At 51.1% G+C, this 136,172-nt stretch overlaps 18 protein-coding genes and 1 pseudogene across 19 annotated transcripts; 9 read left to right on the top strand and 10 right to left on the bottom strand.

The window, feature by feature from the left end:
- Nucleotides 1-7,756: 7,756 nt before the first annotated feature.
- Nucleotides 7,757-8,749, bottom strand: LOC149282074 (protein FAM110A-like). The gene has a single exon (XM_089498723.1). It carries the CDS (start codon nt 8,747-8,749, stop codon nt 7,757-7,759), a length of 993 nt encoding a protein of 330 aa, XP_089354849.1.
- Nucleotides 8,750-14,464: 5,715 nt separating this feature from the next.
- Nucleotides 14,465-16,032, top strand: LOC149282073 (actin-binding Rho-activating protein pseudogene; annotated as a pseudogene).
- A 2,579-nt stretch (nt 16,033-18,611) lies between these two features.
- Nucleotides 18,612-21,241, top strand: LOC149282072 (solute carrier family 52, riboflavin transporter, member 3-A-like). The gene is made up of 3 exons (XM_089498722.1): nt 18,612-19,648; nt 20,532-20,655; nt 21,029-21,241. Exons 1-3 carry the CDS (start codon nt 18,612-18,614, stop codon nt 21,239-21,241), a joined length of 1,374 nt encoding a protein of 457 aa, XP_089354848.1.
- An 8,776-nt stretch (nt 21,242-30,017) lies between these two features.
- Nucleotides 30,018-37,634, top strand: LOC149282071 (uncharacterized). Its single transcript, XM_089498721.1, has 5 exons — nt 30,018-30,191; nt 31,066-31,218; nt 31,533-31,665; nt 32,647-33,321; nt 37,594-37,634. The coding sequence occupies exons 1-5, from the start codon at nt 30,018-30,020 to the stop codon at nt 37,632-37,634; spliced, it is 1,176 nt and encodes a 391-aa protein (XP_089354847.1).
- Nucleotides 37,635-38,025: 391 nt separating this feature from the next.
- Nucleotides 38,026-39,158, top strand: LOC149282070 (sulfiredoxin-1-like). Its single transcript, XM_089498720.1, is given in 4 exon segments — nt 38,026-38,062; nt 38,347-38,435; nt 38,437-38,553; nt 38,955-39,158. Coding segments are annotated over 4 exon segments (447 nt in total).
- Nucleotides 39,159-48,048: 8,890 nt separating this feature from the next.
- Nucleotides 48,049-49,668, top strand: LOC149282069 (transcription factor 15-like). Its single transcript, XM_089498726.1, has 2 exons — nt 48,049-48,528; nt 49,594-49,668. Exons 1-2 carry the CDS (start codon nt 48,049-48,051, stop codon nt 49,666-49,668), a joined length of 555 nt encoding a protein of 184 aa, XP_089354852.1.
- Nucleotides 49,669-61,353: 11,685 nt separating this feature from the next.
- Nucleotides 61,354-64,973, top strand: LOC149282068 (casein kinase II subunit alpha). Of its 2 annotated transcripts, XM_089498647.1 has the most exons (13): nt 61,354-61,454; nt 61,947-62,058; nt 62,216-62,317; nt 62,404-62,454; nt 62,566-62,625; nt 62,897-62,980; nt 63,060-63,170; nt 63,335-63,436; nt 64,055-64,155; nt 64,253-64,401; nt 64,484-64,570; nt 64,688-64,690; nt 64,858-64,973. In XM_089498647.1, exons 1-13 carry the CDS (start codon nt 61,354-61,356, stop codon nt 64,971-64,973), a joined length of 1,179 nt encoding a protein of 392 aa, XP_089354773.1. The 2 variants fall into 2 exon arrangements, with proteins under 2 accessions (XP_089354773.1, XP_089354772.1); XM_089498646.1 differs by lacking the exon at nt 64,688-64,690.
- Nucleotides 64,974-67,665: 2,692 nt separating this feature from the next.
- LOC149282067 (cerebral cavernous malformations 2 protein-like) lies at nt 67,666-72,554 on the bottom strand. The gene is made up of 9 exons (XM_089498719.1): nt 72,522-72,554; nt 71,766-71,849; nt 71,368-71,551; nt 70,180-70,718; nt 69,493-69,625; nt 69,317-69,380; nt 68,510-68,657; nt 68,117-68,255; nt 67,666-67,922 (listed from the first exon to the last, which is right to left on the bottom strand). The coding sequence occupies exons 1-9, from the start codon at nt 72,552-72,554 to the stop codon at nt 67,666-67,668; spliced, it is 1,581 nt and encodes a 526-aa protein (XP_089354845.1).
- A 2,778-nt stretch (nt 72,555-75,332) lies between these two features.
- Nucleotides 75,333-77,227, bottom strand: LOC149282066 (XK-related protein 7-like). Its single transcript, XM_089498718.1, has 3 exons — nt 76,890-77,227; nt 76,370-76,569; nt 75,333-76,282 (listed from the first exon to the last, which is right to left on the bottom strand). The coding sequence occupies exons 1-3, from the start codon at nt 77,225-77,227 to the stop codon at nt 75,333-75,335; spliced, it is 1,488 nt and encodes a 495-aa protein (XP_089354844.1).
- A 1,012-nt stretch (nt 77,228-78,239) lies between these two features.
- LOC149282065 (p53 and DNA damage-regulated protein 1-like) lies at nt 78,240-79,444 on the top strand. Its single transcript, XM_089498716.1, has 5 exons — nt 78,240-78,329; nt 78,665-78,737; nt 78,991-79,065; nt 79,148-79,228; nt 79,356-79,444. The coding sequence occupies exons 1-5, from the start codon at nt 78,240-78,242 to the stop codon at nt 79,442-79,444; spliced, it is 408 nt and encodes a 135-aa protein (XP_089354842.1).
- Nucleotides 79,445-79,938: 494 nt separating this feature from the next.
- LOC149282064 (putative tubulin polyglutamylase TTLL9) lies at nt 79,939-85,050 on the bottom strand. The gene is made up of 15 exons (XM_089498715.1): nt 85,008-85,050; nt 83,438-83,637; nt 83,202-83,248; nt 82,966-83,058; nt 82,695-82,806; nt 82,421-82,606; nt 82,264-82,332; nt 82,098-82,188; nt 81,912-81,952; nt 81,499-81,586; nt 81,253-81,311; nt 80,978-81,174; nt 80,294-80,407; nt 80,089-80,213; nt 79,939-80,006 (listed from the first exon to the last, which is right to left on the bottom strand). Exons 1-15 carry the CDS (start codon nt 85,048-85,050, stop codon nt 79,939-79,941), a joined length of 1,533 nt encoding a protein of 510 aa, XP_089354841.1.
- A 150-nt stretch (nt 85,051-85,200) lies between these two features.
- Nucleotides 85,201-87,984, top strand: LOC149282063 (interferon regulatory factor 4-like). The gene is made up of 8 exons (XM_089498714.1): nt 85,201-85,377; nt 85,499-85,688; nt 85,921-86,009; nt 86,094-86,184; nt 86,419-86,511; nt 86,803-87,195; nt 87,634-87,752; nt 87,913-87,984. Exons 1-8 carry the CDS (start codon nt 85,201-85,203, stop codon nt 87,982-87,984), a joined length of 1,224 nt encoding a protein of 407 aa, XP_089354840.1.
- Nucleotides 87,985-88,599: 615 nt separating this feature from the next.
- LOC149282062 (myosin light chain kinase 2, skeletal/cardiac muscle-like) lies at nt 88,600-95,899 on the bottom strand. The gene is made up of 12 exons (XM_089498713.1): nt 95,845-95,899; nt 94,570-95,137; nt 92,966-93,195; nt 92,717-92,822; nt 92,382-92,475; nt 92,185-92,294; nt 91,709-91,850; nt 89,902-89,972; nt 89,526-89,654; nt 89,139-89,291; nt 88,761-88,893; nt 88,600-88,680 (listed from the first exon to the last, which is right to left on the bottom strand). Exons 1-12 carry the CDS (start codon nt 95,897-95,899, stop codon nt 88,600-88,602), a joined length of 1,872 nt encoding a protein of 623 aa, XP_089354839.1.
- A 3,219-nt stretch (nt 95,900-99,118) lies between these two features.
- Nucleotides 99,119-106,572, bottom strand: LOC149282061 (targeting protein for Xklp2-B-like). Its single transcript, XM_089498712.1, has 19 exons — nt 106,551-106,572; nt 106,084-106,172; nt 105,754-105,876; nt 103,463-103,628; nt 103,216-103,284; nt 103,005-103,128; nt 102,747-102,866; nt 102,444-102,545; nt 102,062-102,195; nt 101,799-101,956; nt 101,516-101,696; nt 101,299-101,437; nt 100,941-101,154; nt 100,761-100,859; nt 100,445-100,615; nt 100,217-100,363; nt 99,953-100,064; nt 99,442-99,608; nt 99,119-99,229 (listed from the first exon to the last, which is right to left on the bottom strand). Exons 1-19 carry the CDS (start codon nt 106,570-106,572, stop codon nt 99,119-99,121), a joined length of 2,448 nt encoding a protein of 815 aa, XP_089354838.1.
- A 702-nt stretch (nt 106,573-107,274) lies between these two features.
- Nucleotides 107,275-108,543, top strand: LOC149282060 (apoptosis regulator R11-like). Its single transcript, XM_089498735.1, has 2 exons — nt 107,275-107,763; nt 108,406-108,543. Exons 1-2 carry the CDS (start codon nt 107,275-107,277, stop codon nt 108,541-108,543), a joined length of 627 nt encoding a protein of 208 aa, XP_089354861.1.
- A 777-nt stretch (nt 108,544-109,320) lies between these two features.
- LOC149282059 (cytochrome c oxidase subunit 4 isoform 1, mitochondrial-like) lies at nt 109,321-110,800 on the bottom strand. The gene is made up of 4 exons (XM_089498733.1): nt 110,704-110,800; nt 110,173-110,334; nt 109,533-109,664; nt 109,321-109,457 (listed from the first exon to the last, which is right to left on the bottom strand). The coding sequence occupies exons 1-4, from the start codon at nt 110,798-110,800 to the stop codon at nt 109,321-109,323; spliced, it is 528 nt and encodes a 175-aa protein (XP_089354859.1).
- A 2,286-nt stretch (nt 110,801-113,086) lies between these two features.
- Nucleotides 113,087-118,088, bottom strand: LOC149282058 (bactericidal permeability-increasing protein-like). Its single transcript, XM_089498711.1, has 14 exons — nt 118,025-118,088; nt 117,017-117,093; nt 116,760-116,862; nt 116,286-116,361; nt 115,964-116,119; nt 115,576-115,639; nt 115,426-115,486; nt 115,160-115,251; nt 114,914-115,066; nt 114,217-114,387; nt 113,999-114,066; nt 113,656-113,698; nt 113,466-113,529; nt 113,087-113,274 (listed from the first exon to the last, which is right to left on the bottom strand). The coding sequence occupies exons 1-14, from the start codon at nt 118,086-118,088 to the stop codon at nt 113,087-113,089; spliced, it is 1,380 nt and encodes a 459-aa protein (XP_089354837.1).
- Nucleotides 118,089-120,261: 2,173 nt separating this feature from the next.
- Nucleotides 120,262-123,893, bottom strand: HM13 (histocompatibility minor 13). The gene is made up of 12 exons (XM_089498734.1): nt 123,726-123,893; nt 123,182-123,280; nt 122,856-122,938; nt 122,659-122,747; nt 122,402-122,487; nt 121,625-121,750; nt 121,498-121,555; nt 121,297-121,380; nt 121,029-121,065; nt 120,778-120,880; nt 120,588-120,673; nt 120,262-120,412 (listed from the first exon to the last, which is right to left on the bottom strand). The coding sequence occupies exons 1-12, from the start codon at nt 123,891-123,893 to the stop codon at nt 120,262-120,264; spliced, it is 1,170 nt and encodes a 389-aa protein (XP_089354860.1).
- A 4,277-nt stretch (nt 123,894-128,170) lies between these two features.
- On the bottom strand, nt 128,171-129,851 carry LOC149282056 (GTP-binding protein REM 1-like). The gene is made up of 4 exons (XM_089498725.1): nt 129,569-129,851; nt 129,358-129,437; nt 129,008-129,209; nt 128,171-128,445 (listed from the first exon to the last, which is right to left on the bottom strand). Exons 1-4 carry the CDS (start codon nt 129,849-129,851, stop codon nt 128,171-128,173), a joined length of 840 nt encoding a protein of 279 aa, XP_089354851.1.
- Between the last annotated feature and the right edge of the window lie 6,321 nt (nt 129,852-136,172).

Here is a 136,172-nt window from a genome sequence, read left to right as displayed (position 1 = left end):
CCGTCTGCCCTCACCCCCCCTACATATATCATACTGCCCCCGTCTGCCCTCACCCCCCCCTACATATATCATACTGCCCCCGCTGCCCTCACCCCCCCCTACATATATCATACTGCCCCCGTCTGCCCTCACCCCCCCCTACATATATCATACTGCCCCCGTCTGCCCTCACCCCCCCTACATATATCATACTGCCCCCGTCTGCCCTCACCCCCCCCTACATATATCATACTGCCCCCGTCTGCCCTCACCCCCCCCTACATATATCATACTGCCCCCGTCTGCCCTCACCCCCCCGTCTGCCCTCACCCCCCCTACATATATCATACTGCCCCCGTCTGCCCTCACCCCCCGTCTGCCCTCACCCCCCCTACATATATCATACTGCCCCCGTCTGCCCTCACCCCCCCTACATATATCATACTGCCCCCGTCTGCCCTCACCCCCCCTACATATATCATACTGCCCCCGTCTGCCCTCACCCCCCCTACATATATCATACTGCCCCCGTCTGCCCTCACCCCCCCTACATATATCATACTGCCCCGTCTGCCCTCACCCCCCCGTCTGCCCTCACCCCCCCTACATATATCATACTGCCCCCGTCTGCCCTCACCCCCCCTACATATATCATACTGCCCCCACCCCCCCTACATATATCATACTGCCCCCGTCTGCCCTCAACCCCCCCCCCTACATACATCATACTGCCCCCGTCTGCCCTCACCCCCCCTACATACATCATACTGCCCCGTCTGCCCTCACCCCCCCCTACATACATCATACTGCCCCCGTCTGCCCTCACCCCCCCCTACATACATCATACTGCCCCCGTCTGCCCTCACCCCCCCTACATACATCATACTGCCCCCGTCTGCCCTCACCCCCCCCTACATACATCATACTGCCCCCGTCTGCCCTCACCCCCCCTACATATATCATACTGCCCCCACCCCCCCTACATATATCATACTGCCCCGCACCCCCCCCCTACATACATCATACTGCCCCGTCTGCCCTCACCCCCCCCTACATACATCATACTGCCCCGTCTGCCCTCACCCCCCCCTACATACATCATACTGCCCCGTCTGCCCTCACCCCCCCCTACATACATCATACTGCCCCGTCTGCCCTCACCCCCCCCTACATACATCATACTGCCCCGTCTGCCCTCACCCCCCCCTACATACATCATACTGCCCCCGTCTGCCCTCACCCCCCCCTACATACATCATACTGCCCCGTCTGCCCTCACCCCCCCCTACATACATCATACTGCCCCGTCTGCCCTCACCCCCCCCTACATACATCATACTGCCCCCGTCTGCCCTCACCCCCCCCTACATACATCATACTGCCCCGTCTGCCCTCACCCCCCCTACATACATCATACTGCCCCCGTCTGCCCTCACCCCCCCTACATACATCATACTGCCCCCGTCTGCCCTCACCCCCCCTACATATATCATACTGCCCCGTCTGCCCTCACCCCCCCTACATACATCATACTGCCCCCCACCCCCCCTACATACATCATACTGCCCCCGTCTGCCCTCACCCCCCCCTACATATATCATACTGCCCCGTCTGCCCTCACCCCCCCTACATACATCATACTGCCCCGTCTGCCCTCACCCCCCCTACATACATCATACTGCCCCGTCTGCCCTCACCCCCCCTACATACATCATACTGCCCCCGTCTGCCCTCACCATCCCCTACATATATCATACTGCCCCCGTCTGCCCTCACCCCCCCCTACATATATCATACTGCCCCCGTCTGCCCTCACCCCCCCTACATATATCATACTGCCCCCGTCTTCCCTCACCCCCCCCTACATATATCATACTGCCCCCGTCTTCCCTCACCCCCCCTACATATATCATACTGCCCCCGTCTTCCCTCACCCCCCCCTACATATATCATACTGCCCCCGTCTTCCCTCACCCCCCCTACATATATCATACTGCCCCCGTCTTCCCTCACCCCCCCCTACATATATCATACTGCCCCCGTCTTCCCTCACCCCCCCCTACATATATCATACTGCCCCCGTCTTCCCTCACCCCCCCCTACATATATCATACTGCCCCCGTCTTCCCTCACCCCCCCCTACATATATCATACTGCCCCCGTCTTCCCTCACCCCCCCCTACATATATCATACTGCCCCCGTCTTCCCTCACCCCCCCCTACATATATCATACTGCCCCCGTCTTCCCTCACCCCCCCCCTACATATATCATACTGCCCCCGTCTTCCCTCACCCCCCCCTACATATATCATACTGCCCCCGTCTTCCCTCACCCCCCCTACATATATCACACTGCCCCCGTCTTCCCTCACCCCCCCTACATATATCACACTGCCCCCGTCTTCCCTCACCCCCCCTACATATATCACACTGCCCCCGTCTTCCCTCACCCCCCCTACATATATCACACTGCCCCCGTCTTCCCTCACCCCCCCTACATATATCACACTGCCCCCGTCTGCCCTCACCCCCCCTACATACATCATACTGCCCCCGTCTGCCCTCACCCCCCCTACATACATCATACTGCCCCCGTCTGCCCTCACCCCCCCTACATATATCATACTGCCCCGTCTGCCCTCACCCCCCCTACATACATCATACTGCCCCCACCCCCCCTACATACATCATACTGCCCCCGTCTGCCCTCACCCCCCCTACATATATCATACTGCCCCGTCTGCCCTCACCCCCCCTACATACATCATACTGCCCCGTCTGCCCTCACCCCCCCTACATACATCATACTGCCCCGTCTGCCCTCACCCCCCCTACATACATCATACTGCCCCCGTCTGCCCTCACCATCCCCTACATATATCATACTGCCCCCGTCTGCCCTCACCCCCCCCTACATATATCATACTGCCCCCGTCTGCCCTCACCCCCCCCTACATATATCATACTGCCCCCGTCTTCCCTCACCCCCCCCTACATATATCATACTGCCCCCGTCTTCCCTCACCCCCCCTACATATATCATACTGCCCCCGTCTTCCCTCACCCCCCCCCCTACATATATCATACTGCCCCCGTCTTCCCTCACCCCCCCCCTACATATATCATACTGCCCCCGTCTTCCCTCACCCCCCCCTACATATATCATACTGCCGCCCGTCTTCCCTCACCCCCCCCCTACATATATCATACTGCCCCCGTCTTCCCTCACCCCCCCCTACATATATCATACTGCCCCCGTCTTCCCTCACCCCCCCTACATATATCATACTGCCCCCGTCTTCCCTCACCCCCCCCTACATATATCATACTGCCCCCGTCTTCCCTCACCCCCCCCCTACATATATCATACTGCCCCCGTCTTCCCTCACCCCCCCCTACATATATCATACTGCCCCCGTCTTCCCTCACCCCCCCTACATATATCACACTGCCCCCGTCTTCCCTCACCCCCCCTACATATATCACACTGCCCCCGTCTTCCCTCACCCCCCTACATATATCACACTGCCCCCGTCTTCCCTCACCCCCCCTACATATATCACACTGCCCCCGTCTTCCCTCACCCCCCCTACATATATCACACTGCCCCCGTCTGCCCTCACCCCCCCCTACATATATCACACTGCCCCCGTCTGCCCTCACCCCCCCTACATATATCACACTGCCCCCGTCTGCCCTCACCCCCCCTACATATATCATACTGCCCCGTCTGCCCCTCACCCCCCCCCTACATACATCATACTGCCCCCGTCTGCCCTCACCCCCCCCTACATACATCATACTGCCCCCGTCTGCCCTCACCCCCCCCTACATACATCATACTGCCCCCGTCTGCCCTCACCCCCCCTACATACATCATACTGCCCCCGTCTGCCCTCACCCCCCCTACATACATCATACTGCCCCCGTCTGCCCTCACCCCCCCTACATACATCATACTGCCCCCGTCTGCCCTCACCCCCCCTACATATATCATACTGCCCCCGTCTGCCCTCACCCCCCCTACATATATCATACTGCCCCCGTCTGCCCTCACCCCCCCTACATATATCATACCGCCCCCGTCTGCCCTCACCCCCCCTACATATATCATACCGCCCCCGTCTGCCCTCACCCCCCCTACATATATCATACCGCCCCCGTCTGCCCTCACCCCCCCTACATATATCATACCGCCCCCGTCTGCCCTCACCCCCCTACATATATCATACTGCCCCCGTCTGCCCTCACCCCCCCTACATATATCATACTGCCCCCGTCTGCCCTCACCCCCCCTACATATATCATACTGCCCCCGTCTGCCCTCACCCCCCCTACATATATCATACTGCCCCCGTCTGCCCTCACCCCCCCTACATATATCATACTGCCCCCCACCCCCCCTACATATATCATACTGCCCCGTCTGCCCTCACCCCCCCCCCTACATACATCATACTGCCCCCGTCTGCCCTCACCCCCCTACATATATCATACTGCCCCCACCCCCCTACATATATCATACTGCCCCGTCTGCCCTCACCCCCCCCTACATACATCATACTGCCCCCGTCTGCCCTCACCCCCCCCTACATACATCATACTGCCCCCGTCTGCCCTCACCCCCCCCCCTACATACATCATACTGCCCCCGTCTGCCCTCACCCCCCCTACATACATCATACTGCCCCCGTCTGCCCTCACCCCCCCTACATACATCATACTGCCCCCGTCTGCCCTCACCCCCCCTACATACATCATACTGCCCCCGTCTGCCCTCACCCCCCCTACATACATCATACTGCCACCGTCTGCCCTCACCCCCCTACATACATCATACTGCCCCGTCTGCCCCCACCCCCCCCTACATACATCATACTGCCCCCGTCTGCCCCCACCCCCCCCTACATATATCATACTGCCCCCACCCCCCCTACATATATCATACTGCCCCCACCCCCCCTACATATATCATACTGCCCCCACCCCCCCTACATATATCATACTGCCCCGTCTGCCCTCACCCCCCCCTACATACATCATACTGCCCCCGTCTGCCCTCACCCCCCCTACATACATCATACTGCCCCCGTCTGCCCTCACCCCCCCCTACATACATCATACTGCCCCCGTCTGCCCTCACCCCCCCCTACATACATCATACTGCCCCCGTCTGCCCTCACCCCCCCCTACATACATCATACTGCCCCCGTCTGCCCTCACCCCCCCTACATACATCATACTGCCCCCGTCTGCCCTCACCCCCCCTACATACATCATACTGCCCCCGTCTGCCCCCACCCCCCCTACATACATCATACTGCCCCCCCCTACATACATCATACTGCCCCCCCCACATACATCATACTGCCCCCGTCTGCCCTCACCCCCCCTACATACATCATACTGCCCCCGTCTGCCCCCACCCCCCCCTACATACATCATACTGCCCCCCCCTACATACATCATACTGCCCCCCCCACATACATCATACTGCCCCCACCCCCCCCTACATACATCATACTGCCCCCCCTACATACATCATACTGCCCCCCCCCTACATACATCATACTGCCCCCCCCCCTACATACATCATACTGCCCCCACCCCCCCTACATACATCATACTGCCCCCACCCCCCCTACATACATCATACTGCCCCCGTCTGCCCTCACCCCCCCCTACATACATCATACTGCCCTCGTCTGCCCTCACCCCCCCCCTACATACATCATACTGCCCCTGTCTGCACTCAGCTCCTGCCCGCACTTACTTTCTCCCCTCTCCCGAGGCAGTGCAGGCCGCTGCTGACCAGCTCCCAGTGGATGAAGCAGATCAGCGGGTCCTGAGGTTTGGAGAAACCCCGAGACTCCAGGGAGAACAGTAACTCCAGCCCGGGAGCAGCCATGTCTGCATCCGCCACAGTTCCGGGTGGTGCGCAGTCTCGGCGGTAACAGAGCTCGGTGGATCGGTTCCGGTCGCAGTTCTTTGAAACACCAGCAGGTGGCGCCATGCAGGAATGGGGGGGGGGGGGGTGTCTGCGGGGCAATTGTGTGTTTTTGCTATTCTGTCTAACCAGCTTATGGTAACGTCAGCCCTTAAACAGTCCGATTCATCCTGGCTCAGGAGTAAAATGACCCTGGGGCAGATGGCAGGAGACCTGCGAACCTTCCCCAACTTCCGCCCGCCCGCTCCCTCATCAGGTATAGAGCGCGCTCTCCGTTTGGGACGTCACCGACTAGGGAAGCCGCGAAAGAATTGGTTTGACTCACAGATAGAATTCCTGGAACCTAAATGGTTAATACCCCTGGGGCAGCTATACACTGTGTACAGACGGAGCCCCGGGGACTGCAGGGCGAGTACTCGGGGGGTAGCGAAGCAGTACTTTTACTCTTTGTGTATTGGTTTAAACGCCGAGTCCGGGGAGTTGTTATGGGAGCCTGGAGGACATCGCTGAACACGGAGGGGCAATAACCGGGATACCCCGCAGGGGTAACACTCTAAAGGAGCGCACCTGAGTGTCCCGGAATATTAACCCTTTAACAGCGCATCGTGAAGATTCATCAAATATGTTACCCAAATGGCACTAATACTGGTTGTCATGGAAACTGTAACCTGTCATTATTTAAAGATACATTTAACAGCGTCACCTGCATTCAAGCAGGGAGATCAACCATAACATACTGGGAGCAAAAGCTTCTATATATGAGACCAGCAGGGGGGAAGAATAGGAAGGAGTCAGACTGTGTGACCCCCAGAATCTGCCCCTTTACCCTGAGACTAGGCACTCGGGGGGGGGGGGGGGGGGGGGGGGGGGGGTGTTCTTTGCTTATAGCATCTCAGGGTTTGGTTCCGGGGACCCCATCTTGATATGTTTTGGGTGAAGCGGCCCCGTGTTTGGGCTCCTGGGCCGGAGGGAACATTAGTCACGGCGGCTGCACGTGTCACGCAGAGCAGGAAGACACGGGACAGACACGCTGTCACGCGGCACAGATCTGGCAGCGCTCAGTCCTGAGATTAATAGTTGGCAGCCGCTGAAAAAAAATCTTGCCTTTCTGGAGGGAGCAGGTGGTTCATGTAACCCACGGCTGAGCGTGATGAGGGCGACGGCGCACACGCACATACGTGTCAATAAAGAGAGCAAGGCAACCGGCCACGAGAACCAATCAATACCGCGCGAAGGTCACAGAGAAGACACGGAAACCCGGCTCAGAGAATCACTTTACTAACAAACAATACAAAAAGCAAACAGTCCCCCGTGTCGTCCCCCCCCCTCGATACCCCCACTTAAAAGGGGGCATTGTCCTGAAGACAGCCAATCACATTTAAACCTTTAAAATACTAATACAGGGTGTACAGTGCTGAGTATACCTGCATATCTAAACACACAGGATCCTGCAAACAACGGTGCCCATCATCCCCAGCGATACCTGCTTACCCTACGGGGCAGCCCTCCTTGTCAGGGCGGAGGATTCAACGTCTTTAAAAGAACCACTAAGAACAGACCAGCGAGTCGGGGAACCCGTCATATTCTGTCGGCAGCTGCCGGGAAAGCGCCCAGCAGGCGGCCGACGGGAATCAAAACCGAGAGGGAAGGGGCCCAGCAGCATTTACCATGGAGTGCGTCGGCCATGCGCAGAGCCACTCGTCCATGTCCATAAACCCGCATTCCACCGCAAGAGTTTTACACACAAGGCAAAGTACCCCTCCCCCACCCTTGCGAGATGCACCGGAACCGGCCGTTTTCGGCCAGACGAGCAGTCCGCGTTGTGCCGTTCAGTTCACCGACGCCTTTTGGGCCCCCCTAGCTTGCCGGAGCCCATAAAGCCATTTTATGACCCTGGCGTTGCGCTCGATTACAGAGATGCCGTACGGGATGCGAGCCGGCGGCGTCTCCTCCGGCGTCACCGCGCTGACCTGCGAGCGCCCACACTCCGAGCTCTCCGCGCTCACGCTGTGGAACTTCAGAGACACGATATCGGAGCTGGCGCGGGCGAAGTGCTCGGCCCCGATGGTGGCCACCTCGCCGGGGTCCAGGCCGCAGTAATTGAAGAAGCGCTCCAGGTCGGCGCTGGCACGGGAGTAACGGTCGCTCAGGTCAGACTTGGACCGGTGCAGGAAGGGCTGCCGCTTTCCCGGGTCGCTTGGGGTACATGCGGGAGAGCAGAGGGGGCTGTCAGCCGGGGGACCGGGTCGGACGGGGGACGCCGGCACTGGAGTGATGACGATATCAGGGCAGCGTGGGTGGTTGGGGGCTTCTCCCGGCCTCACATCCACTCTGCGCACCGCCGTGGTGCTGGGCGCTCGATGGCTGCCGGGACTGTCGGGTCTGGATGGATCCTGTTGCCTTTCCAGATCCCGCCAGGGTGGCGCGTCTCCCCGCGGGGGGGTCAGGGGGCCGTCGCAGATATTGATCAGGTTGTTGAGTATATCCAGGTTCAGGGAGCTTTTAGGAACTCGGCCGTCGGTTCTCTGGGACGAGGGGGATCCCCGGCGGTTCGGGGTCAGCAGCACCCTCCGGACGCCCGGAGAAAAGAGGGGCTGCCGGGAGAGCGGGGGTCTCACCGGCTCCTGCTTGGTGCTCGCCACCTGCTTGCTCTTCACGTACTTGGCTTTGTCAGCCTCCAGCCTCTCGACGGCACTGGGTTTCCGGGCACCGCTCTCCACCTGCCGCCGGAAGTACTCCGGCCCTTTGTTGAGGATACGTAGGGGCATCACAGACGTTACAGGGGGCCCCATCCCACCTGACTGCAGGGTCCCAACAGGCATTGGGGAACGCTTGGAGGCGACGGCGATCTCCTCGGGATCACATTAGACCGGAGCCGACGTTAGTTGAGATGCCGGTAGAGTCGCTCATCGGAGGGACCAGCCCTGCAGACGGAGAGACACGTTATCTCGGGATGAGAGTTTGCCGGTGTGACAGCTTGGAACACAAAACACCCAAGCGGCGAGAGATCAGGGAGAGGAGGGCCCTCCCCGCACTCCAATACCGCCCTCCCCCTCTCGCTGCTCCAATCCTCAACTGAATCCAGCTTCAAACCAGGAACATGTCCGCCCCCCCCTCCCATAACAGTTGGTGGCAGCAAAAGCTCCAGGTCAATCTACCCCTTCAACCCCCGACATCTGCCCCAACAGCGGCATCACTGGAAATTTCCATTACCCCCCCAACACAGCAACATATATCCATATATAGGGGTAAATAACCACCCGGTGCACAGATTATTACACCCCAGACCTGCCAGAGGAGCTTTACCCCCGAGCCGTCCCCAGCTGCCCCCATACCCCAGAAATCAGAGGGCTTTGGGAGTCATCACTTTGCACTTGATTTGGGGGGCGGCACTGCGGCTGGCCAGAATCCATCACCAGCCTGGGGGTGACACTGCCCCTGCCAGCTGTCATAGCCGGTGGGGGGACAGACATCACCATGGCAACCACTGACCCATATTACAAAAGCTTTGTCATGTGGAGGCAGATTGGGGTAGCAGCTCCTGTGCCCCCCGCCCCTGGGGGAATTACATTGTGTGAAAGGGGGAGGGAGGGGCAGCTCACACTTTAGCCTCCTATTCATCCTCTGAGTGACCTGTCCATCAGGTTCACCGGGGGATGGGGGGGGTAGGTTGGGGTTGAGTGGGGGCAGCCCCACAAATTCTCATCTTGAACATAATACCCATTGAGGAACCATTAGCCCTTCATGCCTACGATGAAGGCTGACCAAGCATGATGGGAGTCAGAATCCATGTTTAGTTTGTTCCCTTTATCGATCCCATCCAGTCCAGCGGCCCCAATAATCCAGGATTTGCCCTATAACCCCCTGGGTATCAGCGCTCCCACAATGTGCCCCTACCTGCTATCCGCACCGCAGACTCTCTGCCCCAGGGGCTTTCCTGCCTTTCTCTCCCAGGGCTGAGACCTCTTCACCAGGCACCTGCCCTTCTCTCCTCCCCCCCGCACACGCCTCTTCCTGTGTCTCAGGTGATGAGCTCAGATTTAACCCTTAAGCAGCCCGTCACAGGTAGACGCGTTTACACCGGAGGGTCGATGGGTTTGTTGATTGTTCCGCCCGTGTCGGGCGTTTAAACGTGTTCCCGGCTTTCCGCAGCCTCCCTGACCGTCATTATAAAATAATAAACATAAAGAAACTGTCGAGCAAGCACTTTGCCCTGGATAACACATTGCGGTGCAATCGCCATGGCAACCAGTAGAATGAGCCTGATGATTGCTCTGTTTATACCACTTTGTACCAGAATCGCTCTAAATACAGACCAGGGCCATTGGACCCCTAAGCCTGTTCATTGTTATTGTTAAAGCGCCATCATATTTTGTAGCGATGTACAATGGCTAAATCAAACATAACAAGTATCATGTAATATGGGCCAGACCTTGCTCAAAGGAGCTTGCAATCTAAAGAGGGAACCATCGTGGTTTGCAGTTGTTCTGCGCATGTCCGCTCCCCGTCTCATTGTGTTTATTCTGCTAATCCCATAACAATCAGCCTTTGTGGCGCTGTCCCCTCCTCCCGAACGCAGTGAAACATTAGCTTCTGCGCGCCACGTACTGGGACCCCCGGCCGGCCCCTCCTCTATTCCACAACCTCCCTTATCCTTCAGTACAAGCGTTCCGGCACTCCATGCGCAGGTCCAAACATCGACCAGATTACCCAGTATCTGCCGGCAGATCGGCCCCCGTCTAGTCGTCCGTTTCTCCTGCTGTAAGGACTCAAACCTTAATCAGTCGTTGGTCTCGTCTTAGATTCAGGAGCCGTATGTCTATCCCATGCATGTTTAATCCCCTCACTGTATTACTCTCTACCACTTCTGCTGGGAGGCTGCTCCACTTATCCACCACCCCCTCAGTAAAGTAAACCTTCCTTCCATCCCATCATAGGTCACATTGTGTTTCCTTCTCACTTTCACTGAAGGTGAAGTGTTTGGGTTGGTGTGAAAGCCGCAGAGCAGGTTATGGAGCGAGTGGCTTCCACGGCTCGTTAGTTCACACAGGACGGTCATGTTACACGCGTGTTCCTCAGCCTCGCAGGACAAAGAACTGGAAACGTGAGTGTCGGTAGCGATGGGATCGTGAGGCTCGGGCACCTGGTGGGAATGGTCCTCGCCCGGCCGCTGCGAAGACAACCCCCCCCCCGTGGCTTTGAACATCTTAGAAAGTAAATCTCTTTCTCGTCGCCTGCACCTTACCACCTCCGCTGGTCGTCCCTTCCAAAGGACCTCTGAGATACCACAACCTACCCAGGTGTAAAGCGGCCGCCACGTAAAATCTACACGCATCCTCAGCTCCCATTCCCCAATCGTTATTTTATGATAAAGTTTTACCCCAACCAGCTAAGACCCCCAACGACCCATTACTCTGGGTGTTACTTTGATTGTGGTCCCGGGGGCCGGGGTTTTTTTTTGTCTGTGTAAATGATTTGAAAATCTGATTTTTATTGACCTAAAGGAGTCAACCAGAGCGTGGGGGCCGTGGATCCACCTCCCAGGTGCTGAGGGTACGGCGGGCAAGGAACGTGCCAAATCTTGCTGGCCCTGGCGGGACGGCTTTGGGGAGGATGTGTCAGCGCTCGGTATTTTAGGGTAGGGCAGAACTCAGCGACTCCACCTCGCAAAGACTGATGAGACTTCCAAAACCCATCCTCGGGACCTGGACCCGTTCCACCGCACAGCAGATGCGGTATTTCATTTTCTGGTCGTATGATTCGCTCACAGAGTGTAATACTGCGGACCCCCAAACCCCCCACAACTGTCTCCTACATCTTCCTCCTGCTTTGAGCCAAACCCCAGCCGGGAGCCCCGGGGGGCATCCAGAAGCTACACCAGGTGCCCCCCACCCCCGTGCGCTGCCACAGTTACCCCTCCGTGCAGAGCGGATGATTTATGAGTTAATCGCATTTTATGGGCTTTAACGTGTAATTAAAGCAGATTAATATACCATACATGCCAATAAACCCGGGCGGGAGAACCCAGTCCCTAAAAAAAGAATCACAAAAACAGGAAGCAGAGGAGTCGGGCGGAATTACTGCTGAGGCGGCACCGTGGGGCAATAGAGAGGAGTCAGGGGGGCAGAGAGCGTGACCCGGATAGAGGGGGCGCACGTGACGATATTACCCCTCCTCTCCGGCTGTGAAATTGCTCTCCTGCTTCCTACCTCGCTATACGCCCAATGGCCAGAGAGGGACTGGCAAAGTAAACAGGGATAACTAGCAGCTACGGCGCTCTCTTGCCTGCTGACTGGGTTAGTTAAGAGGGGTGAAGTTACGGAATCCCCAGCTGGGGCAACTAATAGACTTTATGGGGCTATTAAACACGGTATCAGTTTGTTACGTTTCCCCCGGCAGACCCCGAGGATCAGGTTAAGAGATAGCGCATCGTACTTGGTGAGACCTCCCAGTACGCGGCTCCGGGCTGCGCAGAGACGTCCCGTATACACAACGCCCCGTGCCCCTCCGCACCCAGACGGAGTATTTTACCCCCTACCGGCAGCGCATGCGCAGCGTGACGGCTATAGAGAGACCCAACTCATTGCATGAAAAGGGAGATTCACTAAAGGGAGGAGAGCCTCTGTCCCTGTCTCCCCTCCCTCTCTCCTTTTATCCCCATCTCCAACCCTTGCTCTGACTTCTATCTCCCTTTCCCCTCTCTCTCTCTCCTTTCCCCTCTCTCTCTCCTTTCCCCCCTCTCTCTATCCTTCCCCCTCTCTCTCTCCTTTCCCCTCTCTCTCTCCTTTCTTCCCTCTCTTCTCGGTCGTCGGCGCCAGGATTTTATTTCAGTTTTTACGAGTTTCCTGTGTTGTTTTTTTGCTCCGTGTCAATGATCCGCGTGTTCTGTGTTGGTGGCGTGTCAGTGCTGGGCACGCACCAGGCTCTCTGCCATTGTCTGTGGGGCATCTGCTCCCAGACCCCCTCTGTGTGCTGCGTTTGGCCCCCGGGGTACACTCTGCCCCGACCTGCAACCCCGTTACACGTGCAGATGGATTCTAATTTCCATGGAAACCGACTATGCGCAACATCACATTTTTATTGCAATATTTTTTTTATATAAAATCTCAAACCCCCCTCGGCAGTCGGGGAGGAATCGTTTGTCAGACCGGGATCTGTCTGCATTTCTGGGTATTTTATACTGGATGCAAATGGAACTTTTTTACTTACCGTATTTTTATTTTATTTATTATTATAATTATTATTTGTACAGCGCTGCGGAATATGATGGTGCTATAAAATAATAATAACATTAATTTCCTTATGCCAAATATAGAGAAAACTTAAGGAATGGCCATGATTTCACGCAGTAGTTTATCCTGGCCAGCCGCCCAGCGATGGGCTCTTAATGAAGTCTTCGGAAAACCAGATATGCGTTTCATTTTGGCTGAAGTATCATTCACTCCCGGGAGAGAGCCCAGCACTCCACAGGTTATATTTACTTTACTGGGAGGGTGGTAGATAGGTGGAGCAGCCTCCCAGCAGAGGTGGTAGAGGGTAATACAGTGAGAGTATTAAACATGCATGGGATAGACATACGGCTCTGACTGACTGGTTAAGGACTGGGTTTCTATGTTGTTCGCTGATGGGAAGCGTCCGAGGCAACTGGCTGATCTCAGAGTGACATCTGGTGGTTAAATCCGTTCACCGGACCTCAGAACCTCTGAGACGTCCCGCCGTTCGATCCAAACACTTACCTACAGAAACCACTGACAATTTATCTGATCTGCCCCGGCAGAGACATAAAAACCCCGACCTGCCGGCAGATCGGCCCCCGCCTCAAACCTTATTCAGTCGTTGGTCTCGTCTTAGATTCAGGAGCCGTATGTCTATCCCATGCAACAGATGGATATCAGGTGAAGAAAGGGGGACATCGGGGGTGGGGCAGAGGCATAGGGGTGTGAAACGGGTGGAATTATGAGGGGCTCAGGGGTTTGGGGGCCAGAGACTGACATGTGATCGGTTTAAGACTTGGTGGGAAACAGCAAGAAACTCCAGGCTTTATCCTTTGCTGTGGGACTTAATGGGTTAATTGACAGAGCTCCATGATTATTGCACATATACACAGGACTGGTTCCGCAGCGCAGGACAGTGGACATGTACACACAGAGCCCGCGGCTTTCCGGGTGACATCTACCTACGGAGAGACCGATGAGACGTTCCTCATCAATAATAAAAGTGACACCTGATCAGAGCGGTCCGGCGACCGCCGGGCCGCCACCTCCGCGCAGGGCTTTCCATCTGCTCCCGGTGGGGCTTCGAGTTACAGAGCAAGATGCTTCTCATACTTCAGGGATCACAATGTCCTTCTATATTCGGCTCCCCCCGGGGCGCACGCAAGCGGCCGGCGACTCGTAGGTAGCGTTACGGGACTCGCGGTGACCATCGACAGAAGATCCCGATCCCCGGCGGTGATTGTGGAGCAGCAGAGAGCCGGGAATACTGATTGTCGGCAGAGTTCAGAGGGTCTGGTTTATGTTGGAAGAACCATCGATAAGATGAACCCCAGCGAGGATGTCACTCCCAGCGACAATGTCACTCCCAGCGATGATGTCACCCCTAGCGACGATGTCACCCCTAGTGACGATGTCACTCCCAGCGATGATGTCACTCCCAGCGACGAAGACGCCTCGAGGTCGGAGGGAACCGGCGGCAGCAAAGATCCGTTATCTGAAGCTGAGGTTCGCAGGAGACGCATCCTATCCAAGGTAACAACGATCTTAAGGGCTAAAAAAAAGGGATCTGGATCTGTACAACATAGTGGAGAGAAGAGAGAAAACAGAGAGGAGAGAAGAGAAAACAAAATGAGAGAAGAGAGAAAAACATTTAAATCCATAAAGGGGTTAATAAAGGACGGGAGGGAATTTATTTCAAAGGAGGAATAAAGTTACAAGAGACCGGAATCCAACACTAGAGAGTCAGAAACTGAGATGGAATGGAAAGGAGTTTTACTTACTGAGAGGGTGGTAGATAAGTGGAGCAGCCTCCCGGCAGAGGTGGTAGAGGGTAATACAGTGAGGGTATTAAACATGCATGGGATAGGCATACGGCTCCTGAATCTAAGACGAGACCAACAACTGATTAAGGTTTGAGTCTTTACAGGGTAGACGGGGGCCGAACGGGGCCGATCTGGCAGGTTATAGGTTTCTAAATTAAAGTCACCTTGGCTGATCTGTGGAGGGCAGAGACTTGTGAGTCCTCTGTAAGGCTGTTAGGAGATACATAGAAAAAAAATGTTATCCCCCAAATAAATGACGTGGAAAATTCACAATAATGGGCGTCGGGGACTGAAATCCGCGTCGGGGACGATCCTGTAAAACAGGGTTCCTGTTAATAAATCTTAATCATTAAACGTGAAGCTGAAAGCAGAAACTTTCTTGAAATTCCGAGGAATCTGTGAAATGACTCGAGAAACGGGCGAGAAACCTCGGTTCTGCCTGGTGACCCCACCGACTGGGAGTGGATCAGTAACCCCCGGGCCCCGCAGACAGACCCCGCGTGTAACGGGACGCCTGCCGGGGGATCACCTGACGGAGGCTAATTATACGTCCTGTGTCAGACCCTCCGCACCGTTCTGGAAATTAACCCCGTGCCAGCTCGCCAACGACATGTTTCTCACTCTTTGCAGATTAAGATCCTGACCATAGCGGACCTGCGCAGGGAATGGCAGACGCGCTCCGAGGGCCACGCCGAGAGGCAGCGGCTCAACCCGTTCAGCGAGGACTTCGACCGCGCGCACGCCATGGAGGTCCGGCTCCGGAAGGGGGATCTCGGCTACGGACGGCCGGAGGAAGGTAGCAAGACGGAGGAGAGGGGGATCCGGGCTCACAAGCACATCCACAAGGAGATCGACGAGCTCTGCTTGATTATACGAGACGTAGGGGCGCGCGGCAGAGACGGCAGCGTCAGGGTGACTTTCGGGAGGCTTTTCCAGAGATACGTCCGGATATCGGATAAATTAGTGGGGATTCTACTCAGAGCCCGGAAACACCAGAGACTGGAGTTTGAGGGGGAGATGCTGTGGCAGGGGGTCCACGATGATGTCATAATCACCCTCCTGGAGTAGGGAGTGTGGTCAGCGCCCCGCGGAAAGCTCTTTGAGGGTACAAAATGATTGCAATTAGTTTTCACTGTCCACAAAAGTACCGGATGTGACGATTAAATGCGGCAGCTCCGTCAGCGGCCACTGTCAACGGCTCTGGGTGCAACTCTGAGGGACACCGGGATCTGCTGCCACCGGTGCCAACCCATGTTAAAGACAACAGTGCATCGGAACCTCTGCCTATACTAAAGGGTTAATGTGTTTATTTATTAACGCATATATTTATATGGAGTGAAATAAAGAAAAATGTCTCATTTGCTGATATTTCGCTGTCATTATCAGATTTTACGAGTTTTATTCTGAAATACAATTTCTCTTCATTCTTGTTTTCCCAGTGCATGTAGATTGCGAGCTCTTGGGCCCCGTCCTTACACTTTTAAACAGAAACTGTCGCCACCGCGACCCTAACGTGTTCCCTAAACACGAGTATAAGGAACGCTGACTTATTTCCCATTCAGCAGATTTAAGGCGTAATTTCTTATTTCTGGTTAATTTTTGATATGACAAGAAAAAAAAATGACAAGAAAGAACCCCAATAAATGCTAGAAATACACCGATTGGGGGTTATGCTGTGAAAGCTGTGCTACTTAAAATGACAATGCATTAGATTAGAGGGGAACGGGAAATACATTCCATTGTACAGCACTACGAAATATGACGGCGCTATATAAAACAATAATAATATTTAATTCTATTAATGATATAGATTGTCCGCAGGGGGTTCCCGTTATTTAAAGCAGTTTGTGATGACAGGGAGGACTCGTCTGATGGCGTTGGGGGCATCTGCTACAAAGAAAGGCATGTTACGAGGCTGAGAGGGGGTATTTTGGGAGTACGAGGTGTCTCCAGGGACCGGGGCCGGTTTGTATTTCGAAACCCGTCTCGCAGGGAGCGTTAATGTATAGACCGAGAGACTCTCTCGTTCTGATCAGTGTGTTTGAATTTATCAATAAATATATAAATACATGTATATGTAAATAAATAAATATAAATTCATATATAATGTAATAAATAAATCTATAAATGTAGATATATAAATAACTAAATACATGTAAATAAATATGTAAATACATGTAAATAAATATAAAAAATAAATATATAATGTAATAAATAAATATATAACTATACATAAACAAATATATAAATGTAAATAACTAAAGATATAAATAAATATAAATAAATAGATAAATAAATGTAAATAACTAAAGACATAAATAAAATGGAAGTGGAGCAGCCTCCCAGCAGAGGTGGTAGAGGGTAATACAGTGAGGGATAGACATACGACTCTTGAATCTAAGATGAGGCCGGTTATCGGGGTAAATGGATCTGATGCGCCAGCGGGTTCGGGGTTTCGATGGTAAATGCTCGGCCCCCTCTAGTGGTGACTCTGTAACGCTGCGTCAGGCTCCTCTTATAAAACTTTTCCGATAAATCATTTACTTTCGTGGATTGGAAATGTCCTGTCAGCCCTGAAATCGCTGCATGCTTTACAGACTGGGAGCCGATGCCTGCGGTTACTGGGGGCCACTAGCTTCTTCTTAAAGAGAAATTATAGTATATAACAAGTGAGTCACGCTTTGGTAAATTGAGACACCGGCCGTGTCTGGGAAAGGAACCTCCTGGTGATGATGCGGAAAGGAAGCTCCCGATGTGCGGGGAAGGAATGTCCACATTATTCCTCCCCAATCAGCAGATCACCTCTTTGCACAAACACACCCTTATTCTTCACCAACCTGTCAGGTGACCAATACAGGAAGAGCTTAGAGCCTCTCGTGTGACCGGTCTCCCCGTTTAGGTGCCCGTGGCCGGCCGCAGGCACCGTGTTCTGGTGTATACAGGTTCGGGGACTTTATAAAATTCTTCTCCTTTAAGAGTTAAACTCAGATTTTAAACTTGGGGGAGGAAAAGTCGGGTTCCCTGCAGGTTTCCGTGCGGGTCTCGCCACGACATCTTCATACAAAACATTAAAAGGACAACAATGGAGCAGATTCTGCCAAGACACGGCTTGACTCCAAGAGTAAATTGCAAGTTTTACCCGCAAAGGGGAGAAAAAAGTAACGGGAAGATCATACGTTAGATCACAAAAGAGTGACCTTTGGCAGCAGAGCAGAGTGTGAGATCTGTTGGGCGGATGATAAGCAGCAGGTGAGGTCCCGGCGCAGACACAACGACTTCCAACCTCATCGAATCCGGTCACGGCTCGCAGACTCGGAGCACAAACGGCCTCTGTTCACCTCGCCCATCGACATCCCCCCCGCCCTGGGAAAGGAGAGCTGATTCCAGAACCTCCCAGATCTTTCCTCTCAATATCCTAAATCAGGTTATTTATATTATAACGAAATGAGAGAAAGAGCTGAATAATCTGATATTCTAGTTTTTCATCTTAAATATTTACTCATCTTCTCTTGTTTTTTAAACGCTGACCGTTGAGGTTTTAGTTTCTCCTAATCTGGAACGCAGGGATCCGAGGAGAGGTGCTAGGTCTTGATCTTGTGAGAGGGACATTGCTTCTGGGTGTTCCGGATCGGGCGGACGCGGTGAACATGGGTATTGTTCTTCACCTGCTGGCGTGCGTTTTTGGAACCGGTGCTTGGGTGGCTATTAACGGGCTTTGGGTGGAACTCCCTCTGCTTGTGAACGATCTCCCTGAAGGATGGTACCTGCCGTCGTACCTCACCATCCTCATCCAAATGGCCAACATAGGACCTCTGTTCGTCACGTTGATGCACAAGTTCAAGCCGGGCGTGCTCAGCGAGGTTTACGTGATTTACTCGATCATCGTCCTGGGAATCGTGGCCTCCTTTCTTCTGGCCTTTTTCTGGAGATATACAACATGGATAGCGGGAGAGCTTCACAGCACGGCATTCCTCGTCCTGACGTTCTTCTTGTCTCTCGTGGACTGCACGTCGTCCGTAACGTTCCTGCCGTTCATGGCCCAGCTCCAGCCGCAGTACCTCACTACGTATTTCATCGGGGAAGGGCTGAGTGGGCTCGTTCCAGGTTTATTGTCCTTGATTCAAGGCGTAGGGATGATGAAATGCGTTAACACGACACAGTCCGAGAACAGGACGCAAGGCTCCCCCAACGCCTCCAGCGGACAGAACCAGCTTGAGACCCAGTATCTCCCTGCTAACTTCTCAGTCCAAGTGTTTCTATTCCTCTTATCTATCATGATGGTTTTCTGCCTGGTGGCCTTTATCTTCTTGACGAGGCTCTCCAAGAAAGACACTTTGGACAATTCCTTGCTCCAGAGCAGCATCACCCTCAGCTCCTACTCAGCTAATGATAATCTGAATCTACCCTGCGACCAAGACAGCTCGGAACCAAAGAAACAATCAGACAATTTCCACCTGGACACCGCCGGAGATCCAGAAGTTGGAAGGACAAAGTACTCGTACGGGCAGTATGCACTGATATACGTCCTCACCGGCTGGGTGAATGCACTTACCAACGGAGTCCTCCCATCCATACAGACCTACTCGTGCATGCCCTACGGTAATCTGGCCTACCACCTGGCTGCAGCCCTGGGCTCCATGGCTAATCCTGTGGCCTGCCTGATTTCCATGTTCCTACCCAGCAGGTGAGTGGCTCCAGAAAGTCGGATCCAGATACTTAGTGTGGCTTCACAATGATCCGTCCGATTGTCAGGGGCCACGTGGCAATAATATCTTGTAATGGGTTAATTAATGGAGCTTGGCAGTCAAAAGGTTAAATGCGTGCATCCCACCTCCAAAGGTATCCCTCACCCCCTACACCTCACGGCATCTGGCTTAGCCATCTGAAGTGGCTATTTATAGTGTGTGAGTGTGTGTGCTTGTGCGCGTATGTATGAGTGTGTGCACGTGTGTGTGTGAGCGAGTGATTGCGTGTAATTTAACCAGATACTTTTACACAGAATGATCAATGGAAAAGCTGCACATTCAATTAGAGTTCAATAAGTGCATTTGGTGATCAATGAGAAGGAGCCAAGACTCTGTCCTTAATGATTCTCCGATACATTAATTGAATCCCCTCCCAGCCGAATCATGACGGGGGGACACGTGAGAATCGCTGAGAGGCAGAGAAGCTCCGCACTTTCAGGAGGAATCCGTCACTTCCGCGGACATTTGTATCAAATTCACAGAAAAGCCTCCGTCGATCAATACAATGAATCCTGCCCGGCAACAGTCACAGATTCTCATCGAAGCCTCGCTCTGATTGGTTGATAAACGGTCCCCTAGACCCCTTAGATCCAGTATCAGTGATCCGGTTATTTTGTTGCTGTTATAAAATGTAACCTTGGCTGCGGAAGCAGCAGATTAGAACCCTGAGCCAATAACTCTGGACTGTCCCGATGCTTTGTTTTGATAATCACTATCTGGTTATTTGGAGAGGCCCCCAAAGAGACTCTTCGTATGTCAGTAAGGCATCTCTGTCCTGCAGTAACGTGTTCTCGACATGGGGTTCTGTCCGTCTCTCCGCAGGTCTCTCGTCTGCCTCGTTTTGCTGTCTCTGCTTGGAACGGGATTCGGAGGCTATAACATGATGACGGCCGTCATGAGTCCTTGTCCGGTCCTCCAGGACACGCGCTGGGGGGAAGCGCTCATTGTAAGTTGAATATATAAGTGACCATGTGTATAAAGCACAGGCCCCTGGACCGGATCACATGGTAGTCCCGAAGATGGATTGCGGGGGGGGGGGTACCTCTGACGGCACAGGTCATGGGGTATCTTCTCCATCGCAGACGAGGTAAGGACAGGCCCACTGGCGTGAATAGCACCACATACCATAGCCTGCAATAAACCCGTATGGAATTAGCGATACCGTGGCTGCTGTGTGGCTGATGTAGGATCGGATCACCTCTTACGTCTGTTAAACTATGTGGCCTTATCGCTGAGGCCAAAGTCCTCCACGTGCGCCGGTGCCCCGTCCTTCTTCTTTATGATTTTCTTCTGTATTCCTTCTTTGTGTCCCCGTCCAGGTCATATCTTGGGTTCTTTTCATCGGGACGCTGAGCTACGTCAAAGTGATGATCGGCGTGATCCTGCGCAGCCAGAGTCACAGCGCCCTGGTGTGGTGCGGGGCGGTAGTGCAGCTGGGATCCATGATCGGGGCACTGCTCATGTTCCCATTGGTCAATGTGTATGGGTTCTTTAAATCCGCCGACCTCTGCAACATGAACTGTCCACATTGAATTCTCAATTTTTATCGTCTGTCCATTGGGCGGCACAGACAGCTTCCTACCTGTTCTTTTTGTATGATTTTATACGGCGACCCTCGTGGCTGCGATTTGATTGGCCGGCAGCGATGCGATATCTGGCATAATGTTACATGCACGCCGTACCGATGGCATGTCTGTTATACTCGGCACCCCTGTGCATTCTTACAAACCTCTGTCAAGCGATGATAAATAAACTGTCCGCGTGTCTCATCTTGTCTGACTGTAGTCTTCTCATTAAGCAGCGAGAGAACAGACGTTAACCCTCACAGGGCTGGTACGGGGGGGACATTTGCAATCCCCCCGGGGGGTGACGGTCTGGCTGCCGGGGGGCTAGGTACAGCTGAGACCGTAGATGAGGTGCCCTTTCATTGTAACAAGATGAAGAGGAGACAAAAGAGGATCCGTGTGCACACTTTGTCCTTAATCAGAATATATGAGAGCGCCAGCTGCAGAGCCGCGTATCAATTACATGCCGAGGGCCGCCGATCTCAGGCGTTCCGAGAGAATCCGCCGCTTGGTAATTAAAGGCGTCTCGCATTTTTGCCACAGCAGCAAAAACGGGTTTGTGTGTACACAAATAGCAAAATAAAATCAGTGAAAAACACCACTTCCCGGCCGCGGGCTTTAGGGCTCCAGTGAACTTGCGCGGCTTCCACGTGTGATTGAACCCAATCCCGGCAGCAGCGCGCAGGTATCTCGAGACGAGAATTTATTCTAAAACTATCAACGTGTTTAATGGGGGATGCGAAACGCGTCCGCTGTACCAACAAACGTTGTTTTACAGGGACCCTCAGGTAACGCGAGGAGAGAATAAAGGATCGTTTAGCGGCGTGTCCTCTCCACCAGCCACCAGGGAGCTTTCCTTTCTTCTGCCCATTACGATCGCCTCGGATAATGAACTCAGGGACAATAAAATGCTCATTTTGCTCTTTTGTGAGCGGCAGCCGGCTGCATTGAGATGCAAAGCGCTGTGTGACAACGTGGCCCCCCCGGCAGCTGCGGAGGAGAAGCTGCCACCACCTGGCCCCTCCGTGTTCTCAGGGGCTCCTGGATGAGCCTGGAGGGGTGGACAGGTCGGTGCCCCCATCTGCTTCCTATTACCCCAGCCTGCAACCTGGAGGCAACAAAGAGAACCGTCAGAAACGCAGCTGCCCCCATGTGCTGACCGTGCCCCATGCGCTGACCGTGCCCCCATGCGCTGACCGTGCCCCATGCGCTGACCATGCCCCATTCGCTGAATGTAAAGATGAATTATTATTGTTATTACGTAGAAACTGCTAATAAAAGCAACAAGTAAATGCCCAGTGATCTGATTACCTCCCGGAGGGGAAAGGGGGTCCAACATGCGCGGCTTCTGTACCCTCAGGTCCATCTTACCGACCAGGTTTCACGAGCTGCCCCCTGCCAGCTCCCTCTCACATACAATGCGAGACGGGAACATGATACTCCCTGCCCTGCTGATATCTGGGTTTCACCATGCAGGGCGCTCACACCCATCACTACAAGCCAATCTGTTGTGCAAACCTCAATACCCTATCTGGGGTATTCAGCGAGGGACCAATGTTACCCCACATGACAACGGCAAGTAACCCGGGGGTTCAAATAACACCTTTATGATTACTTACCCCTGGACGTAAATATTATTATCATTTGTTTTATTATTTCTATTATTATTATTATTCATTTTATTATTATTTGTATTATTTGTTTTATTATTATTTGTATTATTATTATTTCTGTTATTTGTTTTATTATTATTTGTATTATTTGTTTTATTATTATTTGTGTTATTTGTTTTATTATTATCCGTGTTATTTGTTTTATTATTATTTGTATTATTAGTACTATTTGTATTATTAATATTATTATTATTATTCCAAGTATTATTTCAACAGGTCATTGAGAACTTATTTGGAAGCCGCATGCGATGCAGGAATCAAAATATGTGAAAATGAAAGAATATTTATATGAAGTGAACAAGGCGATCTCCGCACCTGAATGCAATCAATATTGCACTCCCCATTAAAAAGTGACGCTGGGGGCTGCGGAAAATAAGCATTTTATCTAAATTAAATGTTTAGGGGCTTTTTCAGGTGACTTCAGGCTTCACATCGCGAATCAGAAAACAAATAAATGAATAAATTCCTTAATTCTCGCTGCACAGAACCCTTCACCCCCGGCTCGGAATGATCAAAACTGGAAAACCCCACCGATGTCCTAAATATTCTAAAAGCGTTACAAACGTTTGCCATGAAGCCTGTGTGCGGCAGCGCGGGGCAACGGGCAGCTAACTCAAAAAGAAGAAGCCTGAGAAGTGGCTCGACCCCCATCTTCCCAAAACTCTCCGGGGGGTTGTCTGTGCAAACAGATGGATGCGGGCGGCACGCGGGGTGAGGAGTCACAGAGCGTGAGACAAAAAGAAAAAAGGAGGAAAGCGAGAGGAGGAACGAGTGGTCCGGGTCCCTCCGATATCATCACAGCCGCCGCTCCGTGCTTTCTCATTCTCTTTCTGCCCCTTATCAGGTTGAACAGACTGGAGCAGGGGCCGTCTGCGCTCCCACCCAATCATTTCCCCATTCACACGACCACAAAGGCCGGGCGGCTTGTAAAGTGCGGAGATTAATTGCCCAATAATCAGAAATCTTGATTCTGGCTGCACCGACAGCTTTTGCCCCCGGGGTGGGGGGGTGAGGGGGAGGAGGGGGGAAACCCATAATGAAGTGTGCAAAAGTTAATTGGATTCTTGACTCTGTTTGTCGGGGGCCGCCTCTCGTCAGTATAATTGAGAGGGCTACGCGCCGCGCTTTGTGCCGGGAATATGGTTGTGGGGACACCGCCGTGGGCTCCTAACAAGTGGAGCGAACTTATTACCACCACCAGGGCAATAAAGATAAAGGTGCCGTGCTCCCTAATAGCCCACGTTCTGCTTCTGTCTGGCAGTTAATATATTCATGTCTCGGTATAAATGTCACCTCGAAAGAGTGAATCCCGAAGCTGAATGCTGGGGATTATTTTTTTTCCTTTAAAGCGTTGTAGACGCAGGGAACATTCCTTCAGTAGAGGTGGCAGGGGCTAACACAGGGCCAGGGTCCAAGAATGCCTGGATTAAACACAGCTAGAGACAGGTGGCCTGGAAGGTTTGAGATACGGAACGAAAGAAGGGCAGGTTTAGGATCCACCGGCCCTGACGGGCTTCATCGCAGGTAAGATTGTCCGCTCGTTGTAGAGCACAGCGTGGCTTCTGCTCCATATTTAATGAGATGGAGGTTCCTGTGGCTTCGTGAGGATCTGTCGGGTAACGGCTGGTGTGTGAAGCGCGTGGTTCGGTAGATTAGGAACGAGACGCGTTGGGGATCATTACAGCTTCTCCTGCGCCTCCCCTGACACCGCTGCTGGGGCTCTGTCCAAAACACCTGAGCATAAAGAAGAAGCTGCAGCTTCACTGAGCAGCAGAACGCGGCGCGTATCAATGATGAAAAGTATACCGAGGGTCTCTCTGCTTCAGTCTGTAAAATACGGCGTAAGACAAGCGACACGGCCCCCCGCTGATCCCCTAACCTATCCGGCAGCATTAAGAGGATTTCCTGGCGGTGGGGCAGATATCCTCCGGGGTGATGGGGTAGATATTTTCCTGGCGGTAGGGCAGATATCCTCCGGGGTGATGGGGCAGATATCCTCCGGGGTGATGGGGCAGATATCCTCCGGGGTGATGGGGTAGATATTTTCCTGGCTGTAGGGAAGATATCCTCCTGGGTTACCCGGAGCAGGAGGAGGGGTTCCATGCACAGCACCCTCTCTGTCTCTCAAAAGGGTTAAAAGAGTGATTTGTCCCTTCCACCTCCGGCCCGCGCACTCTGTCTGTTAGCGAGGAAGGATCTTGCTGGGTGTTTAGGGCTCTAACTTTCCGAGATACTGAAACCGTGCCAATACCATTACCTCCCTGGGGTAGAAGCGGTCCGTCAAGCAGGTTTCTTGCCCCGGGGAGGATGCGTCGGTTTGGCCGCTCAGATAGCGATCACCGGCTCCTTTCCCATGAATGACTTTCCTTATCTGCGCAGAACACATTTCTCCCTCTGGGGGTTTATCGCTGGAGCCGTCACCTCTGCCGGGGGGGGGGGGGGGGGGTTGTTGGACGGCCTGCGTGTGGCTTTGATGCCCCGGTTTAGGATGGGTTCTCGGGAATCTTCCGCCGGTCGGTGTATTCTTGGTCTTATCTTCTTTACACATCAGGACCGTTTCCGAGGGGCTTTTTCCCAAAGAGAACAGGCTTTGCCCCCCTGTCTTCACCCGAAGCACAACTAAAAATACAAATGGGACATGCAGCCGCGATGCATCAAACGGTGACCCCACGGCAACGCAAAGAGAGACAAATGTGTCCCAGAGACACCGGACACAACCATGTCCCCCAATAACCTCGGGAATAACATGGAACCCCGGCAGGGGCAAGCGGGCAGCAAATCACTAACACGGGGGGGTATCTGAGTTCTCAATATAGTGATTATTCTGCCAATGACGTCACAGAACAGCAGAGAAAATTATTATTGATGTATATAGCGCCATCATATTCCATAGCGCTGTACAATGGGTGGACAGGACATAACAGGCAGTATATAACATAATAAATTGACTTACAGAGACAACAGGTGAGGAGGGCCCTGCGCACAGGAGCTTACAATCTAGAGGATGAAAATCAGATGTTTCTCTCTTGCTCGTCGCCAATTCTAACTACCTCTCTATCAGGTATAAACAGTGATTCTGATTGGACTGTTCCATTGGTTCCCATGGTGATAAGACCACTTTACAAAGCTTGCTCCAAATTGGATACGTAACCCCCAACGTGGGGCTGAGTCCCCGATACGTCCTGAATCTTTAACGCTCCGGAGGGGATCCTGTGAGTGTTTGGTGCTGGTTTCTCGGGACGTCGAGGGGTTTGCGGTATCCGGCGGCGTTTCCAAGTCTTTTTACTTGAATTAAGTAACGAATGAGTTGGCGAAATGAGCAGCGAGTGAACGAGTGGAGAGCGCTTACGGAACAAAGAGGCCACGTGTGGCTAATGGAGAGTCAGGAGCAGTCAATGGAACTACAAACGCACTCATAGAGAGGAGCCACCAGGTCAAGTACATCTGGAGAGAGCTGCTAAGGGCCAGACGCTCCTCCAAGACGGGAATAACGGAATGGTGAAAACATCTGAAGAGGAGAAGGTAGAGTGGGGAGTCAGGAGCAGGCATCCCATTACATTGCATTTGTATAGAACCAGCAGATTCCATAGCGCTCCGGCGCGTCCTCTGCCCTGTATCGCCCTTTAGCTATTCACATAACCCGGGATTTTCTAAAACACAAGGGCCCAGGGCCCCTTGATGTCGCTGAAAGATGCGCAGAGTCAGGTCCATGCAGGGCCGGCCCGACAATGTCGCCGCCCCAAGCCCTTTTTTTTTTTTTTAAAGCGAAAGAGAGAGAAAGGGGCGCCGCTGTCAGTACCCGCTCGGCGCCCCTCGCTCTCTCCTCTGCGGCGAGTCTCCCTGTTCGGTCTCGGTGCTGGCTTGTAATGCTGAGTGCCGGAAGATTTCCGGCGCTAAGCATTACAAGCTGGCACTGAGACCGAACAGGGAGACTCGCCGCAGGACTGCTGAAAGGTAAGTACAAGAAGGGGGGGGGCGGCAGGGACGGAGGGAGAGGAAGGGCAGATAAGGGGGGGCGGCAGGGACGGAGGGAGAGGAAGGGCAGATAAGGGGGGGCGGCATTTTAAAATTTGCCCCAGGCGGCATTTTGCCTTGGGCCGGGCCCTGGGTCCACGCATGCTAAGCTCTGATACCGAGGAGAACACGGGAATCTCTGGCTGGGTTACAGGGATATCCTACAATCCTTGCCAGGCCGTCTCTCAGGGGAGACCCTGTTGTCAATCAGCTCTGATAGACCCCATGATTTGGGTTCCTTTCCTCTTTTTGCGAATATTGTTTGGGGAGGAAAGAAGGACTGAGGAGACAAGGAGCCGAACGCGGTAACAGATGAGGAAGACTCTGTTACAATATTACCGAGAGAGAATTCGATCCGACGCTCGGCTACCGGCAGATGAAGAGTCGCTTCTCTAATCCGGACAGACAGAGGAGGGAACGAGTTTCAGCCTCGAGATATGAAACGCGAGAGGAAGAAATGGAGAAATCCCGTCCGGGGTCAACTTCACAAATTACACCTCAAACCAGCGGGTGGGGGAGGGGAGCTTCACTATCACTTATTAAACCTCATCAGATTGGGGCTTTTTTTATTAAATAGTGCCCAGAAACTACCCGAATATTACACCCTCAGCCATAAGTCGGAGGAGGTGAATGCCTCGCGCCGTACCTACAACAGAATACTTCACAGTTTCCTGATGGCCTCATTATTATTGTTATTAATTATTATTATTATTAATTATTATTGTTATTATTATTATTATTGATTGTTTTATGTAGCTGATGGATATGTTTGGGTCAGAGGCGAGCGAGGAGTCTTGGTTAAGTGGGTGAAGAACATGGGCGACCCTCCCACAGACGGCTTGTCCAAAGCAAACAAACGTTTCTATAGTTTGCTACAATTTTACACTTTTCACCAAAACGGACGAGAAACCCAACAAGCCATTTGCCCCGCGCCGGGGGTAATCTGCGAGATACCCTGCGACGGCCGACTTCCCCATTCTACCCATCGAATGTGCTGTTAATGCCCCCGATTGGGGTATCTTGTGATATTACACATTCTCAGACTCCCAGACGGAATCAAACCTGATGAAGAAATCCATTTCCATACAGCTGCCGGAGGGATTTCTGCTTGTCGGAGGCCGGCCCCAAATCTCCCTTTTTTTTTGTTAGAAAAATTCCTACTTTGTGGGGTCGGCTGGGCTTAGTGAGGATGATTGCGGGTTATTATCGGGAATTATCTCACCCGCACGTCTCTAAAACGGTCTCGCGATTCTCTGCTTTTTTCCTTAGATGTTAACACGTAATTACCCCGCTTATTAGATGGCGGATTGGAGGCAGGGAAGGAAAGAATAGTAGAGTGAGCATGAGCAAGTGAGCGAGGGAAGAGTACAGACCCTTCGCAACTAGGGCGAGAGTAATCTCCATTCCTGCAAGAAGAGAGCGGCCACCGGGAGGGAGAGCTTCGCATGCAGGGAGCCGGTGTGCGGAGCGGCTGGGAATTCACTTATTATGGGGACGGCATGACGGCCAAGAGGTGGCCGGCCAGTAGCTGGCCCTGTGATGGCAAAGGGGAGCCCGTTCCAGCGGTACCGGGGGAAGCATCTCGCTTTCTTTACAGACCGGTCCGAGACGCTTCTGGGGATTTTCCCGGAATATCTGCCCACGGACCCCGGGGAATGGGTTCCTTAATACCCTGAAACGGGGGAACTTCGGGGGTCTCAGAGTCACACAGGGACACACCCTGGAGGTGTCTGCATTAATGTGTCAATACAGAGCGAATGAGAATGAGCCGGACACCTGTTGAGTGCTATACATTATACAGGGCCGGTCACTGATTTAACTATAAATTATACTGGGCCTAAAGGGTTAAGTGCAGCCGGTGCTGATCATAAACACATTATTAAAGTGGAATCGTCAGGATCAGACTCCCATCACTCCTGTTTCGTTATCCGGAGGCTCCGCTGACCTTTGGTTTGTGGTCGTTCTCAGGGTCTGTCCGCTCGCTCCAAAATGATGTCATTATTATTATACGTCACGTTTAATTGTTTAAAGATATTATTCCTCCCCTGCGCCGGTTGCTTTTATTACTATTTTACTGAACAGAGACAAGAAAGGCAAACCGTGCGTCCCGGGACGGCCCGGCCCTTCGGCGAGACGGTCTGCAGGCAGGGAATTGCGTCCCCACTGCCGGCCGACGAGCTGAGGATTTGATGGCATCCGGTCTGATGGACACGAAAAGCTTCAAAGAGCCTCCAACAACGTTCTTCGCCTCAGCGGAATAAAGACATGGAAAGCCCTGTCCCTTTTGTTGTCCGAAGTGCGAGGGTCTCTGTTTATTACCCACCTTGATGGAGCTGGGATCCGGAGATACCCCCCTCCCCCACCACCATATGGACTTTCCCTTTACTATTCACAGGCTGTTAAAACACACACTGGTTGCACCAAGACAAAGGAATCAGAGTTCATCTTTCCAACGCCGCACTCCCCTTCCTCCTCGCCCTCTATTGTACCTCCAATTACCCCCCCACCACGCTCCAATTTGTTAAATCTGCCCCAAAACAAGATGTCAAATCCCATCACCCTCAGCCCGGTTTCTGCCTCGCGTCACCTACGTATCTCCGAGTTCCTACACTGTTACTCCGTCGCCCGGGTTAAACGCCGCCGCCGCCGCCAACTTTGCCCATTGTCGGGAAGAGCCCCGGCGCTGGCGCTTGGCGGACGCGCTCGGTTGGAAGTCTCGCCTCCCCGTGCATTGTCTCTCGAAGAAAGTAGGCAGGGGCTGTCTCTTTCTGTGCAGCCGCTTCATTGTTAATGTGATGATTGTCCTGGGGGACGTTTGATGGATTAGAGAGCTGAACAGATCCATTGCAAAGGACCACCTGATCTCAGGCCTGCGTCCCATATAAAGACGGCATGACTGCTGAGCTCAGCTATTGCTGTCAGACCCCCCCTCGCCGCCGCGTCTCCTGCCTCTCTCTCCACACTGCAGAAAGTGGGAGCTGTCCAGTGCTGAATGTGTTGCGCTCCCCGGCTCTCTGACTGCCGACTAACAAAAGGAGACCCTCACAAGCCTCGCGATGCCCCGCTCATTCCTGGTGAAGAAGATAAAACTAGATGACTTCCCGTCCGCTGGGATTTCCGCCTCGAATTACCAGCACTTTGAAGATCCGCGTGTCCTGGGCCAGTCGCTGGCCGGCACCGTCGGGAACCTGGGGGCCGAGGCGGCCGAGAGCGGTGAGTACGCACGGCGGGTGGGACGCGAGATGCCGCGTTTGTGTCGATGGCTTTGTTGGGAGATGCCTTTATTTGCTGCAGAGTGCACGGGGCAGGAGCGCAGAATGCCCCATCGGGGGGTATGAGCCCCCCCCCGCCGCTCTTGGTTTGGCAGATGACGGGGATATATTTTGGGGCGGAGGGGAGACTCGCGTTTGGCTTCCCGGACCCTGCCGTCGGCTTGCACGTTAACCCCTCGCGACTCTCCTGCTGAAGGTGAAACGGGTTCCGCCGCGTGGATCGGAGGAGGGTTATGGCAGCCGGCACGTTTCTCACCTAACATGTCCGGCAACAAAACTGCACTGAAGTTCCGCGCCGGGCGCCCCGTTTGTGCCGGAAAAGCCGGACGGGTGGAAGAGTTTGGCTTTTTGTTAGAAATATGAAATTAGCAGCAACCGAGATCCCCCCGGCGGCTCCCCAGCCTCGGCCGGCACGTCACACATGGGTTATTTTAGGCGCGTTTTGCGGGGCAGTAATTCCTATGGTGCGGGGCCCTCGGGGTCCCTTAGATACGGAATGAATGCCAGCACTTTACAGAGCGGAGGACGGGCGGCTGGGGGAGGGGATGGCGGCCTCCTCCGGGGACCTCATTGTTTATGCGGCAGCCAAAAGGCTCTCTAAAGCTTTTCAAGAGGCCGGTGAGAGCCCATTCTGCGCTCCGTCTCTATGCCCCCTAGTCATGGGGTAAAAGTCTGCACAATTACCCCCAGTGTGGAGCATCTGAGAGCTCCCATCCATCCTACCAACTGCTGCCGGGGCCCCACGGGCTCCTTAACAAACCCAGGAGGACACAGAGTGCCATGTGCATGTGCCTTAACTCTTTACGTGCCAGTGCCCCCATCCTTTGTGTAGGAAGACCCCGGCGCTGTGCCAGGACAGGGAGACCCACGTGCTGTTTCTGCTAACGTCACCTTTCTACCAAGGTCGCGTGTGCACGTGCACCAGCCCATTCACCCCGGGTACAAGGGTCCCAGCTCGGACACAAGCCCCCCTAACGCCAGTCATGTAAAGTGGGACGGTTTCCATACCTTTAACCCCTTCCGAGACGTGCATTCAATTTGTTTTTTGAGCAAAAATAGTCTGGAATTGGCAAAATAGCCTAAAACGTAAAGACGAGAAGCTTCAGAAAAAGAACTTTGCGATGAAACACACGAGTGCCGCGCGAGATGCTCCAACGTGTTTATCCTGTGATATGAAGATTAGAAGCTCTGAATGTTTCTGGTTATTATGTATCCCGTAATATTCCGGAATTCTAACCGCATCGGAATTCAGAGACCCTTTAATAACCAAATGACCCCCGATGATGAGTTTGATGGTAGATTTCGGAACCCCCAGTGATAATTCACAAGGAGGCGAATCCTGTCCGCTACTCTGTGGAATCCAGATCGGGTTCTCGAGCCGACTCGCCACGGAGAAGCGGTGCCGTCACGTGTTCCTCGCTGCGTGTTCCAGGCAAGTGTGAAAAATTGCTGAGGAAAGCTTTTTAATCGAGAGCACGTGACGGTCCGTAACCAGGAAGGCAGAGAGACGCCGAGTGAAGCCCACAGGAGACGGCAGAGATCAGGAGGGACACGGGGAGGGGAATAACCGGATGGTTAGATTGTAACGGTCAGAGTGCAGACACATTAAAAATAATAATCATCATAATAATAATAATAGTAATAATAATAAAAATTATCAGAATAATAATAATAATAAATCATACTAATAATAATAATAATATTGGGGACAGTTCTGGAGACCCCATTTCCAGAAGGAGAGAGTTCAGGGGAGGCGACTGGTTTGCAGGATAAAATTGATCAGGAAGGGCTGAAGGATCTTAATATGTCCAGCTGGGGAGAGGAGAGAGACGGGGGAGAGAAGAGAGAGGATAAAGATGGGGGAGAGAGAGAGAGAGAGAGAGATACAGGGAGAGGAGAGAGAGGGGATGGGAGAGACATTTAAATACATAAAGGAATAAATGATGGGAGGAGAAAAGTTACACCAAGAGACCGGAATCTAACACTAGAGGGTCAGAGGCAGAGATGGGATGGAAGGAGCCGTATGCCTATCCCGTGCATGTTTAATCCCCTCACTGTATTACCCTCTACTACTTCTGCTGGGAGGCTGTTCCACATATCTATCCATATGTCTATCCCATGCATGTTTAAATTCCTTAACTGTATTACCCTCTACCACTTCTGCTGGGAGGCCATTCCACGTACCTATCCATATGTCTATCCCGCGCATGTTTACATTTCCTCACTGTATTACCCTCTACCACTTCTGTTGGGAGGCTGTTCCACTCATCTACCACCTCTTCAGTAAAGTAAAACTTCCTTACGTTACACCTATTATTAGTGCCAATTACTGGATGGTTCTACAATCGTAATACCCAGAACGTGATGTATAACATAAAGCGTTACTTTACGCTGCTGTTTGTATGTCTCACAGGCTACATCCCCGACTGCATCCCGTCTCCTGAATACCAGAATGAGAAGAAACCCGAAGCCAAGTTTGGGTCATCTGACCCGGACTACACGCCAACGCACGATGATTACAGCGACCCCGACAGCCCACAGTCCAGTCTCTCGGCCGGATACTTCAGCGGGGAAGCTGCTGTCACCGACAGCTACTCTATGGACGCTTTCTTCATTTCGGACGGACGTTCCAGGCGACGGAGCGAGAGCCGCGAGGGCCAACGCCACACGTGCAACGAATGCGGCAAAACATATGCAACCTCCTCCAACCTCAGCCGGCACAAGCAAACCCACAGGAGCCTAGACAGTAAAATGGCGAGGAAATGCCCGACCTGCGGCAAAACCTACGTCTCCATGCCAGCCCTGGCCATGCATCTGCTGACGCACAACCTGAAACACAAGTGTGAGGTGTGCGGCAAAGCCTTCAGCCGGCCGTGGCTCCTGCAGGGCCACATGCGTTCCCACACCGGAGAAAAGCCCTTCGGATGCGCGCACTGTGGCAAAGCCTTCGCCGACCGCTCCAACCTCCGCGCTCACATGCAAACGCACTCTGCCTTCAAGCACTACAAGTGCAAGCGCTGCGAGAAGACCTTCGCACTCAAGTCGTACCTGAACAAACACTACGAGTCTGCTTGCTTCAAGGGCTCTGAGCAAGAATGTCCCGTCCAGAGCTAGTGGAGGGGACGGGGAAGCCGGGGACACGACGGGCGTATCAGAGAAACATGGCACAAGCCGAGCGCCATCCCTCCCTCCTGATGGCACGAGGCACCACAGGCTCAGAAATCAGGGTACTCGACATTAAGCAGTGTTACACGACCGCCACGCTCGCAATCTGCAGCCCCAAGCATTTCACACTCACTCCCCACTTTTTATAAACCCCGATGTCTGACAATGCAATTTATTTTTAACTGTGCAATACGGACGGCTCTGCGGGCAGCTCTGGAGACGGCTCTGCGGGCAGCTCTGGAGACGGCTCTGCGGGCAGCTCTGGAGACGGCTCTGCTGACGGCGTCCGGGTAGTTTAGGTGCATTTTTTTCTCCTGCGGGATCCCGCGTGCAAAGCCAAGCTTTCTTAACACACATGAAATGTGTACATGCTACAGATGAAGGCCCCGGAGCTCCCGGCTCAGACACCATTCCCAGCTCCTGCAGTATTCATAAACATGTATTATTTATTGGGTTTTTTTATACAAATAAAAGAAGGCGTTATTTTTTTGACGAGGGAAGGCGGCAGACGGGGCCGGATATATGAGGGGCCTGCAAAAAATAACAACTCATGTAGCACAAAAACCTTTTTCTATTTATCAAATCCACGTCATTCCGATCATTTCTTCATAATCAGCGAAGAGGACGGAAAAGTCAGTATTATAAAGAGAACGAAGCGCTTATGCCGCATTCTAACAGTATTTGGCAATCCTCTTTTTGCATGTATTGGCCTCGATTATTTAGCGGACTCAAGATACAGGGACCCTCAATGACCCCAAAAACGTGCTTTGGAAGCCGAGGCTGCCTCTCTTCACGAGAGAGAAGGATCCTTTTCTTTGAAGACACTTTGTAGCAGACTCGGCCAGCGCTGGTTATTTATTTCAATCCCGTAATTTATATTATTTATTGTGTAATTTATTTATTTATTGAGCGGCCGATGCTCGCCGTCTCAGGGGGGGGATCAGGACTGGTATATGTGATTTTGCAAAGACTTCAGTGTTTACAGTAGACAGGTCTGTTCATTGTCTTCCTCCGCGGTCCTGATAACGCGACTCTCTGCCTTGTTCAGGTCCGCGGACTCTCGCTCTCCGCCGGATAAAGACCCTAAAAGCCTATGCAATTCCCCAGTGAAGGACGGAGCCTCGTTCCCCTCATTCCACCGCCGTCAGGGCATCTTCATAGCACGAGAGTCCAGGGCCGCGCCGGGGATTCCCTCCGATACTCCGCAGCGCTGTACAATTTGTGTTATTATCATTTATATATCGCCGTCATACTCCGCAGCGCTGTACAATGTGTGTTATTATTTATATATCGCCGTCATATTCCGCAGCGCTGTACAATTTGTGTTATTATCATTTATATATCGCCGTCATACTCCGCAGCGCTGTACAATGTGTGTTATTATTTATATATCGCCGTCATATTCCGCAGCGCTGTACAATTTGTGTTATTATCATTTATATATCGCCGTCATACTCCGCAGCGCTGTACAATGTGTGTTATTATTATTTATATATCGCCGTCATATTCCGCAGAGCTGTACAATGTGTGTTATTATTATTATTTATATATCGCCGTCATATTCCGCAGCGCTGTACAATGTGTGTTATTATTATTATTTATATATCGCCGTCATACTCCGCAACGCTGTACAATGTGTGTTATTATTATTTATATATCGCCGTCATATTCCGCAGCGCTGTACAATGTGTTATTATTTATATATCGCTGTCATACTCGGCAGCGCTGTACAATGTGTGTCTGAAACCGTTTTGGGTTTAAAAAAGGATTACTGCAGCATTTTTATAATGACCTTTTTTTTTGCATGGCCAGGCATTGGGTCCCTGGGCACTAGCACAACGAGCGTCTCCTTCTAGCACCGCTAATTATTAATTATAGATTAGGAAGGGACGCCTCATAGGAAACATTATTTTTACAAAAAAAAGAGTTTTAGATGCATGGACTAGCCTCCAAGCAGAGGTGGGTAGAATGCTAGGGATAGACATGGGGATTAAATGGGGATAGGGGCTGTCTTGGGTACGGCGATGGGCACAGAGTTCATTCTTATTTGCTGGCGTTTTATCTTATTTCTCAGCTCAATTTGAGCAAAAACACAATCCCCTGACTGCTAATCGTGTGTCTAACATACAGAGTCCGGGGCTCCTTCATAGCAATAAAACGTACCTGTGGCCCTGGCAGCGGCGGCAACCCAACCAGCATACCTGGGAACTTTTTGGCTACCCAAATGCGAGTCAGAGCCCCCCGACACTTTATCCGGAGTCTCGGGGTGAAACCTGGAGAGTTCCCAGATATGCGAAAAACCCTGCGGGATGCCGACTACGAGGGTCTATTCACTAAAGCGGGAGTTGGCAGGAGGCTCTGTATAATGTATAGTTAAATGAGTGAGCCGGCCCTGTATAATGTATAGTTAAATGAGCGAGCCAGACCCCTGTATAATGTATAGTTAAACTAGTGAGGCGGCCCCCTGTATAATGTATAGATAAATCAGTGAGCCAGCCCCCTGTATAATGTATAGATAAATCAGTGAGCCGGCCTCTTGTATAATGTATAGATAAATCAGAGAGGCAGCCACTGTATAATGTATAGATAAATCAGAGAGCTGGCCCCTGTATAATGTATAGTTAAATCAGTGAGCCGGCCCCCTGTATAATGTACAGATAAATCAGCGAGCCGGCCCCCTGTATAATGTATAGATAAATCAGTGACCCGGCCCTGTATAATGTATCATTTAATCAGTGAGAATGTCATTTGATTGCACTGTGTAAGTAAAGCCGTGCAGTTGCAGCTCACAGTTCAGTGAATAAGCCCTCCTGTCGGCTACTTACAATGCAATCCAGGTATTTTTTAACCCTTTGAAGTACGATGCAAACCCCTCGGCTCTCGCAGGGTTAATGCTCTTTGCCACACTTGCCTTAGCCTTCGCCGGGGGGACGCGGGTCTCGTGTCCCATTTCATCTTATTCTGACCTCTTAGTGCCGCACAAACCCCCAGACCGTACCCCGACCCTCTGTGTCCCCCGGGGGCCGGAGATCTGCTGCTCCTCGTCATCGTAATTAAAGCAGAAATGAACGATCCGGGTGATCAGGAGGAGGAATCCTGATCTGCTGATCGGTGCGTTTCCTGCGGATCCAGATTCTTCCGTGCCCCGTCCGAGCTGCTTCTTGCCCCCTGAATTCGCCCGGGGGGGGGTTTCACGCCGACTCGTCTGCCTTTCATATTTAGACTGTAAATAGATGAATAAGAGCAATAATTTCCAATGCATGTTATTTTCTCGGGGTTTTGTAGTTGTGGCGGACGAGCTCCGTCGCTGTATTTACTGTCATGCCATTCAGGGACATTAAAGACTTTATGATTCAGTCCGCAGCAGCTTCGGCTCCTTTCATTTGCTGTCTCATCCCCCGACGTTTGGGTTCCGGAGCAGGGTAGAGAGCGTTCTCGAGGGGTTAATACACCATTGCCCCCGGGCACCTCTTTTTCCCCGGCCCGTGAGGCGGGTGCGGGGGGCAAGAGGATAATTTATTGCCCTGTGAGCACCTGTTCCGGATCATTATAGCCCCTCGCTTTATCACACAGACTCCTTCAAGGTCCTCATTTCCATGACAAAGGCCTCTGCATATGGTGGCCTGCCTGCCGGGGGCCGGGCGCGTGTGTAACCGACTCAATAATGATGCGTAACCACTAATTGGTCCCGGGATCGCGGTGAGACGGCCGAGAGGAACTGAAGAACCAGCTGTGTGTATTGGGGGGGCAGCTGCCATGTACCCCGGGCCTGGGTGGGGGGCAGGAGAGGAAGATACACCCCCTGCACCCCTTTGTGTGACCCGACTTAATGACTTTACGGGGGGGTTGATGGGTTTCCAGGCGTTTATCGGAGCAGGAGGTTCCTCGGAACATGGCGGCCAACGAGTAACCCGTGGAAAGACGCGGTCCAGAGTCCGACCCCCGTGGGGTTTAATGAATAATTGGAGGGAAGGGGCAGCCGCTGTACAGGAATCTGGCCGGTCCCTCCAGGAGGGAAAGAGCTGCTATTTGCTGCTGTTAGTGGATCCTCACTGCACTACCACCAGTACTGATCCCAAGCAAAGCACTGCCGAGAGACAGACCAGCAACATACCTCCTAAGTGTGCCAGTCCCAAACCCCCGTACCCCTCTTTCCTCCCCTGATGCCCCCTACTCTGGTCCCTCTCTCCTACCTTGATGCCCCCTCTCTCTCCCCCTGAAGCCCCTCTTTTCTAGGAGGTCAGAGTGTTTTTTGGGTATGAGGGTATCGCAGGGTTCTACAGCCCTAAAAGCCCCACAAACAGCCCCGCCACACCTCTAACTACATCTCAAGTCCCCTCCTTGCCATTCCCCAGAGGCGCCGGGTCACTTTCTAGGGCATAAAGTGGGGTAAGGGGCAATACATTTCTGCCGTGACTTTCCAATAAACTGATTATTATGTAACAGAATCTGTTAACTTTACAGAAATAAAACATTATATTTTAAAAGAGTTATTTTGTTTCCTCTTTTACTAAAACCCTGAAGTTTTCACTCCCCATTAAATAAGCCAATGTGCTGCTTTAGCCAGCGGGGAGGAAAAACAGATGATTTGGCCGAGTTACGCGCATGTTCTCTGTGTTCACCCGACATGATCAGCGCCCCCGGCAGAGACTCGGCGGCTTCTGGTCAGAGCTCTGCTGATTCACTCTGATTCAGCCGACGGCTGCAGCATGAACCTGCCCGAGGGGTGTCAAGGGGACCGGCACAAGGAAGCCGCCTCGTCATTTCATCTCTCGAAGTGCGTTCACAAGGAGATGTCACAACAGTTACAAGGAAGCAGGAACGTGAGACGTTCTGACTCAGCGGGCACGTTGGGAGGAAGCCATTAGTTCCTGTAATGTTGTTGGCTCCCTCTCCTATAGGCCAGTTGGTACAGCCCGTTTGCTCCTTGCTCTCTCACCGTATACAGTTTGCTCAAACCCAGAAGTTGGCCGGAGGAGCTGGCGGCTGGGAGGTGATGCTCAGGGGTCTGGCTGCACTGAGGGCCATGGCGGACAGGAGCATCCACTCCGGGAACATCTCCTCCATCCATAACGTCCCTGTGCGGGTTCTGATCCGACCCATCCCACCGGAGCTGGAGGAGAGCAAGGTGGAGAGCCTGATGGAGACCATACAGGTAAAGTCCAACATCTGGGGACGCTGTGGGCTTACATCAGAGCCGCCACAGCTGTGGGCCATCAGTTGGCTGAGGGTTGTGAGAGTAGCAAGAAAAGCTGCAGCTAGCAGTGTAGGCGTCACATTACACGTGGGGGGCATCACGATCCACAACGGGCTTAATGCCCGGTCTTCTGCCCCCTGCCCAGGTAATGTCACGAATGGATATATCAGCTGCCTCCTCGCAGCTGACGGCCGGGCATGGAGACGAAAATAGTAAAATTCCGGTAAAAAGCGTAAAAATCTGATTGTAACTATTTTAGCGGTTTGAGGTATTGTCACCGGCCGTGGACAACCATCGGGCTTTCGTGGGGTTGTGTGTTTCTCAGGCGCGTCGCTTGAATGTCTTTTTCCTCCTCGCAGAAGGACGAGGACCTGGTGCCCCCCATTGACGTTCTCTGGATAAAAGGCCGGAACGGGGGCGATTACTTCTATTCGTTCGGCGGGTGTCATCGTTACGCAGCATATCAGAGGTTAAACAGGGAGACCATTCCCGGCAAAATCATCCAGTCCTCTGTCAGCGACCTGCGGACTTACCTGGGATCCAGCACCCCCGACCTGCAGTAGCCTCCGCCTGGGGCATTTGGACTCCGGAGGACCCCCGAGACGAGGAGTCACCCCGACGAGTACAAAATCAGGACCTTCTGTATTGGAAAGAATTGTAGGAGTTTGTGCCGTTACTGAAACACGTGTGAGACGTCTGCCTCTGTCTCAAATAGTATGCGGCCTCGCCAACAAAACATGTGGCCCCTAGAAGAGCAAAGGGAGACACAGCGGACACATTCAAACAGGCCAAGGGACCAAATCAAGTCCAAGAGGGGAACTAAACGGCATAGAAAGCTTGGGGCCGAAGGGTAATGTAAGAAAACGCTACTTTACAGAAAGGGAAGTAGATCCCTGGAATAGACTTCCAGTAGAAGTGGTACAAACAGTGAAGGCACTCAATCAGGCCTGGGATGTGCATGAGCCGATTGTTTCCGCTATCACTGTCTAAACGCAGAGCTCTTCCTCGTTGTGCTCGCTCCATATCGGATTGGATTGTTGATGAGATAATTATGTTATATTTCCTTTAGAAATCTATAAATGCCTAAAATGAGTTTTGGGCGGACATTATGACTGCAAACGCTGCACACACGCAAACCACACACTGCACACACACAACCCACATGCTGCACACATGCAAAGCACACGCCAACCACACGCTGCACACACACAAACCACACAGATACCACAAAGTCCGTTCAGTTGTATCTTTATGGTATGTTTCCTCCTCGGTCAGCATGTATCTGGACGGGATTCTTCCCCCTCTGTGCCCCGGAGGTTTTGTCTGAATAAAGTGAGATTTTGTTCCGTGACATAATTTCCCTTTTCTTTATAATTTAGTGATGAGTACGGGGGATTCTCTGTGACGCCGGGGGGCCGCAGGCGCATAGATCTGTCTGTCCGTCCCGTTGGGTCGTTTCTCCGTTTGTGGCGGGGAGTGCGGCCAGCAGATGTCACTATTACCCCGAGTCCAGGAAACGTCAGCCCCGGGAGCCCACCTGGTAACAATTAGCCCACCGAACAATAGAGGCCACTTAACTAATAAAACGCCGAATGATACCCAACTCCAGGTAATCCAGCCTGACACCCCACGGCAGGTCACCGGCTGCAAAACCCCTGGACAGGGTCACATTCCCCCGTACTATAATCCCGCAGAACGATAAAGAGCCATTACTGAGGCACCATGTGGAAGCTTAATGCCCCTACGAGGGGTATTCAAACACTGTACAGGCTGTGGTGATGCTTCTGGCTGACGGATGGAGGGTTATATTTGTAAAAAAATTATATTGTTTAATTTTTCTAAAAATAAAAAAAAATTCAAATTCCCATTTTACTTAATGACATATTTGGCAAAAAATAAAAAGGGAAAAAAAAATCTATCCCCCCCCAAAAAGAAATGATTATATTCCAGAAAACACAGCGCGAGTCAGGAATGAGGCTGCAGATATAGGTCTTTCTGGTCCCAAGTGCCCCGGACGGCGACTATTTCAGTATTTCTCATTAAATACCTTCCCACGAGGTTTACCAAATGCGCTATTTTTTTTTCTTAACCTGCAAATAATAAATTTGGCCAGTTTGGGACAAAACTTTCTGGGAAAATCAGCAAAGTCAACGTGCAAGCCCAAAAAAAGCCACAGGATTTTTTTTATTTTTTTTTTCTGGGAAATATTTGTCCTTTTTCTGCCCTTTCCGACACTCGCTCTTTAAAAAGCCAGAAGACATTCAGATCGCCGGAGAATAAATACTTTATTAAACTATAAGAAAAAAAAAAGGAACCGGCGAAGCTGCTGCACAAGAAACGCGATATTATCGGGACTGAAGCGTTAGCAGAAAGGAAGCGCCCGGGGGGGCCGGGGGGCCGCTCTCAGATAGAATAACCCCGATGGCTTCTCCCTGCAGGGCCATAAATTTCTGGAAAGAATTGTCGCGTGCTACGAAGTTTCCTCCCCCCCCCCACTGGAAGGGGAAGAGCTTTCGGGAGACAGGGGCTTTAACCTGTCTGCTTGATTTAACGACGGACAGAGATTCTCTAATACAAAGGGCCGCATTGTCAGGGGTCCCGCTCCGTGTGCCGGATAAAAGTATAAATGAAATCTCGCCGCATTGCCTTTATGCGCTTTTATCGTTTTCTCTCATACCTGCCGGAGCTAGAGACTTCCTGGAGAACACATTTACCCCCCCAACATTTAATTATTGCTTAGTCGACATGCGCCTCGAACTGATCTCTAAACCCCCACCCCTCACCCCTGCCTCCTATGCTCTATACCCCAAAGCGTTCCGGATTAAATAATATTATATCAGCATACAGAGCCCTTCAGGTAGTGTTCTCGGTAAGGCGATGTTACATCAGACTGTTCTAGATACAGTGAGAGTGTAGAAAGCTATTTATTCCGTGAAATGACCCGAGAGGTTCTCCTGCGGTTTCGGTCACTTCTGAGCTCTGATCATCTTACAAACTGCAGACATTGAAAGAGACGGTCACTGGACTGTCTCGCTGTGAGGTGACAGGTGCCGACAGTCTAACAATACAATAAAGACCAACTAAACCGGATGAAATCTGCACAATATTCCATGTTTTTTGTCTTGCTGTTTAAGGTGGCATCATTAAATCCAGAACTATGACATCACGGGTGTTGGGAGATTTGTCAGCGCGTGATATCATAGCGATCGCTCTCTCTATTGAGATTGCTGATTAGTCGAGGCGAGGTGAATCGTTTTAATTTTTCTTGCTCCCGCGGCCCCCAGATCATCAGAAAGAGATGACAGACGAGTCCAATTCATTCGTTCCAGGAGAAGACAATGAAACAAAGACGCTTTGTGAAAGGGGGGCCTTTCCTATTAATATATCTCTCCTCTAGAGCCGGAACTCGGAGGGTCTTCCAGACAACAAGCATGTAACGCGATACCAAGAACACCCGCTGGCTGCCGGCAGGAGCCTCAATCCATTACTACACCCGCTATGAAGGGTAGTTACCGCTGTTGGGACGCGGAGGAAACGTCATTATCCCACCGCCGGGACACAGGGGAAACACCATTATCCCACCGCCGGGACACGGGGGAAACACCATTATCCCACCGCCGGGACACGGGGGAAACGCCATTATCCCACCGCTGGGACACGGGGGAAACGCCATTATCCCACCGCCGGGACACGGGGGAAACGCCATTATCCCACCGCCGGGACACGGGGGAAACGCCATTATCCCACCGCCGGGACACGGGGGAAACGCCATTATCCCACCGCCGGGACACAGGGGAAACACCATTATCCCACCGCCGGGACACAGGGGAAACACCATTATCCCACCGCCGGGACACGGGGGAAACGCCATTATCCCACCGCCGGGACACGGGGGAAACGCCATTATCCCACCGCCGGGACACGGGGGAAACGCCATTATCCCACCGCCGGGACACGGGGGAAACGCCATTATCCCACCGCCGGGACACGGGGGAAACGCCATTATCCCACCGCCGGGACACGGGGGAAACGCCATTATCCCACCGCCGGGACACGGGGGAAACGCCATTATCCCACCGCCGGGACACGGGGGAAACGCCATTATCCCACCGCCGGGACACGGGGGAAACGCCATTATCCCACCGCCGGGACACGGGGGAAACGCCATTATCCCACCGCCGGGACACGGGGGAAACGCCATTATCCCACCGCCGGGACACGGGGGAAACGCCATTATCCCACCGCCGGGACACGGGGGAAACGCCATTATCCCACCGCCGGGACACGGGGGAAACGCCATTATCCCACCGCCGGGACACGGGGGAAACGCCATTATCCCACCGCCAGGATTGCCTCCTTTTTCTCGTATTTACTTTTTCCCCCGTAATTATTTGCACTAAATATTATTTTTAAAAGGAAAAGGTCACTGAATGTTTAAATAATGACCAACTGTTATAAGACCCTCTCTGCCCCCCCCCATTGGTTCCTGGGAAAGGTGACAGGGGGTCTCGGCGTGACTGTAATGAGTTAGCATAACACCCCCCCCCCCCAGCACTGCGGGATCATCAACACTCCGTACAAGGAAAAATAAATAAACAGGTAAGTCGTGAACATGGCGGCCATGACACCTCCGAAGGAGGCCAAAAACACTGATTTTGTTTAAAGAAAAGGAATAACAGGGGGGTGTGAGAACGGGGGAGGGGGGTTTACAAGTAGATTCCCTGCAACAGGGTCAGAGGTTGGTATCAAAGCTTCTGATGTTGACCCCCGGCCACGTTAATGTCCCGCGGTTAATCAGGACATTTTCCGGGGGATCGGCTCTCCGGTAGAACAGGTGCCGGTTGGGTTCCTGAGAGAATGTTTTTGAAGTCAAGGGACGCGTTTAACGCCGGAGGACGCTTGTGGTGGAGAAATGCAGTGAAAAGTCACCAGATTCTGTTTCCTAATGGCAGCGTCTCGTGTTTGGGGGTCTGCGGCCACGCATGTAAAGGCAGGGAGTGTGTAACTGGGGGGCCGAAGTGAGGCGACGTTTCTCCAGAAACACATGAGATCCCAGCATGTCACCCCATGGAGCCGGCAGCCACGGACCTGTCCCTACTCCCCCGAAATTAAACGAAACCCCAAGAAACCCCCCACCCAAGAACATTCTTTGCCCCCCAGATCTAAAGTTCAGCAGCGCAAATGTCGTCTCCAGGATCCGTGGAAAAATTAGTCCGTCCGCCGGGTTCTGGACATACGGGGCAAATACCTAACCCGTTACTTTACTCGGGAAAGTCCCCCGGCCCCTCTCCTCACTTCCGCAAATACCCCTCTCCTCCGAAATACCCCTCTCCAACTCTCCTCCCCTCTTCAGATGGCGACCATGTGCCGGCGATCGCTGCACCTGAATACACATCGGCTGCCCATCTGTCTTCCGGCTGTCAGGGTCTTCAGGACGTTTTTTAGGCTGAGCAGAAGCAGAGGCGGCGGGGGGCTCCGCACGTGAGGGGCCCTCAAGAGACCGAGAGGAAGGGGAGCAGACATGATCTCTGACAAACAGAGGCCGATCCAGAACCACCGCCTCATCATCTCACATCTGGAAGACGCCGTCAGAGGAAGAGACCATTAGCCTCCAGCCCCCTGCCAATCCCGAGCACCAGGGCAAAACACCCCCAAAATGTGTAATTTATATAAAAAGTAATTAATAACTAATCACCGGTCCGGGATTATATGATTACACAACCAGCTGCCGCATACCCCCCCCCCCAAAAAAAAACATAACCCGTCGAAATTATACAAATTAGGAGTAAAATACCCCAAATACCGATAAAATACCCTAAAAAAACCGATAAAATACCGATAAAAATCTAAAACTATATATTAAAAAAAAGATTCAAGAAAAAGAACATTTGGGTCTGCGTGCGGTTAGTTTGACTTTTTACTGGAAACGCACAGATTAGCTGCAACAACGAAAATCTGCGTACGGGACAGGCAGACGGCTCCAGGATCTAAAACTGAGAGGTTGGTAGATGAGTGGAACAGCCTCCCAGCAGAGGTGGTTGAGGGTAATACAGTGAGGGGATTAAACATGCACGGGATAGACATACGGCTCCTGAATCTAACGACTGATTAGGGTTTGACGCGGATCATTGCTTCCCTTCCCACCGATTCCTCTTCTATCCATGCCCCCCTCCCACGAGAAAAACATTGAGATAAAAAATAAATGAAATTCACAGAATGAAGCTGCTGGCGTTACCCCCCCCCGGGGATTACACCAAATCAAATCAACAAACAAATAATAAACAGAATGAAACAAAGAAACAAATAATAAACAGAATGCAACAAGTTAACTAAGCGCTGCGTAAATTGTTGGCGAGATATAAATAAAAGATAATAATAATAAACATGAAATGATCTGAAAATGCAGCACTTTGCGCTGCGGTCATCCGTCCGTCCAACACTGGCCCCTCCGAGCTCCTCTTGGCCTCGATGTTAAGTTGTTTGGACAAATAACAAGTGGAAGGAATTCCCACCTGCCCATCCCTCACACCCTGCGCTGCCGAAGCACAGCAGTCTCCTCTTCACACGGAGCTCAGGGTGCGAGTGGAGCTATAAAGCCGTCACACACCCGGGGGGGACGGACAAAAGGGAGCTTCACTAACGGAGCTCATAAACCCCACAAACATCAGTCACTTCACACCGAGACACCCGCCCCCCCGAGAGCCATACCCCGGACCCCCAAATCTCACGGAAACACCGTGCAATGGGAATCATCACGGGTTATACCTAGAATGTACCGGCAGATCAGCCCCTGGCGGCCGCCATCTAGTCGCCCATTTCCCCTGCTGTAAAGACTCAAACCTTAATCAGTCGTTGGTCTCGTCTTTGATTCAGGAGCCGTATGTCTATCCCATGCATGTTTAATACCCTCACTGTATTAGAAGGTGGTAGATAAGTGGAGCAGCCTCCCAGCAGAGGTGGTGGAGAGTAATACAGCGAGGGGACCGGCGACTGTTGGGATGAAGCGTTCGGGTTGCAGGTTCTGGGCTTTTTCTTGATGTCAGGATTTCGTGTTTTTAGTAAAATCGCTCAGTTGTATCACTTTTTATTTTTTATGCGTTTAACCCTATCATGTTGGGTGAGTAAGAGGTTTTGGGGGCCACATTTCCAGCAGACGATGTGTTCTGACGACGGCGGCTCTCGGGTCTCTGTCTGGGATTATTTAGCGAGTGATGGAGGAGACCCGTTTCCTGTCCTGCAGGGAAGACAAACTTTAACCCTTCTTACACCCAGACGAAAGATCGCTTAATGCCGGTGTCGATAAAGCCAGAGACGCGTTTAGCAGTCGCGGGCCTCCATACCATACACGAGACTACGTGAGCCGTAGGAGTAATACCATCTCTTCCCCATACCTTGCCTGAAATACAACCCCTGCAACACGAACAGTACACAGTTACTTTACTGAGAGGGTGGTAGATAAGTGGAGCAGCCTCCCAGCAGAAGGGGTAGAGGGTAATTAAACATGCATGGGATAGGCATACGGCTCCTGAATCTACGACGAGACCGACGACTGATTAAGGTTTGAGAATCCTTTTCTTTATTTAGAGGGATAACGCAGTGCTTGTGAGAAGCACGGCTGTTACGGGGAGGAATAATTCACAGTTAAGTGTTTTTCCGAGGCATGCAGAGCCACGTGGCCACCGCGCAGCATCTCACCCCGCGGCCCCAACACGAAGCGAGGAAGACAGGAGCTTCTGCGTCTGACTGATGCCAGGAAGCAGGAAAGAAAAAGTGCAGAAAGGGGAGCGATGAGTAAATAGTTGGAGTAAACGGCAGCAGATGCCGCCCCACAATCAGTCACTCGGCGAGACGTTACACAAACAGCAGCCTGTAACCGCGTGGCCCCTTGGCGCAGCGTCTGGCCACGCATGTCATCCGGAAAACATCCTCTATTATATGCACAGGAGTAGTCTGCCGGGGTACAGGGATCCGACTCTCTGCCGACTAAGCGCATGATTAAAGAGCGATCGAGCGACAACCCGGTCTCTTTGGGCAGAGCGTGGTTTTGAGCTTTACATTGTGCTGCCGGAGGGGGGGGGGATGCGAGGGACGGAGGGATTTGGTTCCCAAAGGGGGTCAGATCAACTTAACGGGGCACTTGGGAGGAAGTATAAGGGGAGCGGGATTCTGCCTGAAAGAAAAGGAGATCCCGGGGGAGGAAGAGGCAAAACACACCGTCCTGTCACCAGGGCAGATATGGGGGTCACGGCAAATATACAACTGCCCTGCAAGAAAACTCCAGCTGCTCAGGACTACAACTCCCATGATCCCAGGGAGCTGCATTCCATCAATAGCAATGATGCGCCTGGGAGCTTGCAATCTATCCCCCGAGAAGCACCTGACTCATTCAGCACCATCAGCCAGCGGTGATATGTGGGAAACGGCCACCAACATGCAGTGCAGAGGCCAGAGAACAGAAAATCTACTCAAAACGGACCATTTACCAAAACCGCCGTTTCCGCAGAGGGGGTCTTTAGTTTAGTTGGAAAGGATGTGAAGCTTTCGGGGCCTCGGAGGTCTCCGCATCGACTGAACTATCCTTTATTTGTGTAAATTAGACACTCTCGTTCACTCGGTGGGGCAGTGAGATCATACTACAGTGACCATGTGTCCAAGACTTCAAGGGACAGTCCCCTGGCTGAGGCTTCGGTTTATTACGGGGAGAGGGAGAGAGAAGGGATGGGAAAGAGTGATGGGGGGGGATTTAAATCGATAAAGGACAGGAAGGAAATTTATTTCAAAGGAGGAGAAAATTTACAAGAGACTGGAATCTAACACTAGAGGGTCAGAGACTGAGATGGAAGGAAAGTAAAGTTGTACTTTACTGAGAGGGTGGTAGATAAGTGGAGCGGCCTCCCAGCAGAAGTGGTAGAGGGTAATACAGCGAGGGTATTAAACATGCATGGGATAGACATGGCTCCTGAATCTGAGACCGATGACTTGTTAAGGTTTGAGTCTTTACAGCAGAAGAAACGGGCGACCAGATGGAAGGGGTGATCCGCCGACAGGTCGGGGTTTCTCTGCAGCTCCCGGGTTATCTCTGGATCCAGTAGCTTCATTTTTACAACGAGCTCCTAATTGAACGACAAGATGCGCCTTTACTAGAAGGAGTCCTACAGAAGGGGCAACATCTGTGAAGACCCCCCCTCCAGGGCCATTTGCTTTGGCCCGTGGCCCCTCCCATGGATTATATATAGAGACTGGTCGGGAGCCCACGGAGTTTAATGCGACTCCTCCTTTACTTGCAGTGGGGAGGAAAACCCAGGAACAGATGTGAGAGCATCGCAAGTGAGTGCAGACGCTGCGAGACCCGCCGGACCTCCTTATGGTTTATGATTTGGACAGAGAACGATTGCTGCTGGAAGAGAGTCGGGGAGGGCACGCGCGGGGTAATAAGCCGGGGTCTGCAGCCGCATGGCTTTCACCATGCTCAGACCCATGCAGATGCATGCGCTCTACCCGGACGTGTCTCTGCTGTCCGAGGACGAGGAGAACCGCAGTGAGAGCGACGCTTCCAGCGACCAGTCGTTCGGCTGCTATGACAGATCGGCGAAGAGACGGAAGACGCCCCGAAAGCCCGGCCAGGTGGTGATCGTGAAACAGAGGCAGGCGGCCAACGCCAGGGAGAGGGATCGGACACAGAGCGTGAACACGGCATTTACGGCTCTGCGCACGCTCATACCCACTGAGCCCGTGGACAGAAAGCTCTCCAAGATCGAGACGCTGCGCCTCGCCTCCAGCTACATCTCCCACCTGGCCAACGTCCTGCTCCTGGGGGAAGCGTGCGAGGACGGACAGCCCTGCCTCAGCAACGGCTGCAGAGCCAAGGACGGCCCCGAAGGCAGGATCCCCCGGAGCATCTGCACCTTCTGCCTCAGCAACCAGCGGAAAGGGGTAAGTGAGCCGTGAACGCGAGGCTGTGGGGTGTAACGGGGCGCATGCACGTCAGGGGCCGGGCGACCCCCTATCGCTCTCTGATATACAGGGGCCAAGCGCACGGGGGGCCCCCTTGTACCGGAGCCGAGCACACTGGGGGGCCCCCTTGTACTTATAGACTCCATGCACTTTAAAAATCTGGGTCAAACACAACCAAAAAACCCTGAAAGGTCCGTCTTTTAACCTTTTAAGTGCCGGAATGTTGTCCTTCAAACAATACTTAGTTTACCAAAACAAGCCCTTTTTATTCACTTTATTGATCAGAAATAAATCGCTATTAATAAAATCCCCCCGGCGATGCCTGATAAACAGATAAAGCCCCCCGCACGCGGTGACGCAGCCGCCACTTATCTGTTATTTTGTTAGTTTTTTTAAATTATTCCATAAATTCTATCAAGAGCGAAATACAATTTATACCCTTTTATCTATACACCGATTTTCCCCTCTTTTTCACCCAAAGTCCTCACATGTTTCTCACCGTGAGTTGCTTTGGTAAAAGAGTCTAATACCCAGAGCCGGGCAATAAGCTGAGACCCCAATAACCCTCTGAGCGTTGGAGACGCAGTAAGGAAAAAGAATAATCCGTCCCTTATTTATGGCGACATTTAATGTTACTTTACTGGGGTCTAAAAACTGCCCCTTGGTAGGAATATCTCCGGGGTAAATCACTGATGCCCCCTCTGTGGGGATTCACACCCTTTCCATGCCACAGCTGCTGAGTTATGCAGAGAGGACCCCCCCAAAGAGAAAGAGAGAAAAAGAGAGAGAGAGAGAGAATGAAATTAAGGAAATCTGGGAAATCTTAAAAAATAGAATTTGTACCCCCTTATTTCCAATGTTTACAAACCAGTGGAATCCAACCCCCCCCCCCCCGACTCATCGCAAGGTAAACTATTCGGGGTTAATAAACGTCCTGCGGGGAGCTTGACGTGCTTTTCACGCAGGTTTTTTTTTGGATAAATATGAAGGATTCTGTCACTTTTTAGCTGCTGCTCCTCACCGTGAAATGCTTTTTCTTCGCAGGCCACCAGGAAGGACCACGTCGGTAACTGTCTGAAGGTCAGAGGACTCAACACGTTACGGGCCCCGCAGAGATGATAAAAATCCACAGACATTCGGGTGAAAATATAAGAATTTCAGGAGCCAAAGAAATGCGAGATTCCAAGGACCTCGGGGTAAAAAAAATGCCAAATAACCCCCAAAAAATCAAATGGATTGCAAGGGGCAGCGGGGACCTCGAGGGGCGTCGGGCTCAGGGTGAGAGAAGAAGACCTGCAGGTCCCTCACGGCTCGGACTTCGTAACGGACAGAAACTGACGGCCGGCGGCTACTTTGTTTTTTTCAAATTTTTTTTTTGGAGTAAATATTTGTAAATATTCGTTCTGCAAATTTATACATTTTAATTAAAATAAGATTATTTCAAACCGGTTTCAGGGACCGTTTGTGAAGCGAAGCACCAGGTTGGATTTTAGGATCTAAGTATTCCTGTGGGGGGGTATCTTGGGGGTGGACGGGGCGTATCCGCAGTATACGGGGGTTTATTTGCGGTACCGCTGATGCGGCATGACGGCTCCTGAGTCTACTTTTAAAACATTTATTTAGATCTCTTCGGCTTCTTCATTATTTCTAATGTGCTAAAACTCAAACGTAAAGCGGCCGCCGAACAGAAATAACAAAAAATATAAATCCACAGAAGCCCAGAGACCGCCAGCAGATCGGCCCCCATTCCTCCTGCTGTAAAGACTCAAACCTTAATCAGTCGTTGGTCTCCCCTTAGATTCAGGAGCCATATGTCTATCCCATGCGTGTTTAAATCCCCTCACTGTATTACCCTCTACCACTTCTGCTGGGAGGCTGCTCCACTTATCTACCACCCTCTTAGTAAAGTAAACCATGCAGAGCATAGTGTTTAAAATCCCAGTGACTGCCGGGTGTTTCTTGAGGTTAAAAGAACAGATCATTCATTAAGCAAAACAATATTCTACCCGAACAGACAGGCGCTTTGGCTTCAGCAGTAAAATGCAACATGCGCGGGTCGGGCAGGCAGGGGAGTCGCGTAAAACAAGCTGCCTGCAGAATATCTCCCTGTAAATACACTTCTACACAGCAGATCTCTCCTGCATGCGCGGTGATCCGACGTGTTTCCCCTGATCTAGGAGTATCTACCCATCTGTTGCTGTGGATTTTACCCCTTTCCCCGTTCGAACATGCGCAGGGTTTTTACCCCAGTCTCTGGGTGAAGGGGCAGATTCTCAGGGTTTCTGCCCCAGTCTCAGGGTGAAGGGGCAGATTTTCAGTTTTTTTGCCCCAGTCTCAGGGTGAAGGGGCAGATTCCCAGGGTCACAGTCTGGGGCTGACTCCTTCCTACCCCCCCTGCTGGGATCATATATCAGACTCCCAATTTTGTGCTTTTGCTCCCTGTATGTTTTGGGTGATTTCTCTGCTTGAATCCAGGTGACTCAAGTGTATCTTGACAGGTCAGGGTTTCCATGACAACCGGTATTAGGGCCATTTGAGTAACATTTGGAGAGTCAGTGCATAAAATGTTCACGATGGGCTATTAAAGGGTTAATATTTCAGCAGTCTCGGGGGCCGCTCATTTACCGAGTTCCCGGGTACGGTTATATCATCAAAAATATCTACAGAAATCAGCAATTTTGGGTTGTTTTTTTTGTTTGTTTGTTTTTATACCAAAACTTGTTTTTTAAGAATGCATTGAGTGATGCTCTGTAATAACGCCGATAAGATTTGGTTTGTTGCTCACCTTCTGTCGGCTCTCAGGCGTCTCCTCCGCTCCCCAACAGCGTTTTAAGTGTTTTCTGGAAAAAAGAAACATAATTAACGATAAAAACACGAAATTATTAAAATACGGCCAATAACAAGTAAAATGACGGCTGTGGAGCGCGTTACCAGCGCCTTCGGAGCGATGAAGGATCAGGGGCCCCGGCAGCTCCCAACAGCCTCTTTCCTCCATCGTTTCCAAACGAAAGCGTTCTTCGCGATTTGAGGATAAAGTTTGATTGCATTGAATATAAACTTTATTTGTAAACGTACAATAAACAAAATCCGAACATTGTTGTATACAAAAGCAGATTATATTTCAAGGGGCATCACTAGAAAGCACGGGGTCCCGGGGCCAAAATTAACCAGTGCTCGGTCTCGTCTTAGATTCAGGAGCCGTATGTCTGTCCAATGCGTGTTTAATACCCTCACTGTATAACCCTCTACCACTTCTGCTGGGAGGCTGCTCCACTTATCTATCCATATGCCTATCCCATGCATGTTAAAATTCCCTCACTCTTTTACCCTCTGCCACGTCTGCTGGGAGGCTGTTCCACTTATCTAGGAGCTTTTTAATGGGGCAGTTTGTGAAGCACGAATATCTGTGCCTGAACCCCCCCCCGTGTGAGACGATCTCCATGTTAAATCCGTGTTTGTGTATTCCTAGAACATGATACACGGACATGATACACGGACACACAGATTCACAAAACGTGTAACCAAAATCTGGAGCTCTGGCCGGGCTGGGAACGTTGGGGTCACGTGGGGGGCTTTGGGGCGGTTTGTGGGGGGGGGGGGTTTGAAGTATTTTTGGGGAATTTCTTTAGTACGACTCGGCCGGCTGGAGGTTAATTCCCGGCGGAGGCTCCAGCCGGTGCTGTTTACCGTAGACGGAGAGTCCGGAGTCAATACCCGTGACTCAGACCTCTCATCCTGACTCAGACGCGTCTCCTCCATCTTGACAGGAATCCCCCCGGACATTTCTACATGTGAAGCCGGCAGCTGTTGGTCCCGAGTCCCCCCGATACCGAAATCTGGGGCATTTCAACCCTGACAGCCCACAGAAACCAGACGGGGGAGATCATAGGGGCAGGGATCCGGGAGTGATGGGAGTTATAGGAGCGTTTATATGGAGTAATAGGAGGGGTTATAAGGCGGGTAATATGGAGTAATAGGTGGGGTTATAGTGAGGGGTATATGGAGTAATAGGCAGGGTTAAAGGGATGGGTATATTGAGTAATAGGCGGGGTTACAGGGAGGGGTAGATGGGGTATGTGGCATTATGGGACGGGTTATATATAAACTCTAGCGCTCATTTGATGCTCTCCACTTGCATGGCTGCCCCGTACCACAGACCTCTGTGTACTTTCTGCCCCACTTGCACTCCTTCTTGTAGCATCTCCCTGGTCTCTGACCCCCTCCGCTCCCTCTCTCCCTGCTTCTGTATCCCGCACCCGCTCCACCTCCTTGCTCTGGGATGATTTACGCCGCTGATGGCTCAGCACAGCTGCACCGGGGTCCCAGCCTGGGAGTGGGTGGGTGATGGGGGTCTTCACACCATATCTAATGCTTTACAGACCCCCAATAAACAGCCGTGAGATTTTAAAAACATTTCACAGAAATCTTCTTCTGATCCTGTGACCTCGGCTTGGCCCCCATAAAGCTGTGAGACCCCCTGCCTCTGAACAGTCAGGTTATGGGACTTGTCATTTCCCTCCCCAGCTGGACACAGCTCTCCGGATGTGTCAATTTCACACCCAGTAGATGCCCCACTGATCAGCGCTGGTGGCACAAATTCCCCGTCTGATCACAACACGCGGCTCGGGCATTTAAATGCGCGGCTCGGGTATTTAAACACGCGGATCGGGTATTTAAACACGCGGCTTGGGCATGTAAACACGGCTCGGGCATTTAAACACGCGGCTCAGGTATTTAAACACGTGGCATGGGCATTTAAACACCCGGCACGGGTATTTAAACATGTGGCATGGGCATTTAAACACACGGCTCGGGCATTTAAACATGCGGCTCGGGCATTTAAAAACATGGCGTGGCCACAATCCCATCTCTACGGGTCGGGAAAAACGAAACCTGGATTATTAAGCTTCTGCACTGGAAACCCCCCCCCTCCGCCTCCCAAGTGGGCAACCATAAACTATCATCGTACATTTACCCTCATTTTTTGCCCCTGGGCAATTTCCATTCTCTTATTTGGATGCGTTGCCTCCCGGCTCCTAAAAATATCAGAATGGCTTCCAAAATCATTGGGTGGGCTCGTAAATTCTATATCATGATCTGCCCCCTCGCTAATGCCTCTCTGAGGCATTTTCCTCTAATTGCCCCTGTCGTTCCCTGGGTCTTGCTCGCTCCTTGGGACAGGAAGGTGCCTGCGAGTCTCAGGAAGGAAGCTCTCCGATCACTGACCCCTCTGGAATCCTCTCCGAGGGGCCACGCTGGCGGCCCTCCAGATCTGCCCTCACCTGGGACTCTCGCAGCTGCACGGATCCACTCCCTGTTGGAGAGGGTTTTTCTCTGTAACTCCTGTTTTTAAACGTTCTTTTTTTAGTCGCAGTTTTCCCAGGTTCCCTCCCAAATATTTCAGCTGCTCCGAGTCACTGGTACCCAGAATGCCTCGTTTCATTCCCCCCAGCACGCGGTCTCTCGTCCGACCCATAAATAATCAAATAACGGGAAAATGTACCAAACCCCAGTGACCCGGGGCCATTATCTCAGGATTTCACATCTGTGTCTCCCCACTCGATGCGTCATGTGTGTAGTGATACGGAAGGCTGCGTGTTCACACAGCAAACCCCCCCACACACGCTCTCCAGAAATTGCACTCCACTGCCCCCCACCCAGATCTTCCCTTAACGCTCCTAAATTATAGCCCGCCATTCTTGGGTGGGCTTTTACCCCAAATTCCCCATGTCCACGCTGATCCCTGCAGTTCCGTCTAGTTCCTGCCGCCCCCTCTGATTATCATTCTTGCGCTTCTCCCTCCATGTCCGCTCATTCATATACCCCCTTCATACATCGGGGGGGTTCTTGGTGGGGTCGTGTGCCAGAACCACGGCCTGATCTGTGTGACAGCCGGCTCTTGGGGCAGAAGTGGTTCACGTGGACACCAGCTGGACATGTATGGGGTATCAAAGGCATCTCAAGCCCTTGGCACCGCTGAGCCCTAACCCTAGAGCACGGTTAACCCGCTACCTGCTCATTTAATAGAAAACCCAGGGCTTTAAACTCCGATCAGTTAAAATCCGAACCGCTCCGTTGTCCCATCTGACCCGTGACCCCTCGTTACCCCTCTGCCCCCTTAAACCCCCTCCCCGCCATTCTGAGCCTCTTTTTGCCCCCATCCAAACAGGGTGTGAGGATGAGGAGCAGGTTAATTTGAGGCTTCCCTCTACAAACAATGAGACAATCGCAGGCCGGGGGTGTGAGGCCGGGGAGCGCAGCGCTCCGCAGCGAGTCTGGAATGTGATCAGCGCTCTGGTGAGTCACATCTTCCACAGATACGCAGGACGGTCCCAGAAGACCCAACCAGCCCCCCCCACCACCACCAGAAGGTCAGCAGAGCCGCAACCGGGAGGAAGGAGAAGCAGCCCGTCCCGCGCATGACGTTACGTGACGTTCAGGAAACATAACACGGTTGCGCGGGTATCTGATCGTCTAACACAGCCATGCAATGTGTGAAACACTTTGCCAGGCCGAGAAATCCAGTAGACGCAATGCTCTGCAGGACTCCATTTAGGATGTGCAGGGAACCACAGGACGCCGAGATGTCACATGTAATGTTCTGCAGGACGCCGATATGTCACATGTAATGTTCTGCAGCATGCAGTTGTTACCAGTGCATGCACAGCACACACACGCCTGTGCAGAAAGTTGGTTTCTCAGGACGTCGCGCATGCAGAGATCTGCAGAACTCGCACATCCTCAAACCCCTAGAGTCAGACATATTATTATCCGAGTCACAGAGGGGAACAGCTGGAGACGCAGGCAGAATGAGCTTTAATTTATTTTACCCCCCCCCCGCAAAAATAATGGGGGGGGGGTTAAAATAAAAGTGGGATTTCTGGAGTATTTTATTTATTGTATCCACAGTCAGAGGGTAACCCCCCAACAGAGCGTCCGCAGTCAGAGGGTAACCCCCAACAGAGCGTCCGCAGTCAGAAGGTAACCCCCAACAGAGCGTCCGCAGTCAGAAGGTAACCCCCAACAGAGCGTCCGCAGTCAGAGGGTAACCCCCAACAGAGCGTCCGCAGTCAGAGGGTAACCCCCAACAGAGCGTCCGCAGTCAGAGGGTAACCCCCAACAGAGCGTCCGCAGTCAGAGGGTAACCTGGCCGTGGGGTGTCAGGGTTCCATGCTTCCAGTGGGGGGGGTCAGGGGCAGTTGACGGGTCCCAGGGCTGAGGGGGACATACCCCGGCCATTGCGTCAGCCTCTATATTTAGCAGCTGGAGATACGGCCAGGATTGTGACAATGGAGGGAAGGGGGCCGGGCGTCCCCTGTGTGCGGCCGCCTCGCAAGGACCTGCAAGTTTCCAAAACGCAGAGCCGGCTCCACACAATACAAGGAAAGCCGAGAGGGGTGAGTGACCCCGGGGTGTGAGGTTAATCACTCAGCGCATCCGCACTCATCTGCGCACTCCCACACGTGGCTTCTTCCACCGCTCCTGCGCGTGGTATCTACATATGACATGCATGTGTACGATTTACATGCATTCCTCCTTAAACACCATTCACACACGCGGTATCCACACACGCCATACCTGTGCAGACCCCCGCAAATATTGACCCTTCAATATCCCATCACACAGATCCTATTGCGGTGACTCGCTAACGGCGACGGCCCAATGGTTCTGATGACGGTCCTCATGGAACCAGGACTGGTCAGGATATTCTGTATGGAGTCACCTGTATTCAAGCAGGGATCCCAGCTGTGATATAGCAGGGAGAAAAGCACCAATTGGGACGCTCAGATATCATTAAATCAGAGAACATGAAGGAGTCGGTAAAACCCTGAGAATCTGTCTGTTCACCTCAAGATCCTGGGATGGGGCAAATACCCTAAGAATCTGCCCATTCACCTTGAGACCTACAGAATGTGGAAATGACCCTAAGAATATGCCCATTCAGACTGAGATCCTGGGATTGGGGCAAAAACCCTAAGAATCTGCCCATTCACCCCTAGACTGGAGTAAAAACCCTGACAGCTCACAGGTACGGACACACTATTGATTTCACCCGCTGCACACTGTGTTCAAGTTGCGATTTCACATTACGTTCCCGACCGAAAATCGCTATTTACTAATCATCATTCGTGGAAATGTTCATGGCGGATTTCTTCGGCTGTCTTGCTGACGTTCGGCGTCATGCGAATCCCGCTCTGCCGAGTGACCTTGCCAGATTCCTAACGTCGCTGAATTTAGGAGAAAGCAGGAGAATGTGCTATTTACTGGAGTCCAACATCGCCACCCAGTGGCCAGCATCGGTAGTACCCCAGCCCGATAATCCAACATCCAAGCTCAGCAAATGCTGCAATTATTTATTGTTTTTATATAGCACCATCATATTCTGTAGCGCTGTACAATGGGCAAATAAACAGGACACAACAAGTAGTATATAACATTACAATTTGGCTTACAGAGACAACAGGTGAGGAGGGTCCTGCGCCCACAGGAGCTCACAATCTAGAGAGGTAATCTTTAGAAGGTGAGGTTCCACTATTTCTCTGTTATGTGATGGAGTCACGCAGCGAGACCTTCTTCCAGTTTCAGTCTCCCCGGAAGGTGCGGCTACTGCTTAATCTGCCTCAATGGGTTACAGAGCTGGTTCCACGAGCAGAACCTGGTTCTTCAGGACCTCTACCTGCTCAGAGCATCTTCTGGACTCGCCTTCTGCCATTTTTCCGAGAAACCTATCCAGAAGCCCTTATCTGGCATGATGGCCTTTCTGGATCATAGAGGGTAATTTATGTAACGGGGGGTGTGTTTGTGAATCTGTGGCCCCTACTTGGATCCAGACAGTGAAGGCGTTGAGCTGTGAGATGTCCATAGACCTTGAGTGACTACCCCAAACTCTCCAACCCCCATCCTGGGTACTAAAACGTGGGCCTTAATGAATACATAACGATGTCCTCCGCCGTGCTGTTCTGTGTGAAGACCGTCGCTATGGGACCCTGTTTGTCCGACACAATGGCAGACGTGTTCCGGTGGCCGGCCGGTCGGTCAAGATCAAGTAGGGAGTATTTTGTTATACGGCGGTATTATGGCGGGAAGTATTATTGGGGGGGCCGTATTATGAGGGGCAGTATTATGGGGAGCAGCATTATAGGGGCAGTATTATGGTGGGGAGTCCTATGGGGGGCAGTATTATGGAGGGCAGTATTGTGGGGGCAGTATTATGGGGTCAGTATTGTGGGGAGAGTATTATGGGGAGCAGTATTATGCGGGACAGTGTTATGGCAGGGAGCTTTATGGAGGCAGTATTATGGGGGCAGTGTTATGGAGGGGCAGTATTATGGGGCTTTATATATCAGTACAAGGATTTTAATGTCATTCTAAAGGTAATCGGGATCCAGTGGAGGATCACAGAGTGGGGAAGCAGAAGCAGAGCGGCGTGTGAGGAGGATAAGCCTCGCAGCAACATGTGGGTCAGACTGTAGAGGAGAGACGAGAAAGGTGTTACAATAGTCCAGGCGGGAGATGATAAGGGAATGAAGGAGGGTTTTCTCGGGACTCGGTGAGGAGCGGGCAGATGGGAGAGATGTTTTAGTGTCAGGATCTGGCGAGGGACTGAATGAGGGGGATGAGGGAGAGGACGACCCCGAGGAGTCTGGTGAGTGGGAGAGATAGTCTGTTGTGAGGAGTCAGGTTCCGGGGTGGAGATGGAAGGAGGGAAGATAACGAGTTCAGTTTTTGAAAGATCATTAGCGGTTCTAGAACAGACATAATGATTCTAAGGATCTGCAAATATAACCTGAAGGCGTCATAGTGCTGATCACCATGAGGAGAGACGTGCATTTAAATGTATATGTTATGGGGAACTTCCCAGTCTACCCCCAACAGATTCCCGTAACCCCTACCTGCCCAACAGATCCAGGCCTGCTCTTTGGCAGATCCTCCTATTAGTAACACCCAGTAGATCATTTGCAGTCATTCAGCAGATCACTCCTATTACTAACCACAGGCTTTCAGTAGATCCTTTTTACTAAACCCCAGTAGATTCCGTCCAGCAGATCTCTATTACTAGCACCAGTAGATCACTGCCAGGCTTTCAGTAGATCCTTTTACTAAACCCCAGTGTATCCCTTCCAGTAGATCCGTTTACTAACTCCAATAGATCCCTTCCTGCTGATCGTGACCAATAGTAGCACCCAGTAGATCACTGTCATCCTTACCCCTACAAACCCCGCCCATCGATAGTAGCTTAAAACAGGTCCAACAAATGACGTACCTTACAGCACGGATCCCAATTCCCCCAACACTCTGACAGATCCCATCCATCCATCCATACTGTCCTCATTATCTACTATCCCAGACCCCGTATGTTCCTGCAACATTTCTGGTGTCCCCTAATCACGGTAATCCCCCTTAAATAAAAGGTATTTATTATTTTAACTTTAGGATCAATTACCTCACAAATGAATACACTAAACTACATTTCCCAGAATGTACCAGCGCTCCAGGCTACATCACACATGCGTACGCCCAGCGCCGGTACTCGCTGGCGGCCATTTTGAGACTGGAATCGTATTTTTGCTTAGTCAGGTGGAGCCAGTATGTTCGGGCTGCAGGACTAGATACCGCTAAACTCGTGCATAGTGGTTCTTTCTCTTTTCTGTGTCTTTCGTTAGTTTGTTAGGCCTCTCTGACGTTCTTTACTAAGAACCACTGTTGCAGATCCACCGCCACACACAACATGGCGCCCAGAATCCCGCCCTGCTAGGCCGCCGCAGCGGGTAGAGTGTATTTCCGCTTCCTGCCAGCCTCGCTGTGGTCCCTGCGGCTGGCGGCCGTGTGTCTCCGCCATATTGTCTGTGTGATCCCGGCGGGAGCGGCGGCCGCGGGGAGCGGGAACAGCAGGTGCGGGGTGGGACGGGAGCCAGAACGGGGCTGCGGGTGGAACAGGTCTCTGCAGGGACTGTAGGAGAGTTCCGGGTGGGGTAGAGCAGAGCCTGAGCCGGAGGCCGCCATCTCCGGGTGTGAGCGAGGGGAGGGGGGAAACTCCTCCCGGGGGGAGGGAGCTGGAAGGGCCGGGGCAATAAGGGGCAGGAGCCGTGGGTCAGGCCTAAGACGTCCTCGGTGATACCCACTGTGTGGTTAGGGGGGAGAATGTGAGCATTAAGGTCTATTTGAACGGGCCGCTTGAAGGGTCAATGGCTGCTCTGGGTCCATTGTGGGGTAATTGCTTCGCGGTCTCCATGTGCTTTTGAAGTTGGGTGAATGGGGTATCGGTAGTGGGGGTGATGGGGGCTTTAGGAATTAGGGGGTGGGCAGCTGCAGATGGAAGGTTTGGGGTGTAAATGTGGAGCCCAGAAGCCGGGGGTTGTAGTGGGTTTTGTGGGGGAACCTTAGGCTGCATGGCCCGGGGGAGAAGCTCCTGATGCAGGCAGTGATTGGGGTCCTGGAGGTAGGGTTGGCTCCAGTAAGCAAGGCCTGATGAAGTGGGAGTAGGTTGGGGACATGGTGGACGTGTATGGCTGGCAGGGATGGAGCGTTTAGTTTTCATACCCTGTGCAGCAGGGGTTTGTGCGACGAGTAGTCTGGGGGCCACGGATGCAGTCGAGGTTGGCCGGGGGCTGCGGAGGCAGTTGAGGTTAGCTGGGGGCTGCAGGGTTGGGAATTCTGGGCAGTTTGCTTTGTTTTGGGGCTGCAGCCGTTAGGAGGTTGCGGTGGGTTTGTGGGGCTCTGGTACTGGCTTGGCCAGCGTAGGCTTTATTATGTGCCGGTCTAGTCTGCAGAGCAGTTTTTGGGGTCATGCTGCCCTGCGGGGTATTTAAATATTGTCAGATGTGTTCCTGGGCAGAATCGCGTTAGTGTTACTGATGGGTATGAAAAATTTGTGAAATAAGTGCAAGCCCTTTGGTTCAGCTTCACTAGCCAATGGTTAGTGTCCTCCCCGGCCCGCAAGCATTGGAAGCCTGGTGTATTATGGATCTGTTGGCTGGCTCTGTACGACCCAGAAACCTCAGAAAATAGCTTAAAATGACTATGCAAAAATAATGATCATATGTGTTTCATAAGTACTGTGACTTCCGGAAGTGGGAATTCTGTCCCCTTCTTGCATGTAGCGCGGTTGCCGGTGGCTTTTACGTCGGTGACGGTTAGGGCGGTTGTAGTAATAACCTTGATGATCAGACTGAGTTCTGGAGGATTACTTGATGTGAAGATGGTGGAAGTTGCTGGGCGTCCTGTTGGCGCCATGGGCACCCCGTTCTATGCATGTTGGTGTCTTGCAGCGAGACGTCTCCTTGTAGACCGGTCGGGGGGGTGACATAATTGCGATTAGTTTTGCTTGCGTGTCTGGCTGACCGAGTAATACTTTTTTCAATATGTATGGTGACAGCTGGAAAGGCGCACATGGGGTGGTGTGTTCCTGGTTGGACATGTATGTTTTACCTTCTGTTGAGGCCACGATTGGCGGTGCTCTTATGATTGTTGGATAAACCCACGTTTTGGCTGCTCATTAAGATGGAAGTTGGCGTTACCCCGGGGTACGAGGAACTGGGAGGAGATACTTGGTGTAGATGTTTCTGGTTATCTGTTTGGCCTCCTGGCCGTTGTGTAGCCTCTTCTCGTGTAAAGGTACCCATGAAATCTAATACGTGGATCGGTCTGGGTAGAATGTGTTACATTTACCGGTTTGGTTGGAGGGTTCGCTACGCTGAGCTTTTTCTAACCGTTCTCTGTCTTACAGCAAGATCCTCCGTCTGCAGCATCTCTCTTCTGGGTCTTCAAAGTCGCTGTCTGTTGGTGGCCGCCAAGCAGTCTGCCATGTCGGGACCTGTGCCAAGCCGGGCCCGTGTCTACACGGATGTGAACACGCACAGACCTCGGGAATATTGGGACTACGAATCACATGTTGTAGAGTGGGGGTGAGTATCATGTGTGTATTCTACATGTTCTGCCGAAACGGAGGAGGCCTGAGTTATAAGGGGCGATTAGGAAGGAATTCTTGCCCCAAACATATTGTTAGAGGCCACTTGTTATGTTCTTCCAACACTCTGCGAAGTATCGATTTCTTATGGGTTATGGTCTTGTTTGGGGAAGGAAGTTTATAAACCGCTTGCAGCCAGTGGCGGCATCCTTCATATTGCTGTTCAGGGTCCCTGCACCTCCTGGGTGGATGTGACTTCCTGCCCCGGGGTACCCCTGGTGTGGCAACTTCTGCCAGGTTCAAAACGCCTTTAAACAAGATTGGAGGAGCAATTAGTGAGCCATTGGGATTCGTGCCACATTCTCTGCCCCATTCAGTCACCGTGCTGGTAAGGGCCCCGGTCCGGTGTGATACATCCATCTGCCGGGGCGGGGGGGGGTACTTTCTGTGCCAGGAATGTTTAGTAAAATCAATGAATTGCTGTCTTTAGGAACCAGGATGATTATCAGCTTGTCAGGAAACTTGGCCGAGGCAAATACAGTGAAGTCTTCGAAGCAATTAACATCACCAACAATGAGAAGGTAGTGGTGAAAATCCTGAAGGTGAGTGGGGCCGGTGTCTGATGTTCGGCGCATGCTAGTCCTGGTTTATCGGAGTATTTTATGCTGTTAGACCTGCCTGGGAAGTGTTGCACCTTTTATCTGGAGTCTGTGGCTTGTTGCCGCTTCCTCACACCTCTCCTCCACGCATTATTTATAGCCCGTGAAGAAGAAGAAAATTAAACGTGAGATCAAGATCCTGGAGAACCTGCGCGGGGGGCCCAACATTATCACACTGGCAGACATCGTGAAGGATCCTGTGGTAAGCGGGCGCTGGTCCCATCTGTATGGCGGGTGAGCGATGGACGGGTGGAGTGAGGTTGATGATTCTGTATTCTTTTCTTCTAGTCCAGAACACCGGCTTTGGTCTTTGAACATGTGAACAATACAGATTTTAAGGTGAGGCCCTGGGGTATCTCGTGCTCAGCGGGGTTTATGGACGCACCCTTGACCCGAGTGTTATAATCCCAGAGAGACATCACCGACCTTTGTTTTCTTTGCTTCCCACAGCAGTTGTACCAGACTCTAACAGACTATGACATTAGGTTCTACATGTATGAAATATTAAAGGTGAGTAAATGTGTGCCTCCTATCGTAAGTGCTTTGGTCGGGCAGCATGTGTGTCGTCCTGTAAGTGGCCCGGCTGGTTATGTGGTCAATGATTTGGTACGCGGGTACTTCACCATATTCTATGTGTACCGTGGGGTTTTGGCGTACTTCGGCATATACTATGCGTACTGTGGGGTTTTGGCGTAGTGAAGTCTCCCGCCATTAGTGTTTTATGAAGATAAGTGCTGAATGTTCCCCGTTCGTAGCGTTCACTAATTATATTTTCCCGCAGGCCCTGGATTATTGCCATAGTATGGGCATCATGCACAGAGATGTGAAGCCTCACAATGTAATGATCGACCATGAGCACAGAAAGGTATGTCCGGACATGCGCCGACCCCCTGCCCTTGTCCCTTGAGCGCTCCTTTCATTTAATCGCTGTGTTCCTCCGACAGCTGCGGCTAATAGACTGGGGGCTGGCGGAGTTCTACCACCCGGGACAGGAGTACAATGTCCGAGTCGCCTCCCGATACTTCAAGGGCCCTGAGCTGCTAGTAGATTATCAGGTACTTGAGAGCTGCCTTTGGGGGCTCGTTATACTTGGGAGTGTGGAGAGGACTGGCTGGGTGGAGTTCTCTGATCACACACGGGGCTGTATGCTGCGTGGGGGCCTGGTGTGGCACTGAAGGATATTAGCAATGGTACATTGAGGTGTCCAAATGTCTTGCAGATGTATGACTACAGTCTGGACATGTGGAGCTTGGGCTGCATGCTGGCCAGCATGATCTTCAGAAAGGAGCCCTTCTTCCACGGGCACGATAACTATGACCAGGTGAGAAGCTGAAGGTGGTCTGACTGTGTTAGGGGGTCCTGTATGGGATGGAAGATGTCAGTCTGGTGTCTTGGCACTTCTGTCTGTATTCAGATGATAGCGGCCGATGTTTGGCCCGGTGGACATGAGCGGTCGGTGATCCCAGAGGTCCTTAATTCTGTTTCGCATAGAAAGCCTTTGTTTATCCTGTCTTCTAACCCTATCCCTTGTTGAGATACCATAGTTTTTACACGAATCCTGTCGTGTGCTCAGTCCTGGCATTGTTGAGGCTGCTTTGTTCCTCTTCTGCTGTGTGTTGTATAAATTTACTTTCATAAAGAATCTTCCGTTAGGTTTATGGATTAGTATATAATATGTGCATTGTGTTATCACGTCACACTGCATGCAAACTTTGAACCCGACGGTTCGATATAAACAGTACCTGCTCTGGTATGGTGGCGGTTTCTGGGTATGTGGCCGGCTTGCTGTTCCCGTGGTGCACAGTAGGGGGAGCCGTAGGGCTTATTAAGCGTCAGCCATGAGACTGTCCTCAGACTAGGGACTGGTTGAAAAAGGGCTGTAAAACATTGCGGTGAAACGTGGCATCTTTGTGAGGCTGTTGTCCCTTCCTCTTCCCAGCTGGTGAGAATAGCCAAAGTACTGGGGACTGAAGATCTGTATGATTACATCGACAAATATAACATTGAACTGGATCCACGCTTTAATGATATCTTAGGCAGGTGAGTGTCCGTCATGCGTCGTGTGGCTGAGGCAGAGGGTCTTTGTCATTCTTTGATTCCTGCTCACGCTTTTTACCCCTCCTTTTACCTTCTCCAGGCATTCTCGTAAACGGTGGGAGCGTTTTGTGCACAGTGAGAATCAGCATTTGGTCAGCCCCGAGGCCTTGGACTTCTTGGACAAACTGCTGCGATATGATCACCAGACAAGGCTGACTGCCCGCGAAGCCATGGACCATCAGTACTTCTGTGAGTGATGAGATTTATCTAAATGTACCCTTTTATCTGGCTCTCCAAGTCTAGGAATCTAACCGCTTTCTCCACTCTCCAGATCCCATTGTGAAGGACCAGTCCCGAATGGGCTCCTCTAATATGCCCGGTGGCAGCACACCCGTCAGTAGCGCCAGTATGATGTCAGGTGAGTCCCGGTGTTTGCGACGCTCCTGTTTTAGGCTGTGCCAGTTAGTGACCGGGTTAACTGCGCTGTGTTGGGGCAATAACCCTCTATGAAAGTGTTTGCGTTGTCGCGCAGAAGCAGGTTTCTGTTCCTGTCCAGGTTATTTATATTTGCCGTAGATCCTGTGCCCTTTTAGTCGTTATCTTAGCCCTTGGGTTGGTAGTCGCCCAGTAACAGAGGGACGGATAGATTGTAGGAAGTGCAATGTGGTCCTTGAGTTTCCTGACTGATTTCTTGCTTTTCTTCAGGGATTTCCACGGTGCCAACTCCCTCAGCCCTGGGCTCTTTAGCTGGATCACCCGTCATCTCTGCAACCAACCCCCTGGGGACGCCTGTCGCAGCTGCCGCCGGAGCCCCCCAGTAGGAGACCTTTGTCCTGGCGCCTCTTCGGGGGAGGGCTGCAGGGGGTGGATGAGATCTATTCCTTGGCCCTTCTGACTCTCATCCTACCTGATTGGGAGGGGGCCACCCCAAGAGAAGAAGCCCCTGGATGCGCCGTGTCTGAGCAGTTGCTTGTGGATTTATAGTAGTTCTGTCATTATATATATAAAAAATATTATAGGCTGAATAATTTTTTTTTATTACTTTTGTTATGGCTCCTGGTCACGGGCCCTCGTGTCTCTGGGATTTGGCTCTATCCTCATGGCTCCTGGTCACGGGCTGCCCTGATATTTCCTCTCATTGTTTCCTGGATAGTGTTTTTTTTATTTATTTTTTTTTGTTCGTCAATGCCCCTCTCCCTATCTCTGCCCCACTTGCTGTGGGGGGGCTAGTTGGATTTCCGCCATGTACTTTTGCACTGGGCTCTGACATGGTCCAGCTCTGTGGTGACTGTCGGTAATATTGGTGGCTAGGCGGGGGAGCGTCGCTGTCTGCCCTTTGGCTGCTCCTACATTGCATGGTATTCCCAATCAGAACAGAGCCCCCCTTTTGTCAGGTTTGGGTCCCTGTTGCCCCGCCACTAATTTCTGGTGTAATGACACAAGCAGAGGGTCCTTGTGCTACACACTATATCCTCCCTTCACTGTCCCACAACACATGCCATTCTTACAGTGACGGTTGGCAAGGTGAGACTTTGCCATTTTTTTTTTATTCCATTGTGTAGAAAGTTCCCTCTTTAATCCTGTCAAATGGCAAATTACCCCCCCATGGCACCTCCCCAGGCAGCTTGCCCTGGGGCTCTCCCTACAGCAGTTGGCCTGGCAAACAGCCCATTGCTTCACTAAACTCCAAACCTGACCCTTGCACCCCATCAGAGAGATGTCCCAGTGACACAACGCTTTCTCTTCACATGTGACAGATCTAATGTTGGAACTCTTTGGTGTAAATAAACATGGTTTTATTTATCAAGATTAGGTTCTGTACGCTGTCTAAAGCGCATTCTTTGGTTGCTGGGTGAGGGTAGTTGGCAGGCCCGGACTGGGACAAAAAGTAGGCCCGGGCATTTAAGACTGAGCAGCCCATTTTTATTTATTTATTTTTAAAGCCCACCCTTCATGTACCATCTTTGCATTTCCCCAAATCACTTAAACATTCATGATAGACAAACACTTACTCATTCACACAAATCAATAACACATACTCATTAATGCAGTCTCACAAATCATTCAAGCAATTTATCCACACATGAATTCATTAATTCTCATACGCATTCACACAATTCATCCACACATTCATTCATTCTTGTACCCCCTCTCCCCATCCCCTTCTTATCTGCCCCTTCTAACTATGTACCCCCTTCCCCATTTCTCAATATGTACCCCCTCTCACTATCCCCTCTCACTGCACCCCCTCCCTTACCCTACTTACCTTGTTGCCGGAGTAAGCAGACACTGCGACCGTGTCTGCCACTCTAGGAGGCCGGGCAGCCCCCCACCAGGGCCGGCCTTAGGGGTGCGCGACCGCACAGGGCTTAAATTAAAACATTGGGTTGTTTTTTTTTTACTTAACATGTTTTAATTTAAGCCCTGTGCGGCCGCGCACCCCTTAGGCCGGCCCTGGTGGGGGCTTCCCGGCCTCAGAGAGGCGGACACGGTTGCAGTTGCTGCGGGCTTAAGGGGCAGGTGCCCCTTATGCCCTGCGTTAATGCGGCCGCATATTCCCAGTCAGTCCGGTCCTGGCTGAGCCTATTTTAAGGTAGGTGCCTGGAGCTGCAGCTCAATCAGCCCCTACGTCAATCCGGCCCTGGGCCGCCCGGCCCACCGGGAAAAGCTACTTTGTCCCTGGTTTGATTGATGGCATTGATACCTTTTTTAAACCAGTTTCCTTCAACATACTGGTACCTCCCCTGCGGAGCATAAACAGTAGAGACGCTTCTCCGTGTTCAAGTAACAGTTGTGTCACCGCAGACGGACATCACTCCTATTGCCCCAGGGGCTGGTAGTGGGAAAGGAGTATTTCTACGGCTTCTATCAAATCTCTAAACACAGCAGAAATTTGGTATTTATTTTTTTTAATCTTCTATACTGCCGTTTAGTGATAGGCGGGGGAGTGGTTTTCACTCCCTGCTGGTCTTAAACCTGGCTTAGTGTAGGAAATGGACTATGCGGGACGATTCACAGATACAGCCTGGGGTTACACTCTAGTCTCGTACGGTCTGTAATGAATGACATAATTTGCAGAAGTGTAAAATATTTTGGAATCATTTATTTACAATAAAGCACTGGAACTCGTGCACCAGCTCAGAGTCCTCAGAAATTGCAGGAATTGGGAATCTATGGAATTTCTCGGTTAGTAGTAACGAATAATATGAGAAAGGAGCTGACGTCAACAGGATTTTCTGGAAGCGGCATCCATCCGTGGGACATGATCGGTGCCGGTGGGACTGGTGGTTTGATGAGCCCTGAGTGATGGATGAAACTCCTCAACATTCAAGATCTTTAGGATTCTGTATGCGTTGGAGATAAAATGGAATGTTCTACACAAAAAAAAGTTTCTTTCCAGATACAAGAGCAGCGTATGGAAATACAGAATATAGGTGTTATGAGAGTTCCCGGGGATTGGATGCTCTCCAGTGAAGCATCCTGTAGATGTAACAGGAGTCGTAGGGTCTTTGTTCACAGGTAGTCCTCATCATCTTGAGCAAGAGCCTCGATGTTATGAGTAATGTCCGTCATCATCCGATTGAAGGAGTTTGAGTAGGAGCTGGGGGAGCAGCTGTCGTAGTTGCGCACTGCCGTGGCGGAGGTGTTGCTCATGCTTCTTTTGATCCTCCCAAAGCTGTCGGTCAGAATCCCCCCATCCCGGATTCCAATGCTTTCCAGGAAACTCTCAAAGTACCCAATATCCATGTCTGGTATGAAGGGTCGGAGGCCTGGGGAGGAAACACAAAGGTCAACCACCTCCTGTCGTTCAATCCAGCAGAACTGGTACTGGGACTGATATAGGCTAAAGGTGTCTAGAAGAAGCACAAAACTATTACCCCCGTACGCAAAACACTGTGCATATGAGTCCCTCCCGGTTTCACGTCTCTTTTTTCCCTGTGTCTCCTCGCTCCCTGATTCTTACCCAGTAAAAGGAATTTCCGGCTGTCCCCGTAAAGGTGGAGCAGTTCCTGGCAGTATTCCTGCACGTCTGTTCCCAGGCGGTATTCTCGCAGCAGACACGCGAAGCGGTGGATCTCTACAGGTGACAGCTTATTCCGCAACTGCAGGGAAGGCAACAAAGTTACCGTCGCATCCGCATGACAAGCATGTGGTGTAATGTGTAAAAACTGTTCCCATAGTAACCAAAGAAACCTTCCGATTGGACTGTTCCATTAGTCGCTGTAGTGAAAAGACCACCTTTTATAAACATTCACATTTGTAAGTAGGCCCTCGTGATAGTTTTGAATACATCTCCTATCGAGGCTCAGCTGTTGAGGTGGGAATACCCATGATACCCAGCAGGGGGCAGACTTACGGTTATCATGTACTCCTGCAGCTGCTCCAGGGCCATTCCGCTCTGCTCACTCTCACTGCCGGCGGATGCCAGGCTCTGCCGGGACACGGCAAACGAAGGAGTAGAGTCCCCACTAAAATCCACCTCGAAGGTATCGTGGGAGCCATTACTAAGAAGAAAGACGTGGGAGGAGGATAGAAAGTAAGTGGGTCAAATGGAAAGACCAGTGGAATTCACATGGGCATGGCAAGGGAGACCAGGGTGAGAGGAGGAGAGCAGAGCCAGAGGGTGCAGGGATGGAGAGCATGGCAAAGACCTAATGCAAGCTTAGCTCGTATAATGCAAGTAGCATACTGTTCAGATCTAGTGTGCAATGTAAACGGACTGCTTACATCTAACATGACACAAGCAACAAACGGCTGAAATGTAGCCTGTAATGCTCAGATCAAGCGTATAATGCAAGCAGCGTACTGCTCAGATTAAGTGTATTATGGAGGCAGCAGACTACTTGGCTCTAACATGTAGCACAAGCAACAAACAGATCTAGTGTGTAACGCAAGCAGCAGACGGCTCAGATCTAGTGTGTAATGCAATCAGCAGACTGCTCGGATCTAGAGTGTAACACAATCAGCAGACAGCTCGGATCTAGAGTGTAACACAAGCAGCAGACGGCTCAGATCTAGAGTGTAATGCAATCAGCAGACTGCTCGGATCTAGAGTGTAACACAATCAGCAGACAGCTTGGATCTGGAGTGTAATGCAATCAGCAGACGGCTCGCATCTAGTGTGTAACTAGATGGGGAGCCGTCTGCAGACATGGGGACTTACAAGGAGCTGCAGCAGCTGAAATCTGCATCATACGCAAATGTCCCATCAGTGTGTGAACTGTCGCCTGAAACACAGAGCACAGCATGACAAGCCACCTCCCCCGGTCCTTACTGGACTCCCATTATCCCCAGCCAGTACATAATGAATCAGCCTTTTGCTCCGCAGCCAAGACTCACATCTGCAAATCCACGGCCTTTCAGGAGGGGATGTGTAGTGATACCCGGCCCGGTCCACACATTCGATGCTTTGGTCTCCATAAATGATTTGAAAAACTTGACAGATGAGAGCGCAGGTCTCCTCCGCCGCGTCCTGCGTGGTGAATAAAATTAGACGGTTTCAGGGGTGCGTCGGTGATCAATCTTTATCAGAGAGGGAGTTGAATCTAAAATCATTAACACCGGTTAAGGTTCAGAGGGGTGATTGAAGAGAGTTCCTTTCCACATCAACTTGAGGTATATTCTATAATGGAGCCCTCTGCTTATGCATTGGGTGCCAATCAAAGCAAAAATGTGGGAAATTTTTGGTGAAAGAACTCGTTAAATCCAGCAAGATGTTCTCTGCTAAGAAGATGGTTATTTCTCATTAAAATGGTTCGGATTTTCAGGATTATAGGAACAGCTTTAAGAATTTTGTTTAATAAGTAAATGAAGACTAATTTCGCTCATCAGGAGAGTTTTGGGATACTGCTCCTAGTTTGCTGCCGAGCGAACCGAAGGCAGAGCTATCTAAGATCAATAGCATGACCATGAAAAAATACCCCGCAATTATGAAATTATAAAAACACTAAATGATGGAAATGTAAAAACAAAAAAAAAAGACTTAAGGAACAGAACCGGATGTTCTCAGGTTGGGTCCTCACTCACCCTGTTCTCCACAGCCAGGATGATCAAGTTGCAGTAGGCATCTGGTCTTGGTTCTTTTGGATCCAGAGGATTTTGCCCAACATGTCTCCTCTCCCAGCTACCCCCACCAGGCTGCCTTCTCTCCCAACTGCCCCCAAAAGGTGTCCGTCTCTCCCAGCTGCCTCCACGTGGCTGCCTTTTCTCCCAGCTTCCTCCGCTTGGTTGTCTTCTCTCCCAGCTGCCCCCGCATGGCTGCCTTCTCTCCCAGCTGCCACTGAATGTCATCCTTCTCTCCCAGCTGCCACATGCAGGTCCTCCTCGTCTTTTTTCCCAACTGCCGCTAACTTGTTTCCTCTCCAGACTGCCTCCTCCCTTGGGACGTCCGTCCGGAGAGCCATGCGCGTTTTTCCAGTCTAAGCTGCAGATCGTGTGCCGCCGCTCCATGGCACCTCCTGCAGGTTTTTGGCCGGTCTTGTCTGCTCCTTTTCCTCTATCGGAAGCTCCAGCCGGCGGCTTTCTCTCCAAACTTCCCGCGGCAGGCACCGGGTCTAATCCTAGTCCTAAAGTGACAGAGATAAGGGGTACAATGTAAAAGCTTAGAGAGTACAGGGCGAAGGTCTATGGAGAGGTCACGATCTTCTAAAACAAGTCCTCAAAGCTTTACGTCTATTGGAATACAGTTGGGTTTTAACCACCCTCATTAGCTCCTTCCATCCATCATTTTTCACCGACCTGCCCGTATATTCGTGCACCCACAGGTTGTGCTACTGTTTCAGCAAACTAGCCTCTCCGTGATATATAGGGGTCCCCATGGAGATTTGAGGGACATTCTCACGGAAATGGGCCACATTCTCAAAGTAATGTATTTTTAAAACTTAGAAACAAGAAAACTGCTCCTTAATTTGTTTCATTTGATAAGTAGGTCTTCTAGATGTGGTACCCTTTCAATATTTCATTAAAAGCAGTGCTCTTTGGAAAAATCTGTAAAAAGGGACCCCCCAACAGCAGATCTTGTGAACATCTATCATCATGCGTTCAACGTCAGGACGAGATTATGACAACCTCACCAATGAACCCTAAAGGACCTCCCTTAAAAGTCAGGTTCGGGTCGGCATTTGCACGAGAACCATGTGAAGGGTCAAGAAGGTGAATTTCCTCAACAGGACAGACGGGTCTGCAAGGGACAGACGGACAGTCGGGTGAACTCACCTGTTTTGAGGACCAGCAGGTGTAGAGCGTCATCTCTGACGTAGGATGCGGCGGCGATCTCGTGGGTGGGAATGCGTAGAATCAGCTCCTCGTTGTCTCTCCAGGTCAGAAGGAGGCTGCGAGCCGACATGCTGAGGATGCTGTCCTGCTCCGGCGTGCAGTGTAGCGGCAGCTCTTTCAGTTGCTGTAGAGAAGCAGAAGTTTGCTGGGCATCTTATTAATGGCTGCTGGAGACTTCTATAAAGAGGTATATATTGGCCCTGATCTGAGTAAAGCTCATCATTCCTTTGCGTGGAAGCCGGATCGCAGTATGATGACCACTGGTAGGGGTACTATTCATGGACCTGGGACTGATGGCTGGTGGCCCGGGACTTTACTTTATGAAGCTGGTCTCTTACCCTCGCTGTGTCCAGAAGCTGCAGAACTTCGTCTCGACTGGTTGGGTTGAGAGAGGAGACAACCCACGTCAGATGACCTAAAAACTGCCCAGGGACACAGATTAGGGATTAATGCCCTTCCTCCGAGGCCGATATTTATTGAGGAATGATTTGTATCTGCAATAATTACCTTGACCTCCTTCTCCACGTAGTCATGCAAGAGGATTTGGGGGTCCAGCAAAAAGTCAGGAGGCATGACAGGCACCGAGTGCAGGGGGCGCCGATAGCTGCTGTTCCTGGTGGCGGAACGACGTGCAGATTTTGGGAAAACCAGTCGCTTGATGGGGGAAACCAAGGCCTGCAAATCGGAATAAATGGAGGAGGAGGACAGATTTAGGTTAGCGACCCAGAGGGGAGGTGAAGAGCGGGGACAACGGGCAGACCGCAGTTATAATCCATATTTGTTGAACGTCCTCCGCAGGAGCGGCCTTTGTGGGTTAATCACCGATATCTGAATAATGTTATTAAATTGCCTTAAAGTACTTTATTCTGCTGATTTTGTGTATACGCCAAAACAGAAAAACAGGACTAAACTGGGTAACCTGTATTCAAGCAGGAATATTAATGAATAAAGCACCATTTTAGAGGCTTAAAACTAAGGGACCAGTTCCAAACCCAGAAAATCTGCCCCATTGACCCCCACAATCTCCTTCTTCCCCCAGAGAATCTGCCTGCTAACCCCGAGGGTCCATCCCTTTCTCTGTCCATGCACTGTACCTTCTTCCCTTTCTTTGGCTGATGCTGCTCCATGCTTCCGAGTCTGTCTGACTTTCTTCGCTCTCGTACGGTCCCTTCGACCTGCTTTCTTGCAGAGCCCTGCCTGGTGTCTCCTTGTCCTGAGGTCCCTTCTCACTGGCTCTGTCTTGTCTGTCCCTCGTCTCGTACGCTCTCTCCCCGTCTCTCTCCCTCTCTAGTGTAATCAGTTCTACTCCTATCTGCTTCATTATGCCTCCTCCTCCTATTCCGAGTCCCACATCCTTTGTTATTTCCTTGCAGAGGAAACTCCACCAGGTCGCTGCCGGGATCAGTTCCTGCTGCTGCCGGTGTGATAATGTCACAGAAATCAGAGTCAACGGATGGAGGGGACAGATCAATGGGCGGTGAGAGACACCCCTGGACCGGGCCACGGACCAGTAAACGGGAATGAGATCCTTTACACTGAGTATTGAAATTAACTTTATTATATCATGTAGCACCAAATGAAAAATTTACAAAAAATCAGTGATTACGAAAAAAAACATTCCTAGAATCCTGATTTTGCCCCAAATTAAATATTTTGTACACATAACCAGGGCTACAGTGACAGTTCTGTGTGAAAACAGGGACTCAGGCACTAGAATAAATAAGAAATTTACAATCAGCAGCTTGGAAAATGTATCGTCCAATCAGAAACCTGGAAAGAATAGCCAACAAATCAGGAGCTTAGAAAAAACATCCAATCAAGAGGCTAAAAAGAAGAGGAAGAAGAAAATGACCCAAAATTGAATCTGGAAAATGAATTAATAAATCGCACGTGTTGGCAAAGACCAGACTAACTCTCCAGTACAATAAGACGACTGAGTGGCCACCGACTTCCCCTGTCCCGACTACAATGCCCATGATGCTTAGCAGGTCAACGTGGTGGAGGAGCATCTTGGGAACCATAGTCAATAAAACTGGAGTATCAGAGGTTGTCGGAATCATCAAAAGATCGCCACTTAACTTTCAGAGAGCCACCAACTAGGGACACAAACCACGTACTCAACAGCCCAGGAGACCGGCCCACCACCCGACAAGCCACGGGCCCCGCAGGGATTTCCCACCATAACTGGGGAACTAAAAGATTCCCAACCTGGACATCTTGGGACCAACTTATAAAATTCCCAGAAACCCAGCAGACAGAAGCGCGCGGTCCTCGGAGCAGCACCTCGAGCAAACGCCGCGTCCACCACCAGCTGTCCACGTTTAGACTAAACAACCTCGTGATCTGATAAATCAATAAATAGAAACTGTTATTTCAGTAAAAAAGATGATTTGCCCCAAACGTAAGCCCTTAACCCTTTAATGTAATTAGTGCGATCTACAGAGCTTCCAGAAGATCCATGGATGGAAGGAGACAATGAGGTCCAACCACAACGATGAGATGTCCATGAATGGCTCTTAGAACCAACCTTAGTGAAACCCCCATGAGAGGAAGGATCCCGTGTGGGACCCCCCGGACGTTTCTCTTCGGAAGCCCTTGCCCACCAAATATTGCTTTTCCTTATTGCTGTTGCACCGACACGCACACGGACTCAAGACGTGTAGAGCATCTCCCCACTCCACATCTAACACGGGAGACATTTACCCTCTTGGGGTACTTAACAACGCTTACAAATAGCAGAAAAGAACATGACCCAAGGTGCACACATGTTTCATACGTGTACATTAACAGTTTCCAGGTATTAAACATACAGCTTAGGATAAGTAGTCTGTCGGGTGTTTTTTATGTCCACCAGGAAGCGGATCCAGGCGCTAAACACAAGCCCTTGGCACAGAACAGACTGTTGCCCCGATGGGGCGGGTTGGAGACAGAACTCAGCGCACAGCGCAGCCTAACAAACCCTAAACCTGTCTGATTAGCGTGTCACACAGATTGGACCCCCGGCCCCAGGCGGATGCGAATAAGGTAAAGGGTTTGGGGGCCATCTGGCTCCAAAACCCGTAGGCAGGGAATGCGATTTAATGAAATGGCAGCAAAAGCGGAGATGCGTCGGACATTCATTAAAAACATGAACCGGACCCAGGAGCGGCTGCTGTGTAAATGCAGCCCTGAATTATAACACGCGACTTTTACAGGAGTGTTCTGTGGAGCTGAAGTGTGCGGGTTTATCTGTTAATGTCTGACATGACACGTGATTCCCATGACACAGATCGTTATACCTGTACACTGGGCATGCATGCGCATCAGACTGGGCTGGCACACATGCGCCAAACCGGGCGAGTACTCGTGCACACGCGTGGGACGAGGTTTACGTAATCGTGTTCCCAAAGCATGTTCCTTGTGGATGCACTCAGCACGGACCCCATTATTTATTCTGCCCCCCCCCACAGGTATATTCCGTTTCATTCTGTTTCGGGGGCAGACCTTGAACTATTTTGCTGTAATTTCATGCGTGTTGTATGCAAATGAGAGGATATGCTTCTGGATTTTGGATGGACTTTTGGGGCTATAAAATGGATCTTTTGGTGAAAGTAATTTTTACCCATGGAGGTGAGTGGCGTGCAGTGAAGATACGTCACCTTTACACCCACAAACACTCACGCATGTGCATGTATATTCACGTATGCTCCGTTACCCCAACACACAAGAGTCCACAATGTCTTCTCCTCTGCACCGGGTCTCTAACCCTACAGCACCTCTTCTCCACTCCGTCCCCTGTCCTCTCCTGACACTCTGTGGCTTCTTGCGACCCTCAACCACTACTGCCCCAGTCGCCATCTTTGGGTCCAATCCAACCTTCCAGGCTTTGAAGGTCCGTCTCCTAATTTTGTGGTAGGAGAAGAGGCTCACACTGTGGTCTCATACTCAGTAAGCTCCTGAGGGGCCCCTAGACTTCGATACTGAACACGAGGTGTAGCTGGGGAGGAATATTCCAGCGCCAGAATGGTCTTCCGCAAACGACGGTCGATAAAGTGAGCATCCCAAGCCGGATACTTTTTGCGTGGAAGATCTATACGAATGACGGGCCCCGTCGCCCGGGGAACGCGTGTCACCGGAGTATGTGGAACACTAGAACGTACTTGGAAGACGGGGCCACAACTGTCCCTGTCCCCTGGTACCCATTCCCTCTCTTGCCCTGTAGTCCGGGGTAGGGTACGAGGGAGGCTCTCAGAACCTTCAGTGGGAGGGACCCGGGAGGTTTCGGGTTCCTCTGTGAACACGCAGTTGCTACTGGGTTGGCCAAACATCGGCCCATTGGGGTGCAGAAGACTGTAATAAATAAGCATGAAGAAAACCCCGAAAGCAAAGCTGCAGAGAACCGTGCAGGCGATGAGCAGAGCGGAGAAGTCACTGAACAGCTCACCGTGGTTGGCGTACCACAGACCCGTGAGCACGGCGTTCTCGGTCAGCACGATGACGTAATATATGGTCATGCGGCAGCGGGTCCGACCCTCTCGCACGTTGAACCAGCAGAAGATGTAGATGATTCCCAACACCATGTTGTAGATGATCTCCTCCCAGCGAGACATGCAGAAATCGGTCTCGCCCTGGATGATCCAGAACGTCATGAGACACCAGTGGGTGACGATGAAGATCCCAAAATACAGGTGGAAGGCGGACGCGAAGAGCGAGAACGCTAATGCCCGGGCAGCGATAGTGAAGAGGTGCCACAGCACCTGTACCACGGCTCCCTTGTAGGACATCGGCATCTTATCATCGCGGGAGTCTCGTAACACCTTGTGATAGGAGGCGATCATCCAGGCCAGCGAGAGGAGCGATGCCGAGGCAGAAAGACCTGAATGGGAAAGAGATACCGCGGTGATTAAAAAGAGAAATGTTATAAATGTTGAGTTTGAGGCCACACTTGGCAGCCATGGCTCACCTTGCAGCGGCTCCACGTGGCCCTGTTGGACCATGATGCAGAGCTGGAGGACGAGCTGGGGGGCGCTCTTGAGGAAAGTCTCCAGGAGGCGCAGCATGCTGATATCAGCGCTCTCAAACATCATTCGCCAGTAAAAATGGCGGCTCTGCTGCTCACTCTGCCAACGGCTCTGCAGACCCAGGAAGAGAGCTCGGAGATACCTGCCGGGGGAGCAGAACAATGTGACGCAGCAGAAACATCCGGAAACCAACCGCTTCATTAGCTATGTGAACCTTGAGTCCTCACATGGACTCTCAACTCTTTGCACCAGTGACTGCTGGTGCCCCCCATCCCAGTGAGTGCTGGTATCCCCCATCCTTGGCCCAGTGACTGCTCATACTCCCCCACCGGCCTAGTGAGTGCTGGTGCCCCCACGCCGGCCCAGTGACTGCTGGTCTCCCCAAACGACCCCGCCCCCGTGTAGCACCTCCCTGGAGTGACCCCTCCCCAGTGTAGCCCCTCCCACGGCGCGGCCCCTCACCTCCAGACCTGGCCGAGCTGCAGCATGTGGGCGGTGCCCTGCAGGATCCAGGTTCCCAGGCGGCAGCGGCGGGTGCTGGAGGGGTCCGGGGCTCCGCGGTCGCTGAGGGCCCAGCTGAGGCTCAGGCTCTGGGTGAGCAGGGAAGGCAGTAGGGCCAGGAGCACGGTGGGCCAGAAACAGCTGAGCCGCCGCCGCTGCAGGTAATCGGCCGCCAGCCACAGGTCCGACGCCCCGTCCGAGAAGAAGACGAGCAGCGCGGCCAGCAGCCACAGGCCGTCCCGCAGCGAGTAGCGGGGGCCCCGGGGAGCCACAAGGGCGCCGGCCGACTCCGCGGCCATGATGGGAGGAGCCGACTTCCGGGGCCACGCCCGCTCCCGTGAACCCCTCCAACCGGGTGAGCGTGACGTCAGAGGGTACGTGGATGACCTCACACTGTAATGCCTTCCAGGGATCGACCTCAGTTACCCCCTTAATGAGGGAGGGCAGCCCCAGCACATCTGCCCCATCAGCCCCGTCTAATACCCCCGGGATTTGACCCCGTGTCAGGGACGCTATCAGGGTGACTTGGCAGGGGTATTAGAAGCGCCGGCGCAATAATCGCGGGCTGTAATTGTCTGGGTTGCGCACGCGTTGGGGCAGCTGTCCGCGGTGCTGAATCTCCTGCCCGATCTCTGGCTGCTGGTGAATGATGGGGGATGGGTACCCCCCAGGCCCTGCATTAACCGGGCAGCCCGATTTACACCGAGCTTCCTGGCCCCAACCGCAGCCTAACAACAGATTGCGAGCTCTTCGGGGCAGGCGGGGGCGGCACACTGATTGCGAGCTCTTCTGTTAAGCAGGTTCCGGGGCATTAGAGGCCGGAGGGCTCCGTCCGCGTTCAGCAGAAAACATTCAGGACTCTTTCGGTTCCGGAAAGTAACAGATCGGGAGAGACCTGAGGGGATCCGGTGATCGGTCACCCCGCGGCTTTACAATAAGGGGCAGGATAGAGTTCAGTGTTTTGAGATACGGATCTCCCGGCTGTTACTTTTATTTACCCTGACGGCAGACCGTAAATTGGGACACTCCGACCCGGGGGTGTCATGATTTATTGCCCCCATAGATTTATTGTTGCCCATAACTCACTCTGCGCCCTGACTCATTACGGGGCACACGAGGCTATTGGCAGATAGTTGGGCTGCAAACAGTTAAATCCAGTCTGGGCTCCGTTAACTGTATTTGCATACAAAGGATTATAGGACCCCGAAGGCTTTTTGTCCGGGGTTTCTACAACAACCAGCACGCTACCGGATGTGACGTATAATATCCGTGCCAGTACCGGAAGCAGCTGCCTGGTAGGATTTGTCTGTCATGGAGAAGTTCAGCGTCCCCGAGAACGTCCTGGCTTTCCTGCAGGAGGTGGAGGGGAGAGCGGAGGACGTGCTGGGGGACAGGCGGCAGGTGAGAGAGGAGGGTATATGTAGAAGGAGTGTTAGTAGATGTATGGCATGACACATAAATAGTAGTTGCAACGTGGAGGGGTATCCAAGAGGAAGAGACATGTGGGTGATGGTGGCATAGGAGGGGGCAGACTCGCTGTCGTTATTTTCACCGGTGATGTCATAGTTTGAGGCTGTCAGACAGGGCAGGAAGTGGCCGAAACGTGGGCTAAACAGAAAACACTAAGATGGCCGGTAAAGCAGCAGAAGTGCAATTACAGTACGGGAGACAAATAACGGGAGTGTTGAGATGTTTACCGTCCACATGATGAGCCGAAACGTGACCGATTCTTACAGATCGTGGATCTGGACGTTAAACGGAATCAGAACAGAGAAGCTCTGAGAGCGCTGTCCAGAGACCCGGCCCCCGGTGAGACCCCCGCGTTAAATGTGCCTTATAACACAGCAGGACCCGCTTACATGCAAGGGGGGGGTCATGTTCAAGGTTCCCCACTCATCATGTCAGGCGAGGGGGGGGGGTGTCATGTTCAAGGTTCCCCACTCATGGGACACTCATGAGTCTGCAAGTGAGAAGTGTGTTGTGATACGGGATGCCACAGAATCGTCCCTCTGCTCAGATCCAGCTGTCTCGCTCACAATAACGTCCGTCTCTTCTGTTCTAGGAGCGGTGACCGTCTGCTTCGGGAATATGTTCATAAAGCTCCCTAAAACTAAAACCAAGGAAATGCTGGAGCGAGGTGAGCGCAGGGTTAATGGGGTCCTGGAGAGGCTGGTGGCCTTTTATGCGATTGATGGACATTTTTTCTTTTTCTTCTACAGACCAGAAGCAGCTGGACGAGGAGATCGGAAAACTCCGCAGCGGCCTGAAAGCCAAAGTGAACCAATTATACGAGGCGCAAGGTAAGCTTTCAGGGATGTCACGTGGGGTGCCGTGCCACCCGGACACCGTTTGGGGTTCTGTGGCCCCCCGGTATTGACACTGCCGCCGGCCCGTGGTTCCTGAGTTTATACATCTTTGTTCCTGCAGGTAAACCGGAATTAAAAGGCTTCGATCTGACGCCCCTGAGCCCGCAAGAAATCAATGCAGTTAAGAAAGTGCTGGGAGAGTCTCGTTGAGCGGCCGGCAAATTCTTTCTCTGGGAGCCGCATGCCATTCGTTGGATGGAAGATCTCCTCCCCCGCTGGGCAGTGAGATGGAGATTAATGTTCAGTGCAAATAGGATTTAACGAACCGCTGCGTATCGCTGAGGTCCATGCGTGGCTGCAGGTTCTGGTGCAGAACGTTTTATGTCCCTTTTTAACTGGTTTACATAGACCCTCCTCTCTCTCGCACACTCACTCGCTCGCTCACTCTCACAGTAATGAAGAGTCCAGCAAGTCAGAGGAAAAATATTTTTTTTTATTAGTTTTTGCTAAAAATAGATGAATATAAAATAAACAATAAAAATACATCCATCGGAAACGGACGTATTTCTTTCCCTGCCGCGTGTCGCACGTCCTCCAGGGCCTGGCCCGCTGCCCCGTGTTCTGGGGGTGAGAGGGTTAAGCTGCCAGTCCCAGTGATCGCAGTATATAGAAGCTGAATTCCAAGTTATTGGAGTAGGGAAAGCTCACGGTTTCTTGGCCGGGCCGGACTTCAGGAGCTGCCGGAGCTGCTTCTGTCGGTCGTTGACACAGCCTGGAAGATAAAGAGTGGCAGTCGTGACGTCTCCGTGCGCCGTCTGTCCCGGTAATATCTACGGGGAATGTCGTCCTCTCACCTAAATGAGTATTTGCTACAAAGAATCCGCTGCCGCGCGTGTCGTGCTGTCCGTCGGGCCGGGACACCGGGCCATCGTTCCACATTAGGTCAAAGCCCCCAACTCGTTTCTCCTTCCCTGATAGTCTAAAGGTTGAGAGCCGTAAGAGAGCGTCGCGTGGAGAGAAAGATGGGCCACCGGGTAACAAAACACACACGGCCCTCACCTGCCTTCCATGTCTACCACGTGCAGCGTGTCCTCCAGTAGACGGTACTTTAGCTCGTAGTCCTCCTGGCTACTGGCCGTCAGAGATGGTGAGGCGTTCACTTCCAGCAGCCACCTGTGTGCAGAGTTGAGAAGGTCTGTATAAGCCACGAGAAAAGGAGAGAAAGAAAGCCAACGGTGGCCACCAATTCCAGAGAGCAGTTCCCCGATGCTCGGAAGAATGCACAGTAGCGGGGTGTTGGATCGTATAAAAACAATCATTTAAACATTCAACAGCATTTTTTGGTGTTGGTACATAAATTCAATGTCATATTTCAACGAAATCTTTTTTATGTTTGTTTTTTTAACAATATTGTGCATTAAAATGATTGGTTTTATACAACATCTGTGCATCAGTGAGCGCTCGTCCCGACACCCCCCGACTGGCAGCAACAGACTCACCAATGCAAGTTCAATGTCAGCAGGCACTGAGGGGTCGTACACATTGGCTCTGCGTGGGGGGAGGCGGTGAGGCGTCCTGCATGTTGGCTCTGCACGGGGGGAGGCGGTGAGGGGTCGTACACGTTGGCTCTGCGCAGGGGGAGGCAGTGAGGGGTTGTACGCGTTGGCTCTGTACGGGGGGGTGAGGGGTCTTACACGTTGGCTCTGCGCAGGGGGAGGCAGTGAGGTGTCTACTCTTCCTTACGGTTTCAGGTCCTCGTCCAGCAGGATGTCGTAGCCGTAGAGCTCGAAGCAGTGCTTGTCATTGATGATGACTTTCTGGACGCTCTGCAGGCTCTTGATGAATATGTTATCCATGTTTTGGAAGAGGGCGGTCACCGCCTCGGGCCCGTGCCGAGCCGCCAGAAATTGCCGCAGCTGCTGTATCATCCACTTGCAACCCTGTAAAGTGTGGAGATGGTTTGTTAATCCAGAATAAGACTGTATCTGCCACCCTACTGCGGCAGCAGGTCGTCTCACCTTCTCAGGGTCATAATCAGGGGCCGTTTTCTGGACAGCCACGTTGGTTAAGTGGATATCTAAATCCATGTGCTGAGAAAAACAAATTCTGGTAGAACTTCTAAACCAATTCAGAAACTGAAGCTCTACTGTAGAGTGTGCGCCGGCCGCGCTGCTTCATCTACCCCCCCCCCCCGAGACACAACACGCTGCAGCTTCTGCCAGCGGTATCCACAGAGCCCGGCACCTCAGTCACAGGAAGGATACACTGATCGTCGATGCTGCTGAGGGTGAAGCGTGTGTTTGAGAATCGTGCAAATCCATCCCTGTAGAGCCAGGCACGCAGCGGGACGTACTGCGGGAGAGCAGCGTGCATGTCACTAAAGAGACAGCAAAGACAGACGCGCGTGGGGCGAGACGCTCCGGGGAAGAGAGGAGACGGGTGCGGGGCAGGATGCTCTGGGGGGAAGAGAGAGACAAGACGCGCGGGGCAGGACACTCCGGGGGAAGAGAGAGACGCACGCGGGCGAGACGTTCTGGGGAAGAGAGGAGACGGGCGGGGTGCTCCGGGGACGAGAGGAGACGCGCACAGGGCAAGACGCTCCGGGGAAGAGACATGCAGGGCGGGCAGGAAGGGTCACATACATGCACACTGCATGACACGCTGGGACGAGTCTTACCGACGTGACGAGGACATAAACTCGCAGGTCGAACTTCCTCCCTGTAAAATAGAGAGCCCGTCTGTGTATACGGCACTGCGCACCCTGTCACGCCTTAAGACATCGGTTCTAGGAAGGCGTAAAGTAACCATGGAAACAAACAGGCTCTCTTGGGACGCTGTAATAACGGGGGCTGCATGGTCTCACCTCCAATCAGATACGGGTTTTCTATATAACGCTGAGCCACGTAATTCTCCACTGGGATCTCGTCTTTCGTCTCGTCGCTCCGAGCCGCGTCCTGAGAAGCAGATTGGGGGTTAGAAGCTGCAATATACCCCCCGGGGGCAAAATTCTTTACCCAAAGGATATTCACCTTCTTCCAGTCCATGATGTCCTTCAGCTTCCGGAACAGGAATATCCCACGTCCCTGCGACCTGGCCACCTATGGGGAGGGGGTAGGGGGTATTAACACAAGAATTGGTCCTGCCGGTGCGTTCCCAAACCCCGGGACCCCCGCAGCCCGTCCTCACAGGCTTCATAATCCACGTAATCCCCGCATTTCTGCGAAACTCCTCCACAAAGAGATGATATTCCAAGGGCAGATCAAATGTTTTGGGGAAAAAGTCACATTTGGCGGCCTCCGGTCTCCCCGATTCCCGCTCCAGCTGCTTCCGGAACCGCTTCAGGTTCTTCACCATGTAATTCTTACGGGTCAGCTGTAAATAACGGCCATTTTATTATTTTATGGGGTCTGTGCAGAGAAATGTCACAGAGCACATGGCGGTGCACATGGCGGCGCGTTACCTCGTAGTGGTTGCGGTAATGACAGATGCGCACGTGTTCATCCATGTAAATGTGGTCAAAGTTCTCTCGCAGCCACGTCACGTCGCACCAGTAGAAATCCCACTCGCCATCTCTGCGGAAGAGCAACGGAAACCATCGTCAGGAATCGCAGGCGCTACCGGCCCCCCGGCGGCTGCGGGATACGTTACCCACGATGCTCGGGGAGCCGACGATTAAAGCGGCGGGAGGCGCAGCAGGAGGCGCAGTGGTCTGCGCGGGTGCATTTTCTTACTCCTTGGCTTCCACCCAGCCTGGCCTCTGCTGCAGCACGTCGGCGATGGTGTTGAGGAGCGCACACTTATAGCGGATGCCGTCCCGGGGCTCCCTGGGACAAAAACACACAGAATAACCATATAAATACGCGGGGAGCGGATCCCTCCTGCAAGGAGAACCGCAAACATGCAGGGGGATAAACTGCCCCCGAGATAAAGGTTCCGGGGGGGGGCAGGACGGGAGGTCAGCACATACCGGTCCCTCGGCTTCTGGTGCCCATACGGAGCTCTGTGACCAGCGGCCTAAAGGAGACGGAGAGAAGTCAGTATTACTATCACACAAAAAGGTGCAGTTACCATAACAACCAATGGAAAATTCCACAGATGCTCTACATACAGAAGCCACTCTGCCCTGTCTGCGTGCTGTGTACATATTATTATTATATATATATATATATATATATATGTGTAGGGGGGGGGGGGTGTACATACCTTGCCCCTGGACATGCTGCTCGCACCGGTGTCGGCTGATAACGGGCTGCCAGCTCCCCACCGAACGAGGGCTGCTCGGTTTCTTTGGTAACGGACGCTCCGCGCTTTCTGTTGAGTGGTGGCGTCCGGGCAGCATCGCGACTTCCGCCCTAAAGTGTCGCCGAATCGCAAACGGCAGCCATGTTGTTGGCGGGCACTTCCTATTGTATTAAAATTATACAGAGTTATGATAATGCAAGACACATGTGTGATGTGTGTATAATATATGTGTGTCTGTGTGTGATGTGTGTATCTGCATGTGTGTGATGTGTGTGTATCTGTGTGTATAATACGTATTTGTGTGTGTGATGTGTGTATCTGCATGTGTGTGATGTGTGTGTATCTGTGTGTATAATACGTATTTGTGTGTGTGATGTGTGTGTGTATAAATACGTATTTGTGTGTGTGTATGATGTGTGTATATCTGTGTGTATAATATGTGTGTGATGTGTGTATAATATGTGTGTGATGTGTGTATAATATGTGTATATGTGTGTATAATATGCGTGTGTCTCTCACCCTATAGAAAGATCCTGATTTATTGATTTCTGCATTAATTATCAGAATACCATAACTTGCCACTAGTGGGAGCAAATGAGCAGCTCAGTCATTCAGCCAAGTGTCCCTGTTTAGTTTATCAAGCCCCTCTCCCAAATCCCTGATGCTCTTCTCTCCTCCCCGATGCTCCTCTCTCCTCCTCTAATGCACCCCTCTTTCCTCCCCTGATGCCCCTCTCTCTCCTCCCCTGATGCCCCTCTTTTCTAGGAGGTCAGAATGTTTGCTGGGTATGAGGGTATCGCAGGGTTCTACAGCCCTAAAAGCCCCAATAATTTGTATAGAAACAGCAGGAAACGGCTTTATAAATTTATAAATTAAACAGGGTAAATAAACCCCATTATTCTTCTTCTAAATACCCAACGATAGGGCACAAAGTATTAATAATAAGACTGGTTTGTATGTCCCAGGTGGCCCTTGGGGTGACGCTCGGGGTGTTGCTTGGGACGCGGGGTAAGAAGGACTATTGGAGGTATTTGGAGATAAATGCATCGGGCGCTCCGATCTGCCCAGATTTCTTCCTCGTTACATGCGAGGAAAGTGAAAGCAGTAGAACCATCACTTTCACTTTCAGTTCTAAAGCAGTTACCTGGTAGGCGACACCAGAGAAAGTCCCCAGAAAATTAAGGAGGAGAGCGGACACCAGGTGGAGGTAACGCAGGAGAAGGGGCAGGAGGTGGGGCAGCAGGGGTCTGGAGGCAGCGGGGGTCTGGAGGCAGCGAGGGTCTGGAGGCAGCGAGGGTCAGGAGGCAGCGAGAGTCTGAGGTTTGCCGGGCAGGGAGGAGGATGCGATTTGGGCTCCAGGAAAGTAATGAGGGTTAAAAGCTTTGGGGCAGAATGGGCAGCGAGGAGCCAAGTGCTGGGATGAGGAGGAAGAGGGTTGGGGTTAATAAAGGAAAGGGGAGTTCATGGAAGATGCAGTGAGTCTGAGGGGGGCAGTTTGGGGAGAGGAGAGTGTGGTATAAGGGGCACACACCATCTAGTAGGGGGCGAGGTGGGAGTTGGCCGTGGTCCGCCATTGTTTGGCTACAATGTCCAAGGCAGGTAGCGCTCTGGAAGCAGGGTCTCTTGGGGAGGTTCCTGTTGACGTCCTTGAAGTTGGGGTCCCTGGGGGATATCTCTCTGGTCCCCTTTAATTTGTTGCCCCACTCAGGTGTAGGTTGCTGGAGATGTCTACCCCAGGGGCTCAGCCGCTGAGGCTGAAGGAATGGCTGATGCTGCAGATTGACAGCGGGAAATATCCCGGACTCCGCTGGGAAAACCAGGAGAAAACCCTGTTCCGCATTCCCTGGAAACACGCGGCCAAACATGACTACAGCGCCCAGCAAGACGCGGCTCTCTTCAAGGTAACCCAAAACACTGCCTCGCTGACCCCATCGCCCGCGGTTACCGTTATTGGTTGGGCATTGTATGCCGGTGAGGGGGGCAGGTAGTAACAGTTACCCCAGAACTCTCTCACTTGGACAGGCCTGGGCTGTGTATAAGGGCAAGTTTCGCGAAGAATCAGGATCGGCCGATCCCTCCGTCTGGAAGACCCGGATCCGATGCGCCCTCAATAAGAGTCCAGACTTCCAGGAGGTTCACGACAACAGCCAGATGGATGTGGCCGAACCTTACAAGGTGTATAGGATTGTATCAGAGCCCCGGGCCAGTCCTGGTAAGTACGGGTACTCACCTGACTATGTGTGATAAAACACTGGGGCCTCTAGGACAAGCTTTACACCCCTAGGACTCAGTGGGACACGGCCCTGGATGCTATAGGAGCTTGTAGAATGACAGTGTTTCATGGTGAGCCTTGAACCTCTAGGACTGGTCATGCCGCATACCTCAATGATAGCGCAGGATTCCGAGTCTCTCCTCTGGGCTCATAATAATGTTTTTTGTTACAGAAAATGGATCGATTGAATCCAGAAGTTCTCCAAACACAGAACCGCCAACCATCCTGAAGGAGCAGCAGGCGGCTCGGGTTTCCAGCCGGGTGCGTCTGATTTCACCTCTCGTTGGGTTTTTCCCTTTTTTTTTTTATCTAAAACCCACTCTTTTTAATTTTTTACAATCTCAGGCTGGGGATCTGAACAAAGCAAGTCACCAGGAAGCAAACATTTCCCCCAAAATCATGGAGAACGAAGCCCAACACAAAGCGGCAGGAAGGGGTAACATATCCCGGATGATGTCATTTATTACTATTATGTCCCTGAAAAGCCTACAGAGACACTAGAACCCTGAACCCACCAGCTGTCTTCATGTAGTTACATTAATGGTATTTACCCCCAAGTCACAGCATCCCCCTCATTATCACCCCAATGACCTGAAGCAGTTACCGATCGCCCCAACAGTCCTGCAGTTTCCAAAATGTCTCAGACACTCATTATCTGTCTCCTGCTCAGATTGTCTCACGACTATCCCTTTCTTCTGGGAGACTGACCCCATGGATCAGAAAGCGATAGATATCTCGGACGTCTACTCGCCATCAGCATCAGGTGAGCTCATCCTAATCGGTCGTATGATTCCAAACTCACGGTAAACCCGGCAGGCTCAGGCGAGGTCTTAGTATAGAGTCAGGGAACCCCAACATCTGTAAGTCTCAACCCCTGCAGCTCTCCGAGGACCCGATGAACTGCAAGGAGGTCCTGGTAACTTCAGGAAGATTCAGACACATTCTGCTGGGTTTTCTCTATGAGCCCAGAAATTGACGCAGTACCATGAACATTTACATGTATGTTGGGGTCATGTATGTATCTGTCCATTCATTCATTTCTGTTCTGCTGCAGATTTCTGGCTACACGTGCGCTTATATTATCGGGACAGGTTGGTGACAGAGGTCACGACACAAACGGCTGAAGGATGTCGGATTGTGCCCTGGTCACTTACCCCACATCTTTTCGGTCCTTGCCCTGCGCTGCCACTAGAGGAGATTTCACTGCCCTCCCCGCATAGGCTGTCTGGGATCTTATCCCCAGGAGTGGACCACGCTCTGCACAAGCTCCTGGAACACCTGGATAAGGGAGTCCTGCTATGGGTTGCACCTGAAGGGGTATTTGTCAAGCGGCAATGCCAGGTGCGTGTGTACTGGAGCGGCCCCCTGGCCCTGCATACTGATCAACCAAACAAGCTGGAGCGAGAGAGGACGTGCAAGGTGCTGGACACTGAGCTTTTCATGCACGGTGAGCTGTATGGCAAATAACAGGGATGAACTCCAAAACGAACAGGATGGGCAGGTGGAGCGGGAGATAGGGAAAGACCCGGTGATGGAGAATTAGAGAGCGACAGGGAGACAGAGAGATATGGAGGTATCGCAAATTCAGACGGTCTGAAGAGCTGATCAGGTGCAGAGGGACTGGTGAAGATCAGAGAAACCCTGCCCAATGAGCCTTCAGGTATGATAGAGAGGTGTCAGGGATGGGCAGAGGGGCCGGGGAATAATGGCTCAGCTATTTCAGCTGATTATGTGCAATCATTGGATTATCATTGGGATGGATTCATAATAGAGGGAGCTGGTTCAGTGAGGGCAGTCATGGGGGTAGCAAGTGGAGGGTTCCTAGGGGTTGGTGTGGAGAGAGAGGGATGATTAGAGTCTCAGTCTACCTTCTCTTTTGATTCAGAGATGGACACGTACGTGACACACAATGGTCCGGAGCCCCAGTATGAGTTCAAACTGTGTTTTGGGGAAGAATATCCAGACGCATCCAAAGTGAACACCAGGAAACTAGTGACAGCGCATGTGAGTGGGAACACCACGGACACTTTCCCTGTGTGCCTGCTCCTCCAGGAGCACCCAACGTGTCCCTCCTTATTTCTCACCTTTATCTTCCATGTCCATATCAGGTACTCCGGCTGGTTTTTCACATTGTTCAGACATGTCTCTTCCTCTATTCCTTAAGGTGGAGCCGGTGTTCGCTCGGGAACTATTTCTGAACGCTCAAAAGAAGAGAAAGAAACCAGAGAGCTCCTAACTCACCCTCCTTCCCATCTGTCCGTCTGAGAAGCTCTCTGACCAGTAGAGTAACCCGCATGTATGTGAATATTTATGTCAATATAAATGGATATTATTACGCCACCAGCTGTCTCTGTATCTAATGGATAAGATACACTTTTGCTGTTTTGGAGTATTTTGTTGGTAATTTTACACAATTTCCAGTAAATCCTTTAAATGTCAGAGGGGTCCCTGGATCTGTGACGGTGGCCTGACTCAAGGACCTGTCAGGAGAACCTTCTCCACCAGGTTACCGAACCTCCCCCACATTATGTATAGAAACACACGTAATTTGGTGCAAATAAGTGGATTCCACCTCAATTTATTAAACACACTTACTGTGAGTTAAATCTTTTTGGGGCTCAGTGTGCTCTCTGAGGACGAGCCCCTCTTTTTCTTAACGCACGTGAACTATGTAATGAGGGGGTTCCATCAGGATTCATTCTAGGTTCTAGGACTGACTGTATCCCCCAAACTTCCTGAAGCAACATCAGACATTGTTAGAAATTGGGTCTGTTTTGTGCGTCCTCCTTCCTTTAGCATAGACACTAATGGCAGGCTGCGCATGGTGCCTCCCCAGGATCACCCAGAAGTCTCATTCACCCAGAGAGGTCAGACAACTGGAGCTGCTGATCTTCAAAAACCTGTTTGCTGCCGTCACGGCGAAAACATTTTTCTAATGGAAAGAGAAGGACACAATTGTGAGTGAAGTGTGGTTGTGGGGTGGAAGGGACGGTGGGATGGTTGGACGCTCACCTTCCAGCGCCGACGCATCATGTACTTGCGCAATTCTATCTGAGACTTAAGGAGCCGATGGCAAAGCTTGGCCTTTCGCGCAAGATCGTTGAGCCAAGGGTGTTTGAGGCACTGGGCAGCGCTCATCCGCCCGCTGACCGGAAGAGAAGAGATTGACGTCAGCGAAAGGTCGAGTGAAAAAAGAACGTGGTCGGGGTGGGTCACAGGAAAAGAAGTGCGAGGTCAAGAAAGGTCAGGAGCAGATTCATCGGGTCACATTGGCCCAAACTGATTACGTTTTGGGTTTCACAAAGTTTGGAGAGATGTCACACATTGAGGGGGGTCGCGCGGAGAAGGTTTAGGGTCTGAGTAGGGATTTTGGAAAGATCTGGCTCTGACCTTTTCTCCCGAATCATCAGATTGGATATAAAGTCTTTGCCTTCGTCTGATACGAGTTCAAACGGCTCCTCGTCAAAGTCTACATCACCACTGAGCACATTATTCAGTGTTTCCGTTTCATTGTCCCCAAGGAAAGGGGAGAGACCGCTGACCCTGGGACAGAAAGAGACCCCTGACTTGGAGAGACATCACAAGTGCCTTCACACCCAATAAAACAGCCACAACCTCGCACACTCGCACCTAATAAAACAGGCACAACCTCACACACTCGCACCTAATAAAAACCCAAATGACATCACTCGCTCACACTGCTGGGCTACAGAGTGTGAATTCTACACACGTGTTCACACAACCCCACACAGTGTCCAACCGTGCCATGCTCTTTACATCATGTATGTGATGACACCGACGCTCCACATGTCCGTCGGGAAAGACACAAAATCGAAATTCACAACTTCGGGGGCCAGAAATTCCGCCGTTCCGAAGGAAACTTTCAGCTTCTTCTGCGGCTTATATCTGGGAGACAGAAAGACGGACGTGAGTCCTCCGGACAGACAGAGATGTCTTGTCAAAGGACACAATACAACCATTCCCAAAAAGCTCCGTCTTAGGGTCAGATGCATCATTAAAACAAACATGCATCATGCAGAAACCAGCGAGTACATGTATGACAAGCATGTTAATGACACCATGTTACAAAGAGACTCCCTGAAAGAGACAGACAAATGTCATGCAGACAGACAGACGTATAGGGAAACAACACCTTCTAGCCAGGCCAAAATCTATGATTTTCACCATGTGGCTGATTGGTGAGACGCACACAATGTTATCGGGCTTCGGGTATTCATCAGCGCAAAAGGAGGAGGAAAAGACAGAAAAAGGAGAAAACATAACATTAGGATCATTATTTCCCGTCAGATAAATACAGAATATAAATCAGAACGTGATGTTAGCCCCTCCGCACACCCCTGTGACCCCTGACCCCTTCCCAGTCCCATCATACCTTATTAACTGGTAAAGAAAATATATATAATCACTTTATATTCAAGCCTTGGCTCCACCCAGGTCCACTAACTCCACCTTAACTTGCAGTGCCCCTAAGCGGCCTCACCATGCTACGCCCACAATGTATTTATTGCGGCGGGGAGGTAAGGCAATGTTACGTGACACCACAGTAAAAGCGAGGTAAGGGGGTGAGTGAGAGGGTAAGAGAGGGAAAGAGCATGCATGTATGTGAGAGTCAGAGTGTATATTTAAGTGTGTATGTTAGAATGAATGTATGTGTATTTGTGTGAGGATAAATATGCATATGTAAGTGTGTGAGCATGGATGTGCATATGTAAGTGTGTGTGTGTGAGCATGGATGTGTACATGTAAGTGTGTGTGAGCATGGATGTGCATAGTAAGTGTGTGTGAGCATGGGTGTGTATATGTAAATGTGTGTGTGTGAGCATAGATGTGTAAATGTGTGTGTGTGAGCATAGATGTATAAATGTAAATGTGTGTGTGTGAGCATAGATGTGTATATGTAAATGTGTGTGTGTGAGCATGGATGTGTGTATGTAAGTGTGTGAGAAGGACAATGTCATAGCATGAGTATGTGTGTATTAGCATGAGGGTGTAAATGTGTGTTAGTGTAAGTATATGTAAGCATGAGTGTGTGTGTTGCTGTGTATGATTGTGTAAACGTAAAAGTGTGTGTAAATATGTGTGCCGGTGCATTTGTGAGTTACCGGGGCGAGCGAGGGGCTGATGGGACCTCCCAGGCCAGAAGGTGTGAGCTCTCCCCTGGTAGGAGCTGTAGAAGCAGATGCTCATCCTGTCAGTGTTTTCAGAAAGCTGCCTAAAACCCCTGCCAGGGGTGTGCGGGGCAACCCTTGGTTTGGAAACAAAATGAGACTTGGCCTTTACAAGTGACATGGGAGCTCAGGCGGGCGACTGCCAGCTCTGATAATACACGCGGCTTGCATGTAATATAATAGCCGTGACTACTGTGTGTTCCTGTTAGTAGGTGTATGTGACGGGAGCGTCCAGGCTCTCCATGCGCAATAAACAGATTTTAGGTTTGATTTTGGCCCTGCTGGGAGCCGGAGCTCTGCTGTATGGCACAGGCTGTGAGGTTGGTAAAGGGTAAAGGTCTAAAACGTTAGCGCAGGGACTGGGGGGCAGGGACCGGGGGGGGTGCAGGGAGGTCTCTCTGATGCTCACTTTCCCTCCACATAATCCGGGAGGCTTTTAATCTTGTCTTTCATTTGCTATTTATAAACCCTGTATTTTTTACTTTCGGTTTAACCCATTAAATGACAGATTACGAATCTTCACGGGTTACTCCGGGTTCCTGAAACAACGGGAAACTCTTTAGCGAAAAGAGCTTGCGATCTGTTTCCGATTTATGATGCAATTGACGTAATAAATCCCAAACGCAGTCACGCGGAATACTGCCGTTGTGTGTGATGTCACAAGGGTGACTGTGCCCTGATCTACCCCCTGAGGGATCAGGGTATCCCTGATACACCCACGGACCCCACGCTTGATCAGTAGACCCCGGTTAGTATGTATGACGGAGTTACCTTGAGGTCCAAGTGCAGGACGTACATCTGGTGCATGTAGAAGATGCCCTCGCAGATCTGGCGCACGTACACCATGGCGTCCAGCTCTGTCAGCTGGTAATTTTCATCAATAATCCTCTCAAACAGCTCGCCGCCCTCCACGCTGCAAGCAGAGCGAGAATGACATCACAGTAATAATGGTAGTGGCATCTGAGGCAGTGGTTGAGGGATCGGGGCAGTAAGGAGGGTTTAGTAGCAGCAGGGCAGCTAATGCCTGAGCCTGCCATGGAGCGTGGAGTGCACGCAGGGTGAATGATGTCACACATTTGCATGATGTTATATGGCTGATTGTGGGAAATATTCCAGCTGGTTTTCTAGTCTCTGTCTAGAGGCCGTTTGGGCATCTGGGCAAAGCAATATGTGTGTTGTTGAGGAGTCAGGAGAAGGGCATTACTAGACGAGTGGCAGATACGATGGTAGGGTGGACTCTCACTCACTATTCCAGAAACAGGAAGATCTCGGTAGGCGTCTCCACGGCGTCAAACATTTGGATGAGGTTCCGATGATCCAGCTGATTCATAACACCGATCTCATTAAGAGCCATCTCCTGAGAGACAGACAGGTCCTAAATGACAGACAGACAGTTCCTGGGAAGGAGACAGACAGACAACTGACCATGAGACGGACATCTTACTCGTTCTCGGCTGCTTTGTAACTTCAGGACTTTGGCCACGAGCTGGAGGTCACTGGATTTCTCTCTGCAGAGGTGAACTTCTCCATATCGGCCCCTGATCCAACGAAAAGGAGCAGTGAATTTGTGGATCTGTACCCTGGCACAGCACACACGTGTTTTATCACCGGGCTGTAAAACATGTGTTGTATGGAAAGGAGACGGTGGACACGATCTTAATACACAAATAACATTTGAAGCCCAGTATCAGGTTCCTAATAGCAGATGGTGCGGCACACGGCGTGTTTAATAAGGCGATAGGACTGTATATAATGTATAGATATTTATGACCATCTCACCCTCCAATGATTTCATTCATGTTCAAGTCATACAGAGTGGCCACATCGTCCTGTCGGAGGGTCACAATCCGATGTGGGAATGGAGCAGGAGGTGGGGGGCAGTCATCTGTGTGTACAGAAGAGCGCGTGTTACATATACAGAACCCAAACACAACACGGAACATTCCTCACCACATACAGCCTTCCACGATATGACACCTACTGATAACCCAGGCATGGTATCCACTCCTTCGTATGTTTAGTTCTCACCTATGACCTGGAACACCTCATCTCCTATTATAATAACAGGACTCTGCAGATCCATGGCTCCTGGGGTTAATGGGTAGATGCCCCACGGGCTCTCAGGGCCTGTTGGGCTGCTTGTGGCTTCTTCAGTCCCTTGTCCCTGAGATACTTTGTCTGTGGACAGCTTGAGCTTGGTTTTCAGCCGTGGAAGGGGTGTGGGCTTTCCCGATCCCCCTTCTATTTGGCTCTGAGACCTGTGGGTGACAAACAGAAGCATCAGCTAAATGTCTGACCAAGGCCTGTGATAGTCAGCACTGTAACCCTGGCTACCCGTTCACGGAGCTCCCTACATCTCATATCTCGATTCCAAACTGAAAGGCCACGCCAGAGATGAAACCTTGCAAGGATCTTACACTCAGGGAATGGGGTAAACCTAGAATCATGAACTCTAGATAAGAAGCATTCGGCCACTCTAGGCTGCTCTCAGGGGCATCAAGCTGCCTCTGCAATCAAAGAACAGCCCATGAAGGCCAACAAGGAAGACGTGTCCTCCAGAGGATGGTCTCTGCCACTCAATGTGATGGAATCCACTAGATAGAGGCAGGTAGAGGGTAGGGGCAGATCACACGGTCCAATTCCACGTGTTTCTAATAGATCAGGAGATCCTTTAACCTGCATGATCACACTGCGGCAGAGCCCACCATCTACATCAACCGGCCAAACTTCTCGAAATCACGAGACGGTTTTAGATACGGGAAGCCACTGTACCCCATGTGGGGAAAACTGGCAGGTCCAACAAATTAGTGGAACAGAAAGCAATAATTAACCTTCTGGCTCTAAGTAAATCTATTATTTGGCCTCCTCCTACATGTATTAAATTGCAAAATGCCTTCTGGAGCGAGCCAAGCCGCCTCTCGAGACGCCAAATCAGTCTGAGCGGGAGGAATTTCGGTGGCGTTCCCCACGCATCAACAAACAAGGTTATCCTGTCACTCCCTGGCTGAGGGTTTACGAGATATTGTGTAAGCAAAAACTTGTCAACACTTAACACACCCTGGGCGAGGAAGATCTGCCCCAGGGGACACCACGGGCTAAACGGATCCCGCAGGACTCCCAGGTCCATTAATAAGCTTGGCCAAGTAGAGCAGACTGACGAGGAACCCAAAACCTGCCAGTACAGGAGGACAATACACCATATCCATGACCACTGGAAAGTGGTGGGTTTCCCTTCACTTTTGGGTTGAGGAGATAGGATTTTAGGAATAGATCAATAATAAGATATTTATAGGAGAAAAGTCCCAGGATTCAAAACTAATTTCCTGGTGACCCGAACGGTGGTCAGTCCTAAAATGGAACAATGAAGGAATGAGACATACAGGAGTCAGGGCTTACATTAAACCCAGGATTAACCTCCCGCAAACTGTAGAGAACCCCAAAAGGTCGAGGGTCAGTGGTCTGGGAATTTTCCGTTAGTCCACAGTCACCGTCACTTTGCTCTACACTGGAATTAGGAGAACATCTCACGGGAAACCAATTTTTTACCCGGGGATCCTGGGGGCCCCAGCTGAGTTATACATGGCTAACATTTCATTGGATATTTTTAAGATAACGCTTGGTGTTAACATTACCGTGATCCTCCAGCACCAGACGCCACATTTAATTGGTCGTTCACTTCTCCCAACTTCTTCCCATCGCTTCCTGGCTCCTTTTTTGTTTTGGGGTCCACAACCGACTCAGGAGGGGCCCCCGGGGCCAATTGCTCCATTTTGGAGTCTTTGTTCTGCTCCTTCTTTGGTGGATTTACAGTGATTCCTTTCTTGTTGGCTGGGCTCTCCAACGTCCTCTTGTTAGCTAGGCTTTCTGAAGTCTTCTCCTTAGCTGGGCTCTTCAATGTCTTCTCCTTAGCTGGGCTCTCCAACGTCTTCTCCTTAGCTGGGCTCTCCAACATCGTCTCGTTAGCTGGGCTCTCTGACGTTGCCTCGTTAGCTGGGCTCTCCGACGTCTTCTCCTTAGCTAGGCTCTCAGACATCTTCTCGTTAGCTGAGCTCTCTGACATCTTCTCCTTAGCTGGGCTCTCCAACGTCTTTTCGTTAGCTAGGCTCTCTGACGTCTTCTCGTTAGTTGGGCTCTCCAACGTCTTTATGTTGGCTGGGCTCTCTGATGTCTTCGAGCTGGAACTGGCCACTTCAGTTCCTCCTGTGAGACACGTCTTTATGAGCAGCAGTCTATAAGTGACAGTCTATCAATACACATTCTATGTAAACCAGTAACTGGCTTGCATATATCTCTCCCATGGCTTTATACAGAGTGAATCACTGAGATAACCCTAAGACCTCTCAGTATGTGAAACATTTCATATCTCAGAACAAATATGTTATGCAAATGCCCAGCCTTGGCAACAGGATTGGTCCTGATGCAGGGCTTTATAGAGACACCTATATTCAAGCAGTGACCCCAGCTGTGATATAGCAGGGAGAAAAGCACCAATCGGGACGCTTCGATATCATTAAATCAGAGGAGAATATGAAGTAGTCAGCACCAGACTGTGTGACCCTGAGAATCTGCCCATTTACCCTAAATCTGGGGTAAAACCCTGAGAATCTGCCCATTCACCACAAGATCCCAAAACTCAGAGACAAATCCTGAGAGCTCCCTGGTATGCTGAGAATCTCCCCTTTTTCCCCAGATGTGTGCTGCCTTTTGGCTCTCACCCATGCCCCCCGTCCCTGTCACTTGCCCCCCCCGGGACCCCTGCCGTCTGCCCTGTGTTTACATGGCAGAAATCTCCTGATCTCCGGCCAGCGGGACGGACACAGAAATGTTCTGGACCTAAGTTTAGAATATCAGGATTTTCGCCTAAGATCAAACTGGCATCTCCACAGAAATCCTTCCTCACTATGTACCCGGCTGCCCGTGGCCTCCCGCCAAGGTCCTGGGACCCCTGAGCTCAGATAACATGATCCGCGTGGAGGGAGCATGGTGACATGTTAGAGGAAACGGGGGGATTCGGGAGATTCCTGATTCAGCAGAGGGGCTTCGTGGTTAATTCTTCCCATCTCCGAGAAAATAGTAGGGGGGATGGAGGACATCCATTCCAATGCAGGGGGAATCCCCCTAAGCGTGAAGAGCAGCATGTATGCAGTTTGTATGTCGTTCATGGTTACGTGTTGATTGCCGTGTGCTGAGTCATGTGCTTTACCTGGGTACCTATCCTGCCCAATCCATATTCCGGCCATTTGAGAGGCGGCAGCTCCAGCGACGTGATGCGGTGACACCGACAGGCAGGAAGAGCTGCAAACCGCAAACGGCGGCCATTATTCCCTCTTATTATTACAGTTTCTATTTATTTCAAATTAATTGATAGAGTTTAATGTTAACGATAAAGATGCCGGCTCTGTGTATTATTATTCCTGTGTGCAGCGTGTTTCCGGTCGCTATGTATTAATATTCCCGTGTAGCATGTTCCCGGTCTCTGTGCATTAATGTTTCGGCATGTAGCGTTTTCCCGGTCACCTTGTATTAATATTCCCATGTAGCGTGTTCCCAGTCGGCATGCATTAATATTCCTGTGTAGCATGTTCCTGGTCGCCGTGTATTAGTATCCCCGTGTAGCGTGTTCCCGGTCGCCGTGTATTAATATTCCCACGTAGCATGGTCCCGGTCGCCGTGTATTAATATTCCCACGTAGCGTGGTCCCGGTCGCCGTGTATTAGTATCCCCGTGTAGTGTGTTCCCGGTCACCGTGTATTAATATTTCCGTGTAGCGTGGTCTTGGTCGCCGTGTATTAGTATCCCCGCGTATCATGTTCCCGGTCACCGTGTATTAATATTTCGGTGTAGCGTGTTCCCGGTCGCCGTGCAGTTATATACCTGTGTGTATGGCTCCAGGTCGTCGGGCGTTCAGACACGGGCCGGCGGGTGCTGATGTCCGGGTTGCAATGAGTGTCCTGGGCTGGTTTTGCTCTCATATAGCAGGTACACACAATGCGGTGGGTGGGGGCCGTATCCCTTACAGGCGTGTTACGTTATTGCCACCAGCAGCACCTGTCACAGTTGGATCTTATTCATCGGATACTTTTCATTCTTCCCACTGGAGACTTTAAACAAACAGGAGTCCGGTGCGGCCCGCGGGCTGTCGGGACCTCCGGGCTCTGCCACCACGGCTCTGCCTGCATCCCTCTTACAACAATCCCGTTCTCATGTCCCCAGAAACGATGGCCCCGCTCCAGCGCCTCTGTCCACATACCATCATCCCCATTAACCCCGTCTGCGCAGGACCTGCCCGGATGCGTCTGGTGAGCACTCAAGAAGTTAACATTGGGGAGATGGACTGGGACACAAGGTTCTGTTTATCCTGGAAGTGACCCTGCCCTGGGATTACCGGGACAAACTGAAACAGCTGTGCATGATCATTAGCATCTGTCAGTCACTGGGAATTTATCTGCCCAGCCCGGGGCAGGCAACACGATTGTGCCACAAGCTGGCTGCCCCCTGAGAAGTCTTCTCCGTAAGGCAACCTCCCCCTCAGACCCTCCATCTGCGCTCAGCGGGCCCCCAATGCCAGCAGGATGGGACTCATTGCTGGTAAATAACGCTGCCGCAAGTCTCAGTGTCCGGGGAATATGAAGACATCAGCTACAGCCCTCTGAAAACTGCCCTTTCACCCCAAGATTGGAGTAAGAAAACCCCTAAGACATGAGGGCAAATCCTGACAGCTCCCAAGTATGCTGAGAATTTGCCCCACTTCCCCTAGATCGATGCCCCGCTCGGAGCGTGTACTAGGCAACACGAGGGGTAATTATTTTAGAGATATTTAACTGATATGGCAACCGGCAGCAAGCCGAGCTGAGTGGCAGATTCCATGTAACGCGACCCATTTCCTATCCAGATGTTCCCTTCTTTCTCCTCCCCATCCAGCACCTTAACACAAAAGGAGGGGAGGAATAACCATGCAGATTGTGAGAATGGGGATAGAACAGGGGCTTTTAATACGGTTTTATTTTATCTGTAACTCGTTTCTATAAACTGAAAAGTAAGCGTTAGAGCGACAGCTGCATAAAACCCAATTGCACTGCCTGGCTAATAAAAAAAAAAACAAAAAAAAACAAAAACACGCTACACGTTAATGCCCGTTGTGTTGTCCTGCTGAGAGCCGCCGTATCCCTGAGCGATGAGCTTTTCTCAAAACAGCAAAGGAACGAAACATAATATAGTCTGGGAGACGGCGCTGACCGGGATCAGATGCGGCGCAGGCATTTAACACGTACTAACCGACGGTGAAAAACAGGGATTTCACAAGACGCTGGGTGAAACGAGGAGCGTGTGCGGCCCTCAGCCGGCTCTCTGCCTCCCTCTACTGCCTCAAAACAGATCAAACGCCTCACTGGCCCGCACTGGGTTTAAACCATTTGTATTTTATTTGGCGTAGATTGAAGCATATTAACACTTTTAGAGGGGGGGAGGTTTTTTTTTACATTATATAAAAAAAGTTGGGATTTGTACAAAGTTACAAGAAACAAACACTGAAACAAGATTAACGCTGTGCTAAAAACCTATGGTTTGATAAATACACGGCCAGGGCCTGGTAACCTAAACAGGTCAGGCTTTTACCAGCTTCGGGTTTAGGACAGGTCAACGTCTTGCACCAGCAGAGGGATAAGTGACCACGATGAGCTGGGGCTCGGACATTAGGGTGGGGTCCAAGTCCAAGAGCCCACCATACCAGTTCGTGCCCTCTGGAGGCCAGCGCCACCATCAGGTATCTACCTATTCCAACGATCACCCAGCAGCACACGGCTCCGCACATAAATTGTAAGAGTATTTATTTGGGTTAAAAGCATATAATATACCTTCACATACAGGCCGGTCTAAATACAGACCAATATTTACATAGAACCCACCCACTAAATACACGCAGCCTACAACAGCGTTGCCCGTTACGTCTACTATATACAAAGAGCATAAAGAGAAAATGTCGAGTCTTGTCGAATAAATCTAGAACCCGGAGGTGCTTCGTATTCTTTTGTACACTTTTTTTTTTTCTCTTTAAGACGCCTAATAAAAAAAAAAAAAAAAACAACCCAAAAACTCTTCTTTACTCGAGATTTCACGGCGTGACTCAGAACAGCGGAGACGGCAATCCAGAGGGATCCTGAAAAGAAGTGAGCGGCCCCAAGACTAACACTTGAAGCGGTCGGAGAAGTTGGGGCTTTTGGGGACGGTCAGAGGCATGTCGCAGGCTTTCACCTCCACGGCTTTGTATTTACGGATCGGCTGGGCTTTATGAACCTTCAGAGGCAGAAAGAAAAAAACAGTCAGTCCTCCCACCCAACAGAAAGCAAAAAGGGCGGCAAGAGCTGTCCATTGGCATCCAATACATATGGGACAGAGGGGACATACAGGGGCTTCTACAGAACTAGCAGAGCTGCTGCCAACTGCCCCAGGCATAAAAGCTCACACCCCATCTACACCATACACCCCAGATCAGGGCATCAACATACCAGCTCGAGTCTCAATCTGTTGACCTCTTCCTTCTCTTGCTCCTCCTGACGCTGAAGTTCTTCCTCTTCCAGAAGGATTTTCTTGGCCTCCATGTCAGCGAGGCGTCTCTCGAACTCCTGGCGCTCCTTGGCGCGTTTCTCTGTTGCCAGCTCAAAGCTTTCCTGAACTATGGAACCAGAAAGGCTCTCTAAGTCTTGAGGGAAAAGGAGAGAATTGGTGCTACAAGGGAGCCAAGGCACGCAAGTGCATTGCACAAAACTTGGCTAGTAAACTGTATATGACACAGAAAACGGAGCATTATTCCCCTAAAAACCCGAGCCAGGCAGGGGAAATAACTACTTCTGCTAACAGACCTTCATATTACCCCAGCTTTGCCTTCACAGAGCTCTAGCAATAGCCCAAAGTACTTCCTAAACACAGAAGAAAATGCTCGGTACTTTTCCATGAGACGAGTCAAGGAAGTAACCCCACAGCACGGCTACGCCAGTACCCCCTGGGCCTTGTTCCTACCCGTCAAGGACCTGTGCGCCTTCTTGGGAACAAAGGGTTCTTGATGTGTGACAGTGTTCGGACGAGCCTTGAAAACGGTCATTTCCTTCTGCTGTTTTAGTTCTTCTTTCACCTGGAAAGAGGTTGACGTAAAATGTCAGACTTGGGAAAGACCACAAAAGCTCGTGCATAATCCAGCTCTCCATATGGTAGGGTTGGCCGAGACTCCACTGTACAGCAGGGGGGGTCAGGGACCGGCTCATAAGTCTCCTGTAATCTCGTTACCTGTTCCTTCCAGCGCTGTAGTTTGGAAGCGCCTCTTTGGTCAATCTGTAAGTGGAAAGGCTCGGGTTGAGTTGGAACCTTCACCTTCTTCCCAGGTAAGCTGATGTGGTCAAACTGAGGCAGGGGCTGGGCCTTAAATTTTGGCACCTAAGAAAAGACCAGGTTAATAAAGCCACCACAACACTTTATGTTAGTATGTAAAGGCTGCACCGGGGGGCTCCTGCTCACCTCCTCTTTTCTCATTTCTTCTAGTTTCTTCTCTTTTAGCTGTTGTCGCTCTTTGTCACGCTCACAGAAAGAAAAGGGACAAGCCTCCACATGCTGCTGCTCCACCAACTTGGGTTTGAAGGGGACACCATAGTGTGGCATCGGGTTGGCCTTTATAGCCGGCACTTCCTCCTATCAAACAGAACATATCACATAAAGCACTTAATGTGGGACCCTTTATGCCAACAGCCAAGAGTCATAGTTTGAGCTGCCCCATAAGGACAAGCAAATCCACATCACAGGATCAGTGGCAGCAGCTTGTTTATTTCAGACATACCTTATCCTCACTCCATGGTGGCACACGGACTCTATTTTTCAGGGCAAAAGCTGGAGATTTGGGGACAGTAACAGGAAGCAGTTTCTTCTCTGGAATGCCCTGGAAAAGACCAAAGCGCATAAGACTTAAGCCATGGCCGGAACGAAGACAATGGGGGGAGTTTAGGCGCGCTCTGCTCACCACAACATCAGCAAGAATTCTTGAAGGACACGGCTTGGAGTGAAAGGTATAATCTTCCACCTCCTCCTCCTTCTTCTCACGTTGCTGGAGTCTCTTCTCGATTTCCAAATTAAATCCAATGGGTTTGGTCGGTTCCTTAACAGAAGGCTTTTTAAGAAGAATTGGGCCTCCTTCCAGGACCCGCAGGTCTAACTCCTGAGCTTTGAATTTGTATCTAAATACAAACAGATACTCACCAAAAGGAAAAGGTTTTGCTCTCCCCCCTTAGAAACCCTCCTATAGAGTAACAGTACCATATAGTGATCTGTCACACTTCAGAACTATATACCACCCCATCCACAGGTCAAGAGACACTCACTGCTGAAGTTTGTCCAGCTCCTCCTCCTCGATCTCCTTTGAGCTCTTACAGTTCACCGGCCGGTGCCGCTGCTTCGTCAGCAGAAAAGGAGACTTTGGGTTGGTCAGCTTAAGTTTCATTTGTTTCACTGGAGAGGGTCCTTCAAAAGAGCAGCAGAACATTACTTCATCGTATAAGGACAGGGCACACAGTCGAACACTAAGGCACTTTCACCTACCCAGTATCTCCTTCTGCCTGCTGCGCAGATGGTAACGGGCAGGCGTGCGTTTGTGAAAAGCATTCACTTGCTCAGCCGTCGAGACAAACTCCCCGGCGCTGGAGTCCTCCAGCTTGCGCTTGTTTCCTTGGGAGAGGTTGAAAGGTTCGGGCACAGTATGACCTCCCTTAGGAATACGCGCCTGCAGAGAGACAGCAGAATTATAAGATAGTTCTGGTATCACTACATATCCCAGAGGTAACCCAGTTAATTGAGAATCATGAAGAGACTCCCAGTTTCTTACTGGGGATGACGGGTGCTTTCTGAGAGCAGCTGTGAAGTCCACTTCTTTATATTGCTCTCCTGAAGGCCCTTCATTGTGTCGCTTGATCCTGTCATCGGTACAGAAATGGAACTCCACGGGCTTGGTAACCTGGCTGACCATCTTCTTTACAGGCTGGCCTAGAGAATCCAGAAGCCGAGAGTCAATGTGAAGCCAGCCCATGCCTACCACTATTTGCCCCCAATAAGCCAGCGCACATGGCACAGCCGGTTCCATGCACTTACCCACGCCGGCTATGGCAGCTTTCAGAGAGTCTTCATTCTTCCGCAGTTTCTCTACCAGCTCCTGCTGAAGTTGCTGGACTTTTTCAAGCTCCTGTTCCTCAGAGTTCTTGGGTTTCACCATTATATTCTTCCTCCTGAAAAGAGGCATCTATAAGATCACTGACACAACTGTGCTTTTATCACAAACTGACAGAAACACTAGCCAACACCATCGATTGTTCCTTACCCTCCTGGGGACAGGGTTGCCACAAACAAAGGAACACAAACCATCTGCAAACCTTTAATAGGAACCCAACCTTATGACCCCGTACACCGCTTGGCCTACTGTCTGTGCCGACACTAGGTCAGTAAATAAAGGCAGCTATTCAAAATGGAGACCTACTTCAGGACAGTTGGCGTGGCGGGCATCGTCAGATGAGGCTTTATTTTCGGGAAGCAGACGGTGTTGTCAGCCGCACTTTTATTCACAGATGTGTTTGCAGACCTGGAAGGACAGACAAGAACATGGAACAGGCTCACTACAAGCTAAGAACGTGTTAGAATATCAAGGGAAGGGGGCAGAACAAAGACACGGCTGATTGTGGCTACCAGTACTTGCAAATGGGCAACATCGAGCGATTGCTCCATCTCCCACTCTTATAATACCAGAGACCTAACCCATGGACCACACAATGATGGCACTTACACTTTCTGTTTTTTGAGTGGAGGGCGTTCTTCTGGTTGGGGAGCTGCCACTTTGCGCCTCTCTGCTCTGATTTTAGCCATCTGTTGGCTCCTCTGCTGGGCAGACAGTCTTTTAGAAGATCTTTAAAAAAAAAATAGAAAAAAAAATCTAGTCAGATAACGGCTCAACCAACAGGGAGCCTGTCATTCCGTCTGCCTGCACACACAAAAAAAAAAAAAAAAAAAAAAAAAAAAGCAATAAACTTCAGGGTTTACCCACCTTCTGTTCTGGGCTGCTGAACCTGGAGTAGTCTGTTTCTTGGTAGAAGACCTCAGTGGCCCTAAATTGCTAACTGTGTTCAACGGAGCTCTCTTGATTTCTTTGTGGACGCTGGAATTCACGTCTGTAAAACACAGGCTGGATCCTTAGCCAACTAAAAGCCAACCGCTAGCCTTCTGAAGACTTCAGGAATACCCCTCCCGATACTCACCGGCTTTCTTCTCCTGCACAACACTTTCCTCCACCGGCAGAATATTCTCAGACTCTGCAACTCGGCGGTCTGTAACAGAGATAATATAAGTGAATATCCGCAGACAGATCACAGACTAGATGGTTGGAATTGTGCCGTTTATAAAGACACTGACCAAGTACCAACCCAGACCAGGCTCTCTGCCAGACAAGAAACCCACCCGATCTCCAGTGCCCCCCACCCCAAAGAAGGAAAAAAAAAAACGCACCAAACCAGATATCTGCATTAGGATCATCTTCAGTGTGAAACGAGCCAAAGTCGATGGCGGTAGTGGGAGCGTCAAAGGAGTAGATCCCCTGCGTGTTAGACATGGCAACGTTCCTCAACACCTCCACTCTGTCCTCGGTCACTGTGCTCTTCCTCACCGTCAGAGTCTGCATTAAGAGGTTACACAGTGATGCACACTTGGATTGCTGCCCAAAATGCTTACAATACTTAGTGAGTTGTGAGCCCCCCCCCATATTAATATTCACTGCCCCCCCCAGCTACAAGCCAGTAGTGATAGACAAGGCCCCACCAGAGCAAGGGGCAGAAATGCATGGGTACAGAATCACATCTGCCCATCCTTTAAAGGGGCTCTGCTGCCAACCCACCTCAGACAGGACCCCATGGCCCATAGGCACAAGACCTAGGGTGGGCTGCAGGCTGTGCTATGCAACAAGGTTCATTATACACCCAGCCAGAGGCTTGGGAGTTTTTAAAATAAAATAAAAAAAACTCCAGCTCCCAGGGGCCCATCCCCCTCTTCCCGCAGCCCCCATTGTGAGCAAAGGCCGCTGGCTACAAAGGCGCAGGTTACCCAACATGCAGCCTAGGACCCCCGGTTACCCAGTACCGTCTGCACAGATCTCCCCCACCGTAAAGGCCACGGTACCCCCAAATCCCTCACCCTTCCTCCGAAGTTGCTGCTCCTTCCACACGTTAGGTATTTGAACTGATCCTCTCATCCAAACAGACCAACCACAGCGTGCTACGTCACATCGTATTCCTATTGGTCTGGTGTTCGGGACGCGGCTTTCAGGCGGTTGTGGGAAATGTAGTTATTTCGCGCTTCACAGTCACTTTCCTGGGGGATGGACGGAACCACATTTCCCAGAGTGCTTCGGCCTCCTGGAATGTGTTTGCGAAGGATAATAAAGGAAGTGGAGTGTTATACAGGGACAGAGAGGCTTCTGTGTATACAGTGACCGGGGCGCTGACCGAAAAGCTTGTATTTCATAACACTTAGGCCTTTATGGTTTATTCATTAAAATTCACCCAAATTCCCTCAAGTATTTATACAGAGCAAAGGGAATCACCGGAGAAACCAAACTCGTTAAAAGCCGAAAACAATAAAAACAGCACGAGAAGCATTTACTGATGCTATGGCAACAAAGGTTTTTATCCTCCCAGTATTTCAGTTCTGTGTCACATGACTACCCGCTAGCATTAAACTGAGAGAAAATTATCAACACACCAAAAGCAGACATGACGAAATAGCTACTTCTGGATTTAATGCTCGGGTTAACTGGTAGCTGGAACGTGTTATTTTCATTGCCGGCTCCGCGGGGTCCAAGATAAACATTTTCTGCGGCCGCCAGAACACCTGATTGGCAGCCGGCGCCAGACGGCCTGGGGCAAGGGTATAAATAACGGGGCTATTTCTAGCAGTAAATGTGCATCACGGCCGGTGTAAAAATACACGGGAGAAAAATAATCACAGGAAGAAGAAAATGGCGTTGATCCACAGACGAGGGGGTCAGGGATACGGGGGGGATTGGGGAAGTAGCGATAATTCCCATACTTGCCCCGGGGTTATAAGGTTTGTGCAGCTTTTCTATAAATTAGGGCCGCCTCGTGTGGCCCCCAGAGGGTTATCGTTGGTCCTGATGTGATGCGGAGCCAACGCGGGATGGCTTGAGAAACGCCTCTTCCCAACGGGGTAAAACAGGCCCTTCCCTTTCAATCTGATATATTTGGAGTAATTACACGGTTTTAATGAACGGACTTTCCCCATCCAGCCGGTAACAGCCCTGCTGGGAGGCAGATTTACTTCCAGCTCCTGACATCATGGTCCACCGAGCTGCATGGCAGCCTACAGACGTCTATCACACTGAATCCGCGGCCACGTCACACGCTTACATATAATGATTTGGCAGTTTTAAACTATATGATTGATGTTACGTGGGGTCTGTGGGCGCGGTCCGTGTGCAGCACATGCATGTATTCCTGATAAGTGACTCAGCTTATAAAAAAAGCCACGATGCTCAAGCCGCCTTATCTGTCAGCATCACCCGTCTCATCGTAACCCCGAAACCCCCCCCCCTATATTACCCCAACGTGCATGCTGGTGAAAGTATGATAGCCCCATGAACTGGACAAGGCCCACATATATGTAACATATTTACTATATATATATTTATAAAAAGATTCTTCTGCCAATGAACGCGTTACTGCATCACGTGACGTATCCCGGGTAACACGTTACATGGCCGCCCTAGGCGACACTCCAGACAATACAGGGATGACCGTGTAGGCGGAGGCGGCAGGGTGTTCTGGGGGTTGTAGTCCCCGCGTGCTGTACGAGCTGTGATTGCGCACTCTCTTGCTGCTGCTAATGGCAACGGGCAGCGAGCCAATCGCCTGCGCAGATTGGGCTAGGAAGTGTCAGTCAGGAAGAGGCGTGGCCAGGGGGCGAGGTGGAGAGTCTGCGGTTGCTGGCCCGGTGTGTGGGGGCTTCAAGTGTAAGTACTGGAGGGGTCCTGCACGGGAGGGGGCGGAGCTGGGGCAGCAGGGATTGTGGTGGTCCCAGGCTGGGGGGTATTTAGCCTCAGGCATTATGGCCAGTACTGAATGCTGGGGGCAGGTTGGTGTCAGGAACTGAGCAGGAACATGAAACCCTGTGTCGCCCAATGTAATGGCCCCTGAGATGATGGCTCCTGGGGGCCAAATACGAGAAGCTCAACCAAGAACGGAGAGCTGCATCACAGCCCGTCCTATGGAGCGTCCCCAGCAGGGCAGCATCTCGGGTTTTAGGTCTGTCCATTAGGGTATCGTTCTGATTCTGCCCCAAGGGACGTCCAGAGCCGAAGCTTCAGGCAAATTCCCCTTGCAACCAGGAACCAACAGCCCCAGACGTTGGTATCTCTCGGCACCAGAGAGCAAAGAGGTCCATCCACCTTCAAATATATTCAGTAACCCCGTTTGTACGTGGCGGGGGTCAGCGCATCTTCATTAACCCCGTTTATACTTGGCGGGGGTCTCCGTGCCGTTGTTCACAGATGCGCGTTTTAAATAAGAAGTCGGCACGGGTTCACCTGTCCGGCAGGTAACCCCCATTACACTCAGCTGCCTGTCTCGCCAGGGGGGGCGATTCCTGTCCTGCCCCATGGGAAGTTACACTCTGTGATGGGTGTGAGTACCATTAAATTTGGGGTGTCAACGTGTCATTTATATAATAACAGCATTTAAAAATAATCATTAATACACAGGGCTGGCAGCATCCCCATCGAGACCCCCTGACTGCTCCGTGCAGGATCGGCTATTTTCCAACATCTTCTCCGTCAGCCCTGATTAAATCACTACGGTGCGTGGTAAGTGCCAAAAAGTTATGTATATATCTATATATTGAACCAAAAAAATTTTCCCCTGCCATGTAATTCTCATATATGTTTGACCTTAACACATGATCGCGGGTAGCACCCGTATCGGCTGTCTCTCTCGCCAGGACGTGGCTGTTAACAGACAGTCACTGACCGTTCTTGGTGAAATGGCGCACAGCGCTCTTGTAACAGCCTTTATTTGTTGACGGGCGCTCTCTTGGTATTAATTGCTCCACTCTTTTCAGGCGATCCTGCGTGTTTTATCACCGAAGCCCCGCGTCGGATATCCCGTCACAGAGATCACTTGGCTTGGCTTCTCCCGGTGGATTTATTTATAAGATATTGCTGACAGTCGGTGGGGTATTCCTGACCCCCCCATGCCGCTTTCTGCGGGTGACCCCACTCCGCATCAGAACATGGAAGCCTCTAGGTCCTGAGAATGGAAGGGGGCAGTAAGAATATCGTGCAGAGCTTTGTGTGCGAAAAACTGTCCAAGAGGGATTTCCGGTGGAACTGCTGCTGCGGTTCACAATCCGAGGTGGTATCTAATGGGACGTCTCCGGGGGAACAGGCCGAAGCTCAAGTAGAGGGCCATGCGTTGCACGCTGACAATCAGGAGGTTCTTAGAGTTCTTCTGGAGACCTCTGAGGAGTTTGAACTGAGATACCAGCGGGCGTTCAGCGATCTCACCTCCCAGCTGCACATTACCCCGGCCACCGCCTATCAGAGCTTCGAGCAGGTGGTGGGAGAGTTGTTCAGGGATGGCACAAACTGGGGGAGGATTGTGGCGTTCTTCTCGTTTGGGGGGGCCCTGTGCGTGGAGAGCGCAGACAAGGAAATGGATGACCTTCTGCCCAGGATTACGCAGTGGATGGCCATCTACTTGGATACCCAGTTACAGCCCTGGATCCGGGAGCACGGAGGCTGGGTGAGGGAGCACGATGGGGGCGCGGAAGCTGGAATGTATGGGATCTGAGTGGGCACTCGTGTGAGAATGTTGGACTGGCGTAGTGTGGTGAGGGTAGATTCTCAGTGTCTATAATGCAGGGAACAGGATGGCAGTGAATGGAAGGTTGCAGAGGCGTTGGCACTCTGGCTCACAGGATAAACTTGCGGTGTGTGTGGGTAGTTCTAGAAGGGGTATTGAGGTGGTGGCCAAGTAGTCAGGGGGTAGGTGTGAGACCACTGTCAGCCTCACCTGCCTCTCGAGCTTGTGGGTTCTGGTTGGTTGGGGGGGGAATATGCGGTGGAGATTACTCAGCTATGCCAGGAATTCCATTGTGTGAGTCCTCGCCTCATGGCCCCTCCTTAACGGGACGTGACCGGAAACCGCCTCCCACGGGGCAAGCGTGACGATGCCATGTTATCAGTGCTGCACAAGTACAAAGGTGCTTTATGTTTGGGCAGAGTCTGCAATAAACGGCTCCATTATATATGGCTGCCTGAGGGTCATAGGGCATGTAATTCAGAAACAGCGATATGTATTGGACTTTTTAAAGCAGACGGAGCCTACAGGTAGTTTACCGTCTCTCAGAACGTGACTGTCTGTTACTCTCTTATCTCCCTGCAGGAAGAGTTTGTAAGTCTGTATGGAAACAACGCAGCCGCCAACATCCGGAAAAGTCAGGAGCGTTTTGGGCGATGGCTGCTCACTGGAGTCACGCTGGCCGGAGCCATTCTGCTGGTTTCCTACTTGACGCGCAGATAGAGCCGCCACTGCTGGATCACAGGAAGCAGGAAAGCGCATCAGCCGGGGGGGGGGACTTGTGGCCCTCGCCCAAGAAGGCGCTGAAGCCCCCTCCGCAGAATCAAGGCGTAATGAGTGGGGCTACCCAGGGGGTATCGGGCTGTGCACCCCCTGGAACTGAGGATTCATTAGATGTTTTTTGTTTTGGATTTTAACATGTTAGGGGCAGAGGGTGGAATGGCAAGTAAATAAATAGATCTTATTGGCTGCTTCAGTTCCTGTGTTTTAAGTTGGATGAAGGGCGCTCTAATTTCCATCTCTCAGGTCGGGGTTTTTGTGGGGGCTACTGTCACGAGAGACGGGGTAGATACTAAGCAAGACCGGACGACCGCTCGTTCACTGTGTAATCACACCCAGGGTCACAAACAGCTCTTAGTTTTATTAAACCATCATATGAACAGAGAAGCCACTAGACAGTCGGGGGAAACACGAGACGTGGCAAACTACGGGGACACTAGTGAATGCACCGATATGTAGTTTGCTGTGAGAAGGGAGGTGAGGCTGCAACAGGCGGACGGAAGGCTGCTGAGCTAAATATTATAGAGTAATCTAGGTAGTGCAAGCCAGGACTACAACTCCCCTGAGCCTTTGCTGAGGATCACAGGGTTCTAGTTAGCTGCGACCCTAGAAAACCTGGTACTGGTGAAGAGCAGACAGTGTAGCTCATGGCCCTGGATAGAGGGAAGGGTGGATGATATAACTGGTAGCACCACTCCAGGCACACAGCAGCTGTCCAGCTCACTTCTTCCATTCGTTCTTCTCGTAGTCCCACTTAGAGGAGAAGCCCTGGATTGGGCCAACGCGCATGTCTAGCATCCTCTGGACCTGCATGGCTTTCCACTCCTCCGACAGAGTGTGCGGCTTGGGAGGGTACACTGCGTGGAGAAAGCAGACGTTAGTATGGAGGCAGCAAGATTAGACCCTGGGGGGGGTGGGTTTGCTGTACTCACCGTACACTCTCTGCCACCACACAATTAGACCAGTTAACCCAAATAAGATAAAGATGGTTCCAAACACGGTCTTCCACTCGTTGGATGGTCGAGTCATCTCCGTGTACGTCTGGTTAAACTGGATGCGGTACACTGTCAGGGATTTCAACAGAAACCAATCAGAATTAGAGAAGGAGGCGTCTCAACAGGATGTGGATCTATGATGTCAGATGGGGGCAAATAATGAATCAGATGACCTTTCCTGCCCTTCTAAGGACTAGGATGGTCAAGAAGTTTCAGGTATAGAGTCGAAAACGTGGTCCACCAACGGAACGTTTGCATCGGCAGGTCCATGCCGATGTTCTGCATGGTGATGACATCACATCTCCAACGGCACCGGAAATGGCAGTAGTTCAATTTAATTCATTTTTTTTTTTTTTTTTTTTTTTTGCAAGGGGTTATTCACCAACCTCCAGCCGTAAAGGACATCAATCCCATGATGCTCAATGGCATCTCAAGCCTCCCAGTAACCTATAACCTTAATCCTTTGTCAATGTCAAATTATGTGAAGATTCCCAGGAAGAGAAAAGGGCTGTTAAAAACCTCATTGCACCCACCCCCCACGAGCCATACCCCAATACTACAGCAGGGGGCATCTTACGGGAGACTTTGTCTTCCTGGCTCAGCTGCTTCCAGGGCCCCTTCTCTTTCTCCTTTAGCGCCGTCTGCTGGGAGTTGAGATCTTTCTGATAGGGAATGTCCGGCAGGGGGAACGCGCGGTGATCATAATACAGCAACTCCGAGCCGTCCGGGTGGTGAGACACTGCGCAGTGAGGAAGAGTCACAAAGCGTTTGACATTTCCAGTTGGGTCAAGTCGCTACCTTCTGGCTGTCAAGTGCGGTCAAAGATGACGTCTAAGGCAGCCATGTTGGCCTGAGAGTTAGAGTACTTGGACACGTCGCCTCTTCCAGACATGGCTGGTTGACTTTGTCCAAAGTTCTCATCTCTGAAGCCAACTCAAGTTTCTCAGTTTCAAGCAATTTAGCAACTCTGCGCTACTTGAACTTTGGTGAACATGCCGGATAGTGTTATCCTACGCTGCCAGCACCGATTACAACCATGGAAACACCATTTGTGATCGTTGGCGCTTGTGCACAGGTGGATTTTTACTAGGGGCCGAGCGCAACTTACCCTGTGCCTCGTGGCCATGAGCAGCTCGGACGCTGGCAACTCCCAGGAGCCTCATCCTGGCCAACAGGGGCAAACGCTGAGAAAGAAGAGGCAACATCTGCAAAGGAAGCCAAAGTACATAGTTGGGGCAGACTGGGGTATACCGACACACAGCGAGGGCATCGAAGTAACTTCTAAAGCCACACAACTAAGTGGTCTCCACATACCCCCCTCCCCAATCTGCCTTCCGTCTGTGGTGGTAGCCCAACAATTCAGGTTTTGCGCTTTAATCGGGTGGTCATTGTGATTACAGAAGCCCCCCTGTGCTCACGGCCAAGGGGCAACTCAAGGACCGGATACAAAGACCTTACCACCACACACAGCTCTCCCTCTCTCCTCCCCAGCCAGGTCTGACCTCTGGGTGTACGGAAAGGTCACTGCGGTCTCCTAAACACTCCATTTATTCCTGAATGAGGAGGTTCCCAGGACATTGACAAAAATGAGACACGTCCCTTCCCATTAAGAATTATTTCAAAATGCTCTGTCTCGGCCCCCCTTAAACTACAGGAACTAAAGTGAAATCTAGAAGAGGCTCCCTAGAGAGGAGCGAGGAGTTGGGTGGCGGATTTAAGACCCCTTAGATAGTTGCCCCCTCCAAACCACAACCGTCACCTACAGCACCGATAACCCCTCCCCCAGGGCATTAAGGGGAGCTTGCGGTGAAAGCCCCCGAGTCTGCAACCCGGACTACTCACGGTCACCAGGCTCGGAGCTGTGCAGCTTGTAAAATGGAGACGGACTCCAGGAACCGGGCGCAGTGCCAGCCTCCGAGTGCCAAGAGCGCAGCATTCTGGGACATAAACGCTTAATTCCCCTCCCTAAATCAGAGAGAGGAGCTCCATGCAGAGATGCTGCCCTCCACCTCCTCCACTCCTCCCCGATCACACTGTGCTAGAGGCCGAGAAAACAGAGGCCGATTTCCCAGAACACATGCCAACTGCCCCGCAAACATGCACAACACGCACACCTCACATACCCACATGTTACATGTGCAGCAACCCCCCCACCCCAACACACAAAGCTTAACCCTTCAATATCCCATCACACAGATCCTATTGCAGCGACTCACTAGTGGCGACAGCCCAATGGTTCTAATGACGGTCATTACAGAAACCAGGACTGGTCAGGAGGTGAAGATATTCTGAATGGAGTCACCTGTATCAAAGCAGGGATTCCAGCTCTGATATAACAGAGAGAAAAGCACCAATCGGGACAATCCAATATCATTAAACCAGAGGAAGATACGAAGGAGCCAGCTCCAGACTGTGCGACCACAGAATCTGCCCATTTACCCCAAGACCAGGGGAGTGCCTGAAGTTAGGTTAAAAACTCAGATGCAAAGACCAAACAGCCCCAGATACGCCAGTTTTACAAGCAACCAGTAATTTACCATACAGCACCACCGGTGAGGCGCCTGCTCCTGGACCACACCAGAGAGAAGACCACGCAGGGGCCGATCTGCAGGTTTAAAAAACCATCAGCTTGTTAGCCACCTGACCCTCAATTACCTCGGGATCACCGGAAATCCTGGCCTGAAACCGTTAACGCATCGGCCAAAAACGGCCAGATTTTCATGTTATACATAACCCTTGATGTAACGGTTGTACAGCGCTACAGAATCTGCTGGCGCTATATAAATACATATAATAATAATGTACCCCTAACATATTAGTGTGAAAATATCCCAGTATTTACCTGCAGGCGGCAGCAAAGTATATGTTTTAGGGAGAAGCCACTTAGGGGTTTATTAACTAAATAGTGAGCTCTGGCATGGGTTTTAGGTGTTTTTTTTTTAAGTGTCTCCATCTGGTCTTCCCTCTCTCTTTTTATCTTCTAGGGAGGCATACTGAGAATTTCCTGTATGTTCTGTTCCTGAGACCGTGTGGCCCCTCTAAATGAGACCGCTTGGCAGGCAGCTGTCTCTCTAATGACAGTTCATGAAGATCAAACTTTGTTATAAAAAGTGTTTAATTTTAACAGCAGAAAAAAAATATATATATATATTGCCAGCCCGCTGTTGACCTAGAATCCATAACAGTCACCGGACGAGCGTCATGGGAGTTGTAGTCCACGGAATCCCGTTAAGTCTCTGAATGTTGATTCTATTGATTTATAGCAAAAATATTGTGATTCTTCAGTCCTCGGGGGCCCATAGTGAGAATATTTGTCACACGGGGCCCCGAGACAGGCAGATCCGAGACAAACAGCAGGGTTTGGGATGTTGAGACACGGATATTGGACGATCGACGTGGAAAGAGACAGACAGCTGATCCATGTACAGAGATGATCGATGAGATTAACCAGCAAGAAGAAGATGTCACATTGTGTTTACAAGGACCCCAGGTCACCACACTGGGCCCCCGGCGAAGAGGTCACCACACCAGGCTTTCGACGAGGAGGTCATGGTGACATCTCCAAATCCGACACAATCAGCAGATATCCCTGTGGGAATCGAAAGACGAGACTGTAAGAGGCAGGCATTGGAGGATGTGGTGACATAGAGGCTGGGGTTGGCCGGGTAAAAAGTGCTACCTTAGGAGGCAGTTAGAACAAATATGAGGCCAGGGGTACTTACCTTTAACACATTTACCACCGGGTTCTGCAGACGGACGGGACTTGTGGGAAAGGTGAACACATTCCTCAGTCTCGCTGTGAACAGATGAAGGAAGGGTCAGAGGTCACACTAGATGCTCACGCAGGGTTTATAGGGTTAATATACTCACCATTCACAAGAGGAAATATGGCCACCTTCAGAGCCAAACTGAAGATATTTCGCATGGAATCCACCTATAGAGACCAAGAGGTTATCGAGGGACATCCATTCACCCGGCTAATGTCCACTCAAGAACCTCACATAAGAGGAGGACGCTTTGGTGGCATCACCGGTTAGTTTGTGTCACCGTTAGCACTCACCTTAACGGGTCCTGCATCTGACCGAACGAGGGTGAGGGTCAAGCTGTGGAGAGGAGAGACAGCGCACAATGACGATGTTCGTTCTTTGGGGATAATTTCAGTGGATGAAGAGGTGGAAGGAGGGATGGGAACGGACAGAACACACATCACCTGTGTGACATTTTGCGGGATCAGTCTCAGCTCCAGAAGAGACTGTTTCTGGACGTTGAGCGAGGATGGAGTGGAGAGATGTTTGATTTTGGCGACATGGCAAGGAGTTACAGTGACAGATTTAGGTGAGTGGAGGGGAAAGTTGATGGGGAATATGGTCTGAAGGGGCAGTGATGGTCCTTTGCCTACTCACTTCTTTAGAGTAAGGGCAGCTCCCATATTCTCATCCAACAGCAGGATGTCCACCTGAGTCTGCAGTTCCTACACAAAGGGGCAAAGAGGCATTTCCTAAGACTAACCCTCTATCATTTCCATCCTAAAGACTCCAAATCAGACTTTTCTCACAGTTAACATATAAAAAAAGCCTCCAGTCTCTCTGGGTGCACTCCATCTCCACCAACCCCCACTTACTGCCTGTATCTGGAAGATGGGAGTCGGAGGCTGCTCGGGGTACATGGCGAACAGCCGGATGTCCATTGAGGTCTCCAGGGTGAGAAGGTCAGGCTGGCAGCTGACCACCGGTGGGGAGCGAGCGGAGACATGCAGGAGCAGCGGCGGAGAGTCTGGGAACCGTGTGAGGAGCTGAGATAGGACGGATAGGGACACAGAGTACATTTTACACAACGGCTTGGTAAAGATTACCGGAGGCATCTCTGTGCCGGGCCAAGCAGATGGACCGGGCGAGTGTCAAAACATTTACCTGCTTGTATTGCCCAACAACATTGTGTTTGAAAAGAAGAAATTCTAAGGTACATCTTAATAAAGTTTATTGTGGGGCCAAGATGCTTGGGGGCCACACCGGTCTGACTGAACACTCAGGTCCTAAGAAAAGTTTTCTCACCTCTGGAACAAAGATGCTTAAGCTTCTGGTGTTTAAACGCAATGGACTTCCTTTGGGTATCTGAAAATCATAGAGAATTACCCCACAGAGAGAGAGTGACAAACGAAAATTACATTAAAGCTTGAATACTAAAGGCAATAACGATCCTGATCATAAGACAAGACCGAGGACCAAGAAAAGTCTTTTAGCAACCTAATGGATCTTCTCTGAGTGGGCAATTCTGGGAAGTTGGGGAGGAATATGTTTAATAAGATCAGCAGCACCTACCTCATCGTCGGTGATGTTGAGCTCCAGGATACCCGACTTGTAATGCACGTACCCGGCTGAGTTGGCAGTGAACTGCGACAGGGCGAAGAGGAACATCCGAGAGTCTATATCGGGCAGGACAAGCTTTTCTGGATGCTCCGGGAAGTCCCAATGCTGTGAGTGGCCAGCAAACTGCCCCTGGTGTGCATTTAACCATTATTCTAACGTTCTTATATTTCTTCTGCCCCCAAACCTGCCTCTGTTTACCTTAACGAAGAAGTCTATGGTCCCCTCCGTGATCAATGGCAGACCGACCAGAGGAAATTCCAGGAAGGACACGGAATCCACAATATGGGTAACTGCAGGGAACAAGCGCATTATCCCACAGGAGTAACAGCAACAGGTCATCTGTATGGTGGGCATTGGGGGCACAGAAGGGCTCTTGGTGGAGTGAGGGTTACATGGGTGTTTTGGGGTTTATGGAGCACATGAGGCAGGAGTTAGTGGGAACACGTGAGACCGGACCTGCTTACCCGGCATATTACTCAGTCCTTCTTCCATCTGTTGAACCCTTTTGCTAAACTCAGGGCAAATCTAAAAAATAAAACAAAATACAAACCCTAAAGCCACCCCTGTGTCCCAGTCGGCCTCCAGCTCTATACCCACTCTGGGGCAGTACTCACCTGAGTACTCAGCGCATTATGCACAGGTCCTGCTACTGCATCTCTGAACATATAGAACAACCACCTATACGTGAAAAATATACGTTTCACAACATCAGTGAACCTCCCCAAAAATTCCTTTGTTTCATCTCCAAGGGAACCCCGACACTCAAGCACGTGACTGTCCTCCTCAGAGATCAGTGTTACCTCATCAAACCTTTTGCCCTTCATCTTGCTTTCCACCTGCCACCCTCCTCAGCGATTGCCAATCTAGGTACCCCAACAATCGACCCTGATCAGTCATTAACACAACTGGATGTTCTCCATCTGGAGTCCTGATACATCCTCTTGGGCTTCTTCAGCCCCAAGATCCTCTTTTCCTAACTCATCCAACATTTTCACCCCTTACCCAGCTCCTCCATGAAATCCAATGTCCACTTGAGCCACGTTGGAGCTGCACCCACCATCCCACACGGCACAGCGACCCGATTCATCACTGGTCACCCCAAGAAGCCCGGTGAAGGAGAGACCTCGGACTGATACTTCCAGTATGGTGGATGCAGTACTGAGAAGACAGAGTATGATGAACCCACTCATTCCTTTAACGTTTTAAGGCTGTTTCCAAGTCTGCCGGCTGCCACCACCCACTGAGCGTCACCCACCAGCACCTGCGTCTAATAATGACCACATCCCTCTATTCACTAATTCAGGCCTCCCTAAATGCCACTCACAAGAGAAAGGTTCTTAATTTCAAGTTTCCCGTGACCCGTAACTGCCCCGCGCTGACTTCAGCCTTGAGCCCGGTGTCTGAGATGAAGGAAACATTGGAATTTGAGAGGTCCAGGTCCTGTATTTGCAATCTGGTCAGAGACACAAGATGCACATTTAGCGTCATATGGGCCGAGCAGGTCAATACCCACAGGGTAATTGCTCCCCAGACCCGAGGATTGCCCCAACATGCCCTGTAACAGAGTAAACTATTGGACCAATCACAGGAACTGAGATGGACCCGCTGACGTCAGGGATTTGGAGAGACGGAAGTCGCCCCTCTAACTCCTGCATTCCCGCTCTCCAACCTGGAAGGAAAAAAACAGGATTCACTGAACGGCAATCAAAGCGGAACGTTGAGCCCAGCCTAGAACGTCTCAGAGGCAGAGAACGTCTCCCAGGGCGGGGATCGTCGCGGGACGCTCATCTCCACTCACCATATTGTAATCCTTTTAGGGTGAGGCGGCTTCTCACACCCGGCTTCTCGATTCCAGCTTCGGAGGGGCAGCAGAGGACAAGAAGCAGCAAGAACTTCATAACCTGAAGGACAAGAAGGATTGAGAAGGGGCAGGAGGGTGAAGGGCATGATCCGCGGTGGGGGGGGTGATGATCAGTGTGTGGGGGGATGTGATCGGGAGCAAGGAAGAAGAAGCATTAGAAAGGGGCAGAAAAGAGGCGTCGGAGTCCTACTCACCAGATACTCGGTGCTGCTGTTTGCAGTTACTGACCGTAGACAGAATGAGCTGATGGTACGGAATGTGAAAGTGGGAACTGAAACCGGGGAGGGGAACCGGCCCCCTACACACGTACACAACCCCTACACACACATACTCACAGATACACACGTACACAAGCCCTACACACACATACTCACAGATACACACGTACACAAGCCCTACACACACATACTCACAGATACACACGTACACAAGCCCTACACACATTTACAGACACGCACACACACACAAATCAAAACAAATCTTTTACAAAAGTCAGTGGGCGGGCCGTGGACTCATATCATTGGTTAGAGGCGTGGCCAGGGTTATTTGTGAGGCATTTAGAAGAGTAATGGGGGTTATTTTACCCAGTTTCATTTATAAAACCGTTCCCTGCTGTTTCTATACAATCACTCTGAGAGCCTATTAATAGAAGAGCGGCATGTATTGTGTGTTGTGTTATATATTGTGTACAGATAGTTACCTGTAAAATCATAAATAATAATAATAACAATAATAATATGTTCCGCTTTTCACGGATCTCGAAGCTCTGACGGCTCCTGAACATGCAGGTTCCTTTTTGTTTTCATGTGAAATGCGAAGGGGTTAATTCCTCCAAAAACCCCTCTGATCTGCAGCGTTTAAACCGCACTGAGGGTTTGGGATGGGTAGTCCCTACACAATCATTACAACTCTCACAATCCTCAGCCAGAGGATGCATGACACTGTGAGCGTCCATGAATCCTGACGCGTGACGGCGAGTTTACTGAAATGAGATCAGTTCCCATCTGACTCTTAAAAATAAACCCCTCTCCCCGACAAACAAAACCCACGGAGAGGAAGCGGTTGCAGCACATGCTCCGCGGCCCCCGGAAACCAACGCGTCTTCTCCCTCCACTGATTATGGTGCTTTTTGGCGCATCCCGGTTCGCTAACTAAACTATCAAGGTCTTGTCTTACTGCATTAGAGGAAAGTTTTTACTCACCCCCCAGAGGAATGAAAGGCTGCAGGGGAAGGGTTTCCGTGGCGCACACTGCTCGGCAGAGCATCCCGCTTGGTGTTTCTCGGGGTATTTCCGTTATTCACCACAAGCTCCCGGCCCCCGTGTATGTGCAGCTCTGCGGGGTCACCGTTGGATTTCACATGTAGAATGCAGTCAGTGGTAGGTGAGGGCTACATGTATGTTGTGACATTCGCTCTCCGGTGACCGGTAACCACACGGTAACGACCAACAGAACCCCCATTTAAACCGTAAGGTACAGCGGTAAGTGCCAGAGAGCTCGATGCTTAGGGGGTGATCTGTGCAAGGTACGCGAGTAACATAACCACCACGCCGGGGTATTTATCAGTTCTGTTGGGGGAATTGAAGCCTACTGTTACCCTGTTAGTACGGGGCATGTCACACTGGGTGGGAGGTCTCTTCGGTACAAATCGTGTCACATACCCGATACCGGAGAATAATAACACACCCCAGGGCAACAGGAGACTCAATAAAAGAACCACTTGCCCTCTGACCCCTACCCTATGCACCAAAATAAAAAAGTTGGTTGGGGGCATCGGACTAGAAACTCGCTCCTGATCACTCCTTACACAGAATGTATGCCCTGATTGGCTGGCTACCAGAACCTCGATAAACTTCGCTCTGAGATCCCGGACCCTGCAATAAAGAGGCAGCGGCGTCCAACACGTCGTGTTACAAGCATTTCATTTTTATTTTATTCACACCGTCTGTTAGACACTTTGAGTTCCAGATCTGTTGAGGATTATTTCTATTTTCCTTTTTTTTGGCATTTTTATTTTTTTTTGTGGATATCTCACAATCAGGTAAAATTCAAGCTGTTTCCAGACAAAAATAAAGGCTTTTGGAATCTTGATAAATATACGTGTAACAGTTTCTATACATCGGCAGCGAACAAATCCTTCCGTCTCTTTAAAAACCCAGCTGCCTAAACTTAAGACCTGGGAGCTGTAAGGGAGCGAGGAGGGCGGCCCCTGCGGACTGTCTGCTTATGGGTGACGAAGGCAAGGAGGGAGCGTAAGATAAAACGGGACAGACCTAGCCCCACTGGACAGAGAGAGTAGTTAAAGGTGCTGTTCCACTAACGCATTCATCATGCTCTTTTATATGCTAAGCATATATTTTTGAAGTTTCAATGTAACAACCTATCAGAGGCTGCTTTTGTGTCACATGACAAGCGTTCCCATCAAGAAAGAGAATTAAGCGGTTGAGAAGTTTAGCAAGATTAGGAATGTGCTTTCTAATGCATTTAGTTACTAAATAGTTAAATGGCATAGGTGGAACAGCAGCTTTAAAGCATGGGGGGGGTACATTAATAGACACCTTGCCGCGCCATCTCACTGTAGAATGGGCACAAGCCAGAAAGATTTGTGCTGAACCTGTAGATGAAGGGGCAGAATGTGGCATTTAAGGCAGCGTCAACCCATAGCACGGGGCAATAAGTAACAGGGAATGTTCTATACTGTACTGTCCAGCTTTCCCAGAATACAGAAGTTTAAAAATCTGAAGACATAAGACCTAAAGGAGAATGGGTTAAAATGCTGAATCTAACGCCCCTCGCAGAGCCCTTTACTCTCTAGACGTTCCCTGCCCCAGGGACCCCCACAGCAGAGTACAGAGAGCGAGATGGGGTGGCGCGGGGCACAGAGAAATCTCGACGGACGATTTAATACCATAGAAAGCAAATCCACCATACAAAATATAAAAATACGGGCCCAGAGACACTGACAGGCGCACACGGACCCCCAAGACGGAGGAGGGGAGACAGATGGGGGCACAAGCGCTTTACAAACACAGATGGCAAGGGGAGGGGGACTGGTATCTGCCCCAGACTTCAGCCCCCCAGTCGCAGACAAGGAGCGGGGGGCTTAATCCTCTTTCTTATCAGTCTCATCCATGTGGTCTGCGGGCGCATCTTTCGGCTTCTCCTCGTACCTGAAAGAAGAGAGATGGAGGTGAGTGTAACGGGTCCTACGATCCGACTCCAAATCCCTCTCCCACGGAAAAAGCCAGCGCTCACTCAAGCAGCTTACAATCTAACTCATACTCAAACCGTTCACACAGCCCCAGGCCGAGCGGTAGCGTTGGGTTTGGGGGACGCGTGTTTTGGAAGAGGAAACGCCGCGTTCGGCTTGGAAATGGGGGACGATGGTTCGTCAGGGGGGGGGGAGCACCTGTCTGAATGCAGATGGGAGAAGAGCCCGTCACATGGAGCTGGTGTTCAGCTGCCGCCGGCGGCGGGGGGAGAAGGATTTCTGCTGCATGGATTCGGCCAGACTGGCGGGAGACCCAGAGACAGCCGGATAGTGAGAGAGGCGAGGGGTGTGCGGGAGAAGCTCCGCTGAAGACTCATAGCTGTGAGAGAGGCGGGTAAAGGAGAGAGAGAGAAGGGGAGCGGCGGGAGCAAAAGTGAAGGGAGAGACGGGAGAGGGCGGTGGGGATAAGAGATTATAAGGAGACAGAAAAGTTTGAAGACAGCACTTCATAACGTTTAACCTCTTCTACCACCCCCAGAGTATACCCTCCTCACCTGAACATCTCCGCCACTTCTCCCTTCAACAAAGCAACAATCAGCGGGAATCCAATGCAGGCTGGCACAAGGTAGAGGAGGGCCGGCTGGACACAGAGAAGAGGCAGTGTCAGAGCCGCAGTTGCATACCCCCCCCCCCATTGTATAAATAAGACCCTAAGAGCCAGACCGGCCAGTGATGACATCTCACCTGGGCATGTTTGAAGGTGTGCATGACAAAAATGGTCAGGGCCAGACCAAAGACGTACGCCGCGAAGCTGGTGTAGAAATACGTGTGCGAATTCTTCTTCAGGCTGAAAAGGGAGCAGAAGCCTAAGTAAGTCGCCTCGTACCTTATTCCTGAACCCACCACAGACCCTGCCATGCAACACACGCAGCTAAACCGACAGCATGCGTGCGCAGTTACAGACACTCTCCTTCTGCATCCCCCACACCTCTTACCTGATGTCAAAACGGAGCAACAGGGCAATGAAAATACCTAGAGAGAGAGGGAGAGACGGTGTGAAGAAGATGGGAGAGCACAGGCTGTCGCACAGGCACATAATCGCTTAGTAACTCTGAATAACCCTCCAACAGGTCCCGCGGCTGCTATGATCTCTGTACTTAGAAGCAAATTGAAATGTGAAATGTGAGAGATGCCGGCCAGCAGGCGGCGTGAGATCGGAAGGCATTAGGAGCCGGAGCTCCGGGAGCGGCTCCAGACACTGACCTGGAATCACAATGTCACCAAGACCCAACATGGCAAAATTATTGGCTTCGAGGCCTTTCTCCAGGAGATCTTGGGGGAACACCACTAGAAAGAGAGTATTACTTCAATAAGATGAGGAACATGTACAAGGGGGTGGGGGATTGAAAGAAAGAAAAAAAGAAAAAAAGGGAGCAGGTTTTGGACCTTCCTGGCCGAACTTACATTTAATCGGTGCTTCAAAGGACTTCGCCACAGTCACCATGACATTGGTCCCAAACACCTAGAAAACAGGCGGATGAACTGACTGCCGCGAACCAGAAACACCTCCCTGCCTCGCCAGGAAACTTACCCAAAAGATGTCGTAGATGAAGAGCCCCCCCAACAGGATGCAGCCGGTGCTGACGTTATTCAGATGCAAAAGTTCCACCCCATTGAGGGCAAAAGCCAAACCGAACAGGTTATTGGCAATCCAGTGCTGCAGAAACAAGAGCATCAGGCAATAAATACACGGAGGGGGCAATTCGGCTGTATTCGCTTGCCCCAAATCAAAGTAACAGAGTCACGCGAACAAAACCACAGGTGGCAGACCCTCCAGATGTCAGACATGCCGGCTGTGCAATGGAGACGTTCAGGACCTCAGACACGGACTATGGAGCACAAACTATACGAGGCAGCCTCGGTTTATCATGCCTCAAAGGGTTAAAGGTATAGAGCCGTACCGTGCCAGCCATAGAAAGAGAGAACACTCAGGAAAGATGATCCCTTTATTGGCTGACGGGCATATAATAGATTGCAAGCTCTCCAGACTATCTAGGTCTCCTATAGATAACATGCCAGAAGAAGAGACCGAGGTGGCCTCAAAAGCTGGCAATCCATTATACGTCAGTCAGCCAATAATCATCATCTTTACCACATGTTGATACTAATTTCTAGTAAATTCCATCACAAGAATGATCAATGTATTTACAGTACAGTATATGATACCGACATACACCAAGCCTTAATCAAAACACTCCAACCGGATGATCTTGGTGACTGAGACCTCCTCCGGAATCCTGATCCACCCCTTCCCTCCGCAGCTCCTTTCTGATTATTTATTATCCTGGGATAATGCGACAGCGCTCACCTTCTTCATGATGTACCAGACGCCGACTACTCCACTCACAGCCAGACAGGCGAGATCCCGAGTGTCAAACTCGTAGTTCAGAATATCTACAAGAAGAGAGACGAGGTGCGAATGAATGAAACGTGGCCGTTCGGAATAACATGCGGAGCGACGAGTGAGAATTCCCACAATTCACTGTTCTTGTCAGCAGTAAAAAGACTATATGCCCTCAGCAGACCCCCACTGCCCTCTGCAGAGCCCCCCGGACCCCTACTCACCCTCTTTACTCTCCCCCGAGCCCTGGGTGAAGAGGAGCTGATACTGTTTGTTGGGTATATTGGCGGGGAAAATCCTGTTCATGGCCGGGCTGGGGAGAGATAAACCAGATGGAGATAAACTGACACGGGCCGGTGATAGTGGGACAGAGAACGCGGCTAACACACGGGAGACGTGACCACCCCACCCTCCCACTCACCTGATGGTGTGAGCCAAGGCCAGCACCCCCAGGACGAAAAAATACATGGACAACAGGAGGTTGATGTATTCTTGGGAGAAAATCTGCACAAACAAAGAGAACATGTCATCCACACGCCACGGCAACACGTCTCACGCCACGTCATCCACACGCCACAGCAAATGCCACGGCACACTGTGTCATCCACACGACACGGCAACACGTCTCACGCCACGTCATCCACACGCCACAGCAAATGCCACGGCACACTGTGTCATCCACACGACACGGCAACATGGCACACGCCACATGCCACGGCACGGCACCACACAGACCTCAAAACTCACTTTAAAAAATATGTACAGGCCGAACAGGGTGCAGCTGGCGATAATCGGGAAGCGAGCCGCGTCTCTGCTGGTGATTGTCTCCGGCATGTCTGACGCGTTCTGTGGAGAAGACAAAGGGTTAAATAAGCGAAAATATACTGGCTGAGGATGATGGGAGTTGTGCATTATTCATGTTGCTGGCTGAGCACAGTGGGAGTGGAAGTCTGCACCAGATGTTGTACTCTGGACGCTTTCCAGCTGTCACTCGGAGTGCCCTGGACCAGCAGCCTGGATCCATCTCTCCTCCCTGGGACCCCACGTCCCCGCTTAATTGGGGGCTATTATCACCTACTCCCCTCCTGGGGGCCGAGGGGACCCCTTTACCGCTCTTTCTGGGACTTAGGATTTCCACCACCTTGGGGCCCCATTGCGTTCTCATCCTCGGAGCTCCATTGTGCCCACATCCTGGGCGCCCCATGGTTTACAGATCTTGTGGTAGACTATCCCGCTCTCAATCTGTGCTCCCCCACCCCCCGTCCCACCCGGCGCTCCCAGAGCACCTCACCTTGCCCCTGGCGCAGCTGACACTTCTCATGGCCCCAAAAAAGATGGGCAGCAGGGCCATCCCAAGGAGGCTGCCATAAGCCAGCGCAGCGCCCTCCGGCGAGGTCCCCAGTCGGGTACCATTCCCCTCAGTGTCATTGTGCAAGGCGGCGGGTTCCAGCTCCGCCATGTCCAGTCTCTTGGAATTCTCTTGTGCTCACGGCTCTCTGATATGATTCAACCCAGCCGGTAAGGACACGTTACAATACCCAGCGGACGTGACGTTCTATTCAGGGGACTAACTGTGTCTACAGACGGATGAATTGGCGGCGTAACAGTGCGCAAGCTCTGTGTCTCCTCTGCAGGAGCCATCTTGGTGAAGACAAGTCCGTAAAATTCAACGAACGGTGGTCTCCGAATCTATGGCCACCGCGCTGACGCTCTCTGCACGGGATTGGATACATTTTCCATTAGAATAAAGTGCTAGGCGAAAGGGGTGTTCTCTGGTGTTTAGAACATTGATTATAGCGGAGCCCTCAATCGCCTAGCAACAGAGGGAGGAAGTTACTAGGGGGCGGAGTTTGGAGCTAGAACAAGAGAGATTTGTGGTCCCCATTACTCCCAGGATAGGATGCGCTGGTCACGTGTAATAAGACTGCTCCTTTCTGCTGCTATTTCTACCTCCAAATGTGTTTTTTACTTCAAGGGGAAGCCAAGGAGTCCCCCAGGTGAATTTCTCATCAGACCCCTAAAGCTTTGTTGAGGCAGAACCATAAAATCAGTTCTTCAAGCTTGGTTTACCAAGGGCAATTCAGTGTTAAGGGATGCCTTATAAGTGTGACCCCCCCCATGAAGCTTTTCTTTATCCTATTTGAGGGCCCGTCTGGTCACCCCACTCTGGTAGTAGTTTTGTAGCAAGGGCCAAGATATTGCTATGAGAGAAAACGTACAGGGGGAGGCAATAAAGAGTGTACAGGGGCCATAGAGAGCGGGAATGTACAGGGGGGCCATAGAGAGAGAGAGAGAACGTAGAGTGGGAAATAAGGGTTTGCTGGGGGTCTATAGCCTGGGAATATTGCGTCAGACTCAGTTTTAGGTTCTGATGGTCGGACTTATTATTGTAATTATGTGTTTGCAGATTTTGGGGGTCGATCGGCCCCGATGGAGACAGAGAGGGCTTGATCCCAGCAGCCTGCGAGGGGAGCCATGCTCACTACTCACATAGAAGCGCGTGGTAAGTGACATTTTGGACCCCTTACGTCCATTCACCCCATACACCTCTAAAATGTGACATGGGAGCCCCTTAACCAGGAACTGGGGTCTTACACCTGCTGCCTCCTGCTTCCTGCACGCAGTTACCGTCTCGTCACGCTATACTGCATCACATACATACATACCTGGGAACGCTCAGGGGTTTTGCCCCAGTCTCAGGGTGAAGGGGCAGATTCTCAGGGTCACAGTCTGGGGCTGACTCCTTCCTATTATCCCCCCGCTGGGATTATATATCAGACTCCCAGTTGGTGCTTTTGCTCCCAGTATGTTATGGGTCATTTCCCTGCTTGAATGCAGGTGACTTAGTTAAGTGTATCTTTAAATAATGTCATGTGATGGTTTCCATGACGACCGGTATTAGAGCCATTTGGGTTACTCATTTGGAGAGTCGCTGCATAGAATCTTCACGATGGGTTATTAAAAGGTTAATATTCCAAGGGTCACAGGGTCGGCTCATTTAGATAGTCTCGGGTTTGATCACCATCCAGGGGATCCACCTGCCGGTCTGGGCGGTCGCGCCGGGGTTGCCGGACATTCATCCACGGGAATTACGCGGGATTATATATTATAGCTCTCTTAATATTATAAAATGTTTTTTTATTCATGAAACAAGCGTGTCCGTCTCCCAGAAGCCACCGCTTTGCATTTAACCCTATGGTGTCCTGTATTGATAACGTGTTTGTGTTCAGGACGTTTATGTTTATTGTGGTAAATATATACTGTGTATACGTTGGATGATGTCACTCTTGCAACAACACAACTTTATTTACAAAGATGCTTGCATGAAGCAGTGGAACTGTTCCGGGGGGGGGGGGGCATTATTAGATACAGTAAGGCTTTATCTCAGTAAGTACCCCTTGCATGTCCTAATGCCAGCCCCTACAGGGTGCGCTGACGGAACATGGGGTGCTGGGTCTGTGTGCCCGGATCTGGACAGACAATGTGCTAATGCATGCACGCAGGGTGCACTGGTGCAATTCCCCCCCCCCCCACACACACACACACACCACCACCCCTGGAGGGGGATGTGCGGAGAGGGGCCCCAGGCTCCCTGTCTCCTTGCTGTGTCCCAGGAAATCAATTACCCAGACCCTGTCTGCCGGCACACGCTGCTGCCTGTGTTTATGGGATTGTGTCAGGTCATTAAACACACAGCAGGGATACAGTCAGTGCACCCAAACGCGGCTCAGAGGAGCCCGATCCCCCTGCACGTTCCCTCCTCCTCCTCTCTGCCCTCACCAGACGCCCCGTGTTATTCTGAAACATAAATGAAACGACGCAGGAGATGTTTAATGCTGCTGTGACCACTTAGGAAAAAGACAGGGGCATGAACACTGGGGTATATACAGCGGGGTATATATATACACAGAATGGCATAAATACACTGACGCACACTTTTCCATACACACCAGCACAAACACCTTCTCCGTGGGATATACCCCTACACCCAGCGAGACCCTCCTTATACGAACCCATTCCCTATTCACCGAACACCAGCTGTCCGGACCCCCCAGGCGGAGCCGGGCACCTTTCTGTACGGTTATTTGTAATATGCGGCCCTTCAATTAGGACAACTATGAACACCTCAGAGCCCTAGGAATGGGCAACAAGACCCCCTTATATGGGGGACTATGCGGCTTCACCTCCATGCTTACATCAGAGCATGATTAAATGACCTCACAGAGGCTGTGGCAGAGGAAGGCTGACTCCCCATGAAACTCTGAAACCCAGAACGTTCCTAGAGAACGCTGAAACCCAGAAGATCCCTAGAGAACGCTGAAACCCAGAAGATCCCTAGAGAACGCTGAAACCCAGAAGATCCCTAGAGAACGCTGAAACCCAGAAGATCCCTAGAGAACGCTGAAACCCAGAAGATCCCTAGAGAACGCTGAAACCCAGAACAACCCTAGAGAACGCTGAAACCCAGAAGATCCCTAGAGAAGTCTGAAACCCAGAACGTTCCTAGAGAAGTCTGAAACCCAGAACATCAGCGCTACGGAATTTGATGGCGCTTTATAAAACAATAAATAATAATAATCCCTACAGAACTCTGGAACACCCCTATAAAACTCCTGGGCAGAACTTTCAATCTCTTAACAGAAAACTCATCAACGAACCGTCTCTGAAGAATCCTAGACGACCCATCTGAGGGAACCCCTGACCAATCCAGCCCCATGTGGAGCTTCCAGAGACCTGACACCACCTCTAGAGAATGGGACATCAGACATACATACATCCATAGATCAGGGGCCAGAGCTCAACCATCCCACGGATGGCCTATCTGCCCTTCTCCCCACTGGTAGGGATTAACTAGCGATCCCAAAAAAGATCGAAATCCCATTAAAGAAGATCTGGAGCAGAGAGTGGGATCATAATCTGCAGCAATGCTGCGCTCCGTTACATGCGGAGGATTGTCTCTTAGAGCACTCTGTTAGAGAAGGTGCTCTATGCCAAGAGGTGTCTTCCTTCACAGAATAGGGCTGGATAACACCTTCCAGCCGCTCCGAGAGCCCAGGAGAGACTGCAGCTCAAACAGCACTACAGGTCTCTCTTTCTGCAGTCTCTCTGTCCCCATAGCCTCTATCTGTAGTCTCTCACTCCCCTGTCCTAGCAGTCTCTCTCATGTTCCTGTAGTCTCTGCCGGTCTCTCTCTCCCCACAGTCTGTCCTTTCTCTCCCAGCGTGTTTTCTCTCTCTCTCCCCGTCTCCCTCCATAAACAGTGAGTTCAGTTTTCCACTGTTTGGCCAGCACTGGATTAGAGTGAGCCGGGCAGAATTCCATAAAATCCAGCAGGGGGGGAGTGGAAACATTTGGGGGGGGGGGCAGCTCCTATGGATTCAGGCTACAACTCATAGACTAGAGCCAGAGCCTCTCCACTGCGGGTTGGGGAGTAATTTGGGGAGAAAAAAAATAGACATTCAGAGTCCATGGACTGATTATTAATCTGGGTGCAACAAAAGAGAAAAGGTGACATCCAAAATGGTGCAACTAAGTTACAATAAGTAATGACGTCCTCTGATCTATCCGTGTGAAGAAGACGTTGCTCCGGCCGAGGAGGCGCTCAGTCTTTTAGGTCGTCGCCGGTTTTGCGCATGCCTGCGGATATTGCGTGTCCCGGGCAGTGCCAGCAGCCAGTGCGCGTGCGCCGCCACGTCAGTCATTGAGCAGGGAGAAGCTCATCCGTCCAGGAGCCACTCAGAGTACCGACAGGTCGTGGCAGGAGCGTGAGTGCACCCTCAGGACTGCCTTACTGTTTCGAGTTACCAGCCGGTCCAGGAACCTGCGCGCTCTCTTGCTCAGGCTCTCCTTGCGCTGACTCCGCACCCGGCAGCTCTCGCCCGGGTCCGCTCCATCTCTCCGCAGACGTATCTGACGCACCATTCCCTCAAACAGCTCTCGGACATTGTGCTGCAGGACGGCCGAGGTCTCAATAAACTTACAATCAAACACGACGGCACATGCGCGACCCTCTGTGAAGAGAACACATAAATACATGGATAGCGATGGCGTCAAAAGCTATTGGCCAACATTCTTGGTCACGTCGTTCTTTAGGGGAGCTTTCTGCGCATCCCAGGCTTTCCCAAACTCTTTTTACCTGTTCCCCACTCTACTAAAGACAACGTGGAGATCCCTGCTCAGTGTGAGAAGGAGCTGATATACAAGGGTTAAATAATTCTGATGATAGAGAAAATATATAAGGGGTGCTGGCAGGTGGCATCTGGCAAAGCCCGGCAGGTGGGAGAGGTTGGGGGGATCTGGCAGAGCCCGGCAGGTGGGAGAGGTTGGGGGGATCTGGTAGAGCCCGGCAGGTGGGAGAGGTCGGGGGGATCTGGCAAAGCCCGGCAGGTGGGAGAGGTTGGGGGGATCTGGCAGAGCCCGGCAGGTGGGAGAGGTTGGGGGGATCTGGTAGAGCCCGGCAGGTGGGAGAGGTCGGGGGGATCTGGCAGAGCAGGACTGAAGCGGGAGATATTGACAGGTTTTAGGAAGCAGACTCTGTACTCAATGTTGATGCCACTTTGACTGTTCTCTCACCTTCCACGGACACCTCCCGGCTGCGGACCAGATCCGTCTTATTCCCCACGAGGATTATAGGAATGTTTTCTGCCTGGCGGGTCCGTCTCAGCTGTATACGCAGCTCCGAGGCACTTTCAAAGCTTGAGCGATCGGTTACTGAGTACACGATAATGTACGCGTGGCCCATTCGCATGGGACTGTCTGAGCCCCCCGGGGCCCTCTGCTAAAAGGAAAAATAAAGTTTAAAAAAAAAAAAGAATTTGCTAGTTAGCAGCCTCTGACCTCCACCTGCTGCCAGCTACAAACCCCATCATCCCCGGCCACAGCTAGCCTTTGCCAGCTGATGGGAGTCGGTGCAAGGGACTCACCCGAAGCTCGGACTCCCACGTGTCCATGAGTAACAGTGTTGTGTCTTCTCCATCCACCGTGAATGTGCAGTCATACATCTCTGCATGGGATCAAAGGGTCAGAAGTCAGATGGATCGTTGGCTACCCCTTCCCAAAGCCTCATGTAACAGAGGGATGCCACTTGCGTTGCTGCTTCTCTGTCAGGCCTTCTGCCACTCTAGATGCCCTCACCTTGCTGTTGCTGTTCTTGGTTTTCACGTTCCTGCTCCCTCCTGAAGATTCCAACCAGGCTGGATTTGCCGACCCCAGGATCTCCAAGCAAAACTACCCTGAAGAGGGCATCGCCCCCTGAGTCCGAGCCCCCCGAATCCGAGGAGACCGTGCAGTGGGCACCCAGGGCCATCTTGGATGAGGTTGTGTCTGGGACCTGGGGGGTGACCTGCGAGTGGCTCTGGTGTGAGCTAGGCAGGGGGGTGCTGGCTCTCCTGCGCAGGGGCACCCGGGCACCACTCATCTGGCGGACACAGACAGCAAGTTAACATTATCATATGAAGTAATAGGAGGGGTTATGTGGAGTAGTGGGAGGGGTTATATGAAGTAATAGGAGGAGTTATATGGAGTGGTAGGAGGGTTTTGGGGAGGGGTTATATGAAAGGAAGGAATTTTCGCCCCTTTTGAGGCAGAATTGGGGTTTTGTTTTTTGGGGTTTTTTTTACTTCTAGACCAACACTGGAATATTGTGTTCTGTTTTTGGTGTTGATTCCACTTCGATGCACCCTCCGCACGTGTGACTCAGGGATCTGGGGTATTAGGGGCTCTGAAAAACGAAAAACTAAAAACACCCAAAAAACACGTGTAAGGTGATGGTAAAAGAATAGGAACCAAAAATTACTTCTCTAATGTATCACTGCCGCAGCCCAACCAGAACGCTCCTCTCGGCGTTCAAACACGTAACCAGCAAAATTCGGGGCGCATGTGTACATAGAAAAAAGAAATAATCTTATAGTGTAATATTGTCAAGAACAAGAAGCTATGTAAAAGGTGTGAAATGCACTCACAAACAGTGCCAGCACAACAGGCTCGTCTGAGGTATGAAGACTGTTCTTTATTCTTTAAAATCTCTAAGAGCATAAATCTATTTTTACTCACCACGATTGCGGATTATCATAGCGGATGACATCAATTGATATTTATTTCTCCTGAGGAAGCCCAGTGAGCGGCGAAACGCGTTGAGAAGTTTTTTAATCTGCATGTTCCTGATCCACTACAATGGACATTTAGTTTGAATAGCGACTTGAATTCAACCATCCTGTAAGTGCTTTTTTTAACTTGCGCATATACTATTAAGGAAGATACTGCACCATATGGTTGTTTTCTTTATTTTATGCTCTTAGAGATTTTAAAGAATAAAGAACAGTCTTCATACCTCAGACGAGCCTGTTGTGCTGGCACTGTTTGTGAGTGCATTTCACACCTTTTACATAGCTTCTTGTTCTTGACAATATTACACTATAAGATTATTTCTTTTTTCTATGTATTAGGGGCTCTGTCTATCTGCCTTACGCGGGACCTCGGGTATTAGGGCTCTGTCTATCTGCGTGACGCGGGACCTCGGGTATTAGGGCTCTGTTTATCTGCATGATGCGGGACCTCGGGTATTAGGGCTCTGTCTATCTGTGAAACCTCGAGTATTAGTGTTCTGTCTATCTGCGTTACGCGGGACCTCGGGTATTAGGGCTCTGTCTATCTGCATGATTCCGGGACCTCGGGTATTAGGGCTCTGTTTATCTGTGTGACGCGGGACCTCGGGTATTAGGGCTCTGTCTATCTGCGGGACCTCGGGTATTAGGGCCCTGTCTATCTGCGTTACTCCCAGACCTCGGGTATTAGGGTTCTGTCAGCCTTGCTGAGCTGATGGTTTGTACGATTCAGGGCAACGTGATAACTCCCAGCCATGGGAACAAATCCACATCATTAAAAATGCAGCGCTGTGTTCCCTGGGGTTATTGTGTGATAGAGGGACACTGACGGGGCAATATCAGGCTGTCCCTGTGCAGCCCGGAGGAAGGATCGTGGTTTAGTGTACCGCGGGGCAGTGTACTCGACACTCACATCAATGTCTCATCTACAGAGTACATGTATCTACTACGTCTTGTGTTAAATGCTAGACCCGTACGCAAACCGCGTGTCCCCAGAGGGGTTTGTTCTCAGCCCGTCTCTTACCCCTGAGTGCTGCTCCTCTGAGTGGTCCTGGGGAAGATCCTGCGCCTCAGCGTCTCTGAAATGTGAGTGATCCCTGAAGCTTTGCAGGACCCAGATCTCTCCCAACTCGCTAAAAGTGCATCATCCAATAATCTGTGTCTGTCTGAAGCTCCTGCACTCTGAGGCTGTCTCTTTTTCTGTGCCTGCCTGAAGCTGTCTCTTTCCCCGCTGCCTTAAGTATCATGAACTTCCAGACAGCTGTGTTTTTTTTATAAGGCAGCTGCTTTCAGGGCATTTCAACTCCTCCTCTTACATGTGACCACACCCCTAAGAAATAAACCCCACCCATTTCTAAATCTACTAGTTAAATGGTTGTGTATGTTATTTTAGCTCATAATATATCACGTGACGCCTCGCGAGAGGGACTGTCCGATAATACTTTGAATTAGAGCGACCAGTTGATGTCCTGATGGAGGCGCACTGATTTCACGCAGTCCCCCGTAGCACATTTTCAGTTTGTATCCCCGACAAATGGAAACATTGTGTCACCCACGGCACTCTGCGACTCTGATATCATCATTAACAGTCCACTTCTGTGGACTACGACTCCCATGATGCTCGATTCTGATACGAAGACCAGCAGGATGGTTTATAGGTTGCTACCACTTTTAACCCCTTTGCACCAGAACACCCCCCCCCCCCCATTTTTCTAATTACCGCACACAATAGGTGATAAGATAAGACAGAAGGGCTCAGGAGTCACGCGTATTGAACAAAGATGGCACCGTCTACAGTTCCTTCTTTTATTTGGCAAAGGAGACGCCGAGAGATAAGTGTAGGGGGGTCTGTGCGGAATAAACTGTGAGGTATGGCACAGGAGGAACACGTCACCGGGATCTGTATGTCTGACGCAGGGACTCTTGAGCCATTAGATGAGAATTTCCTCATTCCGTGGGATGTTGAGGGCCACGTCTTCCTCAGGAGAACAGCTGGAGACATCACGCGAGGGGAACAGAGATTTTACACATTAATACCCACGGGAAGACAACATGGACAGCGAAAAGAAACACAGAGACCCGCCCGCATACACAAACACACGCTAACACGCCATGCAAACACGTGTCCATGGCCTCACACTCTGAATACCCACCGGGGCGCATGGAGTAGAAGGTCTCTGCACAGCTTCTCGACCTTCTGTTGCTTCGATTTCAGGAGGGTCTTTCTAGTCTCCTGTAAACAAGAAACTTCCTCCTGGAGCTCACAGATCACCTGCAGAGAGGTAACACACCTGACCCTCCAGAACCAGAGCCACCCCTTCCCAGTTTGACCAGCTGTGCCGCCCCTTCCCAGTCTGGCCAGTTGTGCCGCCCCTTCCCAGTCTGACCTGCTGGTGAATGGCAATGTCTTGCTTCATCTGATGGTTCTCCAGGCTCATTCGTCTGATGGACGGAGGCAGCAAATCCATCTGATGCTAAAGTAACATTATAAACATATATATATATATATATATATATATATATATATATATATATAATATATATAATATACAGAGCCATCTGATACAAATGTAGCATTATACTCCTATATACTGATCCACCTGGTGCTAAAGTAACTTACACACAGTACGTATGCTCCCCATACACCCAGCAGTGTGTGTGTGTGTGTATATATATATATATATATATATATATATATATATATAGTAGAGGTTGTAGCCATATTAGTCCAGTGGTGTCAATATCAAATAACAGATGGAATAAGTATCTTGTGATAATACCTTTTTTAATGGACTAACAGAATTTTGCACAGCCATTCCATTAAACACCACAAGGAAAATTCCTACTGCACCCCTGTGGGACACCATTTCGCCCAAAATGACCATTCTATCAAGGACCTAAAAATCAAAGTACTGAAAGGGGACTTCAGTAATACCAAAGAAAGACAAACTTTTGAAGTCAGAACGATTCAATTATTCAACAGCAAGAATAGAGGACTCTGTCCCACTACACAGGTTTTACATAACCCCCCACCTGCTATATGTACTGTATTTTTAGTGCACCCTGTTCATCTATATTTACCTGTATATATGATAACATGTGTAGACATATACATTCCCATCCCTATATTCATCACTGCATTCCTATTCCCTGTATGTGAGCACTAGCATCTTAATGTTTTTTTTCTTTCTGTGTCAATTTGTCTTTAGCAGTGCTAACCCCCCCCCCCTCAAAATTCCCTACACAGAACATTTATGACCCTCTGGAGGGATACATACTTTTACATCTCACCCTCCCTTATCAGATCTGGGCAGTAAGCCCCCCTTCCCTGGCACACAACATTGAATTCTATGTGTCGTTTTGCTCAGAAATCTTTTAGACTTGAGAAAGGGAGAAGAGCTCCCTAAAGCTTGTCATTCCGAAATTCTGTTAGTCCAATAAAAAAGGTATTATCACAAGATACTTATTCTATCTGTTATTTGATATATATGTGTGTGTAATGTACAGTTCTCAATGTCTGGCCTGCAGGGTCCTTTCTGTTCGCTACTTCAGGGGTTAAGTAACACTAACAGTTCGTGGAGTTGTGTAAATACAGGCACTGGTGGTAACGCTAACCAGGGGACGCTTGTTTTACTTTCTGTTAATATATATATACATTTCTTAAAAATGCTATGAAATGAGCCAGAAAGAGTGAAAATGTTGCATTTTACACACGTTTAATACTTTGTTGCACAATCACGTTGGCCGCTTCCAGGGGGGACTCGTCCCTATGAAGCAGCCCTTAGTGTGCAGGGGTTTCTTTCTTTGCCCCGTCGGGCAGGTTAGAATATCGGAAATAGAATAAAAGTTAACGGACCAATGGTTCGATCGGCCATCTCTCCCGTGTGCAGCCTCACGTACCTCAGGGGACGGCTCCCCCTAGTGTACAAACCATGCACAGCAAATGCCAACGCGACAAGCAGGGGTCCTGGCCTTGCTGATACCTGCGGATTACGGCCCCCATCATTCTCCTTTTTTCAATGTCCCCTAATTTATTACTTTTTTCAAACTTTGATATTGTTTTGTATATTTAAAAAAAGCAAAAAACTTTTTTTATAGCGATATGTTTCTGTTAGATTCTGTAAGGGGGATCATAAAGAAACAAGTGTCCGAAATAACCAGAGGGTCTCGGAGGTATCTGCCTCTCCTCGGTTGGGTGCTGCGCATGTACCTGTACTATACTCTGGAGCACGCTCTCCAACAGTTTCCGATGCTTTTCTAACAAATTCGGCATCTCCGCTCGAGTTAAAACATCCACATCAGCAGCTTGCGCCTTAAAGGGGGAAAGAAGAAAGAAAAACATTAAAGAGGTGTGGAGAGAAACGCACAATAAACCACATGGGAAAAACAACAAGCAGAAAGGAGAGCTGAGGTGAAAAGAGAGAAGGGGGTAGGAAGCAGAGAGAGAAGGGAGGCAGGAAGCAGAGAGAGAAGGGAGGCAGGAAGTAGAGAGGGAAGGGAGAAAGAATGTAGAGAGGGAGATATGATGTGGGAAGCTGAAACGTTAGGGCAGTTAGGGAGATGAAAAGAAATGAGTAACAGGGCAGTAGGTAAAATGGTGAACCCGTTCCCTTTGGCACATGCTGCTCCCTCTCGCACCTGGTGGGTGTCTAATAGGAGCTGGAGCTCTCTCCGGAGGTCCGCTATCTGCCGTGCCGACACCAAGTGCCCACTGTCTCTGTAGTCTTGCAGCTCCTGCAGTCTTGTCTGAGCGTCTCTCAGCTTTGCATTGCAGGCCACAAGCTCTCCCTTCAGCCCTGAAAGTCAGTGAGAGACCGCATGTGAGACCCCCCGCGGGGTAACATTCAGTTGCCTCAATTCCTTCTAATTCACTTTAGCTAAATATCTAAAACACTCCACTCCGCCCAGCATAATAATAATAATAATGGCACGGCCCTTACTCTGCAAACGCTGCTCCCCCCTCTCTCTGGTCTCCTCCAGGTCCTGTAGAGCATCTCTCAGTTGCCGGTCTCCCCACGACTGCACCGCTAGGACATTGCTCTGAGCAGAGAGAGAAAGAGACTGCACCGCTAGGACATTGCTCTGAGCAGAGAGAGAAAGAGACTGCACCACTACGACATTGCTCTGAACAGAGAGAGAAAGAGACCGCATCTTTATCTTGGTGGCATTTGCGTTTCACTTTGCCCCATTTACCCCAGCCTTGTTATATTGCTGCAGCTGTCGGCTGGCCTTCCCCATGGCCGTCTCCTCTGTCTCCAATATCTTCTTCAGGACAACAGCATTCGCTGCCTCGAACCGCCTGCAGAGAGTATCCAGGGGGGGCAGGTGGCTGGTATCTCGCTGCAACAATGGTGTACATTAAACACTGCGCTATACTGCCCCAGCACCGGCCACCCCGCCATATACTGCCCCAGCACCGGCCTCACCGCCATATACTGCCCCAGCACCGGCCACACCGCCATATACTGCCCCAGCACCGGCCACACCGCCATATACTGCCCCAGCACCGGCCACCCCGCCATATACTGCCCCAGCACCGGCCTCACCGCCATATACTGCCCCAGCACCGGCCACACCGCCATATACTGCCCCAGCACCGGCCACACCGCCATATACTGCCCCAGCACCGGCCACAC

Source organism: Sceloporus occidentalis, unplaced genomic scaffold, assembly GCF_023333645.1.
Source record: "Sceloporus occidentalis isolate IW3139 unplaced genomic scaffold, rSceOcc1.0.p SCAF_124, whole genome shotgun sequence".
NCBI lineage: Eukaryota > Metazoa > Chordata > Lepidosauria > Squamata > Phrynosomatidae > Sceloporus > Sceloporus occidentalis.
The sequence above is the reverse complement of the archived record's forward strand: the minus strand, read 5'-3'. Positions and strand labels throughout refer to the sequence as shown.

Bases quoted from the DNA above. Each gene is read 5' to 3' on its own strand.
- LOC149282056 (XM_089498725.1), bottom strand. From the start codon at position 129,851: ATGAGTGGTGCCCGGGTGCCCCTGCGCAGGAGAGCCAGCACCCCCCTG. The intron at 129,438-129,568 runs GTGAGGGCATCT...GATCCCATGCAG, and splicing joins CCAAGAACAGCAACAGCAAG to AGATGTATGACTGCACATTC. The intron at 129,210-129,357 runs GTGAGTCCCTTG...TCCTTTTAGCAG, and splicing joins CGTGGGAGTCCGAGCTTCGG to AGGGCCCCGGGGGGCTCAGA.
- LOC149282059 (XM_089498733.1), bottom strand. From the start codon at position 110,800: ATGTTGCCTCTTCTTTCTCAGCGTTTGCCCCTGTTGGCCAGGATGAGG. The intron at 110,335-110,703 runs GTAAGTTGCGCT...CTCACTGCGCAG, and splicing joins TCATGGCCACGAGGCACAGG to TGTCTCACCACCCGGACGGC. The intron at 109,665-110,172 runs GTAAGATGCCCC...AATCCCTGACAG, and splicing joins CCAGGAAGACAAAGTCTCCC to TGTACCGCATCCAGTTTAAC.
- LOC149282067 (XM_089498719.1), bottom strand. From the start codon at position 72,554: ATGGAGCAGCATCAGCCAAAGAAAGGGAAGAAG. The intron at 71,850-72,521 runs GTACAGTGCATG...GTCCCTGGGCAG, and splicing joins AGCCAAAGAAAGGGAAGAAG to TTTTTAGGTCATCTGACGTG. The intron at 69,626-70,179 runs GTGAGTGAGGAC...TTCACCACGCAG, and splicing joins TCCTGGCTGTGGAGAACAGG to GACGCGGCGGAGGAGACCTG.
- LOC149282066 (XM_089498718.1), bottom strand. From the start codon at position 77,227: ATGGCCGCGGAGTCGGCCGGCGCCCTTGTGGCTCCCCGGGGCCCCCGC. The intron at 76,570-76,889 runs GTGAGGGGCCGC...CTCCCCCGGCAG, and splicing joins CAGCTCGGCCAGGTCTGGAG to GTATCTCCGAGCTCTCTTCC. The intron at 76,283-76,369 runs GTGAGCCATGGC...TTTCCCATTCAG, and splicing joins CCACGTGGAGCCGCTGCAAG to GTCTTTCTGCCTCGGCATCG.
- LOC149282068 (XM_089498647.1), top strand. From the start codon at position 61,354: ATGTCGGGACCTGTGCCAAGCCGGGCCCGTGTCTACACGGATGTGAAC. The intron at 62,455-62,565 runs GTGAGGCCCTGG...TGCTTCCCACAG, and splicing joins TGAACAATACAGATTTTAAG to CAGTTGTACCAGACTCTAAC. The intron at 62,626-62,896 runs GTGAGTAAATGT...ATTTTCCCGCAG, and splicing joins ACATGTATGAAATATTAAAG to GCCCTGGATTATTGCCATAG.
- LOC149282060 (XM_089498735.1), top strand. From the start codon at position 107,275: ATGGAAGGGGGCAGTAAGAATATCGTGCAGAGCTTTGTGTGCGAAAAA. The intron at 107,764-108,405 runs GTGAGGGAGCAC...ATCTCCCTGCAG, and splicing joins TCCGGGAGCACGGAGGCTGG to GAAGAGTTTGTAAGTCTGTA.
- LOC149282062 (XM_089498713.1), bottom strand. From the start codon at position 95,899: ATGTTATCTGAGCTCAGGGGTCCCAGGACCTTGGCGGGAGGCCACGGG. The intron at 89,292-89,525 runs GTAAAGAGCATG...TTTCTGTCCCAG, and splicing joins GGTGTCATCACATACATGAT to GGTCAGCGGTCTCTCCCCTT. The intron at 88,894-89,138 runs GTCAGAGCCAGA...TCTTCCGGTCAG, and splicing joins CTGATGATTCGGGAGAAAAG to CGGGCGGATGAGCGCTGCCC.
- LOC149282065 (XM_089498716.1), top strand. From the start codon at position 78,240: ATGGAGAAGTTCAGCGTCCCCGAGAACGTCCTGGCTTTCCTGCAGGAG. The intron at 78,330-78,664 runs GTGAGAGAGGAG...CGATTCTTACAG, and splicing joins TGCTGGGGGACAGGCGGCAG to ATCGTGGATCTGGACGTTAA. The intron at 79,229-79,355 runs GTAAGCTTTCAG...TTGTTCCTGCAG, and splicing joins CCAATTATACGAGGCGCAAG to GTAAACCGGAATTAAAAGGC.
- LOC149282072 (XM_089498722.1), top strand. From the start codon at position 18,612: ATGGGTATTGTTCTTCACCTGCTGGCGTGCGTTTTTGGAACCGGTGCT. The intron at 19,649-20,531 runs GTGAGTGGCTCC...GTCTCTCCGCAG, and splicing joins TCCATGTTCCTACCCAGCAG to GTCTCTCGTCTGCCTCGTTT. The intron at 20,656-21,028 runs GTAAGTTGAATA...GTCCCCGTCCAG, and splicing joins GCTGGGGGGAAGCGCTCATT to GTCATATCTTGGGTTCTTTT.
- LOC149282064 (XM_089498715.1), bottom strand. From the start codon at position 85,050: ATGGCGGACCACGGCCAACTCCCACCTCGCCCCCTACTAGATG. The intron at 83,249-83,437 runs GTATGTACACCC...CGTCTCCTTTAG, and splicing joins GCAGCATGTCCAGGGGCAAG to GCCGCTGGTCACAGAGCTCC. The intron at 82,333-82,420 runs GTGAGGACGGGC...CCCTCCCCATAG, and splicing joins TTACGTGGATTATGAAGCCT to GTGGCCAGGTCGCAGGGACG.
- LOC149282074 (XM_089498723.1), bottom strand. From the start codon at position 8,749: ATGCCTGTTGGGACCCTGCAGTCAGGTGGGATGGGGCCCCCTGTAACG.
- LOC149282061 (XM_089498712.1), bottom strand. From the start codon at position 106,572: ATGGGGGTTACCTGCCGGACAG. The intron at 103,285-103,462 runs GTGCGTTTTTTT...TCTCTGTTACAG, and splicing joins TAATGCAGATATCTGGTTTG to ACCGCCGAGTTGCAGAGTCT. The intron at 99,230-99,441 runs GTATGTTGATGC...CTGCCTCTGAAG, and splicing joins ACAGATTGAGACTCGAGCTG to GTTCATAAAGCCCAGCCGAT.
- LOC149282058 (XM_089498711.1), bottom strand. From the start codon at position 118,088: ATGCTCTGCCGAGCAGTGTGCGCCACGGAAACCCTTCCCCTGCAGCCT. The intron at 116,863-117,016 runs GTGAGTAGGACT...CTTGTCCTTCAG, and splicing joins ACAGCAGCACCGAGTATCTG to GTTATGAAGTTCTTGCTGCT. The intron at 116,120-116,285 runs GTGAGTGGCATT...CTGTCTTCTCAG, and splicing joins AAATTAAGAACCTTTCTCTT to TACTGCATCCACCATACTGG.
- HM13 (XM_089498734.1), bottom strand. From the start codon at position 123,893: ATGGCGGAGCTGGAACCCGCCGCCTTGCACAATGACACTGAGGGGAAT. The intron at 121,066-121,296 runs GTCAGTGTCTGG...CTCTCTCTCTAG, and splicing joins TGGTGACATTGTGATTCCAG to GTATTTTCATTGCCCTGTTG. The intron at 120,413-120,587 runs GTGAGGAGGGTA...CCTCTCTCACAG, and splicing joins GAAGTGGCGGAGATGTTCAG to CTATGAGTCTTCAGCGGAGC.
- LOC149282071 (XM_089498721.1), top strand. From the start codon at position 30,018: ATGCCCCGCTCATTCCTGGTGAAGAAGATAAAACTAGATGACTTCCCG. The intron at 30,192-31,065 runs GTGGGACGCGAG...TCCTTTGTGTAG, and splicing joins GCGGTGAGTACGCACGGCGG to GAAGACCCCGGCGCTGTGCC. The intron at 31,219-31,532 runs GTAAAGTGGGAC...GTTTGATGGTAG, and splicing joins GCCCCCCTAACGCCAGTCAT to ATTTCGGAACCCCCAGTGAT.
- LOC149282069 (XM_089498726.1), top strand. From the start codon at position 48,049: ATGGCTTTCACCATGCTCAGACCCATGCAGATGCATGCGCTCTACCCG. The intron at 48,529-49,593 runs GTAAGTGAGCCG...TTTTCTTCGCAG, and splicing joins TCAGCAACCAGCGGAAAGGG to GCCACCAGGAAGGACCACGT.
- LOC149282063 (XM_089498714.1), top strand. From the start codon at position 85,201: ATGTCTACCCCAGGGGCTCAGCCGCTGAGGCTGAAGGAATGGCTGATG. The intron at 85,378-85,498 runs GTAACCCAAAAC...TCACTTGGACAG, and splicing joins AAGACGCGGCTCTCTTCAAG to GCCTGGGCTGTGTATAAGGG. The intron at 86,512-86,802 runs GTGAGCTCATCC...GTTCTGCTGCAG, and splicing joins CTACTCGCCATCAGCATCAG to ATTTCTGGCTACACGTGCGC.